At 44.6% G+C, this 144,179-nt stretch overlaps 1 protein-coding gene across 1 annotated transcript; it reads right to left on the bottom strand.

The window, feature by feature from the left end:
• Nucleotides 1–52,821: 52,821 nt before the first annotated feature.
• gnmt (glycine N-methyltransferase) lies at nucleotides 52,822–130,825 on the bottom strand. Its single transcript, XM_078542717.1, has 6 exons — nucleotides 130,514–130,825; nucleotides 81,578–81,705; nucleotides 69,689–69,802; nucleotides 68,935–69,077; nucleotides 67,346–67,467; nucleotides 52,822–54,603 (listed from the first exon to the last, which is right to left on the bottom strand). The coding sequence occupies exons 1-6, from the start codon at nucleotides 130,717–130,719 to the stop codon at nucleotides 54,432–54,434; spliced, it is 885 nt and encodes a 294-aa protein (XP_078398843.1). The 5' UTR covers nucleotides 130,720–130,825; the 3' UTR covers nucleotides 52,822–54,431.
• Between the last annotated feature and the right edge of the window lie 13,354 nt (nucleotides 130,826–144,179).

Here is a 144,179-nt window from a genome sequence, read left to right as displayed (position 1 = left end):
GTAACTCTTAGTATTAATGATGCATCTGCATAAATATCAGGTGATATTTGCAGCCAGATGCCAACAATGTGAGTTATCATTTCACTCGGATCTTTCTGTGATTGTTTGGTGAATTGATTGATGAATGTCGAATGGGGATAAATTATCATGCATGGTTGAGGGGGGAGGTTTGGGGGGAGATGGGGGTGGGATTAAGGTGTCCGGAAAAAGGAGAAGCACTAGGGCTCATGATTTCTCTCCCTGACCCAAAAAATACTCAGAGGGACGTGACTCAGTGTAAAAGGCTGTCAATAACACTCTGTTTTTTATTGAATACCCAAGGGGAGGAGCAAGGCCAATAGCGCAGGACAACGCCAAAGTTGAAAGACTGAACAAGAAAGGAAAATGAACCAGGAAGTGTGAATGCCAAGAATTCCATCAAACCTCCTAACTCTCTTTCAATCCCAGCCCATCCAGGACATGAATGCTGCTACCACACCTGGGAAACTAGGATGTCCTCTCAACACTGACGCTTTTCATTGGTAGTTCAATTGTGTCATATGGTAATACATTCTCGGCTTCTTGTCTTAGAATTATGAAGAAAAATTATTCTGACATCTTCAATGGGTTGAAACAAGGGTTCGTGGAATGGATATGAATAGTGCAATAGAGACCGGCCTGGACAGACTTTTAATTATTTTCTCATGCTGCAGGCACATCAGATGCTCCCTCAAAGTAACAACAGACTAGAAAACAACCCTGCAATATTTGACCTGTCTTGTTTGAAATTTGATGTGCAGAATGACCGACTGACCAAAGAATCCCTCCATTGTCGGTCCCACAGGGTTCCTTGTTCACATGTTACTAGGGGGTAGAAGTATCACTTGGGCTACTTCTTTGATACTTGCAGGCTTTATGCTCCCAGAATTGGAAGGTTTACCACAGATGGTAGGAGTGGGATTCCAACCTTATGTTCTGACTCCAGCAGTGGCTGCTGAATTTTCCTAGTATAATAAAGGCTCCGTATGCCAGGCATGAATCCCACTACTGGAGTCGACATGTACCCTTGTGGAAGCTGATACATTGCATCTCTCTCAGGTTACTGGATGCTGCTGGAATGCTGGGTCTGGACTGAGGCTCAGTGGCAGGAAATTCTGTCTTGTTAAAGATAAATCGTGTTTGACTAGCTTCATTGAGATATTTAATGGTTAAAGGTGGATGAGGGTACAGTTGATATTATGTGTAAACACTTTCAAAAGATGTTTGACAAATTACTATATAATAGACTGTTAGTAAAATTAAAGCCCTTGGGATTAAAGGGTTTGGCAGCAAAGATACAGAATTGGCTAAGTGACAGAACACAGAGAGTAGTGGTGGACAGTTGTTTTTCAGACTGGAAGGAAGTTTACAGTGGTGTTCTCCAGGGGTCAGGGGCTATTACACTTTTCATAAATATCAATGATCTGGAATCGGGTATGCAAGGCATAATGCCAACATTTGCATATGATATTAATGTTGGGAGATGCAGTAAAAAATAAGGAGCATTCTAACAGGACATCCACTATGAATGTAGGAGCATAGGAGCAGGAGTAGGTCATTTAGCACTTTGAGTCTGCTCCACCATTTAATAAGATCATGGCTGATCTGGCTGTGGTCTCAGCTCCACTTTCTTGTCTGCCGCCCCATAACCCTTGACTCCCTTGCTAACTCTGCCTTAAAAAATTCAAAGACCCAGCCTCCACTATTTTCTGGGGAAGAGAATTCCATGCACCAACAATCCTTTGGGAGAAAAGCTTTCTCCTCATCTCTGTTTTCAAAGGCAGACCTCTTATTTTTAAACTATGTTCCCTAGTTTTAGTCACCCCACAACAAGAAACATTCTCTGCATATCCACCCAATCAAGTCCCCTCAGGATCTTTTATGTTTCAATAAGATCACTGTTCATTCTTCTAAACTCTACTGGGTATCGGACTGTAAGAGTTAAACAAGGATTTCTATCTTTTTAGTAAAACCAAAGATCAGCAGATCTCTCTAGAAAGACCTTGGGGTTCACAAGAGATGAACTGGTTAGGGGGCAGAAGGGGGGAAGAGGATAAACAGATAAGGACAAAGACAAACAGTGCCAAGGACTGGATACATCTGATTATCATGTGATAATGTACTGACATGTTTAGAATTTGAATAATGCAATGTGTACGTGACTAGTTGTGTATAAAAAGGTCGTTTTCCTGTAATTAGTCGAGTTCTGTTTTAACTAGCTTAAGGAAGACTCTCCCTGTGTTTGCTTGAATTAGACGATCATTAAACTATATCTGGGTCTCCTGTGGTCAATCCTTAAAAGGCACCACAACATCTGGCATAGTCGGCAGGATACTTGTCTCGAAGCATCGGAGTGGCGCTGCCAATCGGGTCAGTATAGTTTATTTACCACCCATAGTTAGTGCAGTAACCCGACCCGAGGATGGTCCAATCGAGTATCAAAGAATCTAAAGGAGAGCTCAGTGCAGCTCTGAGAGAAGGGAAGTAACGAGCAAAGGGCCAAATCCGCGTAGGTGGTATCTGCGCAGGGGCTGAAATAGAAAACTGTGCCGGTGGCATCCACGCAGAGCACGAATACTTAAATAAAATACAGTCTGGGAAGGAGAAGGAGAAAGAGAGCACTTTCGGCCTTGATTGGGGCTCAGAGGGCTCCATCACTATGTCTATAGTGGAACGATAGTCGAAAATTTTTACGAAAAAGTGGAAGGTCGGGTGGGACCCGAAGCGTTCCCCACTGAATTTTTGGTAAATTACTTTAAATTCAATTGATTAAATCACAAGAGCTGCATGTGCTGGAGAGAGGGAAACAGGGAAAAAGAGAGCGAGGGGTACCCCTTGGAGGGGTTAATGAGCAGTGACAGGCAGAAGCAGAGGAAATGTGAGCTTCAATTGGTTTGATTGTCCCTGCAGGTGAAACATTCAAGATCCCTTTATTCCTCCCACTGCTACTTGATGTTTTGTCTAGAGTATGAAAGTTTTAAGTCATTGGGGAGAATTTTCTGCCCGTTGGGCAGGCCAGTCGGGAGCGGGCTTGGGCATGGGCGCGGGCGGGCTGCATGCCGCCATTTTGCGTGAGTGGGCCTTAATTGTGACACGTGCCCGGAAGCACTCAGCGCTAGCTGTGTGGGCAGGGGACAGGAGGGAGAGTCGTGGCCTGCTCTCTTTTGTGCATGCGTGCGAAAGAGCGCAGAAATCTCCCTGAGGCACGGAGATGAACCAGCCTTTGTAAAAAATACATCTGAAATTCAAAAGGATTCTGGGAAAACCAAAAGGCATCAACACACGGTGGAGGTGGTTTCTATGGATAAAAAGGGGTTTCATTTGAAGTGATGAATTAAACAGGAACGGAAATCTGCGTCCCAACTGCACTGTTATTTGAATTTGGGACATTCTTGAGATGTGAAAAGTGCAGTGTAATTTAGCAGGTTACCTTTGAATAACTAGGATGCTATCCAAGATAAATGTGTTGATAAACATGTGGGGCTTTTAATCTGGATACAAATTTATACATGTGAAAAAGTGGTTGTTTTAATTTTGCTAGTGTAAATTACAGTTCTTACAAAGATTAAGGTATTTGAGGTTTGATTCCCAATAAATTCATCAAAAGGGAATTTTTATTTTAAAGGGGTTGACAACAATTGACAAGAATTCAAATGCTGCAAGCTTTTTGCATGTGTAAGTTTGTTCCTAAAATATAAAGTTAAGCTCAAGACCTTGACAAAGTTTGGCAGAAATCCAATTTTTAGCAGCATCAATGAATCTGGGATAATTCTAAAATGAAAGAAAAGGTCAGACACAATCTAGTGGGTTTATTTTGAGAAAATAAAATGTTGTTTGAGGAGAAGACAAGGAAGCAAAACATGTTAATGCCTAAATCAAATAGAAATATTTGATTTCTGTCTTTAAAAAAGTTATGAGGCCACTTTATTGGGTTGTGAAGTCTCTCCAGACAACCTGAAAGAGATAAGATGGCAACTTGCATGTGTAAAATGATATGAGGGAATGATTAAGGGTGGGAGATAGAGTTAGGAAAGAGGACACAACATATAAGCTTTTTTAAGAGAACTGACTTTGATAATCTGGCCATCACCTGAGACATTGGAACCGCACGGGCGGAGATAAGCAAAGGTCTAGAGACAGAGATCCCTGTTGACATGGAAAGGTTAATATGGCCGAAAGTGTAAGGGAACATTTTAAACGATCAAGGCAATAGAGAACTGACCTCAAAAGAATCTTTGGATGATCATGGTCAGAGGGAGTAAAAGAGAACTTAAAGGTGTAAGCATAAGGAATCTATAGTTGAGGCAATTGAAGGATAAGGAGAAATAATACTTAACAACAATTTACCACAAGATGGATACAGATAAAGGGGAAGCTGGAAAAGGGGAAAAGGCTAAATAGATGTATTAATGACTCTATTAATGTGTCTGCAAACTACAAAAAGTAAGACCACAAGATTAACACCGTGATCACGTGCAGAGTTAAGCGGCTCCCAGAGAGAACCACCACTGGAAGTGAAGATACTGAGCTATTGAAACATAGGATAAGGAGGTGCATTATAGAGTTGTGTAGACAGCTGAAGGCATTGAAGTCCGAAGTGAGACAGCATCAGGAGGTAGCGGACCAGGAAAGAAGTGAGTGTAGGGCCCCAGGACATGCCAGAATTGAGGGATAAGGTAATGGTGAAGGTAACGCCCGAGAAACCAGGTTTTTACCCAAGTGGATAAGACTTGATGAGAAAATAATGAATAGCGACACTTGCCCCTGTGTGGATATGAAAGGGAAGGGGCACCTGTGGTCTGAATGACAATAATAGATGAACGTGGGGAGTGTAGCCCAAGGAAAGGATCATTCCAACCACTTCACCACCTTTCACGACAACAGGACAATCGGTCCTAGCAGATACATTTAAAACCCCACAAACCACGCCAACTGACCCACCTTGTCCAACATTAAGCCCAGCACCGGAAAATGGACTTGTGCTGGTTAATGTTAATAAGATCCTGTATGATAATGTATACCATGAGCTGGTACCTGTGGTCCTAAACATTTCTGACATAACCCTGACCCGATGGTGCTCAACTCATACTCAAGCACTGGATACGGCCTACGTGCAACTTCAGTCCCACAGCAACGTAGTTGACTCTTAAGTGCCCTCTGAAATGGCCTAGCAAGCCACTCAGTTCTCAAGGGCAATTAGGGGTGTGCATTCATTACTATTACTATACCAGTCTATAAATGCTGGCCCAGCCAGTGACACCCACATCCCATGAACAAATTTTTTTTAAAATCCCTTTTTTATTCCTAATTGGCTCCACTCCTCCTTTTACCGCTCTTTTACTATTTATATGCCTATGGAAGGCTTTTGGATTCACTTTTATGTTAGCTGCTTGTCTCATCTCATTCTCTCCCTTTGCTTCTTTCATTTGCTTTTTAAGTTCCCCTCTGAACCTTCTATATTCAGCCTGGTTCACAGCTGCATTACCAACCTGACACCTGTCATGTGCACACTTTTTCTTTTTCAGCTTAATCTCTATCCATTTTGTCATCCAAGGAGCTCGGGATTTGTTAGCTCTAACTTTCCCTTCTGTGGGAATATACCTTGATGGTGACTGAACGCTCTCTTCTCTAAAGGCAGCCTGTTGTCCAATCACCTGCTAACTTGTGACTCCAGGTTTTCTGGGCCAGATCCACCCTTACCTCACTGAAGTTGGCTTCCCCCTGTAATTATTCTGACTTTGGTTTGTTCTTTGTCCTTTTCCATAATCAACCTAAACCCAATGATTAATGCCCCATAAATGTTCCCCTTCTGACCACTGGCCCTACCGCATTCCCAAGAACCAAATCTAGCATTTCCTCCTTTCTCGTTGGACTAGAAACTTACGACTGACGAAAATTCTCCTGAACACAATCTAGGAACTCTTGCCCCTCACTGTCCTTTCCACTCCTAGTGTCTCAGTCTATATTTTGATAAAGTTCCCTATTATAAATACACCGTAATTCTGACACCTCTCTATAATCTCCTTGCAAAATATACATCTTCGCCAGTAGTTGGTGGCCTTTAGACTACATCAGACAATGTAATCACAAGACTTTTTCTTCCTTAGCTTTAGCCAGATAGTTTCTGTCCTTGACCCCTCTGGGACATACTCTCGTACAGCTTTGCAATGTTCTGTTTAACCAATACTGCCACCCTTCATCCTTCCCTATCTTTCCTGAACACCTTGTATCCGGGATCATTTAATACCCACTTCTGTCCTTCTTTGAGCCAGGTCTCCATTATGGCCACAACATCACATTTCCATGAGGCTATCTCCACCTGTAACTCACCAACCTTATTAGCCACACTCCATGTGTTCACATACATGCACAGTAATGCTCATTTAGACATTATTACTCTTCCCCTTACTCTGAACCTACTGAGTAACTGGCTATTTCATACTGTAATGCTATCTGTCTCTCCCAGTGTTTTGTGCACCTTTGTATTACTCTAATATTCTCCCCTGGTTCCCATATCCCTGCCAAGTTAGTTTAAACTCTCCTCAGTAGCACTAGCAAATCCCCTCACAAGGAAATTGGGCCTGGCTCTGTTTAGCTGCAACCTATCTGGTTTGTTCAGACCCCATCTCACCTGGAACAGGTCCCAATGTCCCAGGAATGTAGAGCCCTACCTCCTGCTCCATCTTTCTAGCTACGCACTCATCAGCTCTATCCTCTTATTTCTATGCTCATTTGGGTGTGGCCCTGTGGGTGATCCGAGGATTGCTACTCCTAAGGTCCTGCTTGCTATCTTCCTACCTAGCTCCCTAAAACCTGACTGTAGGATCATATTCCTCTTTCTACCTGTGCCGTTGGTGCTGATATGGACCAGATTGCTGGCTGTTCATTCTTCCCCAGCAGGGTACTCAGCAGCTGATCAGTGGCATCTTTGACCCTGGCACCAAGGAGGATCATACCATCCAAATTCATGTCGGCAGTCACAGAAGCACCAATCTGTCCCCTAACTATTGAATTTCCTATTACTAGTTCTCTTTCAGTATCCTGTTTGCAGCTCGAGGAACTTCGGATCCGAGTTAAGGAGCTGGAGTCTGAGCTGCATTGACTCAGGGGCCCATGAAGTCTCATGATATTAGGTCAAACATGGGCAAGGAAGCCTCTTGCTGATTACCACGTACTGCCCTCTCTCAGCTGATGAATCAGTGCTCCCCCATGTTGAACACCACTTGGAGGATGCACTGAGGGTGGCAAGAGTTCAGAATGCACTCTGAGTGGGAAGCTTTAATATCCATCACCAAGAATGGTTCAGGAGCACCACTACTGACCAAGCTGGCCGTGGTCGAAAGGACATAGCTGCTAGACTGGGTCTGCGCAACGTTATGAGGGAACCAACAAGAGGGAAAAACATACTTGACCTCATCCTCACGACCTGCCTGCTACAGATGCATCTGCCCATGACAATATCAGTAGGAGTGACCACCGCACAGTCAATGTGGAGACCATGTCCCGGCTTCACATTGAGGATACCCTCCATCGTGATGAGTGTCACTACCGTTATGCTGAACGGGATAGATTTTGAACAGATCTAGCAACTCGAGACTGGGCATCCATGAGGTGCTGTGGGCCATCAGCAGCAGCGGAATTGTACCCGAACACGATCTGTAACCTCATGGCCTGGCATATCCCACACTCTACCATTACTATCAAGCCAGGGGGTCAGCGCTGGCTCAATGAAAGAGTGCAGGAGGGTATGCCTGGAGCAGCACCAGGCATACCTAAAAATGCAATGTCAACTTGGTGAAGCTATAACAGAGGATTACTTGCATGCCAAGCAGAATAAGGAGCAAGTGATAGACAGAGCTAAGCGATCCCACAACCAACGGATCAGATCTAAGCTCTGCAGTCCTGCCACATCCAATTGTGAATGGTGGTGGACAATTAAACAATACACTGGAGGAGATGGCTCCACAAACATCCTCATCCACAATGATGGAGGAGCCCAGCTCATCAGTGCAAAAGATAAGGCTATACAAACTTCAGCCAGAAGTGCCCAGCGGATGATCCATCTCAGCCTCCTCCGGTGGTCCTCAGCATCACAGGTGCCAGTCTTCAGCCAATTCAATTCACTCCACGTGATATCAAGAAACGGTTGAAGGCACTGGACATTGCAAAGGCTATAGGGGGCTTCACAATACTCTGGCAATCGCACTGAAGACCTGTGCTCCAGAACTTGCCCCGCCCTAGCCAAGCTGTTCCAGTACAGCTACAACACTGGCATCTACCCGGCTATGTGGAAAATTGCCCAGGTTGGTCCTGTATACTAAAAGCAGGACAAATCCAACATGGCCAATTACCGCCCCATCAGTCTACTCTCGATGATCAATAAAGTAATGGAAGGGGTCATCAACAGTGCTATCAAGCAGTATTCGCTTAGCAATAGCCTGCTCACTGTTGCCCAGATTGTTTTCCGACAGGGCCACTCACCTCCTGATCTCATTACAGCTTTGTTCCAAACATGGACAAAAGAGTGAACTCCCGAGGTGAGGTGAGAGTGACTGCCCTTGATATCAAGGCTGCATTTGACCAAGTGTGGTATCAAGGAGCCCTAGCAAAACTGGAGTCAATGGGAATCAGGGGGAAAACTCTCCATTGGTTGGAGTCATACCTAGCACAAAGGGAGAAGGTTGTGGTTGTTGGAGGTCAGTCATCTCAGCTCCAGGGCATCACTGCAGTAGTTCCTCAGGGTAGTGTCCTCGGCCCAGCCATCTTCAGCTGCTTCATCAATGACCTTCCTTCCATCATAAGGTCAGAAGTGGGGATGTTCACTGATGATTGCTCAGCATCATTCACGACTCCTCAGATACTGAAGCAGTCCATGTCCAAATGAAGCAAGACCTGGAAAATATCCAGGCTTGGGCTGACAAGTGGCAAGTAACATTTGCACCACATAAGTGTCAGGCAATGACAATCTCTAACAAGAGAGAATCCAACCATCGCCCCATGATGTTCAATGGCATTACCATCACTAAATTCCCCCTATCAGCATCCTCGGGGCTAGCAATGACCAGAAACTGAACTGGACTAGCCATGTAAATACTGTGGCTACAAAAGCAGGTCAGAGCCTAGGAATTGTGCAACAAGTTACTCACCTCCTGACTCCCCAAAGCCTGACCACCATTGACAAGGCACAAATCAGGAGTGTGATGGATGAGTGCAGCTCCCACAACACTCAAGATGCTTGACATTGTCCAGGACAAAGCAGCCCGTTTGATTGGTACCACATCCACAAACATTTACTCCCTCCACCACCGATGCATAGTAGCAGCAGTGTGCAACATCAACAAGATGCACTGTAGGAATTCACCAAGGCTCCTTAGACAATACCTTCCAAAACCATGACCACTGCCATCTAGAAGAACAAGGGGAGCAGATAGATGGGAACACTACCTCCGGGAAGTCCCCCTCCAAGTCATTCACCACCCTGACTTGGAAATATATCACCGTTCCTTCACTGTCTCTGGGTTAAAATCCTGGAACTCCCTTCCTAGCAGCACTGTGGGTGTGCCTACACCACATGGATTGCAGCGGTTCAAGAAGGCCGAGTGTTGTGGGCTACACTCACCCTAATAAAAAATGAGTTCCATATCATTACCACTCGCTGTATAAAAAGGTTTTTCCTCAGTTACCCCCTGAATCTCTTGCCCAAAGTTTTCTATCTGTCTCCCGTAGTTCTTGTACCTCCAGCTAATGAGAACAGCTTTTCCTTTTCTACCTTATCAACCCTGTCAGAATCTTGTACAGCTGTATCCAATCACCTCTCAACCTCCTTTGACCCAAGGAGAACAACCTCAGCTTCTCCAACCCAACCCTGTCACTAACATCCCCCACCTGGGGAACCATTCGAGTAAGTCTCCTCTGCACCCCCTCAAGGAGCCCCACATCCCTCCTAAAGTGTGGTGACCATCACTGGATGCAATACTCTAGTTGTGGCCTCTCCAGATCTTTACAAAGGTTCAGCATCACTTCCCTGCTTCTTTGCTCAATACTTTTAAATACCCAAGTTCCCATATATTTTGCTGAACATTTTCTCAATATGTGCACTCACCTTCAAGGATCCGTGCACCCCAAGGTCCCTCTGACGTTGCACATCTTTAGAATTGTGCCATGAAGTCTCTATTGCCTCTCCCTATACCTTGTGCAAAACGCATCACCTCACACTTTTGAAAAATCATCCATGGGGTGTGGGCGTCACTGGCTGAGTGAGCATTTATTGTCTATTCTTTAATGGCCAATAAGAAAGTGATGGTGAGCTGCCTTCCAGAACCACTGCAGTCCACGTGGTGTAGGCACACACACAGTGCTGTTAGAGAGGGAGTACCAGAATTCTGACCCAGCGACAGTGAAGGAATGGTGATACATATCCAAGTCAGGATGATGAGAGGCTTGGAGGGGAACTACGAAGTGGTGGTGTTCCCATACATCTGCTGCCCTTGTCCTTGTAGATGGTAAAAGTCATGGGTTTGGAAGTGCTGTGTAAGGGTCTTGGTGAGTTCCTGCAGTGCATCTTTTAGATGGTACACACTGCTGCCACTGTACGTCGGTGGTGGAGGAAGTGAATGTTCGTGGATGGGGAGCCAATCAAGTGAGTTGGTTTGCCCTGAATGATGTCAAACATTGGAGCTGTACTCATCCAGGCAAGTGGAGAGTGTTCCATCACACTCCTGAAATCTGCCTTGTAGATGGTGGACAGTCTTTGCGGGGTCAGGAGATGATTTGTTCGCCACAGGTTTTCTAATCTCTGACCTGCTCTTGTAGCTACCGTATTTATATGGCTAGTCCTGTTCAGTTTCAGGTCAATGGCAACCATCAGGATGTTGATAGTGGGGGATTCAGTGATGGTAATGCCATTGAATGTCATTTCTCTGTATTAAATCCAATCTGGCAATTGTCTGCCCATTCAGCTAGCTTATCTATTATGTTACTACAGCTGTGGGTGAACTGAATGGGGGAGGGTCCTCAGTGGGCTGAATGACCAACTCCTGTTCCTATTGTCCTGACAATCGACTTGGATTCCAGACAGGATTTGTCAGGAGGAATAAAAATGAAAATTATATATTCTTAATTCTGTTGCAGGACTTTGACAAGAAAGTTGCTGAGCAACAATATGAAAAACTCGTGACTGAATTCCGGCAGGACTTGGAACAAGACAATCAACACTTTGATCCGAAATTTATCATTGCTTTATATAACACACGTGGGCTCATGCAAATAGCTTTCAGAAAGAAAGTAAATCCTCTCGGGGAAGTTTTGTTACATCTCTAGACATCGAATAGTGAGATGTGCTTAACTCGATTCTTAAACTGTTTGAAGCTTCCACTAATTACACTTTGGGTTTATGCTGGAGTACTGTGCAAAGTTCTGGTCTCCTTTCCTAAGGAAGGATATATTTACCGTAGAGGGAACGCAACAACTGTTCATTAGACAGATTACATATATGTGCTGGTATTGGGGTTTTGAACAATTCCACCAATGACACATTCAGCACTGGGACCCTGTTTAGAATATTGCCCTCTACTGACAGATAACTCTGACTCCCACACACACTGCTGCATTTAATCTTTATTCAAAATTATACAAACACGTTAGCATCAACAGTGAGCATTTCTTCCTCATTTACATAAACTGGTCCCTTTAGTTGTTTTGTTCAGTGATTCTAAACGACGGCTCTTTCCGGGTGTCCAGCTCAATGTCTCCCACACTATCCAGTGACAGACAGATCATGGTTCTCACCAGGGGCTGTCCCTCCTTGTCTTTCCCAAAGCTAAATAAAACAGAGGCTCTTCAATCCTGCTCCACCATTCAGTAAGATCATGGCTGATCTTCTACCTCAATTCCACCTTCCCACACTATCCCTCGAGTGTGTAATCTGTCTAATAAACAGGCATTGCAGCCCCTCTAAGGAAAGTTCTTCCAACCTTAGGTAAGGAGGCCAAAACTACAGGTGTGGTGTCACCTATATAATTGAAGTAAAATTTATTTTCTCTTTACTCTCTTTGTAATAAAGGCTAAGATACCATTTGCTTTCCTAATTGCTTGTTGTAACTGCATATTACCTTCCTAGGCTTCATGTGTAAAGACACCCAAGTCTCTCTGAATAACAACATTTTTTGGTCACCAACCCGTGCAAAATATTCCACTTTTATATTTTTCCTATATTTGACTGACTTCACACATCCCCAAATGAGATTCCATCTGTCACATTCTTACCCATTCGCTTAACCAACCAAATATGGAGAAACCACATGGTCTTCTACCCAAACGTTAAACAGACATGAGGATCCAGCCCTGGCAGATCTGACTGTCCCTGACAGAGGAGCCCTGACTGCTGCTATTGATTTTCATATTGTTTATAATTAGGTTCCTCCTTCAATTCCAAATTATTAGCCAATGTTTCAGGTTCATTTCTGACCAACCACCGCTGTGGGCAGCAATGGTGAAATGAGTCTAACATCTCCGCACTGCACATTCACAGGCCTAATCCCAGTTGGACATGGGTAGTGGGCCCTCCATTGGGGAACAGGGATTAATCACTGCAGTAATTTGCCTTTTCTGTAATCTTGCTTGAAATGAATTGTGCACAGACTGAGACTGAGACGGTTCTGGTAGCCAATATATTTCCAGGATGTCCTGTCTTCACACAGTGATGGATTATATTTATGTTTATCTCAGCCATTCTGATCAGAATGTTTAAAGGTGAAGTGAAAAGAGCTCATTGAAAATGGGATGTGTTGCAGAGAACAGAGAATTGAAGTTGTTACAAATGAAATTATGGAGTGGTCAGATGTGGCATTGTAACCGGTCTTAAATACACTCAATGACCTGGCCTCTACAGCCTTCTGTGGCAATGAATTCCATCGATTCATCACTCTCTGGCTAAAGAAGTTTCTCCTCATCTCTGTTCTAAAAGGTCTTCCGTTTACTCTGAGGCTGTGCCCTCGGGTCCTAGTCTCTCCCACTAATGGAAACATCTTCCCCCCGTCCACTCTATCCAGGCCTTTCAGTATTCTGTAAGTTTCAATCAGAGCCCCCCTCATCCTTCTAAACTCCATCAAGTATAGACCCAAAGTCCTCAAACATTCCTCATATGCTAAGCCTTTCATTCCTGGGATCATTCTCGTGAACCTCCTCTGGACCCTCTCCAGGACCAGCACATCCTTCCTGAGATACGGGGCCCAAAATTGCTCACAATATTCTAAATGTGGTCTGACCACAGCCTTATAAGGCCTTACAAAATGAGGGACCTAAAGGACAATGTCAAGACATGTGGGTCCATTTCAAATTGTTGGTTGGCTGAGTCCTTTTCCCTAATTCTTCTGTAACCATCAAGGTGTGTCGACTATGAGCTGTGCCAGGACATTGAGTTTTCTGATTAAATTAGTCTCAACAAATAACGATGGTGCCGACATGAATAAAGAGAAACCAATGTAATGTGAAATAATTGCAAGTGAAGTTTAAATTTGAATAACACGCAGTCCACCTTTCTGCTCTCAATAATTCTCCTGTTAGTAGCAGTAGAGTTGGGCGGGTACGTTGTGGTCATGATGAAGATCCTCCCTGTTTGTCCAGGAGGCTCTTTTATAACCCGCCTGTACCTGCTCCATTGTCAGCTGACAACAGTATTCACCACTGAAAAGCTTCCCCGCAGCATGATCACACACGTCTCCCATGCACACCACCAGCACTTTAATTTTCATTAGAATCGTGAGGAACCTGCAGTGGAAGATTTTACGACTCTGGTTTGAAGCAGCTTAAAACTGAGAAAGAATCCCAATCTAAAATTAGAATCCAGAGACTGAACATGGAATAAAGTTCAGATTCCCATCTCCTCACACCCATACTGGGAGCTCACATTCGGAACATCGACAGACTGAACCTGTGATTGAGAACATGATCTATTCAGATATTTCCCCTGTTAACAGGTGACCCATTCACAGGCTTCTCTCATGGAATAAATTAGCCATTGTCTTCTTGCTTTTGTTTGTCTTTTATTTTTCAAACTGCTGGGAATGTATTCTCACTGTGAAATAAAGAGGGTGATGCATTTCAACTTTTGGTGTCACGTTAGATTCTTACTCAGAAATAAATCTGGGTCACTCTGGCTATTTTTGGGGAGATAGTGGCGTTGTGATAATATCACTGAACTAGTAATACAGAGACCCAGGCTAATGCTCTGGTAGCATGTGTTCAAATCCCACCATTGCAGCTGGTGAACTAGCCATGTGTATGTATATATATATTGTAATCATGTTAATGAATAAAATGTTAATTTAGTTTAATGTAAAACCTCAAGAACTGGTGGTCTGATTCCTGAATTTAGAGTCGCATCTGAAACATAACACTTAAATTATAGGTTATGACAGTTGTTTCAAGTTTCCCTCTGGGATTTTTAAATAACTACACTTTAACAACTGCATCGGTCATAACTGTACATTCATTTCCCTCACCCAAATCATTAACATATATTGTAAATAATTGTGGCCCCAGCACTGATCCCTGTGGCACTCCAGTAGATGCAGGTTACCATCCTGAAAATACCCCCACCAGCCTCATGAACCTACAACACAGGACTACTTGATTGGCAAACAGCATAAGCAGCAAGTGATTTACAGAGCTAAGTGATTCCACAGCCAACAGGTCAGATCTAAGCTCAGCAGTCAGGCCACATCCGGTCGTGAATGGTGGTGGATAATTACACAACTCATTGGAGGAGGAGGCCCCATAAATATCCCCATCCTCAATGATGGGGGTAGGGGGGGTGGGGTGGGGGGGTGGGGGGGGCGGGGAGGGGGGAGGGTGGGTGCAGTAAGTCAGTGCAAAAGACAAGGCTGAAGACTTTGCAACAATCTTCAGCCAGAAGAGCCGAGTGGATGATCCATCTCAGGCTTGTCTGGATACCCCAGCACCAGAGATGTTGGTCTTCAACCAATTCAATTCACGTCACATGATATCACAAAACAGCTGAAAGTACTGGACACTGCAAAGGCAATGGGCGCTGACAATATTCTGGCAATAGTACTGAAGAATTGTGCTCCAGAACTTGCCACTACCCTAGCCAAGCTGTTCCAGTAATGTTACAACACTGGCATCTACTCGGCTATGTGGAAAATTGCCCAGACATGTCCTGCACTCAAAAATCAGAGTCAATCCAGCCCGGGCAATTATAGTTCCATCAGCCCACTTTCGATCATCAGTAAGGTGATGGATTGGGTCATTAACAGTGTTACCAAGTGGGTCATGCTTAACAATAACCTGCTCACTGATGCTCAGTTTGCTTTCCAGCAGTTTCACTCAGCTTCTGACTTCATTAGAGACTTTGTTCAAACATGGATAAAAGAGCTGAACTCCAGCTGTGAGGTGAGAGAGACTGCCCTTGACATCAAGGCAGCATTTGACTGAGTGTGGCATCAAGGAGCCCTAGCAAGACTGGAGGCAATGGGAATCAGGGGGAAAACTCTCCAATGGTTGGAGTCATGCCTAGCAGAAAGGAAAAAAGGTTGTGGTTGTTGGAGGTCTATCACCTGTGTTCCAGGACATCACTGCAGGAGTTCATCAGGGAACTGTCCTCGGCTCAGCCATCTTCATCTGCTTCATCAATTACCTTCCTTCCATCATGAGGTCAGAAGTGGGGATGTTCCCTGATGATTGCACAATGTTACATACGAGCATCTGAACAAAGAGCAGGAGTAGGCCATTCAGCCCATTGAGCCTGCTCTGCCAATCAAAAAGATCACAGCTGAGCTGATAAACCTGAAACCTGCATCCTGTCTACTCCTGGTAACCTATCACCCCCTTGCTTATCAAGAATCTATCCACATGTGCCTTAAAAATATTCAAAAACTGTTTCCACTGCCTTTTCAGGAAGAGAGTTCCAAAAGCTCATGACCATCTGAAAGGAAAAATTTCACCCCATCTCCATTTTAAATGGGTGACACTTTAATTTTAAATAGTGATGCCTATTCTAGATTCTCCCACAAGAGGAAACTTTATCTGCACATCCACCCTGTTAAGACCCTCTAGGATCAAACATATTTCCATCAAGCTGTCTCTTACTCTTCTAAACTCCAGCGGGAAAAAGCCTAGCCTGTCCAACCTTAACTCATAAGACAACCTACCCATTCTAGGTATTAGTCCGGTAAACCTTCTCTGAACTGCTTTCAAAGCATTTACATCCGTCCTTAAATACGGTGACCAAAACTGTACACAGTACTCCAGATGTGGTCTCACTAGTGCACTATTTAATTGAAGCATAACCTCCCTACTTTTGTGCTCAATTACCCTCACAATAAATGATAATATTTCATTAGCTTTCCTTATTACTTGCTGTACCTGCATATTGAACTTTTGCAATTCATATACTAAGATGCCCAGATCCCTCTGCATCTCAGAGCTCTGCAATCTCTCACCATTTAGATAATATGCTTCTCTTTTATTCTTCATACCAAAAATGGACAATTTCACATTTTCCCACATCATACTCCATTTGTCAGATCTTTGCCCACTCACTTAACCTATCTATAACTTATTGTAGCCTCCTGAGTTCCTCCCACTCTTCCACTTCCTGATTGAGAGCTGCTTCTGGGATGTTACTTTTATCCTCCCTAGTGAAAACTGATGCAAAATACCTGTTCAATTCATCTGCCATTTCCTTGTTTTCCATTATCAATTCTCCAGACTCACTTACAATAGGAAAAATGCTCACTTTGTTAACTCGTTTCTCTTTTCAAATATTTATAGAAACTCTTGCCATCTGTTCTATAATTCGAGATAACTTTCTCTCATATTCTAAATTTTCCCTCCTCATTAATCTTTTAGACATCCTTTTCCGTTCCTTATATTCTATCCAATCTTCTGGTCTTCCACCTATCTTTGTGCAATTATATACTTTTTCTTTAATTTTAATACTATTTTAAACCTTTCTGGTTAACCACTGATGGTGTGTCCGTCCCTTGGACTTTTTCTTACTCATTGGGATGCATCTATTCTGTGCATTCTGAAATATCCCCTTAAATATTAGCCACCGTATCTCTATTGACCTAACCCTTACCCTAATCTGCCAATTCGCTTCTGCCAGCTCTGCTTTCATGTCCTCATAATTTCCCTTATTTAAGTTTAAGAACATTGTGTCAGACTCGCTGCACTCTCCCTAAAACTGAATGTAAAATTCAATCATATTATGGTCACTGCTATCTAGGGACACCTTCACCATGAGGTTGAGGTGTCAGCTGTGGCTCAGTTCATAGCACCCTCGCCTTTGAATCAGAGGGTTGTGGGTTCATGTCCCACTCCTGGAAACCAAGAACTATGATCGCTACGTCCAGATCCCTGATGGAAACAGTTAAGGATGCCAAGCTGCACGACGTCTTCAGCAACCCTGCAGACGGAGCGCAGCGTAGATACACCTGGTCGCGGCCAGACGGGTCCATTCGTTCCAGGATAGACTTCTTGTTTGTGTCCCGTGCATTCACAGTCAGATCCACCGAGGTCAAGCCGGTGTTCTTCTCTGACCACTGCCTCCTACTGGCGGACTGCCACTTGGAGAAGGACCTGAGGGTGGGCAGGGGGGCATGGAAGCTAAATGTGCAACTGCTGACCCCAGAGAACATTGAGGAGCTCAAGAGGGATTACAAAGGTTGGAGAACCGTGAAACCCCTCTTTGAGTCCCTGACACACTGGTGGGAAGCGATCAAGGGAAGCATCAAGAGGTTTTTCATCCTCAAAGGCACCCAGAAAGCTAGAAAGGAACAGAGGGAAATGTCCCGACTCCAGAAAAAGATGCAGAATCTGCTCCGGCTGCAGTCGATGGGGGTCGATGTCAAGGAGGAGCTCCAAGAGGTGAAGGGCCAGCAAGCCTCGCACTTTGCCTCGGAGGCCTCCAAGATCATCTTCCGTTCCAGAGTCCGCTCCGTGGAGCAGGATGAGACGTGCTCACGTTTCTTCTTCCAAAAGGTACACAGAGAGCGCTCTGTGATCAGCAGCCTGAAGGAAGAAGACGGCTCAGTAAAGTCATCACGGTCCGACATTCTGAGGATCAGCAAATCCTTTTATGCCGGATTGTATGACGTGAAGCCCACGGACAGCACGGCCTCCCAGTCCTTCCTGTCCTCTATCACGGAGGTCTTAGACCACAGTACGCGGGAGAGCCTGGAAAAACCGCTAACTCCTGATGAACTGACTAAGGCCCTCGAGTCCTTCGAGAAGAGTAAAACTCCCGGAAGCGACGGCTTGCCGGCGGAGTTGTATTCGGCTCTGTGGGACTTGATCGGCCCAGACCTGCTAGGAGTGTACGAGAGTATGCTCCTGGCCGGTAGTATGTCAGAATCCATGAGGAAAGGCATCATCACCCTCATCTACAAGCACAAGGGGGAAAGGGAGGAAATTAGAAATTGGCGACCCATTTCACTGTTGAATGTGGACTATAAGATTCTGTCCAAGGTCATCGCCAACCGGGTCAAATCCGCTCTGGAATTGGTGATTCACCCTGACCAGACCTGCTCTGTGCCAGGCAGGAAGATCTCTGACAGCCTGGCGCTGCTCAGGGATACGATTGCCTATGTACAGGACAGGGGTGTGGATACCTGCCACATCAGCTTGGATCAGGAGAAGGCCTTTGACAGAATATCGTACACCTACATGGGGGATGTGCTCTCCAAAATGGGGTTTGGGGAGGGAATTCGAAATTGGATCCAACTGCTCTACACTAACATCAGTAGCGCAGTCTCAATCAATGGGTGGGAAACAGATAGCTTTCCGATTAAATCTGGAGTCAGGCAGGGCTGTCCTCTCTCGCCTGTCCTTTTCGTGTGTTGCATAGAACCCTTTGCCGAGTCCATCAGGAAGGATCCGGGCATAAGAGGAGTGACGATCCCAGGCAGTGGAGGCACTCAGGTAAAAGCCTCCCTGTACATGGACGACGTCGCCGTCTTCTGCTCGGATCCGCTGTCGGTGCGCAGACTGATGCACATCTGCGACCAGTTCGAACTGGCCTCGGGAGCCAAGGTAAATCGTGGGAAGAGCGAGGCCATGTTCTTTGGGAACTGGGCTGACCGATCCTTTGTCCCCTTCACTGTCAGGGCTGACGGCCTGAAGGTGCTGGGGATATGGTTCGGAGGGACCGGGGCATGTGTTAGAAACTGGAAGGAGCGAGTGGCTATGGTGAAAAGGAAACTGGGCATGTGGGAGCGACGCTCCCTCCCCATTGCGGGTAAGAACCTGGTCATCAGGTGTGAGGTACTCTCGCTGTTGCTGTACGTGGCGCAGGTCTGGCCCATTCCAGACTCCTGCGCGACGGCGATCACTCGAGCCATCTTCCGCTTTATCTGGAGGTCGAAAATGGATCGTGTCCGCAGGGACGCGATGTACAAGCCTCTAGATAAAGGGGGAAAAAACGTGCCCAACATCGCCCTCATACTGATGGCCACCTTTGTGTGCGGCTGCATCAAGCGGTGCGTAGACCCTCAGTACGCAAACACCAAGTGTCACTACGTGCTGAGGTTCTACCTGTCCCCGGTGTTGCGAAGGATGGGTCTGGCCACGCTGCCGCGGAACGCTCCAAGTAGTTGGACCGTGCCGTACCACCTGTCCCTGGTGGAAAAATTTATGCAGAAAAACACCTTTGACCACAAGTCCATCAGGCAGTGGTCAGCACGTAACGTCCTAGAGGCCCTGAGGGAAAAGGAGAGGGTGGACCCTGTGGGATGGTTCCCCGAGCAGACTGTCAAAGTCATTTGGCAGAATGCCTCATCGCCAGAACTTTCCAACAAGCACCAAGACGTAGCTTGGCTGGTGGTGAGAAAGGCCCTCCCCGTCAGATCCTTCCTACACGCCAGGAGGCTCACCCCCTCTGCACGTTGCCCTCGAGGTGGCTGTGGTGGGGAAGAGACCGTTGTTCACCTCCTTGTGGATTGTGCCTTTGCAAAGAAAGTCTGGAGAGAGATGCAGTGGTTGCTGTCGAGGTTCATCCCGAGCAGTTCTGTGACACAGGACTCTGTGCTCTACGGGCTGTTCCCAGGGACACACACCGAGACAAACATCAACTGCAGCTGGAGGATCATCAACTCGGTGAAAGACGCGCTTTGGTCTGCCCGAAACTTGTTGGTCTTCCAGCACAAAGAGTTGTCCCCGACCGATTGTTGCGGACTGGCACAATCCAAAGTCCAGGACTACGTGCTGAGGGACGCACTAAAGCTTGGGGCAGCTGCCGCAAAGGCGCAATGGGGAAGGGTCGCTGTCTAAGACCTTTCTACCACAGCGCACCGAGAGACTGGGAACTGTTTAGAGCCCCTCGGGCTGTACAGATCAAAATGAAAGGCTGTAAATGATTGTAATATTGTTTGTACTGATGCACCTGGTGATACATTTTGTAAAAGTTTAACCTGGATTGTACCCTTGTAATGTTGTTTTTGAAATGGTTTGGAATGTGATTGAAGATATTTTATGAATAAAGTATATTTTTACAAAAAAAAACCAAGAACTATGATTGTACTCGAAAGAGTTGCAATCTGTGACTGTTGATAACTCGAAAGAGTTTCACCATGAGGTTGTTAATTAATCCCATCTCATTGCACAACACCAGGTGGAGTATTGCCTCCTCTCTGGTTGACTCTGGAACATGCTGTTCTAAAAAACTATCCCGGAAACATTCTATGAACTCCTCATCTAGGCTACCTTTGCCCATATGACTTTACCAGTCTACATGTAGATTAGAATCTCCCATGATTTCTGAAAAGCTCCTGTTATTTCTTCCTTTATGCTCCATCCTACCATGTGGTTACTATTAGGGGGCTTGTACATGGCTCCCACACGTGACTTCTTACCTTTACCGTTTCTCATCTCTACCAAAACTATTTCCACATCCTGGCTTCCTGAACTTAGGTCATCTCTCTTTATTGTGCTAATACCATAATTAACTAACAGAGGCACACATCCTCCTTTTCATCACATCCTGTCCTTCCTAAATGTTTTATATCTTTTAATATTCAGGTCCCAATCCATGGCCTCCTGCAGCTATGTCTCTGTAGTGGCTACCAAATCATACATATTTATTTCTATGTGCACTCTCACTTCATCTGTTTTGTCTTGAAAGCTTCATGCATCAGATACAGAAACCTTAGTTTTATAATATTATTCATTTTATAACCTCTAGTCTCATCTGTTGATTTACTGTTAGATTTCTGCTCTCAATCCCTTCCTGTAAATTCTGTTTTATATTTCCTGTAATAATATCTTTCTCTTTTGTCATGTCTCTACTCTTTGATTTACCGCATCTTCCCAAATTTGCACCCTTGCCCCCATTACTTAAGTTAAACCCCTCAGCACCATTAATGACTCTTCAGATACTGTTCAAATGCAGCAACACCTGGTCAACATCCAGGCTTGGGCTGGCAAGTGGAAAGTAACATTTGCACCTCAGGAGTGCCAGGCAATGACCATCTCCAACAAGAGGGAATCTAACCAGCACCCCTTGACATTCAATGGCATTGCCATTGCTGAAACCCCCAAAATAAACTTCCTGGGGGTGACCATTGTCCAGAAACTGAACTGGACAAGCCATATAAATACTGTGGCTATAAGAGCAGATCAGAGGCTTTGAATCCTGCACCCAGTGTCTCACCCCCTGATTCCCCAAAGCCTATCCAACATCTACAAGGCATAAGTCAGGAATGTGATGGAATACTCCCCACTTGTCTGGATGAGTACAGCTCCAACAACACTCTAGGAGCTTGACACCATCCAGGACAAAGCAGCCCGCTTAATTGGCACCACATCCACAGGCACTCACTCCTGAAACCACCGACGCACTGTAGCAGCAGTGTGTACCAACTACAAGATGTACTGCAGGAATTCACCAAGACTCATTGGATAGCACCTTCCAAACCCACGACAACTAACATCTGGAAGGACAAGGGTAGCAGACACATGGGAACATCACCACATGGAATTTTCCCTCGAAGCTACTCACCATCCTGACTTGGAAATATATCGCCGTTCCTCACTGTCGCTGGATCAAAATCCTGGAGCTCCCTTCCTACACCACATGGACTGCAGAGATTCAAGAAGACAGCTCATCAACACCTTCTCAAGGGCCCTTAGGTGTGGGGAATAAATGCTGAAAACTGATACTGAAAAGCGCCAACAGATTCTGCAGAGTTTCTGCTGAGAAAGAATTAGATGGCCTGCAGGGGGCGGCAGAACCTTTGAGGGTTGCAGTGGCTGAGAGAAAGCAAACAGAATGAACCAGGGCCTGGTTAGTGCCTTCTGTTCTGTCAGCCAATGTACGATTTACCTTTTTAATGTGCAATCACTTTTCAACGATGTAACTGTTACTTTATTTTGTTTATATTAATTGATGTGTGGAGTCTGTCTCATGGTGGTAACAAGGAACATCAAGGTATAAGAGGGACCCAGACTGAAGATATGTAAAGGACTGTACTGACCTGCTCTGTGGGCTCAAAACACAAAGCAAGATGGTTAATTTAATCAAGAGAAAGCCTTGCTAGAATCAGCAAGTTCTGCAAAATGATTTAACCTGTAGAAGTGCTCGGACTAGTGAAGATAAACAGACTGAGCTTCATTAAGGGATAATAAATATGCCACCTTCTCCCAGCTCTGGGGTTTGGTAACAGTGTTGGAGATAACAAAGGGAAGTCAAGCTGGTTATGGTGTCTCAAGTATGACCTTCAAAGGGAGCCTAGCCAAGGGACATCTGGAGAAAGCATGGAGATGTACAGTGATGTCATGAATAACCAATTAAATGGATGAAAAGCAGGCTTTACCTTATATGGCACAGGAACATAGCAAAAAAGATATAAAGAGCCCACAGAACCATCTCTACTGCAATGGTTAGAGCAACTTGGTCAGTTGGTCAGAAGACACACCCGGAGGATTCATCATTGGATTGGCCACTGAGACGGACTCCGGCTCACAGGGAAGCTAAACAACCGGTATTATTGTGAGTGTGTGGACTTGCTTAGTGGTTTAATAAAGGGGAAATTTTGGTGCAATTTCATCCAAGTTGTTGTGTGCCGTTGATATCCAAGACAAGAACCTTTAGACCAGGAACAGGGTCTTACAGGATTTGGCGAGTTTGCCCAGGAATGAAGATGAAAAAATGGCGAACATACTATGGATGGATTAATCACAAATTACGTGGCAGGGAAATCACCCCTTGAAAAGTGGCAGCTTCTGGTTAAAAGCAAAATACCGCAGGTGCTGGAAATCTGAAATAAAAACAGATAATGCTGGATAAACATAACGGGTCTGGCAGCATCTGTGGAGAGAGAAACAGAGTTAATGTTTTGAGTCCGTCTGAATCTTCTTCAGAGCCTGGAGGGGGATGAGGCAGACAAGATGCTTATTAAACAGGTTCAGACACTGCTCCCCGAATGTCTAGAGAAGGAGGAGAGGGTTCCTTTTAAAGAAGTAGCAGTTATCCAAGGACAGATGTATGAGAAAAGAGCGAGAGCTGAAAAGAGTGAAGACTTTTCGGTTCAGACACCTCACTGTCCTGAGAAATGTGACAAGTTTTTTCAGGAGTCAGATAATAAATTAAAACAATCCGTTTCTGTAAATCCCACCACATGGCAAGTAAGGTGGAGATGTAAAAGAATGTTTGGGGTTAAAGAAAATGGTTCGGGGAAAGTAAAAATTAAGTTGATAGACCTACAGTATAGTTAAGATGCTGTGTGAAAAGGCAACAAAAAATGGAAAGAGATAACTGGTGTGTGAGGAAGTATTTGCTTGAGTATTTTGTTGAGGTTTAAAGCATTTTACTGCCTGAATGTGATTGACTTGTGTCTGTAAGTGCTGGGTTAGTGTCGCCGAACTAACGGATTAGTAACCCTCTATGTTCTGCTATGCTTAACGTTTATTATTCGTGGTTGTTTAATGTGTTTATACTTTTATATAATGTTTGAGACTTTAAACTGGCTTCGCTTAGTTTTATTTTACTTCGCTTCCCCCTGGAGTTCACGAGGTTGGATGGGCAGGTCCTTTAATTGTTTAATAGCCTCTGTCAATGGCCTTAATTGGCCATTGACAGGTCAGCAGTCGTGCAGCTGATTTTGCTGCGCTCCCGCCATCCTGAAAATTTAAATCGGGCGCGATGACATCGGGAGTTCCACCCGACGTCACTGCGCATCATTTTATGCATTGATGAGCGGGCCCCACCCTCGCTCACCGACTTGTAAAATTCTGCTCTGTGTGATTTAAACTTTAAGTTTAAAAGCTAACAAAAGGGAAGAGTAATTACGAAAGTACAATTTCCAAGTTATGAACCTGGAGTCATGGTTACTGACCAGAATCATGATTCCAGGGTATCCTTATAAAATTTGTGGGGATTTTAATCCGGATACAAATTTACACATTTGAGAACGAGTTAGCTCAATCAGGTAGATGTGACTTTGGGATACTTAAAGTGATGATGACCAATCCTGAGCTGGATTGACCTTGGATTAAAAACTATTTGCAAAGTTTAAAAGTTTGTTCCTGACACAATTGTCACAAAGGGAAAGGAAAATTTTGTGATTGGAGTCTGCAAAGAAACAGTTTTGGAAAGATTCAGGTTTTTCATTTCGAGCCCAAATTTTAAAAGGGGCGGTGACATCATTATGTCCATTTGAGAACTTTTGCTCCACCCCTTTCCAAGCAGAGAATTCACTCATTCCTGCTAGCTGCTTAAACTCATCACACGTTTTACCTTGTTCAATCAAAATGTGTTTATATTTATATGTATTGGGCATTGCAAAATCTTAAGCTTCTGAATTGTCAGATATGTTTGGATGAATGAACCCATTTTGCCATGAGCAGAATGGATCTTTTGTGTTTTGTTTACAGGTAAGTGCAAGTGGAACAGGATTTGCAGTAGCTTCAAGGATTTGAGAATTTATCTGCAGACTTTCAATGTCACAGCATAGTCATGGACTAAAGGCTTTGTTTTATGAAAAAAAACTAAGAGAAATTTGTCCTTAACCCACTCAGTCCATCTGTAATTCCCAGAAACAAAGTGCTTGAGTGTGGGAAATCTGATGTAAACACATTGACCAATGAGTATCAGACTTTTAAAAACCACCAAGCCTGGGCACAAGAAACTGGAATTGATGAATTACTTTTAATTCATATGAGCTGGTATTCCAAATATTTTGAGGAAAAATTACCTGAAATTCAAAGGGATTCTAGGAGAACAAAAAAAGATATAAACACACAGACTAGGTGGTTACTATGGATAAAGATAAGGTTTCTTTTGAAGAAGAGATGAATTAAATGTGAAAGGAAATCTATCAGCCCAATTGTTTGAATTTGGGGCAATTTTGAGATGTGAAAAGTGCTGTCTAATTGAGTAAGTTACTTCTGTAAAACTATGATGTCATCAAAGATACAGAACAAAGAAGCAAAATATATTAATGCCTGGAATCAAACAGAAATGTTTGATTTCTGTTTTAAACACGTTATGAGAATATTTTATTGGACTGCAAAATTTCTCTTGGGCTCATGAATGAGGTAGGGCAGTAACTAGTGGGATGTGTGAAATTGAATGAGAGGAAGTAATTGAAGGCAGAAGATGGAGACAAGAGAACACAGCACCAAATGAGAATTGGAATAATTTATATTGGGTGTAATTCAATGGAATATTTCAATCTGATATTGATGTACTTTCTAATGAAAGGAAAGCACAGATGAGGCTAGTAAGTTGATAGCTTTCAGTTGGTGATATTTTTGTCCTTGTATATATTTTTAAGAGAACTGAATTTGATATTCTGGCCAACACCCTACACATCAGGACCATATGTAGAGGGATAATCAAAGACCTCAAGATCTTTTGATAAGATCACATGAGAGTCAATAATGCGTGGCATAACATTTGGGACACTGCATATGTGTGCAGGAGAAGAAGGACAAAGACAGAAGAACACCTGCGGTCCATGTGTTGTAGGTACACCCACAATGCTGTTAGGAGGGTGTTCTAGGATTTTGACCCAGCGGCAGTGAAGGAACAGTTGTATACTTCTAAGTAAGGATGGTTTGTGGTTTAGAGCGGAACATCCAGGTGCTGATGTTCCCATGTATCTTCTGCCCTTGTCCTTCTAGGTAAAAGAGGTTGCAGGTTTGGAAGGTGCTGTCGAAGAAGCCTTGGTGAGTTTCTGCAGTGCAACTTGTACATGGTACACACTGCTGCCACTGTGTGTTGGTGGTGGAGGGAGTGTATGTTGAAACTGGTGGATGGGGTGTCCATCAAGTGGGCTGCTTTGTCGTGGATGGTGTTGAGCCTCTTGATTGTTGTTGGAGCTGCATTAATCGAGGAAAGTGGAGGGTATTCCATTGTAAGACCCTGTCCCTGGTTTAAAGGTTCTTCTCTTGGATATCAACAGCACACAACAACTTGGATGAAATTGCACCAAAATTTCCCCTTTATTAAACCACTAAGCAAGTCCACACACTCACAATAATACCGGTTGTTTAGCTTCCCTGTGAGCCGGAGTCCGTCTCAGTGGCCAATCCGATGATGAATCCTCCGTGCTTGTCTTCTGACCAAATTGCTCTAACCATTGCAGTAGAGATGGTTCTGTGGGCTCTTTCATTATATCTTTTTTCGCTATGGCCTTTGCCATATTAGGTAAAACCTGCTTTTCTTCCTTTTAATTGGTTATTAATTACATCACTGTTCATCTCCATGTTTTCTCCAGCTAATTCTTGGCTCGGCCCCCTTTGAAGATCACACTGGACGGACCATAACCAGCTTGACTTCTCTTTGTTATCTCCAACACTGTTATCAATCTCCAGAGCTGGGAGAAGGTGGCACATTTATTGTCCCTTAATGAAGCTCAGTCCGTTTATCTTCCCTGGTATGAGCACTCCTACAGGTTAAATCATTTTGCAAAATTTACTGATTCTAGCAAGGCTTTGACTTGACTAAATTAACCATCATGCTTTGCATTTTGAGCACGCAGAGCAGTTCAGTACAGCTCTTTGGATATATCTTTTGTCTGGCTTCTTCTTTTGCCTTGATGTTCTACGTTTCCACCATGAGGCAGACTCCACACACACGGTTAAACCACAACTGGTTTCCATTAATCAATATAAAGGAAATAAACTGCTACATCGTTAAAAAGTGATTGTACATTCAAAAGGGAAATGATATGTTAGCTTTCAGCATCCACCCTTAAGTGTACAATTTCACCTGAGAACATTATTACACTTCTGACAGACTAAGTACAAGATTGTTACTTGCCACTTGTCAGCCCAAGCCTGGATGTTGACCAGGTCTTGCTGCATTTGAACAGGGACTGCTTCAGTATCTGAAGAGTTGTGAATGGTGCTGCGGGTTTTAAACTAAGTAGTGGGGGCAAGAATACAAAATTAGGAAAATGTGGTAAATCAAAGAGTAGAGGCAAGATTAAAAAGAAAGTTAATGGGCAGAATTTGGCCCTCGGATGGCAAGCGTGTCCCACCGGCTCTGCGGAGGGCGGACATCGACCCCCGCCACTGAAACGGGGCCCGCCGCCATTTTGAGTGGGCGGGCCAATTGAGGCCCGCCCAACGGCATCCCCGACAGGAAACGCTATGCACTTCCTGTTCCGGGGGGGAGGGATTCCCCATCTGTCAAAGTGCGCTGCTCCCTGAGGCAAAGTCCTGTCTCAGGGAGACTAGTGACAGGTAAGTAAAGTCTAAAAATAGATAAATATTGAAATTATTAACATGCCCCCCTCATGTGACAATGTCTCACGAGATGGGACATGTTAATAACAACACTTAAAGTTTATTAAATGTTTAAAAAACGGACATGAAACTTCATCCCGCCAGTGGATGAAGTTTCATGAATAATCTGGATCCCGCTGGGGCTCCTGGCCTGCCCTCCAGCCTTAAGGTTGGACGGGCAGATTTTTAATTATCTTAATGAGCTTGTCAATGGCCTCAATTGGCCATTGACGGGTCGGCGGGCGGACAGCTGATTTCGCTGTCTGCCCGCTTTCCTAAAAATTTAAAGGGACCGGGATGACATCAGAGATTCCTCCCAATGTCATCTCGCGTCATTTTCCCCTCGGCAAGCGGGCCCCGCCCCCAAATCGCTGACGGGAAAATCCTGGCCATTATTACAGGAAATGAAAAGCAGATTATGAGAGAAAAGGATTAGGAGTACAAATCTAACAACAAATCAACAGATGAGACTAGAGGTTATAAAAAGAATTAAAGGATGAATCTAAAGGTTCTGTATCTGAATGCAGTAAGCATTTGAAACTAATCAGATGAACTGAGAGCGCACATAGAAATAAATAAGTACGAATTGATAGTCATTACAGAGACATAGCTGCAGGAGGACAAGGATTGGGACCTGAATATTAAAGGGTATAAGATATTTAGGAAGGAGAGAGGTAATGAGGAAAAGGTGGAAGGGTGGGTCTGTTAGTTAATTATGTTATTAGCACAATAAGGAGAGAAGTTCCAGAAAGCAGGATGTGGAAATGGTTTTGGTAGAGATGAGAAATGGTAAAGGCCAGAAGTCTCTTTTGGGAGTCGTGTACAAGTCCTCTAATAGTAACTACAAGGTAGGATGGAGCATAAAGGAAGAAATAATAGGAGCTTGTCAGAAAGGCACAGTGATAATCATAAGAGATTTTAATCTACATATAGATTGGGAAAGTCAGATGGGCAAAGGTGGATTAGACAGGATATAAGGAACAGCAAAAGATGACAAAAAGATTAATAATGAGGGAATATTAGAGTACGAGAGAAGGCTAGCCAGAAATATAAAAACAGAAGGGAAGAGTTTCTATAAATATTTTAAAACTAAAATAGTTAACAACGTGAGCGTTGGTCCTGTAGAAAGTGAGTCTGGAGAACTAATAATGGAAATCAAGGAAAAAGCAGAGGAATTGAACTGGTATTTTGCATCAGTCTTCATGATAGAGGATACAAGTAACATCCCAGTAACAGCGATAAACAAGGAAATGGAAACGAGGGAGGGACTCAGGAAAATTACAATCACCAGAGAAGTGGCACTGAATAAATTGTTGGAGCTGTGGGATGACAAGTTCCCGGGTCCTGAAGGGCTTCATCTTCAGGCCTTAAAACAAGTGTCTAGTTAGATAGTTGATGCATTGGTTTTGATTTTCCGAAACTCCCTATATTCGAGAAAGGTCCCATTAGATTGGAATATTGCAAATGTAACAGCATTATTCAAAAAGGGACGGAGATAGAAAGCTGGAAAATATAGGCCAGGTTGCTTAACATCTGACATAGGGAAAATGTTAGAGGATATTATTAAAGAAGCTATAGCAGTGCACTTGGATAACTTCAAGGTAATCAGGCAGAGTCAACATGGTTTTGTGAAAGGGAAACCATGTTTAACCAACTTATTGGAGTTCTTTGGGGAAGTAACATATGCTGTGGATAAAGGGGAACCGGTGGATGTACGGTACTTAAATTTCCAGAAGACGTTTGACAAAGTGCTACATGAAAGGTTAATGCAGAAAGTAAAAGCTCATGGTACAGGGGTAACATATTGGCATGGATAGAAGAGTCGCTATCTTATAGGAAGCAGAACGTAGGCATAAATGGGTCTATTTCAGGTTGGCAGAATGGTGTGCCATAGGGATCAGTGCTGGAACCTCTACTGTTACAATTTATATAAATGACTTGGATGAAGGGATGAATGGGATGGTTGCTAAATTTGCTGATGACACAAAGATAGGTAGGGAAGTAAGTTGTTAAGAGGACATAAGGAGGCTCCAAAATGTATAGATAGGTTAAGTGAGTGGGCAAAGATCTGGCTATTGGAGTATAATGTGTGAAAATGTGAAATTGTCCATTTTGACAGGAAGAATAAAAGAGAAGCATATTATCTAAATGGTGAGAGATTGCAGAACTCTGAGATGCATAGTGTCTTATTGCATGGATTGCAAAAGATTAGGATACAGCTACACCAAGTAATTAGGAAAGCTAATGAAATGTTATCATTTATTGTGAGGGGAATTAAATACAAAAGTAGAGAGGTTATGCTTCAGTTCTACAGAGCACTAGTGAGACCACATCTGGAGTACGGTTTACAATTTTCGTCACCACATTTAAGGAAGTATGTAAATGCATTGGAAGCAGCTCAGAGACGGTTTACCAGACAACACCTGGAATGGGTGGGTTGTCGTATGAAGAAAGGTTGTACAGACTCAGCTTGTATCCGCTGGAGTTTAGAAGAGTAAGAGATGACTTCATTGAATCATGTTAGACCCTGATAATCAGATCAGCCGTGATATTATTGAATGGGGGTGCAGGCTTGAGGGGCCGAATAGCTCCTAATTCATATGTTCAGCTGCTGCTTTTCCTGCCAACCTTTAACTCAATTAATTCAGCCCAGATTTTATTTTACCCCATTGAAGTTGGATGTCTCCCAGTTAATTATTCTTATTCAGGATTGTTTTTTGTCCTTTTCCACAATCAGCCTAAACCTTGTGATACAATGATCACTGTCCCCTAAATATTCTCCAATTGGCTCTTGATCCACTTGGTCCACCTTATTCCCTAGAACTGGATCCAGCAGTTCCCCCTTTCTCACTGGACTGGAAACATAGTGTTGTAGAAAATGTTCCCGAACACACTCCAGGAACTCTTGCACCTCTCCACTACTACACTACCACTATCACAGTCTACTCTATAATTTTTGCACCTCTCTGTAATTTTCTTTCAAATTTGTTCCTCCACGTCCTTCCCAATAGTTAGTGGCCTATGGACTACACTGAGCAAAGCAAATGCACCTTATTTTTCCTTACCTCCTGCCAAATTGATTCTGTCCTTTGCTCCTCTGGGATATCTTCCAGCCCTGCAATGCTCTCCTCAATCAATATTTTCACCCCTCCCCCTATTCTTCCTTTCCTATCTCATGTGTTGATGAAAAAAGAGACCTGCTGTCGAAGCTTTTTGTCCTACACGCATAGGACAGATGCAAGAATTCCAAATTTCAACCGGAACAACAATTTATACTGCATGAGAAGAGGGTGCTGATTGCAGTCTGACTAGTGGAGGAATTTCCATAGAGAATACACCATAGAGAGAAGGCAACAGTTAACTGCCAAACTTCTGTTTAAATTCAAACCAGGCAAATCAACTCTGCTCAGGTGTTGCCATGGGAATGAACCAGGGAATGTCTGTCCCTCAAGCTTTTGCTTAGTTGAAAAAGGTGCAATGCATGGACATGTTTATTTTTGTTTGAAAAGGAAAGGGCCCTGTCTGTGAATATATGTAGCTTCTAACTTATGCAAGTGAACCACACTGTAAGCCCAAATGATAATCTTAACTTGGATGTTATTGTAACTCTTAACACAATCGTGATTGTTTATTAAGTGTTGTCCAATCGCAGAATCACATGGGAATCACGTTTTCATTTTCACAGAACAGGAGGAGAGACACACACCATTTTATTTTTTACCCAGTGAGTTATATTCTGGAATACATTGTCTGAAAGGATGGTGGAAGCAGCTTTTATATTCTAATGAGATTCAGATATACACTGAAAAGGTAAAGATTGCAAGACTACAGAGAAAGCCAAGGTGAGTGGAAATAATTGGATTGTGCTTTCCAAGAGCTGGCATAGACACAATGGGTCAAGTGGCCTCCATCAATGCAGTATGATTCTCTGAAATAGGAAACTGTTTCCCAACAATTTTCAATTTTCCCAACACCATTTCCCTACTAATACTGATTTCTTTCAGTTGCTCCCTCTCACTAAACCCTGTGTTCCCCAACATTTCTGGTATGTTATTTGTGTCCTCCTTTGTGAAGACAGAACCAAAGTATGTATTTAGTTGGTCAGCCATTTCTTTGTTCCCCATTATAAATTCCCCTGTTCCTGACTGTAAGGGGCCTACATTTGTCTTCAACAATCTTTTTCTCTTCTCATACCTATAGAAACTTTTACAGTCAGTTTTTATGTTCCCTGCAAGCTTACTCTCGTATTCTATTTTCCCCTTCTTAATCAATCCCTTGGTCCTTCTTTGCTGAATTCTAAACTGCTCCCAATCCTCAGGTCTTTTGTTTTTTCTGGCCAATTTGTATGCCTACTCCTTGCATCTAATACGATCTCTAATTTCCCTTGTAAGTCATGGTTTCCTGTTTTACTTTTGCGCCAGACAGGAATAAACAATTGTTGCAGTTCACCCATGCGCTCTTTGAATGTTTGCCATTGCCTATCCACCATCATCCCTTTAAGTAACATTTCCTAATCCATCATAGCCAACTCATGCCTCATGCCATTGTAGTTTCCTTTATTAAGATTCAGGACCCTAGTCTCAGAATCAACTCTGTCACTCTCCATCTTGATGAAGAATTCTATCATATTATCCTCATCCCCAAGAGGCCTCGCACAACTAGATTGCCAATTATTCCTTTCACCTGGAATTGTATATACATTTGTTGGATTGTTCAAATGTTTTCCTGTAAATAGAAATTGTAAAAAACTAAAGGGGGGGAAATGTGGTAACCGGCGGTATATTCCCTCCCTTCTAGCAATCGGGGGTCATGTGATATACGGCGGGGGCTCCCACTAATGAGCTTTTAGCCTGGGCAATCCAGGGGGCGGGACTTCCTGATGAGAGTCCTGGTCGAGTGTGAAAGCACCTGTAGATCTCTCTAAAGAATTAAGAAATCAATTTTAACCGTTTCTTGATTAAACCTGTCTGCTCCATCGAGTCATCACACATTCAAAAGCATGAGGGGCCTGAACAGAGTAGATGGGGGGACAATATTCCCACTTGTGAAAGGATCGAGAATGAGAGGGCACAGATTTAAAGTAATTGGCAAAAGAAGCAAAAGCAATATGGAGAAAAACTTTTTCACACTGCCAGTGGTTAGGGTCTGGATTGCACTGCCTGACAGTGTGGTGGAGGCAGGTTCAATCGAGCCATTCAAGAGGGAATTAGACTGTTATCTGAAAAGGAAGAGTGTGCAGGGATACAGGGAGAAGGCGGGAGAATGGTTCTAAGGGTATTGGTCATTCAGAGAGCTGGTGCAGGCATGGCGGGCCTGATGGCCTCCTTCTGAGCTGTAACTATTCAGTGATCCTGTCATTCTGTGAAAATATTTGCCAGGGATACTAACAAGGTGGACAAGACACTCGAAGAAGAGAATATTACTATTATATATGTTGATAAATATTAATAAGAAAAGGTAAGAGGACTAGCAGACACTGAATGTAGGAGGTCCAGGAACTTGTGACCAGTTAGTTTAACGTCAATGGGAGGAAGGGTCATGGAATCTCTACTCATAGGAGAGAAGCCTCCCTGAAGTGGCTGGTGGGGTTTTGGCACGGTGGATCCTGTGGTAAAAGGCCAGTGACAGGCAAAGCTTATCGATACTGGGTGAGCCATTACGACTATATACAGTTCATGCCCTCAGCACCACCCTCTGACCTCAGGGAAGTTTTTTTTTTAACCGCCTTTCAAGGATTGATTAAAAGGCACAGGGTATAAGGGAAGCAGATTAAATTTGGGCTCTTGAAGGTTACTCTAGAGAGGCTGGTTGTGAAGCACTTAATAAACAGAAACAGTTTTGGGCTCAGACTTCCTCAATAAATGATGTATAATTATGCACCATGTGAGTGATCTGTTGTAGTTTGGCATTGATAGCTCTCAAAATGAGCCAAGCTCTGAATACTGACCCCTGGTGGACATGGCTTGAAACCACCTGTTCACACACAGCTCCACTTTCTGATCCCTACCCAATTTTATTACCACACTGCTACTGCCCCTTTAACTCCATTCAATACTTCCAAACACAGATTCATCAATCTAGAATTTTTGTGCCCAGTACACATTCATCTACTCTCTAGGTATGTGGGGTGTTCACAAGTACAAAGCTTGGAAAGTGGCAGAGAAACTTGATAAAGCTGTTAAAAATTCATACAGGATTCTTGGTTTTATAAGTCATGGAATAACGTTGAAAAACAAGGATATCATGCTAAACCTTGTTAAACCATTATTTAGTCCTCTGCTAGATTATTGTGCACAAATCTGAGCATCACACTTTTGGAAAATATATTAAGCTCTTGGAGCAGGTACAGCGGATGCTTAACTAGAATGGTTCCAGGGATGAGGGGTTTTAGTTATCTAAACTGGACTGGAGAAACTGAGACTAGAGAAGATAAGTTTCTGGGGAGATTTAGCAGAGGCGTTCAAAAGTATGAGGGGTTTTGATAGGGTAGATGGTAAGAAACTGTTTGCACCGACACAGATTTCAAATAAAATTAGCAACAAATCCAGGAGAGAGATGAGGAAAATTGATTTTAACCCTGAGAGTTGTTATAATCTGTAATGCGCCACCTGAAAGGGTGGTCGACGCAGATTCAATGATTACATTCAAATTGGAAATTGGTTCTCAGTTTCAAGAGGGAACATTTGCAGGGCTTACAGCCAATGTCTTAGACATTTTTCACACAATCCCTAATTATGTCCTAGCCCAGAGGAAGCACAGTGGTAGTCAGTCGGAGGGAGTGGCCCTCCTGGTCCTCAAGGTTTTCTGGATTCGATGAAGTCTCAGGGCACCAGGCCAAAAACGGGCAAGGAAACCTCCTGCTGATTACCACCTCCCTCATTCCCTCAGCTGATGAATCAATGCTCCTCCATGTTGAACCCCACTTGGAAAAAGACTTACGGTAGCAAAAGCACAGAATGTCCTCTGGATGGGGAACTTCAATGTCCATCACTAAGTTTGGCTCAGTAGTACCAGTGCTGACTGAATCCAAAAGACATAGCTACCAGGCTGGGCCTGCAGAACCCACACAACTATATTGACTACATGAAGTATGGGCTCTTATGACACATTGTCAGTTGACAGGGAAGGCCCAAGAGGTCCATTTGATGCTGATTCCTGAAATGTCTGCCAGTTATAGAACAGACCAAGGCTGCCATCCTAATGCCCACGAGTTAGACCCAGAGGCATATCACTAGCAATTCCAGAATTCCAGTCAGAAACCCACACAGAACTATTTAGAGCTCAGAAGACTAGAGCAACTAGCTTTAACTGGTGGATCCCTGCTTTAGAAATAGAGCATACATACAACCGGTTAAGGGAACTGGGCTTGCAAGAGAAGTTTAAAAACTGCCTCCCCTACAATCTAAAAATGCACCTAGAGGAACAAAGAGTTACCTCAACAAAAACAGAATTACCTGGAAAAACTCAGCAGGTCTGGTAGCATCGGTGGAGAAGAAATCAGTTAACATTTCGAGCCTTCACGACCCTTCGGCAGAACTGAAGCATAGTTAGGAGAAAGGAGAAATATAAGCTGGTTTAAGGTGGGGGGGGCGGGGGGAGAGAGAAGTTGAGGGTGTGGTGATTGTGGAGATAAGCAAGCAGTGATAGGAGCAGATAATCAAAAGATGTCACAGACAAAAGGATCAAAGAGGTGTTGAAGGTGGTGATATTTGTCTAAGAAAAGTGCTAACTAAGAATGGAAGACAGGACACTCAAGGTACAGCTCTAGTGACTGTCCACCAATATCCATTACAAGCCTACCGACTCCCACAGCTACCTCGACTACAGCTCCTCACATCCCGCTTCCTGTAAAGACTCCATCCCATTCTCTCAGTTCCTTCGCCTCCGTCGCATCTGTTTTGTTGATGCTACCTTCAAAAACAGCTCCTCTGACATATCCTCCTTCTTCCTTAACCGAGGTTTTCCATCCACGGTCGTTGACAGGGCCCTCAACCGTGTCCGGCCCATATCCCGCGCATCCTCCCTCACGCCTTCTCCTCCTTCCCAGAAACATGATAGGGTCCCCCTTGTCCTCACTTATCACCCCACCAGCCTCCGCATTCAAAGGATCATCCTCCGCCATTTCCGCCAACTCCAGCATGATGCCACCACCAAACGCATCTTCCCTTCACCCCCCCTGACGGTATTCCGTAGGGATCGTTCCCTCCGGGACACCCTGGTCCACTCCTCCATCACCCCCTACTCCTCAACCCCCACCTATGGCACCTTCCCATGCCCACGCAGAAGATACAACACCTGCCCCTTCACTTCCTCTCTCCTCACCGTCCAAGGGCCCAAACACTCCTTTCAAGTGAAGCAGCATTTCACTTGCATTTCCCCTAACTTAGTCTACTGCATTCGTTGCTCCCAATGCGGTCTCCTCTACATTGGAGAGACCAAACGCAAACTGGGCGACCGTTTTGCAGAACACCTGCGGTCTGTCCGCAAGAAAAACCCAAACCTCCCTGTCGCTTGCCATTTTAACACTCCGCCCTGTTCTCTTGCCCACATGTCTGTCCTTGGCTTGCTGCATTGTTCCAGTGAAGCCCAATGCAAACTGGAGGAACAGCACCTCATCTTCCGACTAGGCACTTTACAGCCTTCCGGGTTGAATATTGAATTGAACAACTTTAGATCTTAAACTCCCCCTCCCCCCATCCCCACCCCGTTTCTCCCCCTCCCCTTTTTTTTCAATAATTTATATAGATTCTTCTTTCCCCACCTATTTCCATTATTTTTAAATCTAAAACTAAAACCTTGTTAGTCTTTCCACCCCACCCCCACTAGAGCTGTACCTTGAGTGTCCTGTCTTCCATTCTTAATTAGCACTTTTCTTAGACAAATATCACCACCTTCAACACCTCTTTGATCCTTTTGTCTGTGACATCTTTTGATTACCTGCTCCTATCACTGCTTGCTTATCTCCACAATCACCACACCCTCAACTTCTCTCTCCCCCCGCCCCCCCACCTTAAACCAGCTTATAATTCTCCTTTCTCCTAACTATGCTTCAGTTCTGCCGAAGGGTCGTGAAGGCTCGAAACGTTAACTGATTTCTTCTCCACCGATGCTGCCAGACCTGCTGAGTTTTTCCAGGTAATTCTGTTTTTGTTTTGGATTTCCAGCATCCGTAGTAGCTTTTAGCTTTTTGTTTTTATCAAAGAGTTACCTCAATCTGGGCAGCAACAGTTTTGGCTGATGACTATGAATACTGACCCCTGGTGGACATGGCTTGAAACCACTCGCAAGCCTCTGAACCACAGCAGACCTGGGTCAGGTAGTTCATTTCTGCAAGGGAGAGATAAAAGAGAGATAGAAGGAACAGAAGTAAATCCCAAGGAAAAGGTGAGTAGAGGAGACAGGGCAAACTTTTAAATTCTCCAACTTTTAATGAAAGGGAGTCTAGAAAACAAAGCAGCTGGGCCACGCCCTGTCTGCTTTCCTTGAGACAAGCCAGGGTATATCAATGTGGTTGACACTTAAATGCCTTCTGAAATGGCCTAGCAAGTCATTCAGTAGTATCAAACTGCTAAAAATCAAAAATAAGGAATGAAACTGGACAGACCACATGGCATCGGCCTAGGCACCAGAAACGGCGACTGCAAACTCAAACCTGTTGGCCCTGCAAAGTCCTCCTTACTAACATCTGGGTGCTTGTGCCAAAGAGCTGTCTCACAGGCTAGTCAAGTGTCAGGAAGATATAATAATGTTATTGGAATTTATTGTAAAATAGCGGTATCTGTGCTTATATTTGTCAGTGTGTGAGACTTAATTGGATTAGAGGCAGCTGTTCTGAAGGCTCTGATGCAAACATGGTAAACATGGGGGAAGTTTAGAATGTTAGGTGTAAAAGGACATTTGCATTTTCAAATAAGCCAGACTAGATTGTTTTCAAAGGATGGGTGAAATGTGTCACCTAGCCAGGTGAAGTTTAGAAACAATGTGTTTATTTTTCCTAAAGATTTCTAGTAAAACTTAGTGCTATGAGATATTTTTATTATCAGAAAGATAAAGTCCAAAGACATAGTGAAACAATGGGAATTTGCGTTCAAAGGGGAAAATATGTATAGAGAAGGGAAGGCTGTGTGTAAGGGTAGGCATTTTAAGATCTAACAAGTGTGAAAAGCCTTCAGCATCTATGCCTCAAGCTGCTGTTTTCAAAGAGCTGAAGTTAAGAAAATTCACTCTGAATTCAATAGGTTTAATAGGGTATTGTGTGTCACTTTGCCTGGGTCTTTCAAAATCTATGTGTCAAACTTACCTTAACAAAAGTGTAACTGGGAGTTAATTTAAGTAGGGGATTTAGGAGTTATCATTGTAGTAATTTGTAGACCTATGTATGTATTTAAAATCATTTCCCTTATTAATAAATGTTTAATCTAGTTTTGCAAAAACCTATAAGACTTGGTGGTCTTATTACTACTGAATCCAAGGCATGCATCTCGAGATTTATACAAATTGCAAAACAACTGTGGCAGTTGTTTCAAGTTTCCCTTTGGGGTTTGAACATCTCAGCATTTACCATCGGCTGTGCCATAACATAGCTGGGGGCTCTTTGCGGGATATATTTGAAATTCTTTGATTGGGTTGGAGTTGGTGACTCTTAAGGTTACGAGTACGAGAAGCACTTTGAATTCAGGAGTTGGTGTGAGTTTTTTTTTAAAGTGGTGAGACTGCAATATGGCTTTGTCATTGCTCAGACTTGTCTGGGAGTTGAAGTTATAACTTTGGCTGGTTTACAAAAGTTAAATTAATGGAACTGACAGATAACTTACAGTTGGGGTTACCTGCAGGGGCAAAGAAAGCAGATATAATTGAAGGTATAGCACAGCATTTAAAGTTGGAAGTGATACCTGAGACTAGTGAGTCACAGCTGGAGGTAGTGGGACTTCAGTTGCAAATGAAAAAACTTGAATTTGAACAAGCAAAGGAAATGCAAAAGCTTGAGTTAGAGGCAGCAGAAAAGAAAAGAGCAGAAAAAGAAAAAGAAAGGACATTTCAAAGGGAGCAAGCGGAAAGGCAGGAGAAACAAAAGGAAGCTCGAACTGCAATTCCAGGCACGAGAGAAGGATAAAGAAAGAGAGGAAAGGGAAAGATAGAAGGGAAGAGAAAGGGCATACCAGCTTAAAAGGCTGGAAGTTAAAAAAGAGACACCAGTAAATAAGGAAGGGTTTATTTCCAGATCAGAACCTAATGGGGAGATGTTTAAATCTGTACAAGCTCTTCCAAAGTTTGACAAAAGAGATGTGGAAGCATTCTTTATTTCATTTGAGAAGATAGCAAAACAAATGAAATGGCCACAGCAAAACTGCACGTTGTTGTTACAAACCAGGTTGGTTGGTAGAGCGCAAGAGGTTTATGCTTCAGAAGAAATGTCGGTGGTAAAAGAGACTATTTTGAGTGCATATGAATTTGTTCCTGGGGCATATCAGCAGAAATTTATGAATATAAGAAAACAGCCTGGGCAAACTTATAATGAGTTTCAACGAGTAAAACAAAGTAATTTTGACTGATGGATATGGGCATTAAAGATCGAGATATGCAGCTTTTCGAAGAATTTAAAAATTCAATTGCTTTATTAGTGAGAACTCATGTAGAGGAACAGAGGGTTCAAACAGTAAGCAACAGAGATAGCTAATGATTATGGGCAGAAATTTGCCCTTGTTGGGCAGGCTCAGCGGGGTGGTCGGGAAGCTGCTCAGCGCTGCCTGTGCGGGCGGGGTGGGGGAGGAGGGCAAGTGGGGTGAGCGCAAACGTCACACATGCGTGCGAGTGCGCACTTGAGAACCTCCCTGGGGTACAGAACTGTCCCAGGGAGATGAAGAATTTTCCAAAAACAAAACAAAGAAATGAAAAATGTAATAAAACATATTCCCTCATGTGACCCTGCCACATGAGCAGGGACATGTTATCAATTAAATTTTAATTTTTTTATTTTATTTTTATTTGCTTTAGGTAACCTCATCCCGCTCGTGGATGAGTTTTCTTAAAAAGTGCAAAGGCCTTTTCACCTGCCCGCCAACCATAAGGTTGGACGGGCAGCGATAAATTTAAGTTAATAACCTTGTTAATGGCCTTAACAGGCTTTTTAATTGTCGGCGGGCATGCTGCCGACTCCGGCGCGTGTCCGCCAACTGAAGAACTGCGCGTTGACATCGGTGATGCTCGCCCGATGTCAACGCGTGCAGTTTATGTTCGAGCAGATCGGATGTGTGCCTGCTCACCGAGCTAAATCTTTGCCTGATAAGTTAGGTCATACAGCTAAGCCTTGTTTTCATCATCCTTTTAAATCAGAAAAGGATAGAAAGTGGGAAGGTGAAAGGAAGGTGGGTAGCCCGGAAAGAGAAGGAGTAAGTGAAAATTCGCAGGAAACTTTTTCTCAGAATAAAAAGGAAGGTGCTGAGGGTAGATGTGACATTCGAAAATTGAGGTAATTTCATTGTAATAAAGTTGGACATGCAAAATCTGTGTGCTGGAAATTGCAGGAAAAATCTGTTGGAATTATAGGGGTGCAGAAAAGTTCAGGAAATAAAAGTACTGTGGGTTCTGAGGTTCAAGCACAGGAAAAACCAATGTACAGATAAAACAGGAAGAATCAGTGATGGGTAAAGAAGTGGGAATGTATTCAAAATTTACCCAAGAGAATTCAGAGGAGCAGGTTGCAGAAATGTTTAAAGATGTTTTTATGTGAAGGAAACGTATTTCCACATGTACAGGGTGGAGTAAGTAAAGATGTTAAAATTTTAAGAGACACAGGGACTAGTCAATCCTTACTGTTGTGGGATAGTGACATTTATTGTTCGGAGGCAGTATTGCAGGAACAGGTGGTAATAAGTGGACGTGCTAAACTTATTCCATTGTGGAAAGTAAATTTAAAGAGTAAGTAGAAAACAGGTTAGATGATTGTTGGAGTAATGGAAAAATTGCCCATTGCTTGGGCTCAGTTTATTCTGGGTAATGATATAGCCGGGTCACAAATGTGGGTGATGCCTATGGTAGCTGAGCAGCCTGTTGGAGTGTTTTCAACAGAAGTGTTGCAGAGAGAGCATCCCGAATTGTTTCCAGATTGTGTCATTACGATGTCACAGGCTTATAGATTGAAACAAGAAGTACAGAGAGCTCAAAGACAGGGAGAAGGTGTAGAAATCCAATTAGCTTACACTGCGTTTAATAAGGTTGTTCAGTTAGAAAGACCTGGAAGGCAATTCAGTTGAAGTGTTTAACTCAAGGAGGTTAGTGGAGATACAGAATAAATATTCGCAAATAAAACATTTATATTAGGCAACTTACTCAGAAACAGGGGCAAAATGTATTCCAGGATGTTACTACCTTAAGGATAATATTTTACTGAAAAAATGGAGGCCTAACATGCTTCAGCAAATGAAAGATGGAGGGAGGTGCATCAAATTGTAATACCATTTGGATATAGAAATGAGATTCTGAGGATGGCTCATGAAATTCCAATGGGGGGACATTTAAGGATTAGAAAGACGCAGGCGACGATATAAAAACATTTTTTTGGGCCTGGATTGAATAGGGATATAGTCAAATTCTGCAGAACATGTCACATATGTCATGTGATAGAGAAACCACAAGCAGTGATTAAGCTGGCACCTTCACTCCCATTCCAGTATTTGCAGAACTTTTTACTAGGGTCATGATTGATTGTGTAGGACCCCTCCCTAAGGCTAAAAGTGGAAATCGGTACTTACTCACAATCATGGATGTGCCTACCAGGTTTCCTGAAGCAATACCTTTGAGAAATATTACAACAGAGAATTGTGGAGGAGTTAACAAATTTTTTTACAAGATATGGTTTACCTAAGGGAATACAATCAGATCAGTGTTCAAGTTTCATGTCACAGCTGTTTAAGGAAGCAATGAACAGTTTGGGGATAAAACAGTTGAAGTCAACAGTTTATCATCCTGAGTCACAAGGAGCTTTGGAAAGATGACATCAAACTCTAAAAAAATCAGAGATGAATTGACAGCCCAAGATGGCATCTTTTATAAAGGAAATAGAGTCATCATCCCGAAGGAGATGAAAGGAGAGATGCTGAAGCGCATCTATGCAAACCATCAAGGAGTTGAGTCGAGCCTTAGGAAGACAGGAGGAGTGCTCTACTGGTCAAACATGAGCAACGAAATTAAGGACCACATCAGTCAGTGCAGTGTTTGTAACAATTACCAAACTAAGCAAGCTGGAGAATTATTGATGACGCATGACATCCCAGACACTCCATGGATGAAGCTGGGAGTAGATCTCTTCACGCTAGCAGGAATTGATTATCTTAGACGACTGGGAGTTAGACCAGCTGACTTCAATGACTACCGGTGAGATTGCAGAATGCCTGAACACACATTTCAACCAGGACGGCATTCCAGACATTGTGATGAGCAACAATGGCCCTCAGCTCATGGGTGAAGAATTCAGTCACTTCACAAAGGATTGGGAAATTCAACACTACACATCATCTTCACACTATCCCCAGTCGAATGACTGCTCCATTTCAAAAAAAGATGTTGTAATGATTATGAGGTTGCAATTCACTGGCAGGCCTCTGGTAGAGTTGATATCGCGAACTGCTTATTCCAAAAGAGAAAGAAGGAGAGAGCCCTTAGATTGTTTCCTCTGCTGAAGGCTTTCTTGACACTGCCTGTGTCACCTGCAATCTCTCTCTAGTGGCTGGGCAGCCTTGCCTTGAAATACTTCACCCATTTTGTATTTCCAAGAGATTTTGCGTGGGTCTGTTTATGACAGCCATTGTTTCAATATCCAGTATTTTGCATTTTTAATGACTCTTTCTTAGTGATGAGTTTTGATGGGTGTCTGGATTATAGGAAATGTCTCTCTCTTCACACACTTTGATTTGTTTGTTTCTCACTTCCACCTTGGAATGTGACCTTACATTTTTAAGCAGTTTACTCTGTCAGTGCAAATTGCAAAAGTTCCAGTCAGGTGAAAGTTGAAAATTATACTTTCAGAAATAAAGGAGCATAGCCTCACAACACTGCAGAGCTCGAGAAGAACAGGATGGAACCTATAAAATTGAAAAGGCTAAGGGAAAACTCAAGAGTTAAAAGAGGCCAGGTTAGTGGCTCCTGACCCGAAGGTGGCTAAGACAGAGCTTAAAATGGGAAAGGTAAAGGTTAAAGAAAATCGGCCTAAAGTGGGCCTTGAAGAACATTGCTTTATTTTTGCTCAGCAATTGTTTCTATTCTTAATGCCTCAACTATTTTCTGAAACATGGTTTAAAGTTGTGCCAAGCCTTATCTTTCTGAAATTTGCTTATCGGCATTTGAGTGAGAAAAAAATGGAAATATGCGCCCCCCCGCCCCCCGCCAACCCCCTGGCCTCCCCACCAAATCAAAAAATTGGACAAGCCTGCGCAAAATGAATGCACAAGGATGAATAATTCATTATTTTTGTATTATTAATGTATTGCTGGATAAGGTTGTTGTGTGAAGGTTATTGCGGTTGCCCTTTATCGAGTGATGTTGGTTAAATGGACTTTATGTTGTGGATCTTAAAATTATGTCCTGTTAGGGGATGTCGGGTCCATGCTAGAGATGGGGGAGTTCCTTTTAACTGAAGCGAGGTCTCACTAGGCAGTTTCTCTTGCTCCATCCAGTTGCATGTGATCTCCTTCCACCTACTGAGTGGCTTCCAGATTCCAGGGTATAGTGACTGGGCCTATATAATTGCGAGGTTGTGGAGGCTGCAGCACGCCAACACAGACATGAGACCCTCTCTGGTGTGTGCTGCAGCTTCCCATGCCCTGAGCAATCGAAGCAGCGCAATTCTGCTTTAGCAGACCAATGGCCTGCTCCACAGTGTTACTGGTGGTCCCATGGCTCTCATTGAAGGCACTCTGGCACTGGATGATTAAAGGGGATCATAATCATGTGTGGTGGGCTTATCCCTTATTTCCACCATCATCCTGTTGTCTGCCTTGGAGGCCCAAAGGTGGCGGGCACTTCCAGAATAGCAGACATTTACCGAGGTGAATTTCCTAGTGTGTGACATGCAAACTCTATGTTAAGTGAATGGTAGCCCTTGTGGTTACAGCATCACCTCAATCAACACAGGAGGCCTGCAGAGCTGTGTGTGTGCACTCTTAATGTCACTAGCTCCTGCTGAAAGAAGGAAAGAGATCCTTCTCCTCCCTCCTCATTGAGCTTCCCTTCTCTTGGCCTGTCCTGCTCATCTGGAAGAGCAAATGGCACTACAACTACTGCCACCGTATTATGGAACGCAATGTTATTTTCTGCCTTTCTGTGGTCAGCGGAAACCTTCAAACTCCTCCAGCAACTCAGCACTGTGCTTCCACCAACTTTACTAAGCCAAAAGCACCTCAAGATGTAATATGTTGAGTGGCCTATTAGATAGCCCCAGAATGGAGTCCATTTTGTTTACTACTGTTTGTTCTTTCAGGAGTGAATAAGGAAGGAATTCCCTGTAGACTTCCCTGCATATTCTTTTCAGTAACCATTAAAAAAAATAAACTAGTTAACAAATGAGCTAATAAACAAGTCAACAGCCCCTTAAAGGGACACTGTAACAAAAAGACAAAGCTTTAAAGAAAACTTTTTAAATTAAATTGACATGTAATTCTCAGGCCTGATGATGCATTCGAGCCGCTGCAGTACCCACTGGTCGTGGAATTGGCCAATTTTATATTTGTGCATGGCATCAGCCCATCATGCTCTCAACCTCTTCGGAAGCACATAAGGTCACAAATGCACACACCATTCCAGTCATCTTACACCATGCAGGCCATGAGGGAGGCAGCCAGTAGTGCACCTTGGAGGCATGTCTGCGTAGTACTACTAGAAGTGGTGGTACATTATTGAATTTCGTGCTTACATTTTATTTTTAAAATACTGATAGAAACACAAGTTGTATGAGTTCCCCCTCCAGCACCATTGCAGTGCCAAAGGCCATTGCCAGCCTCCATTTGGTGCCCAACCTCCTTCCCGATTGCTCCCCCCACCACCGCTCTTTTGCGCTCAGTCACCTCCCTGATGATTGTTTTCCCCTCTCACTCGCCCCTCTTCCACCCGAGCATATCCAACCCCTCTCTCAGCCAGCCCCTTCCTCACAATCAAAACAGACGGCCATGAGTTGAATTCCTCCTCCAATAGTGTATGGTCACAATGTGGAATTCTCTATCACTGCAATTTTAATGCAAATTCCATTATTCTATTAAAACAGTATTAGTTGCTAGGGAAATAGCAGGAGTGTAGGATAAAACTAGGGATGTGATTTTCACCCAAAGCATCAGTACAGAGGAACAGGAGTAGGCCACTTAGCCTCACAAGCCTATTCGGTCATTCAAGATCATGGCTGATCTGCGACCTAACTCTATATACCTACATTTGCCTTTTATTCTGATGTTCTGATGAAGAGTCATGCCGACTCGAAACATTAACTGTATTCCTCTCCGCAGTTGCTGTCAGACCTGCTGAGTTTTTCCAGCTATTTTTGTTTTTGTTTCAGATTTCCAGCATCCGCAGTATTTTGCTTTTGCCTTTTATTCCTTTGGTTAACAAAACTCTATCGACCTCAGATTTAAAATTAACAGTCGATCAAGCATCAATTGTTATTTGCAAAGAATGTTCCAAAATTCCATCACCCTTTCCTTCCTCAAATATCTGTCTCTAACATTGATTCTAAATCCCTTGTCTTAAGCCCCCCAAGTAACAGAAAGTTTCTCATTCGCTGTTCTCCTCAATACTTTCAAAGCTTCAATCAATTCACCACTTACCCTTATAAATTCCAGGGAATGCAGCCCTAGTTTGGGTAATCTCTCCTCATAATTTAATCTTTAGAGTCCAGGTATCATTCTATGGTAAATTTATGCTGCACTCCCTTCAAGGCCAATATATCCTTCCTAAGGTGTAATGCCCAGAACATCTCACAGTACTCCAGCTGTGGTCCATCCAGGGATTTCTATAGATGAAGTATGATCTCTACCCCATTATATTCTAGTCCTCTAGGCATAAAGGCCAGGGTTCCATTAGCCTCTTTGATTATTTCTGCACCTGTATATGACTTTTTAATGACCTGTATCTTGTGGCACAATGGTACCACCCCTACCGCTGGGTTCAAAGCCCAATTCAGGATTGGATGGCCATAGAAGGTGTCCATAGCATGCCCAAGCAAATCCTTCCAACGTGCCTGATGGTAGGCAGTGAGAGCATGAGATGCCTGATTAGTCATACTGCAGAAGGCCAAGGCAGTACTTTTCCCAACCTCATCAAGGACCAAACAAATGGATGGGCATGGTCACCAATTCTCTCTTAGGGCTTGGTACCCTGAAGGAGGAGGAATGACCTATGTGCCTGGACCCCCAAGTCTTTTTGGACCTACACTGTTTCTAGCTTTTCATCATTTAGGAAGTACTCATTTCTATCTTTTTCAGGCACAAAGTGGATGACCTCATATTTGCTTATATTGAAATCCATTTGCAACAGTTTTGCCCAATCATTTAACCTATCAGTAGCTCATTGTAAGCTTACACTTTCATCTACATTGCTTGCAATGCTGCCTATTTGTGTCATTGACTAATTGCATATGTGGCTTCTATCCCATCATCTAAGTCGTGAATAAATATAGGGAATTGTTGATGTCCCAATACAGATTCTTGCAAGACACTACTAATCACATCCTGTCAATGAGAGTGCTAGTTCATTATCCGTGCTCTGCTTCCTGCTCCTCAGCCTATTTCCCAACAAGGTCAATAATTTGCCCCCAATTCCATGGACATTAGCTATAAGTCCCATATTGTGGACTTTATCAAATAAGGGGGAGGCAGTGGTGTAGTGATATTGTCGCTGGACTGGTAATCCACAGACCCAGGGTAATTCTCTGGGGAACCAAGCTCGAATCCCACCACGGCAGATGGTTGTAATTTGAATTTAATAAAAATCTGGAATTAAAAGTCTAATGATGACTATGAAACCATTGTCAATTGTTGTAAAAACCCATCTGGTTCATGAATGAAGTCATTGCATCAGGCCAAACATGGGCAAGGAAGCTTCCTGCTGATTACCATGTACTGCCCTTCATCAGCTGATGAATCAGTGCTCCTTCATGTTGAACACCACTTGGTGAGGGTGGTAGGGGTGCAGAATATATAGCATAAGACATAGGAGTAGAAATTAGGCCATTTGGCCCATTGAGTCTGCTCCACCATTCAATCATGGCTGATAAGTTTCTCAATCCCATTCTCCTGCCTTCTCCCTGTAACCTTTGATCCCCTTACCAATCAAGAACCTATCTATCTCGGTCTTAAATACACTCAATGACCTGGCCTCCACAGCCTTCTGTGGCAATGAATTCCATAGATTCACCACTCTCTGGCTAAAGAAGTTTCTCCTCATCTCTGTTCTAAAAGGTCTTCCCTTTACTCTGAGGCTGTGCCCTCAGGTCCTAGTCTCTCCTACTAATGGAAACATCTTCCCCACGTCCACTCTATCCAGGCCTTTCAGTATTCTGTAAGTTTCAATCAGATCCCCCCTCATCCTTCTAAACTCCATCGAGTATAGACCCAGAGTCCTCAAACATTCCTCATATGTTAAGCCTTTCATTCCTGGGATCATTCTCGTGAACCTCCTCTAGACCCTCTCCAGGGCCAGAACATCCTTCCTGAGATACGGGGCCCAAAATTGCTCACAATATTCTAAATGTGGTCTGACCAGAGCCTTGTAAAGCCTCAGCAGCACATCCCTTTTATATTCTAGTCCTCTCGAAATAAATGCCAACATTGTATTTGCCTTCCTAACTACCGACTCAACCTGCAAGTTAACCTTAAGAGAATCCTGGACTAGAACTCCCAAGTCCCTTTGCACTCCAGATTTCTGAATTGTCTCCCCATTTAGAAAATAGTCTATGCCTCTATTCTCCCTACCAAAGTGCATGACCTCACACTTCCCCACATTGTATTCCATCTGCCACTTCTTTGCCCATTCTCCTAACCTGTCTAAATCCTTCTGCAGCCTCTGTAATGTACTCTGGTTGGGAGATGTCCATCACCAGAGTGGCTCAGCGGGACCAGTACTGACTGAGTTAGGCAACATACTTCACCTCATCCTCACCAACCTGCCTACTATTGATCATCAGTAATGGTCAGGGTCATCAACAGTGCTATCAAGCGGCACTTGTTTAGCAATAACCTGCTCACTGACATGGGTTCTGCCAGAGCCATTCAGCTCCGGACCTCATTATAGGGGGAGGCGGTGGCAGTGGTATTGTCACTGGACTAGTATTCCAGAGACCTAGGGTAATTCTCTGGAGACCTGGGTTCGAATCCCACCATGGCAGGTGGTGAAATTTGAATCCAATAAAAGTCTGATGATGACCACGAAACCATTGCCAATGGTTGTAAGAAGCCAACTGGTTCACTAATGTCTTTTAGGAAGGAAATCTGTCGTCCTTACCTAGTCTGGCCTACATGTGACTCCAGACCACAGCAGTGCGGTTGACTCTTAAAAAGAATGCCCTCTGAACAAGGGATGGGCAATAAAATGCAGACCAAGCAAGGGGCGCCCACATCCCATGAACGAATAAAAAAAATAACAACCTTGGTTCAGACATGGAATAAAGAGCTTAACTCCTGAGGTGAGGTGAGAGTGACTATCCTTGACATCAAGGCTGCATTTGACCAAGTATGGCGCCAAGGAGACCTAGCAAACCTGAGGCCAATAGGAATCAGGGGGAAACCTCTCCACTGGTTGGAATCATACCTAGCACAAAGGAAGATAGTTGTGGTTGTTGGAGGTCAGTCATCTCAGCTCCAGGACATCACTGATGGAGTTCCTCTGGTTAGTGTCCTTGGCCCAACCATCTGCAGCTGCTTCATCAATGACCTTCCTTCCATCATAAGTTCACAGTGACTACTGTCTCGAAGGACAAGGACAGCAGATATATGGGAATACCACCAACTGGAAGTTCCCCTCCAAGTCATTCACCATCCTGACTTGGAAATATATCGCTGTTCCTTCATTGTCACTGGATCAAAATCCTGGAACTCCCTTCCTAACAGCATAGTGGGTATAATTACTCCACAATTACTGTAGCGGTTCAAGAAGGCAGCCCACCAAACCTTCTCAATGGCAACTAGGGGAGGGAAATAAATGCTGACCCCGCCAGCAAAGCCCAGATCCCATGAATGAATTTTTAAAAAATTTCCAGCTGTTTCATCAATGACCTTCCCTCCACCATAAGCTCAGAAGTGGGGATGTTTGCTGATGATTGCACAATGTTCAACACCATTTGCGACTCCTCAGATACTGGAGCAGTCCATGCTCAAATGTAGCAAGGCCTGGAATTGGGCTGAGTAACATTCTTGCCACACAAATGCAAGGTAATGACCATCTCCAACAAGAGAAAATCTAACAGTCGCCCATTGACATTCAATGTCATTATGATCGCTGAATCCAAGTGGCTTGGAGGGGAACTCCAGGTGGTCATGTTCCAATATGTTTGCTGCCCTTGTCCTTCTAGATGATAATGGTCATGGGTTGTGCTGTCTAGGGAGCCTTGGTGAATTCCTGCAGTGCATCTTGTAGATGGTACACACTACTGCTACTGTGCATTGGTGGTGGAGGGAGTGAATGTTTGTGGATGAGGTGTCAATCAAGTGGGCTGCTTTATCCTGAATGGTGTCAAGCTTCTTGAGTGTTGTTGGAGCTGCACTCATCCAAGCAAGTGGGGAGTATTCCATCACACTCCTGACTTGTGCCTTGTAGATGGTGGACAGGCTTTGGGAGTCAGGAGGTGAGTTACTCACTACAGGATTCCCAGCCTCTGACCTGCTCATATAGCCACAGTATTTATATGGCTAGTCCAGTTCAGTTTCTGGTCAATGATAACCCCAGGATGCCAATAGTGGGGAATTCAGCAATGGTAATGCCATTGAATGTCAAGTGGCGATGGTTAGATTCTCTCTTGTTGGAGGTGGACATTGCCTGAAACCTGAGTGGCGCGAACGTTACTTGCCACAGGTCTTGTTTGGATATTGTCCAGGTCTTTCCGCATTTGGACATGGACTGCGAATGGTGCTGAATATTGTGCAATCAACAGCAAACATCCCCACTTTATGATGGAAGGAAAGTCATTGATGAAGCAGCTGAAGATGGTTGGGCCTAGGACACTACCCTGAGGAACTCCTGCAGTGATGTCCTAGAACTAAGATGCTTGACCTCCAACAACCACAAACATCTTTCTTTGTGCTAGGTATGACTCCAACAAGGGAGAGTTTTCCCCAATTCCCGTTGACTGAAGCTTTGCTAGGGCTCCTTGAAGCCACATTCAGTCAAATGCTACCTTGATGTCAGAGGCAGAAGGGCCTTTTTCCTGTGCTGTGGACCTCTGTGACTCTATGGCACTCATTCTCACCTCACCTCTGGAGTTCAGCACTCTTGTCCATGTTTGAACCAAGGTGGTATTGAGGCCTGGAGCTGAGTGATGCTGCCGGAACCTAAGCTAAGCATCAGTGAGCAGGTTATTGTTAAGCAAGTGCTTCTTGTTAGCATTGTTGATGGCCTCGTTGATCACTTTATTGAAGATCGAGAGTAGACTAATTGGCTGGTTTGGATTTGTCCTGATTTTTGTGTACAGGTCTGTCACGAAAGGATGATAATTCTCATAATATTATTGTGCTTTATTGTAAAAGGTTAATAGTGGGGTTTGGATAGTTTCTGCTTGTGTGTGTGTTTGTGTGTGGGATTTAATTGAATTGGAGACAGCTGGTTTGGAGGCTTTGATTCATCAAAAGAAGCTCGGTTTGAAATGCAAAATATGTAAACATGGCTGAAATCTTAGAATGTTAAAGGGGTGGGGGGGGAATTTCCATTTTTAGATAAATCAGGGCAGTTTGAATCTCAAAGAGATGGTAGGATGTTTACAACTAGCGAGAGAAGCTAGGCCAAGCAGCGTGTTTATTTTTTTTCCAAAGGTTACTGACAATATTAGCACCATGAAAAGATTTATATTATGAGAAGGTTAAAATTGCAAAGACATATGGGAACAATGGAATTTACATTAAAAGGGAGAAACATGTATAAAGGAGAATGAGGCTAATGTGTCAGGGAAGGCATTGTAAGATCTAACTGAAGTGTGAGAGGCCTCCAGTATTTGTGCATTAAGCTTACTGTCTACGGAAACCGAAGCTGGGAAAAGCCACTTTGGATTCTATGGCCCAGGGTATTGTGTTGGCTTGCTTGGATCTGTTTAAAATCTTTTTTTTTACTGTTGCATTAACGGGGGTGTAACTGGAAACCAGATTAATTAGAGGTTTTAGGAGTTATTATAGGACTAATTTGTAGACCTATGTTTGTGCTTGAAATCTTGATCAAAATGTTTAATTTAGTTTTCTAAAACATCTCTGCAGTGTTGGTGGGCGTATTACTTCTGAATTCAGGGCACGCATCTCAAAATAAATACAAATTGCAAAACTGTTGTGATAGCATGATCAAGTTTCCCTCATGGATTTGACCCACATAGCACACATCATCAAACGTGTCATAACAAGGACATACCTGGATAATTTTCCACATAGCCAGGTAGATGCCTATGTTGTAACTGTACTGGAACAATTTGGTTAGGGGCATAAAAGTTCTGGAGCACAGGTCTTCGTTACTATTGCCGGAATGCTGTCAGGGCCCATAGCCTTTGCAATACCAAGTGCCTTCAGCCATTTCTCGATATCATAAGGAGCGAATTGAATTGGCTGTAGATGGGCACCTGTGATGCTGGGGAACTCTGGAGGAGGCAGAGGTGGATCACCCACTCGGCACTTCTGGCTGAAGATTGTTGCAAATGATCTTTTGCACTGATGTGCTGAGCTCCTCCATCGTTGAGGATGGGGATATTTTTGGAGCCTCCTCCTTCAGAGAGTTGTTTAATTGTCCACCACCATATACAATTGGATGTGGCTGGACTGCAGAGTTGGTAGTGGAATCGCTTAGCTCTGCCTATCACTTGCTGCTTATGCTGTTTGGCATGCAAGTAGCCCTGTGTTGTAGCTTCACCGGGTTGATACCTCATTTTTAAGTATGCCTGATGTTGCTCCTGCACTCCTCATTGAACCAGGGTTGATCCCCTGGCTTGATGGTAATGGTAGAGTGGGGGATATGCTGGGCCATGTGGTTATAGATTATGTTCGAGTACAATTCTGCTGCTGCTGATGGCCCACAGCACCTCATGGTTTCCCATTCTTGAGTTGCTAGATCTGTTTGAAGTCTACTTCAATTAGCATGGCGGTAGTGCCACACAACAATGGAGGGTATCCTCAATGTGAAGACAAGGTTTTGTCTCCACAAGGACTGTGGTGGTCACTCCTACCAATACTGTCATGGACAGGGCATCTGCGGCAGGCGGGTTGGTGAGAATGAGGTCATGTATGTTTTTCCCTCTACATCAGGCTGTTGCCTGACTAGTCTATGAGACAGCTCTCCCAATTTTGGCACAAGCGTCACAGATGTTAGTAAGGAGAACTTTGCAGGGTCGACAGAGCTGAGTTTGCTGTTGTCATTTCCGATGCCTAGGTCCATGCCGGATGGTCCGGTTTCATTCCTTGACTTGTTGCTTCCTTGACGTTCATTCATTGACTTGTTCACACAGCGGTATGCTGTTAGCTAAATATGGCTGCACACTCTTTACTAAATCTAATATGACATGCCACCTTCTTGGCTCAAAATGAGAACGAAGTTAGCAGTGCATCCCCTCAATAGACTGTGCAGTTTTGGGTTCGAGTCTCATTACAATACAGTCAGCAAGCTTTGTGCTCATAGACCTGGAAGGACCAAAACCCAGAGGCTCCAACCAAGCAAGAGGTCAGTGATGAAATGAAAGGGTGAGGGAGAAAATAGCCCAGGCCCTGGGTTTTATATTTCAGGCTCTGCTGAGTATGGATGAGTGCCAGGGGACTCGAGATTGGACAATAAAGGCTCTACCTTTAAATAACCAACATGAACCACAGTTAGTATCAACCATAGTCAGAAACAGGAATCTCTGATGTACAGCAAGTATATTCATTTCTTCACAATGAATCAGGTTAGAGTTCATGCCTGAGAAGTTTCATGGTGCGTTTCAATAGCAACACTAATAATAATAACTGTTATAGGCTTAAAAAAGTGCGTGTTGTCATTTGGGCCTGAAAGCCTCAGTGATTTTACATTCTCAAACATTCCCACATGACAGGTTTGATGCTAAACATTGCTGTCAACTGGACAGCTCATTCATATAGAATGGTGAACTATTTAGCCAAAATACAATAAATTGGAGGATGTCACACTGTACCCTTTCTGTACTGTAACCATGCCATACCTTAACACTATTTTTGTTACAAACGCAACAAGGGAGCTTTTTAATCCCAGGATACACTATGTAAGGCTGGTCCCTGGGGACATGAGCTGAATTATGAGACAGGATGGCTTCCTTGCCGGAAAAGGAAGCATTTAGAAATATTGAAGGTAGTGACTAGTAAAGAAAACATATGTCCAGAAAACTAAGGTAGGGCACGACAAGTTGGGGGCATGGGATCACTGGGTTAAAATGGCAAAGGGGAAATTAGCATTGAAGTCACGAAATTAGTCACACAAAGAGTGATCAACATTTGGGAAAGGACTTACAAGTGGGGTAGTTGGGGGAAAAAATAGTAGTAATTATTTAATAAGCAGTTGGATGCTGTGATGGATGGTCTGTAGGATTGGTTTCTGGATGGATGCACTAAGATGGGTCATTGGTCTTTTCTCATTGTAGCTCTCTTGCGATACAAGTTGGTAGTTTCTGGCACTGTGCTTTCCTTGTTCATACAATGGCCAATCAAACAGTCTTACAGCGCCTTCAAAATCAGTTGGCACACTCGTGCCCTTGAGGAACAAACACAGTCTAGTGAAAGAGCTCACTTCATCTTTGCTGAGGTGGATTGTGGGACAAGCTGAGGCTTTCTGGTGGATATGGTGCAACTGCTGTGGCTCAAATCATCTTCCTTGACTCACAAGACAATTGAAGCAGCACCACAGAACCACAGAAGTGTTCCCGTCACGCGCTAAACATTTAAATAATGGAAAATCTTGGGTTAAATTAGCAGTTCTCACTGGGCAACAATAGATAAATGTGTGTACATTTACTTTCTTGCCTCACAGATTAAGACTCCTGGGCACAGCGCCAGGGGCTTGTGGTTCACACTGATCTGTTGCCTGCCTGGCATCACCACTTTCAGGAGATGGAAGTTGGCTGGTGGTGGGAGGGGAGGGGGGTGAGTGGAGTGCAGTCCTTCTTTCTGATTATGAATATCACTCCAACATTTGGCCGATATTGGCAGCTTTGGGTCTGGGTCTGGTACAGGGACAACAGCCAACACAGTCAATTATGCTTTTACTAATTACAATATAATTACAGTGGTTATCCTTTCCATGATTTACACCAATTGCTAATCAAAAGACATGAACCTACATCCTGCTACAATAATGTTTTATTCCCCCCTCAAGTTCTGTTTTTGGTCTTACTCTTTCCCTCCATGCATTGTTTCTTTTCGTTGCTGTTGTTCTGTAACTGCACATTTTCTACCCCTGGGGTCTCCAGGGTCAAAGTCTCAATCCTTCTGGAGAGACGGTGCTCAACCAGTCTTCTTCATGACGTGGATAAAATAGCACGGAACGCAATCCTGGCCGAGCTTGTGGGGTTTAAAGTCCCCGTACAGGTTGTGCTGACATTTTCCTTGGAAAGCGTTCTTCAGCAGCTCAGTGAAGGCCTCCACGCGGTGAGGATAGTAGGACAGGCGGAAGGTGCTGAGGGAGAGACAAAGGGATAAAAGGTTTCATTGGGTTGCATTGCGATGAATCAATCATTAAAAAAGAATGCCAGCCTTTGTTGCTTATTAATGTAAATGGTAAAAGACCGCGTTACGGGGTCCAAACCCGAAACACATAGCCTTGGGGAATAACACAAGTGAATTAGATGTGCAAACACAACCAAAAGGATACTGGGGTGCAGTGTCGCAGTGACATCACTGAGGCTTGGCTACAAGCTGAACATGGCCAGCAGATAAATATTCCAGATTATAAAGGTCTTTCAAAGGGACATGTAGATAAGAGAACGAAGAGCACCAATATGGATAAAGGGCACTTTTTCAGCATTATAAAGGGAGGATATCGATATATGTGAGCAGGCAGTATGAATTGTGAAAGTTAGGATTGATGAATTAATGCAAATCTTTGTGGATTTTGTTTACAGCAGTGATAAAGTTGCAGCTGCAGGATATATTAGCACAGAAATCAGAGAACCTTACTGCAAATGCAGAGTAGTAAGAAAGACTTGCATTTATCTAGTGGCTCTCATGACCACAGGCTGTCCCAGAGCACTTTACAGCCAATGATGTACTTTTGAAGTAGTCACTGTTGTAATGCAGGAAATACAGCAACCAATTTGCACACAACAAGCTCTCCCAACAGTACTGTGAAAATGACCAGGTAATCTGGATTTTTTTATGATGTTGAATTGAGAGAGAAATATTGGCCAGGACATCGAGGTACCTCCTCTGTTCTTCTGCAAAATAATGCCTTAATACCCAAAAAGGCAACCAGGGCCTTGGTTTAACACCTGATCTGGAAGATGGCACCCCTGACAATGCAGCACTCCCTCAGTACTGCATTAGAGAGTCAGTCTTGATTTTTGTGCTCAAAACTTGGAGTGGGGTTTCAACACACAGAGCAGGATTTTCACCAAGTTGGGGTGACTCAGGGGCCCTTTGAGAATGTCAGCTGGGACGCGATTCCAGAATGCCCAGCCCATTCCCTGGGTTTCCAATTTTCGGGTGTGCCTTTTAAAGGTGCAGGCTGGTTCATGTCAAGAGCTGACACTCCCGGCCTGGCCAGCTCCATAGTGAGGATAGACATGTCCCAGTCCTCTGCAATTTTCATGGAGGTGGGCCAGGTTTTCAATGAGTGGAGGTGCACAGCACTTCTGGTGTGTTGTGAACCATAGTCTGCACGAGAGGATCTTTAAAAAGGTAAGTTCAAAAGGTCCACATCATGCCCCCCATGCCCCCATGCCAAGGTAAGATCCCATACAATCCCTACAGCCCCTCATGCCTCCATGCCAAAGTATGCCCCCCCACCCATCTCCTATGGCCCCTCATGCCCCCATACGAAGCTGTGCCCTTCCACCCACCCGCTATGGCCCCTGATGCCCAATTGCCAAGGCATGTACCCCATCCACCCCACACGGCTCATGTCCCCTATGCCAAACTGCAGGACATCCATGTCCATTGACCCAGTATACACTGTATAGAAACAGTGAACCCTGTAGTGACAATAGAATGTGTAAACAAAAACTTTAAAGTAAAAGTCATCCATTCATAACTTTACACTATGTTAAAAAAAGTCATTTTACTACAGTGCAATAAAAGTGCCAGTCATCCAGGCCCTTTAAAGTTTCAATAGCTGAAACTGCAAGCACTTGAAACCTCTTAACCTTGTGTGAATAAACATTGTGAAACTAACAGCAGAGATCAGAGAGCCAGAGCTGTCGATCAAGCAATGTTTTCTCTGGGGCTCAGGCGTCTTAGTATTCTAATGGATGTCTGAGCTCACAACCAAGAATTTATAATGAGGCTTGGCTGAGAGCCCAGGAATTAATTAGTCTGTTGAAATTGAAGTTTGACATTTTTATTGCCCTGTTGTGAAAGGACTTTATTTTAACAGAGTGGAAAGCTAGGAATAAAAGACTTTTTAAAAGCTTTTTGTTATACATCCTATTGTCACTATAGGATGCATTGGCTCTATAAAGTGTATAGTGGGTCACTAGACAAGGAAGTGCCAGTTTGACATAGGGGGCATGGGGAGGCCATGTGTGATGGGTGGAGGAGCATAGCTTGGCATGGGGGAATGAGCGGCCATAGTGGGTGGGGGGGCTTGAGGTAGCATGAATGGGGCATGGGGTGCAAGTGGAAGTGAGGGGATTTGAGGGGTGAGGGCTGGAGGGTCTTTCAGTGTTTACTTTAACTGGGAAGAAGTCCCACAGAACCAAAGTGGGCCTTTTTTACACCCTAACCTGCTACCAACTAACTTAAATTTCAGGGGAAGCTCAATTCCCAAAGGCACCAAATTTCATGAGCGTATGGGACACATTCCTGGAACAATAATTTCATAAAGTAAGAAGCCAACGAGTCATATTAGATTTTGCGATATCCAATGAGCTTCAACTGGACAGTGGTCTAATGGTAAGTTAACAATTAAATAACAGTGACCATAACATGTTAGAATTTCATTTTAGATTTGAGAGGGATAAGGGCGAGTCATGAACAAACGATTTAAACTTAGGCAAGGCTGGCTTTGGAGGGATGGTGAGAAACTGGCCACAGTAGCCTGGGCAGAACTACTAACTGACAGAATTGTGGCTAAATATTTCCAAGAAATATTTGGTGGGTTACAAGACCTGTGCATACCCATAAAGGGCAAGAGCTATATTTGTGTAATTAAGCAACCTTGGTCAACAAACAAAGTGGAACATTGTATGAAAGTATAAAGGCCTATGCAAAAACACTGGGAGAGATACGGCATACAGCAAAGCGAGATGAAAGTAATTAGAATCACAAGAAGGGAGCATAAGATCATGAGAAATGGGAGTGGGAGTAGGTCTTTGGGCCTGCTTTGCAATTCAGTATAATCAGCCAAAAGCATCCAAAAGTCTAATGATCTCTATCTTGAATATATTCAACAACTGAGCAGCCACAGTTCAAAATTCCAAAGATTCACAACTATTTGAATGAAGAAATTTCTCCTCATTTCAGTCCTAAATGGCTGACCTCTCTTATTCTGAGATTGTAACCTCTAGTTCCACAATGAGGGGAAACACCTACACAACATTTATCCTATCAAACCCCTTATGAATTTTATATGTTTCAATGACTCTCCTCTTATTCTTCTAGATCCTAGGGAATATAGACGCAGTATAATCCATCTCTTCTCACAGAATAATCATCTCACCCCAGGTATCATTTTTTTGCTTACCAATCCCCTGTGTGGGACCTTATTGAAAGTTTTATGAAAATCCAAATGCCGGGAGGGGTAACGGAGTGGCTGCTGGTGGGGGGGGGTTGGGGATGGAGTGGCTGCCGGGGAGGGGAGGGGAGGGGACAGAGTGGCTGTCGGGGGGAGAGGGGACGGAGTGGCTGCCGACAGGGGTGGGGGGGGGGGGGGGGAGAGAGAGGGGACGGAGTGGCTGCCGGGGAGGGGGGGGCCGGAGTGGCTGCCGGGGAGGGAGGGGACGGAGTGGCTGCCGGTGGGGGAGGGGACGGAGTGGCTGCCGGTGGGGGAGGGGACGGAGTGGCTGCCGGGGGGGGAGGGGACGGAGTGGCTGCCGGGGGGGGAGGGGACGGAGTGGCTGCCGGTGGGGGAGGGGACGGAGTGGCTGCCGGTGGGGGAGGGGACGGAGTGGCTGCCGGGGGGGGAGGGGACAGAGTGGCTGCCGGGGGGGGGGGGGGGGGGCGAGGGGACGGAGTGGCTGCTGGGGGGGGCGAGGGGACGGAGTGACTGCTGGGGGGGGAGAGGGGACGGAGTGGATACCGGAGGGGGTGGGGGGGGGAACGGAGTGGATGCCGGGGGGAGAGGGGACGGAGTGGATGCCGGGGTGGGGGGGGGGGGGGGGTAGATGCCGGGGGGAGAGGGGACGGAGTGGATGCCGGGGGGGGAAAGGGGACGGAGTGGATGCCGGGGGGAGAGGGGACGGAGTGGATGCCGGGGGGAGAGGGGACGGAGTGGATGCCGGGGGGAGAGGGGACGGAGTGGATGCCGGGGGGAGAGGGGACGGAGTGGATGCCGGGGGGGAGAGGGGACGGAGTGGATGCCAGGGGGGGAAAGGGGACGGAGTGGATGCCGGGGGGAGAGGGGACGGAGTGGATGCCGGGGGGAGAGGGGACGGAGTGGATGCCGGGGGGAGAGGGGACGGAGTGGATGCCGGGGGGAGAGGGGACGGAGTGGATGCCGGGGGGGAGAGGGGACGGAGTGGATGCCGGGGGGAGAGGGGACGGAGTGGATGCTGGGGGGAGAGGAGACAGAGTGGATGCTGGGAGTGGGGAGACATACATATGAACATACGACCTGCTCCGCCATTCAATACGAATCATGGCTGATCTCATTTTAACCTCATATTCCTACCTACCCCGATAACATTTCACTCCCTTGCTTATGAGGAATCTGTCTCCCTCTGTCTTAATGATATTCAAGGGCTCTGCCTCAACCACCTTTTGAGGAAGAGAATTCCAAAGTCTCACAACCCTCGGAGAAAAAAAAATGTCCTCATCCATATCCTAAACGGACGACCCATTATTTGGAAGCTGACCCCATTCTAGATCCTCCCACAAGAGGAACTATTAGAGTCATAGAGGTCTACAGCACAGAAAAATCCCCTTCAGCCCATCGAATCTGTGCCGGTCAAACAAGTACCTAACTATTCTAATCCCATTCTCCAGCACTAGGCCCATAGCCTTGTATGTCATGGCATCGCATGTGCACATCCAAATGCTCCTTAAATGTTATGAGGGTTTCTGCCTCTACCACCCTTTCAGGCAGTGAGTTCCAGATTCCCACCACCCTCTGGGTGAAAAAATTCTCCCTCACATCCCCTCTAAACCTCCTGCCCCTTACCTTAAACCTATACCCCCTGGTTATTGATCCCTCCACCAAGGGGATAAGTTCCTTCCTGTCAATCCTATCTATGCCCCTCCTAATTTTATACACCTCAATCATGTCCCCACTCAATCTCCTCTGTTCCAGGGAAAATAACCCCAGCCTATCCAATCTCTGCTCATAACTAAAACTCTCCAGCCCAGGCAACATCCTGCTAACTCTCCTCTGCACTCTCTCTAGTGCAAACACATCCTTCCTATAATGCGGATTCCAGAACTGCACGCAATACTCTAGCTGTGGCCTAACCAGCGTTTTATACAGTTCCAGCATAACCTCCTTGCTCTTATATTCTATGCCTCGGCTAATAAAGGCAAGTATCCCACGTATCCTATCTACCTGTCCCGCTATCTTAAGTGGCCAGTGGACATGCGCACCAAGGTCCCTCTGATCCTCGGTACTTCCCAGGGTTCTAACATTCATTGTGTATTCCCGTGCCTTGTTTGTCCTGCCCAAGTGCATTACCTCACACTTATCCGGGTTAAATTCCATTTGCCACTGATCAGCCCATCTGACCAGCCCATCTATATCCTCCTGTAATCTAAGGCAATCCTCCTCACTATTTACCACCCCACCAATTTTCATGTCATCTGCAAACTTACTGATCAACCCTCCTACATTCAAGTCTAAATCATTTATACATACCACAAACAGCAAGGGACCCAACACTGATCCCTGTGGAACCCCACTGGACACAGGCATCCAGTCACAAAAACACCCCTAGACCATCATCCTCTGCTTCCTGCCACTCAGTGAATTCTGGATCCAATTTGCAAATTGCCTTGGATCCCATGGGCTCTTGCCTTCATTATCAGTCTCCCATGCGGGACCTTATCAAAAGCCTTGCTGAAGTCCAAGTAGACTACGTCAAATGCATTGCCCTCATCTAGACGCCTGGTCACCTCTTCGAAAAATTGAATCAAATTGGCCAGACATGACCTCCCCTTAAAAAAAACCTCGCTGATTGTCCTTGATTAATCCCTGCCTCTCCAAATGTAGATTAATTCTGTCCCTCAGAATTGCTTCCAATAGTCTCCCCACCACTGAGGTTAGACTGACTGGCCTGTAGTTCCCTGGTTTATCCCTTCCTCCCTTCTTGAATAACGGTACCACATTGGCTGTCCTCCTGTCCTCTGGCACCTCTCCTGTTGCCAGAGAGGTATCGAAAATTATTGCCAGCACCTCTGCTACCTCCTCCCTTGCCTCTCTCAACAGACCGGGATACATTTCATCCGGGTCTGGAGGTTTATATACTTTTAAACCTGCCAAACCACTTAGAACCTCCTCCCTTTCTATGCTAATTTCTTATATTATATCACAGTCCTTCTGCCTGATTTCCATACCCATGTTGTCCCTCTCACTTGTGAACACTGACACAAAGTATTCATTTAGAACCCTACCTACATCTTCCAGCTCCACACACAAATCACCACTATGGTCCTTAATGGACCCTACTCTTTCCTTAGTTATCCTCTTACTCTTAATGTACTTGTAAAATAACTTTGGATTGTCCTTTATTTTACCTGCCAATGTTTTTTCATGCCCCCTTTTTGCTCTCCTAATTTCCTTTTTAAGTTCCCCCCTACACCTTCTATACTCCTCTAGGGCTTCCGCTGTTTTGAGCCCTCGCTTTCTGCCATAAGCCTCCCTTTTTCTCTTTATCCAATCCTGTATATCCCTCGGCATCCAGGGTTCCCTGGGTTTGTTGGTCCCACCCTTTGTCTTTAATGGAATATATTGGCCCTCTACTCTCCCTATTTCCTTCTTGAATGAGTCCCATTGCTCTGGCGCAGATTTACCTAAAAGTTGCTGCTCCCAGTCCAGTCTAGCTAAATAATATCTGATCTTATTAAAATTGGCCTTCCCCCAATTTAGAACTCTGATTTCTGGCCCATCCTTGTCCTTTTCCATAACAACCTTGAATCTAACGGAGTTATGATCACTATCTGCAAAATGCTCCCCCACTGATAACTCCACCACTTGCCCGGCTTCATTCCCTAAAATTAAGTCTAGGACTGCCCCCTCTCTTGTAGGACCTTCTACATCCTGGTTTAAAAAGCTCTCCTGGATGCATTTTAAGAATTCTGCTCCCTCTAAACATATCACACTATGACTAACCCAGTTAATGTTGGGGAAGTTGAAATCCCCCACTGTTACTACCCTATTATTTTTACACTTCTCTGAAATTTGCCTGCATATCTGCTCTTCTATTTCTCTCTGACTGTTTGGGGGCCTATAGTACACTCCCAGCAATGTGTTTGCTCCTTTTTTGTTTTTCAGTTCTACCCATATGGCTTTATTTGAGGAGCCTTCCAAGATGTCATCCCTCCTGACTGCTGTAATTGATTCCTTGATGAATATTGCGATATCCCCCACCTCTTTTACCTCCTTCCCTGTCTCGTCTGAAGGCCCTATATCCTGGAATATTGAGCTGCCAATCCTGCCCCTCTCTCAACCATGTCTCTGTGACAGCAATGACATCATACTTCCCTGTGTTAATTTGTACCCTCAACTCTTCTGCCTTATTTGTCAGACTCTTTGCATTAAAATAAATACCATCCAACCTTGCCAAACTCCCTTGTGCCTTAACTGGCCTATAATTTCTATGCCTTCCAGACTCACTTGCTCTCTCTTCTAATTTTGGCTGTGCATCTCCCCCTGCTGAACCTCCTCTCAGGATCCCATCCCCCTGCCAAGTTAGTTTAAACCCTCCCCAACAGCACTAGCAAACCACCCTGCAAGGATGTTGGTCCCATTCCGGTTCAGGTGCAACCAATCCGTCTTGTACAGACAGGTCCCACCAACCCCAGAAACTGTCCCAATGTCCCAGAAATCTAAAGTCATCCCTCCTGCACCATCCCTCCAGCTATGCATTCATCTGGACTAATCTCCTATTTCTATACTCACTACCACGAGGCACCGGAAGTAATCCAGAGATTGCTACCTTTGAGGTCCTATTTTTTAATCTGCTTTCTAGCTCCCTAAATTCTGCTTGCAGGACCTCATCCCTCTTTCTACCTATTTCGTTGGTACCAATATGTACCACAATCTCTGTCTGTTTGCCCTCCCTTTAGAATGCCTTGCAGCCGTTCAGTGACATCCTTGACCCTGGCACCAGAGAGGCAACATTTCATCCTGGAGTCACGTCTACAACCGCAGAAACGCCTGTCTGTTCCCCTTACTATCGAGTCTTCTACCACTATTGCTCTTCCCCTCTTTTTCCTCTCCTCCTGTACAGCTGAGCCACTCACAGCGCCATGAGTGTGGCTGCACTCCTCGGAGGAACTGTCACACTCACCGTTTTCCAACACAGAAAAACAGTTCTCGAACAAGATGCACCCTGGGGATTTCCTGATTAACTGCCGGACACCTTTCTTCTGACCGATGGGCACCCATTCCATCTCTGAATGCACTTGCGTAAGCTGTGGGGTGATCACGTCTAAAAATGTGCTGTCCATGAAACTCTCAGCCTCTCGGATGTACCTCAGTGCCTCCAGCTGCCGCTCAAGCTCAGAAACTCGGAGCTCAAGTAGCTGCAGCTGGTGGCACTTCCTGCACACGTGGTCGGCCAGAGCGCAAGGAGCGTCAAGGAGCAGGCGGTGCATAACACGGGACTGAGCTGCCCTGCCATGCCTCTAGTTGAAAAAAAGAAACCATTACTTTAAGTTAAATACAGTAAAAAAAATCTTTTCACATTCACCCTGTCAAGTCTCCTCAGGATCTTATGGGTAAAGTTTTTAGCTCGGCAGGTGGGCACACACCCGACCCGACCAAGTGTAAAATGCCGCGCAATGACGTTGGGCATGTGTCTCGATGTCATTGCGCATTTGCGCAATATTTCAGTCGCTGAATTCAGCAGCGCGCCCGCTGACAATTAAAAGGCCTATTAAGGCCATTAAAAAGTTAATTAATAGAAACTTTTCGCTGCCCATCCAACCTTATGGTTGGCGGGCAGGCGAAAAGGCCAAGCAGCCTTTGCACCTTTTTGGAAGCCTAATCCACGGGCCAGGTGAGGTTTCCAATAGCAAATAAAAATCAAATAAAAGCTTTATTTTTTCATTAATAACATGTCCCTGCTCCTGTGACAGAGTCACATGAGGGGACATGTTTCATTATATTTTTATGTTTTTAGCTATATTTTTTCATATATCTTCATCTCTCTGAGGCAGCCCTCTCAGTGAAACTGCTTTCCGGGCCCGATCGTGGGCGGCGGTCGGCTTCCCGAGCCCGCACGCCCAGGGCAAAGTTTTGCCCTACATGTTTGTGGCTGCTGGTGGAGGGAGCAGAAACTGGCTGCTGGTGGGGGTGAATGAGTGAGTGCGTGCATGAGCGCGTATGCGCGCATGCGTGTGTGAGAAAGAGGCAGTGCACGTGTGTGTGAGCAGGTCCGGCTCAGTCCCAATCTCAGGGTTCGCACTCACCTCATCTCCACACACCAACACACTCACGCCAACGAACACAGTGGGTATGGGTGTGAGTGAGGGCGAGTGAATGAGTATCCTGAGACTGAGTGTGGGCCGGAAAAACACAATTTGACCCTCTCACACTCTAATGATCGTCTTTATTCATTACTCATTATTTTAAATGGTCATTTTATTGCTTTGACATTGCTTTCTTTTTGCTCAGCAAGTTGTTTCTTTTCTTCACACCTCAACATTTTACTGAAATTCAGGTTTAACATTGCGCCAAAACTTATCTTTTCCAATTTTGCTCATCAGAGCCCCATGAGTGAGAAAAAAATCGAATTGTGGCCCCTTGCATGAAAAGGTTGGACAATACTGCCCCCGACCATTCAGTTCCCAGCTTTGGTCACCCTGCAGCCACATCTCTATAGTGGCAATGACATCGTACCTGTTTACTTCCATTTGTGCCGTCAATTCAGCTAACTTGTTGCGAATGCTGCATGCATTCAGATAGAGTGCCTTTAATTCTGCCTTTGTATTATTATTTTTGCAACCTCTAGACTTATCTGCTGGTGCATTCTTTAGTTTGTATGCTCTGTCCCTTCCTGCCACACTCAGTTTATCAATTATCTTATTGCTACCTTGCTCTCTTGCCTTGTTCTCTCTCTCTTTAATTTATTCCTTCTTCCCTCACTTGATACCTCTCCCCAACTATTCAGTTTGAAGTCCTCTCTACTGTGCTGGTTATAAACTCACCACAGCACCATGCCCAGCACGGTTCAGGTGAAGACTGTCCTAATGGTACAGCTTCCATTTCCCCCAATGGTGCCAGTGCCCCATGAATCAAAACCCATTTCTCCCACACCAGTCTTTGAAGCACACATTCAACTCTCTAATCTTATTTACATGACTCCAATTTGTTCATGGCTCAGGTAATAATCCAGAAATTATTACCTTATACTTGAGTGGTCACTGTATTTTTTAATGATTTGGATGAGGAATAGAGAGTTGTGCATATATAAGTTTTCACACTACACTGTTATGAATTAGTGCAGATGGGAGCAGTGAGTTGCAAAAGGATCAGGATAGATTAAGTGAGTGGACGAAATCCAGGCAAAATCCATGCTCGGGCTCAGCAGTGCCAAGCAAGGACCATTTCCAAGAACACAGAATCCAACCACCTCCATTTGACATTCAATAGCTTAATCATTGTCAAACACCACTGCCCACTCCCCGCCTCTCCCCACAATATTAACATCCTGTATGGAGTGGTCACCTACGACCAGAAACTTAACTGGACTGGTCAATTTATTAATATGGCTGTAAGAGCAGGTCAACAGCTGTGATTCTTCAGCAAGTAACCCAAGTCCTGACTCCCCAAAGCCTAAAAACAAAAAGCTAAAAGCTACTGCGGATGCTGGAAATCCAAAACAAAAACAGAATTACCTGGAAAAACTCAGCAGGTCTGGCAGCATCGGTGGAGAAGCAAACAGTTGACGTTTCGAGTCCTCACGACCCTTCGGCAGAACTGAAGTAAACTCCCCAAAGCCTGTCCACCATCTACAAGGCACAAGTCAGGAGTGTGATAGAATACTCCCCATTTGCCTGGATGAGCGCAGCTCCCACAACACTCAAGTAAGCAAAACCATTCACAACAAACAGACCACTTTATTGGCACTTCATCCACCACCTTAACCTCCCTTCATCACCAGCACAGTGTGGCAACCATCTGCAAGATGTGTTGCAGAAACTCACTAAGGCTCCATCGCCAGCACCTTCCAATCTTGCAACCTCTACCACCTAGAAGAACAAGGGCAGCAGGCACATGAGGACAAGGCCGCCAGCAAGTTCCCTTCCAAGTCACAAACCATCCTGATTTGGAACTATCTTGCTATTCTTTCACTGTCGTTGGGTCAAAATCCTGGAACTCCCTCCCATAGGGACTGCAGCGGTTCAAGAAGGCAACTCTCCACCATCTTTTCGAGGAAAATTGGGGACGGATAATAAATCCTGGCTTTGTTAGTTACTCCCACATCTCATGTATGGATTAAAAAGCTTTAGCAGATGGAGTTCAGATGGGAGCAGATGGGAAAGGATGAAGTCATCCAGCTTGGACCTAAGAAAGACAGATCAGAGAATTTTCTAAATATTGAGAAGCTTGGACAAAGTGAGGGATTTATAGGTCTGAGAGCAGAAATCACTTGTAGGCAGCGACAAAAAATAATTTAAAGGCTCTCAGAATGTTGGGCTTTATCTCAAGGGGGTTGGAATTTAAAGAGGTCAAAGGGAAGAAATGTTGCCTTGCTTAGTGACATCTACATCTCATGAATGAATAAAACAAAAAAAGTTATGCTACAACTGTGCACAGCTATGGTTAGACCACATCTGGTTCAGCTCTGCACACATACTGGGCTTGAAATGGTCAAATTATGACAAGTGGTTGCATAGACTTGGTCTGTAACCATTTGAATTCAGACGAGTAAGGGTTAATCTAATTGAAGTGTTTAAGATGATTAAATGTTTTGCAAGTGTAGAGAGAGGACAAGAACTGTTGGCAGAGTTCAAAACAAGGACAAATAACATTAAAATCAGAGTGTTCAGTAGTTATGTCAGAAAGTACTTATTTCCACAGAGGGTAATGGAAATTTCAAACACTCTCCCTCAAAGAGCTGTTGAGGGTTTGGGCAAAACTGGGATTGCTAGACTTCTGTTGGGCAAAGGTATTAAAGGTTAGGGAACCAAGATATGTAGATGGAGTTAAGATCTAGATCAGCCATGATCGAATTGAATGACAGAACAGGCTCCAATGTGAGACAGGGAATCCAAACTGCGCAAACATTGTTCAAAAATGGTCACAAGCGTGCTACTCTTCCTCATTCAAACCCCGAGCTATGAACATCAATCCCGAACAAAGAACAATAAAGTTGCCTATGGGTGGGGAGGTGAAGGTGTTTGGAGGGAACTTCACAACCTGAAGAGCCCAGCTCTAGAAACGGAGGAAGGAGCAGGCTATTAAGCAGGGGCAATAGTCACACGAATGGAAGTACATACAAATCAGAAATGAACAGGTGGGTGGGTGTCTGGGTGAGTGGCATTTACCCATGGGTGGGCCTGATAAAATGGCAGGGAACGGCAATAAATACAATGGGAAATGGAAAATAGGCAATGACTCCAAAGCTGTCGCTCAGTTTGTTATGTACTTGGTAATTATATATGAATATGTTTTTGAGACGTGTGTTTGACTCTGTTGTTTGTCCTTTAGTGAACACCTGCCAGTGCAGAACTTTTAATGATAGAAACATTTCACAGAAAAGAACTACTGTAAAACTGCTGATGCTGTTCCATTAAGCTTATTTAAAATTATTCCTTTTTTTCAAAATTAAATTTTGATTTTTCCTCCTCATGTTTCTATTGTCTACTCCTGTCCTAGGGCACAAGCCTACCTCACATCTGGATGTCCATCGTTGTCCTGGTTTGGGAGCTGAACAGTGTAATCCAATGTCACCATGTGAGGTTTGTTGTTTACATACAGCACAGAGGTGTTTATGTCTTTGGTAAGATCACTCTGGAAGACACAAGCCGCTGAACGTTTATTCTTCTCAACTGATTTAGCTACTTGTGACTGTTCTTTGAATATGTAATAAAAACAGGACTAATTCTCCACCAAACATCTTGAAGTACATCTTCTCACCTGTAACTCTTAACAGAATACAAAAGGGAATAGCAAACATATTGAAACCTTTCCCCACTGGCAGCTTGGTTTGAACTAAGCCCAGGTCAATGAGGTGAGAATCTTCTAAATTGTCATTCTCTGTCATAGAATTCACAAGGTTCATGCTGGTGAAGTGGGCACTATTGTTGTAGAACAGAGGGAGCTTTACTTTGTGACTGACTTTTCTATATCTGACCTGGAAATGTGTGGCTTTAACAATGGACACTTCCAATGACAGTGACAATTAAACTAAAGTATGACAATGTGCTGTGACCTGATGAGATATCATAAAATCATATGGTACAGGAGTCCAGTTGGCCCATTGTGTTTGTGCCATCTCTTTGAAATTAGTCCTAATCCCTGCTCTCACCTCATAGCCCTGCAGATATTCCTTGTCGAGTATATCCTCAATTGCTGTCTGAGCGTTACCTTTGAATCTGCTTCCATCACCCTTTTAGGAAAGGCATTACAGATCAAAGCAACTCGAAGTGTAAAAAAATGTCTCCTTATCATTCCTTTGGTTCTCTGGCCAACTATATTTCAGGGTTCTATTGAGCGAGATTGTGTATTGGAGGACTGGTGAAGTCCCAGTGCTTTACTCATTGTCAAAAAGGGTGAACTCAGGCCTGTTTATCTAACGCCTGTGTGAAGGCATCATTAACTAAAGATAAAATTACTATCTAGGTGAAGAAAAAATAATTAATCACAGTCTAATGCAACACAGATTTCAGAAAGAAAAATGGCACATGGTGATGGTTCTTTGAGGAGATGACAGATATGGTGAATGGGGAAAATGTTGTGTACACCGATGTTCAGAAAGCTTTTGATAAGGTAGCTTACAGGAAAAGCACTGCAGGAGATTAGTGGGTATGGTTTTCGGGGGAAGAGTAGTAAATTGGATCAAAAGTTGGTTAGAAGGGGGTCATAAAGAATTAGGAGTTAGGGGATATTTCTTCAAACTTGAGATGAAATGGCTATCCTACAGGAAGGATGCTGATGCAATAGAAAGGATACAGCTCAGGTTCACGAGGTTGCTGCCTGGGAAGTGGAGATAAAAACATAAAGAAAGGCTTGAAAATTGGGGATGCTTTTACTAATACTGAGGAGATTGAGGGGTGATCTGAGTGGGGTGTTTAAAATTAGGAAGGGATGGCTCAGTTAAATAGAAACAAGGTTTCCAGGGTTTGGAGAGGATACAGAACAGGGGGGGTGTAGGTATATTAAATATATGTAGCATTATTTGGACATCCTTATATACAAAACACTTAAAACAAATGCAGAGCACCCTCGGACGGCTCCAGTTCTATTGAGGTGAATTACCTTGTAGTAAATATTTTTGCCTCTCGGTGCTTGGCCAGTTTCCAGGATAGCATCATAGTTCCGGTGGTCAATGATTAAAATCCCGCCTGGTTTCACCATGCTGGCAATGTTCCTCAGTGCCAGCTTCTGGTCACTCTGGTCACCTGAAGTGGGGCAAAACTCAAGACAATTCCAACTGGCCATTCATGGGTTACAAAGGGGATCATTTTAACCCCAGATGGGAAGTTAATCCATTAAAAATCTAAAACGAGAACCCAACCCACTCTGAAACCCATTCATTTCCGGTTTTAACGCAGGTGAGAACCAACCTGATCCCAAGAGGCGGGATGAAACCTTTCAAAGCAGCAGCAGCCTCCATTTTAACAGTGTTTCTATTTTCACTCACAGTCGCCAGAAATTCCCAGGCCTTGAAAAGTAAAAGGAGTGGAGAAGGAGCAGGTCATAAGTGCTTTTGCAGCACAGCTTGTGTGGCAGAAGGAGCATGTTTCCCCAGGTTGAACAAGCTGATCTCGAAACTGTAACTGTCTCTCTTGACATCCCCGTGACCACTGACACGTCCTCCCTGATTCTACCTGACTCTCCATCGATCTCTCTGATCTCTCCCCAAAAATCCCCCTGCAACCAGCCCCCAGCCTTCCAACCAAGTGGTGTCTTCAATTCTACAAGCTTTAAATTTCCTTGCTGGCCTCACATGAGGATCTTTGTCACCGTTTTCTTTGGTCACAAAAGAATAAGAGGTTGGATAAAACTTTACCTCTGAAATCTGGTAAATGTGCAAACGAGTTTCCTAAACAAAGGACAGCATCAAATCCATCACCCGGCTTCTGAATGTCATGAGGCAATGTCAACCAGTTAGCTTCTTCGATCACTACAAAGCAAAGTGAGGTCGTTTATGGCTACAATTACAGAATCAACGAATGAAAATTGTTTGAGATAAATCACACCAGCGCACACTTGAAAAGGGAGCTTTGTGTTAGGCTCGCCAACTCATTCAAGCATTGAAAGAGTCACGGAGTCATAAAGCCACAGAAAGAGACTATTCGGTCCATTAAGTCTGAGCCAGCTCTCTGTAAAGGAATCCAATCATTCCCATTCCCATGCTCTAACCCCTGAAAGTTTATTTCCCTTGAGTATCCATCCAATTTCCTTTTGAAATCATTCATTGTCTGCACTTCTACTGCCCTTGTGGACAGCGAGTTTCCGGACATTATCACACACAGCATAAATAAGTTCTTCCTCACATTCCCCTCACCACCACATATCTCTTGCCCAAAACCTTAAATCTAGGTCGCCTAGCCATTGCACCATCAGCTAAAGGGAACAGCTTGTCTTTGTCTATCTTACTTAAGCCTGTCATATTCTTGGACACCTCTTTCAAATCTCCCCTCAATCTCTTAAGATAAAAGCAAAATACTGCGGATTCTGGAAATCTGAAACAAAAACAAAAAAAACGCTGGAAAAACTCAGCAGGTCTGACAGCATGTGTGGAGAGAAAGACAGAGTTAACGCTTCGAGTCCATATGACTCTTCTTCAGAGACCCATTCAGCCTGTGCCAGCTCGCTGTGAAGGAATCCAGTCATTCCCATTCCCATCCTCTAGCCCCACAGACCTGAGAGTTCATTTCCCTCAAGTATCCATGCAATTTCCTTTTGAAATCATTCATTGTCTGCACTTTTACCACCCTCGTGGACAGCGAGTCTGAAGAAGAGTCATGCGGACTCGAAACGTTAACTCTGTCTGTCCCTCCACAGGTGCTGTCAGACCTGCTGAGTTTTTCCAGCATTTTGTTTTTTTGTTTTTGCCCCCCTCTATCTCCTTTGCTCCATCTTTTCCAACCTAATCAGTGAATGGGACCTGCTGAGAGTAAGAGCATGGGGAGCGGTGTTTACGGCGGTGTTTTACATGATCTCAAGTTTATGGAGGGTAGAATGTAGAAGGCCAGCCAGGAGTGCGCTGGAATACTCTACTCCGGAGCAAACGAGGACAGGGCTTCAGCAACAGATGAGCTGAGGCCAGGGCAAAGTCAGCTGATGTTACGAAGGTGGAAAATGGTGGTCGTAGTGATGAAGTGGATACGTGGTCAGGCTCTATTATTCGGACTCAAATATGACACCAAGGTTACGACACGTCTGGTTCAGCCTCAGGCCTTTTCCACAGAGAGGGTGGAGTCGGTAGCGAGGGGAAAGAGTTTGTAATGGGGACCGAAGACAATGGTTTCAGTCGTCCTGGTGTTTAATTGGAGGGAGGTTCTGCTCATCCTGTACTGGATATCAGATAAGCTGTCTGATAGTTTAGAAACAGTGGAAGAGTTGAGCAAGGTGGCGGTGAGGTGGAAGCTGTGTGTCGTCAGCGTACATGTGAAAGCTAACATTTTGTTTTTGGATGTTGTCAGCAAGGGCAGCATGTAGGTGAGAAATAGAGGGGTGGGGGGGGCAAGGATAGGTCCTTGGGGAGCACCAGAGGTAATGGTTGGGGAGCAGCAAGAGAAGCTATTTCAGTGATACTCTGACTATGATTAGATAGATAAAATGGAACCAGGCAAGTGTAGACCCACCCAACCAGATGATAGTGAAGGGGTGTTGGAGGAAAACTGTGTCGTCAACTGTATCCAAGGCTGCAGATAGGTCGAGCAGGATGAGGAGGGATAACATCTTTGTCACAGTCACAGAGGATATAATTTTGTACCATGACAGGGGCGAAAACTTGATTGGAGGGATTCAATCATTGAGTTCCAGGAAAGATGGGCACGGATTTGGGAGGCGTGAGGGGACTAAGGCCTCACCCTGTATATTTTTATAAACATTGCTATTGCTATTTCATTGCTATTTCGTAAATTTTAAAACTGAATAAGATTCTTAAAATGGCTGAACTTATGTCTATCCATGACCTCTGAATAAAATTCACACCTCATTATCTCTGAGGGGCCACTAAAGACCACCTGTGGACTGCACAACCCAACTTCAAAGCGAGCTATACAAAGGCCATCTGCATTTAATAACCCAGACTGACAGAAAGGCACTGATGGTCTGCTAAGTCAAAAGATCCCACAACATTTCTTTCAATTTGTAATGGCTGAGGCATTTAGCCATCTTCGAAACCCAGCCGCATTCCAAACGATGAACACACATCATTTTTGGAGGCCAGGTGGAGAGGTGGAGGCCATGTGGCATGGGCCTCTGGCTTGTTGAACAAGTTAATATTGCTTTGCTGAATTGAATAGTTCAGTCTGCTCTTTATCATCTGACTAGCAATCTCACAGACAAGGAGCTCTGCGCAGGTGGAACACCTGGCCCCATCTACACTGCTTCTGCTGAAAGTTCTGTCCCATCACCTACAAGACTGATTCATCTCTGCATGTTTGTCTCATTTTGTGAAGTCAGCACCACCAGAAAAGTGAATTACACAGCACTGGTTTTCAACCCACTGACCTCTGTGAAGGAACACCTCATTGGACTATAGACCCCACATGAAACAATATTTATTTTCTCTGTGGTTTTTGTGCTGTAAACCATTCTTCTCCCTATCCTTCTTTTAATGTATGAGTGCAAGGGGGTGACGTTGCAAACCTCCTTTCTGCATTTGGAGTGTGTGCAAATAAACTAACCCTTTGAGTTCATCCTACCTCAAGTATGCTGCGGGGTTATTAATAGAAAATTGGATCACATCAAAACTCAGGGGTCGGGAAATACACCATCACTTATAAAGAGGGAAACAAATTAGAAACACCTTTCTGTTTATGGGCAGGTGGTGAGAGGAGAATTTAGTGCCGCTTAAATTAATCCCCCGCCCATGTCCGTAACAGAGGCAACAACACATTCAAGGTCTATGCAAAGGAAATGCAGGTTGGAAATGAGGTGGTCTATTGCAAGGTCAGTGGAGTCAACAGGTTTTTTTTTGAGGGGTGATGATGGTAGATTTAAAGGAGATAGCGACAGTACCTTCGGTGAGAACCGTTAACAATATAAACTCATATGGGGACCAGGAAGAGAAGTTGGGTGGCCAGCAGTGGCTAAACCATGTGCAACGTACAAGGAGAAACTGTTCCCAGTGCCTGGGGTGTCAATAACCATTGGGCACAGATTTAAGCTGATTGGCAAAAGAACCCAAGGTGACAATGAGAAAAACCTTTTTTTAACCAACAACTGCTTGATGGAATAGTAGGAACAGATTCAACAGTTGTTTTCAAAAGGGAATGGATAAATACTTGAAATAGAAAAAAGTTCAGGAACATGGGGAAAGACTATGAGAGGGGGACTAACTGAATTGCCATTCGAAAAGCTGGAGCAGACTGGGTGGGCTGAATGGCCTCCTTCTCTGCAGAATGACCCCAGCCACAAGGTTGAGTCTGTGCTGAGATCACTAATTTCAGTGAGGACACCAGGGTTAAATGCTGAAATCAGCATTGTTAGTATCTGAAAGAATTCACATTCCTGACTGCTAGTCAGTGACTTCTGATATACATCTGCATGAATGTGCGTGGCCATCAGAGTCTGAAAAATCAGGCTGGATTGCGATAACTCCTTCTGGGGGAATAATAGATCAGAGAAAATTACAAACCAAGAGAGGCCATTTAGGACAAATACTTGTTGGCTGCCAGCATCAATGGCTAAAGTCAGGACATTTCCTCGATTCCTGTCTGTAATCACTCCCATGTATCCATCACTCTACATATAAACCATCTGAACCCCACGAAGGTAAAACAGAGAGATTTCAGAGTGAGACCGGTTAAAACAGCGAGAGTTCAGGGTGGGTCTAGTTAAAACAGAGAGAGTTCAGATCGGGTCCGGTTAAAACAGAGAGAGTTCAGATCGGGTCCGGTTAAAACAGAGAGAGTTCAGATCGGGACCGGTTAAAACAGAGAGAGTTCAGATCGGGACCAGTTAAAACAGAGAGAGTTCAGGGTGGGTCCAGTTAAAACAGAGAGAGTTCTGAATGGGACCGGTTAAAACAGAGAGAGTTCAGATCGGGTCCGGTTGAAACAGAGAGAGTTCAGATCGGGACCGGTTAAAACAGAGAGAGTTCAGATCGGGACCGGTTAAAACAGAGAGAGTTCAGATCGGGGCCGGTTAAAACAGAGAGAGTTCAGATCGGGACCGGTTAAAACAGAGAGAGTTCAGATCAGGACCGGTTAAAACAGCGAGAGTTCAGATCAGGACCGGTTAAAACAGAGAGAGTTCAGATCGGGACCGGTTAAAACAGAGAGAGTTCAGATCAGGACCGGTTAAAACAGCGAGAGTTTAGATTGGGACCGGTTAAAACAGCGAGAGTTCAGATCGGGACCGGTTAAAACAGAGAGAGTTCAGATCGGGACCGGTTAAAACAGAGAGAGTTCAGGTCGGGACCGGTTAAAACAGAGAGAGTTCAGATCGGAACCGGTTAAAACAGAGAGAGTTCAGATCGGGACCGGTTAAAACAGAGAGAGTTTAGATCGGTCCGGTTAAAACAGAAAGAGTTTAGATCGGGACCGGTTAAAACAGACAGAGTTCAGATCGGGACCGGTTAAAACAGAGAGAGTTCAGATCGGGACCGGTTAAAACAGAAAGAGTTTAGATCGGGACCGGTTAAAACAGAGAGAGTTCAGATCGGGACCGCTTAAAACAGACAGAGTTTAGATCGGGACCGGTTAAAACAGAGAGAGTTCAGATCGGGACCGGTTAAAACAGAGAGAGTTCAGATCGGGACCGATTAAAACAGCGAGAGTTTAGATCGGTCCGGTTAAAACAGAAAGAGTTTAGATCGGGACCGGTTAAAACAGAGAGAGTTCAGATCGGGACTGGTTAAAACAGAGAGAGTTTAGATCGGGACCGGTTAAAACAGAGAGAGTTCAGATTGGGACCGGTTAAAACAGTGAGAGTTCAGATCGACACCTGATAAAAGTCTCAGCGTGACTTTGAACAGAGTGCTGAGAGTTGGGTGAGGGAGTTATGTGAAGAGGGGAAGGAGTTGCTCCATTGCTTTTTCTAACTTTTTCACTTACTCTATTACAGGAGAAGAAGCTAGCTGCTTGGTGAGTATGTGTTAAGTGGTTAAGGTCTATTCTATTCCTAAGGCTTAAAATAGTACAGGAGCTGGTGGTACGATTATTAAAATACATAGAAAGGGAAAATAAATTATTGAATTAAATAAGTAGTTAATTAAAACACATTAAGGATGGCAGGACAGGTGATGTATCATGCCTGCAGCATGTGGGAGCTCCTGCATACCAGTGTTATCCAGGGCAAGCACATCTGCAGTAAGTATTTGCGGCTCGAGACGCTTTGGCTCAGAGACATTGAGCTGGAGGCCGAGCTACAACACATTAGGGAGGGGGAAAGTTACCTGGACACTTTAAACTACGAAGTGGTCACATATCTTAGAATAGAGGCTTCTGGTTGTATTAGTGGTCAGGGCTGGGGGGTGTGACTGTGAGTGAGGCAGGAAAGGGGACCCAATCGGCCTGAGGTTCCCTCAGCTTGTTTGGATGAGACCGGGGGCTGCAGGATAAATGAGTTGACTGGTCATGGTACCATACTAAAGGTAGCCATCCAAGTAGGGGGATAAAAAAGGAATGTAGTGCAGTAGGGGGACAGTATAGTCAGGGGAATTGACACTTTTTTTTATTCGTTCACAGAATGTGGACTTCGCTGGCTACGCCAACATTTATTGCCCATCCCTAGTTCCCCTTGAGAAGGTGGTGGTGAGCTGCCTTCTTGACCTGCTGCAGTCCATGTGGTGTAGGTACACCCACAGTGCTGTTAGGGAGGGAGTTCCAGGATTTTGATCCAGCAACTGTGAAGGAACGGCGATACATTTCCAAGTCAGGATGGTGAGTGACTTAGGGGGGAACTTCTAGGTGGTGGTGTTCCCATCTATCTGCTGCCCTTGTCCATCTAGATGGTAGCGGTCGTAGGTTTGGAAGGTGCTGTTGAAGAATCCTTGGTGTGTTTCTGCAGTGCACCTTGTAGATGGTACACACTGCTGCTACTGTGCGTCGGTGGTGGAGGGAGTGAATGTTTGTGGATGTGGTATCAACAAGCGGCTGCTTTGTCCTGGATGGTGTCAAGCTTCTTGAGTGTTGTTGGAGCTGTACTCATCCAGGCAAGTGGGGAGTATTCCATCTCACTCCTGGCATGTATCGTGTAGATGGTGGACAGGCTTTGGGGAGTCAGGAGGTGAGTTACTCATTGCATAATTCCTAGCCTCTGACCTGCTCTTGTAGCTACAGTATTTATATGACTTGTCCAGTTCAGTTTCTAGTCAATGATAACCACCAGGATGTTGCTAGTGGGGAATTCAGTGATGGTAATGCCATTGAATGTCAAGGGCGATGGTAAGAATCTCTCTTGTTGGAGATGGCCATTGCCTGGCACTTGCATAGTGTGAATGTTGCTTGCCACTTGTCAGCCCAAGCCTGGATATTGTCCAGGTCTTGCTGCATTTGAACATGAACTGCTTCAGTATCTGAGGAGTCACGAATGGTGCTGAACATTGTACAATCATCAGGGAACATCCCTTCCTTTGACCTTATAATGGAAGGAAGGTCATTAATAAAGCAGCTGATGATAGTTGGGCCAAGGTCATTACCCTGAGGAATTCCTGCAGTGTTATTCTGGCGCTGAGATGACTGACCTCCAACAGTCACAACCATCTTCCTTTGTGTTAGGTATGGCTCCAATCAGTAGGGAATTTACCCCCATGATTCCCATTGACTCCAATTTTGCTAGGGCTCCTTGATGCCACACTCTGTCAAATGAGGCCTTGATGTCAAGGGCAGTCACTCTCACCCCGGGAGTTCAGCTTTTTTGTGCATGTTTGAACCAAGGCTGTAATGAGGCCAGGAGCTGAGTGGCCCTGGTGGAACCCAAACTGAGCATCAGTGAGCAGGTTATTGCTAAGCAAGTGTTGCTTGATAGCACTATTGATGACCCCTTCCATTACTTTACTGATGATCGAGAGTAGACTGATGGGGTGATAATTGGCCGGGTTTTCCACAATTTTCCACATAGTCAGGTAGATGCCAGTTTTGTAGCTGTACTGGAACAGCTTGCTAGGGACGTGGCAAGTTCTGGAGCACAAGTCTTCAGTGCTATTGCTGGAATATTGTCAGGCCCCACAGCCTTTGCAGTATCCAGTGCCTTCAGCAGTTTCTTGATATGATGTGGAGTGAATTGAATTGGCTGAAGACTGGCATCTGTGATGCTCGGGGCCTCTGGAGGAGGCAGAGATGTATCATTCACTTGGCACTTCTGGCTGAAGATTGTAGCAAATACTTCAGCCGTATCTTTTGCATTGATGTGCTAGGCTCCCGCATCATTGAGGATGGGGATATTTGTAGAACCTCCTCCCACAGTGAGTTGTTTAATTGTCCATCACCATTCACGATTGGATGTGGCAGGACTGCAGAGCTTAGTTGGCTGTGGGATCACTTAGCTCTGTCTATCACTTGCTGCTTATGCCGTTTATCACGGATGTAGTCCTGTGTTATAGCTTCACCAGGGTGACTCCTCATTTTTAGGTATGCCTGGTGCTGCTCCTGACATGCCCTCCTGCACTCTTCATTGAACCAGGGTTGATCCTTGGCTTGGTGGTAATGGTAGAGTGGGGGATATGCCGGGCCATGAGGTTACAGATTGTGTTCGATTACAATTCTGCTGCTGCTGATGGCCCACAATGCCTCATGGATGCCCAGTCTTGAGCTGCTAGATCTGTTCGAAATCTAACCCATTTAGCATGGTAGTAGTGCCACACAACACTATGAAGGCGGGACTTCGTCTCCACAACGACTGTGCGGTGGTCACTCCTACCGATACTGCCATGGACAGGTGCATCTGCAGCAGGCAGGTTGGCGAGGATGAGGTCAAGTATTTTTTTCCATCTTGTTGGTTCCCTCATCACCTGCTGCAGACCCAGTCTAGCAGCTGTGTCCTTTCGGGCTCGGCCAGCTTGGTCAGAAGTGGTGCAACCGAGCCACTCTTGGTGATGGACATTGAAGTCCCCCACCCAGAGTTCATTCTACGCCCTTGCCATCCTCAGTGCTTCAGAGACTCTCCATCATGTTGTGTGGCACTACCGCTGTGCTAAAATGGGAAAGATTTTGAACAGATATAGCAATTCAACGCTGGACATCCATGAGGCGTTATGGACGCGGCAGCAGAATTGTACTCGAACACGGGCCTCGTGGCCTGGCATACAACCCTGGTTCAATGGAGGGTGCAGGAGGGCATGCCAGCAGCAGACCCAGGCATACGTAAAAATGAGGTGTCAACTTGGTGAAGCTATAACACAGACTAGTTGCATGCCAAACAGCATAAGCAGCAAGCGATAGACAGAGCTAAGCGATCTCACAACCAACGGATCAGATCTAAGCTCTGCAGTTCTGCCACATCCAGTCGTGAATGGTGGCGGACAATTCAACAACTCACTGGAGGAGGAGGCTCCACAAATATCCTCATTGAGGGAGGAGCCCAGCACATCAGTGCAAAAGGTTGAAGCATTTGTTACAATCTTCAGCCAGAAGTGCCAAGTGGGTGATCCATCTCTGCCTCCTCCGGAGGTCCCCAGCATCACAGATGCCAGTCTTCAGCCAATTTGATTCACCCCACGTGATATCAAGAAACGGCTGAAGGCATTGGATACTGCAAAGGCTATGGGCCCTGACAATATTTCGGCATTAGTACTAAAGACCTGTGCTTCAGAACTTATCGCGCGCCCTAGCCAAGCTGTTCCAGTATAGCTACAACACTGGCATCTACCCAGCTATGTGGAAAATTGCCCAGGTATGTCCTGTACACAAAAAGCAGGACAAATCCAACCTGGCCAATTACCGCCCCATCAGTCTACTCTCGATCATCAGTAAAGTAATGGATGGGGTCATCAACAGTGCTATCAAGTGGCACTTGCTTAGCAATAGCCTGCTCACTGATGCCAGTTTGGTTTCCGCCAGGGTCACTCAGCTCCTGACCTCATTACAGCCTTGGTTCAAACATGCACAAATGAGCTGAACTCCAGAAATGAGGTGAAAGTGACTGCCCCTGACATCAAGGCAGCATTTGACAGAGTGTGGCATCAAGGAGCCCTAGCAAAATGGAGTCAATGGGAATCGGAGGAAAACTCTCCGCTGGTTGAAGTCATACCCAGCACAAAGCAAGATGGTTGTGATTATTGGACGTCAGTCATCTCAGATCAGGACATCACTGCAGGAGTTCCTAAGGGTAGTGTCCTAGCCCAACCATCTTCAGCTGCTTCGTCAATGACCTTCCTTCCATCATAAGGTCAGAAGTGGGGATATTCGCTGATGATTGCACAATGTTCAGCAGCATTCGCGAACCTTCAGATACTGATGCAGTCCATGTCCAAATGCAGCAAGACCTGGAAAATATCCAGGCTTGGGCTGACAAGTAGCAAGTAACATTCGCGCCACACAAGTGTCAGGCAATGACCATCTCCAACAAGAGAGAATCCAACCATTGCCCCTTGGTGTTCAATGGCATTGCCATCACTGAATCCCTTACTATCAACATCCTGTAGGTTACCATTGACCAGAAACTGAATTGGACTAGCCATTTAAATACTGTGGTACAAGAGCAGGTCAGAGGCTAGGAATCGTGTGATCAATAACTCACCTCCCGACTCCCCAAAGCCTGTCCACCATCTACAAGGCACGAGTCAGGAGTGTGATGGAATATGCCCCAAATGCCTGGATGAGTGCAGCTCCGACAACAGTCAAGAAGTTTGACACCATCCAGGACAAAGCAGCCCGCTTGATTGGCACCACATCCACAAACATTCACTCCCTCCACCACTGATGCACAGTAGCAGCAGTGTGTACCATCTACAAGATGCAATGCAAGAGTTCATCAAGGCTCCTTATACAGCATCTTCGAAACCCACAACCACTACCATCTAGATGAACAAGGGCAGCAGATAGATGGGAACGCAACCAACTGGAAGTTCCCCTCCAAGTTGCTCACCACCCTGACTTGGAAATATATTGCTGTTCCCTTACTGTCGCTGGGTCAAAATCCTGGAACTCCCTCCTTAAGAGCACTGCGGGTGTACCTACACCACATGGACTGTAGTGGTTCAAGAAGGCAGCTCATCACTACCTTTCAAGGGCAACTAGGGATGGGCAATAAATGCTGGCCCAGCCAGTGAAGCCCTTAATGAATTAAAAAAAAACATCAGTCTGAAATCACTCCCAGGTATCCATTATTCTATATATAAACCATCTGAACCCCTCCATTAGATTCCAGTCTGTAATCACTCCCAGGTATCCATTATTCCATATATAAACCATCTGAACCCCTCGATTAGATTCCAGTCTGTAATCACTCCCAGGTATCCATTATTCTATATATCAACTATCTGAACCCCTCGATTAGATTCCAGTCTGTAATCACTCTCAGGTATCCATTATTCTATACATAAACCACCTGAACCCCTCGATTAGATTCCAGTCTGTAATCACTCCCAGGTATCCATTATTCTATATATAAACCATCTGAACCCCTCGATTAGATTCCCATTTCCTATTAACTGTACATATTCTCTGCCCATTAATAAACTGAACATGACAGACAACCAATCCTCTCCTCTTCCACTGAAGCTGTTGACTCTTGCAAAGTTGGTCCCACACCTGCGACCTACCATATCATTGTACAGCAGACATTCTTTTTGACAGAATCAAAACAGTGACCCTCTGTTGGCCTTTGATCAGAGGACAAGCTGCTCTGGCCCTTAGCTGTTATCTACTTTTCAGCATGGGCCAAGGGACTTTGACCATCTATATATTCAACAGTTCTAAAAGACATAGCACCGTGTAATATAAATCAGGGTCTATGTGATCTGCTCAACCAGTTTGAATACACAAAAGGGATCGGAGAGAAAGCGTTCAGATTTTGTTTCCCCTAATTAGCTGAGGTTTTAATCTGTTTTTTCACCTCACCTAGGAGATTGCATCGTTCCGACCGAGTATGAAGTTTCTGTATTGTCAAGCCTTGGACACCGCCACCATGTGGGACAGGCTAGATGAATCGATTCTTGTTCATTATTTTTGTATGTTGATATGTATTTGCTGCTTACCACACCATCCTTTTACACATCGGAGTAGGCCATTTAGTCCCTTGAGCCTGGTCTACTATTCAATTAGATCATGGTCATTCTGTACCTCAGCTCTCTATCCCTTGATATCTTGACCACATAAATTTTATTGACCTGTGTTGAACGCTACAATTTCTTCCCTAGCACTCGCAGCCATTAAAATAAGAACATCCAGTTTGAAGTAGCCGAAAATCCTGGGCAGCCCCTTTCTCTTTAGAAAACGGGTATAGAATTAGGCCATCCAGGAGCGATGTCAGGAAAGGCTTTTTCACTCAAAATGCAGCAGAAATCTGAAACTCTCTCCTTCAAAAAACTGCTAAGATTGGCCGGGAAGGTCGGGGGGGCGAGAGGGAGAGGGAGGAGGTATCAACTGAATATTTCACAACGGAGTCTGACAGGCTTTTGGTAAATAAAAGTACCAAAGGCTACAGAATCACGTAGGGTAGGTGGAGTTCAGATACAGATGATGTATGATTTCATCAAATGGCAGAAAAAGCTCGAGTGGCTGAATGACCTACTCCTGTATGTCCCCTGTTATGTTTTCTCTTGTGACCTGATATTTACCCCAGTTATCGAATGCTTCTTCTTTCCGTCGGTTCCATCTTTCCTTCAACGCATATTTCAGCATTTTGTCACTGGCATCTGCACTCACCATGGTGAAGCCTTCTTCCACCAACATTATGGAATCCACTCTGTTGAGGAAAGCAGACAGTGCTGTTAGAGCAGGGCTGGCCAGCTGCAACAAAAGAGCTTCGACCGGCACGGTGTTTACAGAGTGGCTATGGATGAGAAAGGCCCTTTTGCACTCAAGCTCCTTTATCCACAGAGAAGAAGCCTGCAGTCACCTCATCACAGCAAGTAGAAAGAATGTGCATTTATATAGCAGCGTAAACAACCTCAGGATGCCCTGGAGTAGCTTACAAGCGTAGTCATGTGTTGTAACTTAGGGAAAGGCGGCATAAAGCAAGATTCTAAAAACAACAATGAAATAATGATTACATTTCTCTTCATGAAATTAGCTGGACATCATCAGCTAATTGCAATTTCGGGGCTAGTAAATTGTATGTAAGAATGCAATGGCTTATATGAGGAGGTTAGATGTGAGGGCAGATAAGTGACAGGTGCATTACAATACAAAAATATATAAGAACATAAGAAATGGGAGCTGGAATAGGCCATTCGGCCCCTCAAGCCTGCCCACCATTCAATAAGATCATGGTTGATCTGCCCCAGGCCTCAACTCCTCTTTCGTGCCAGCTCCTCATAGCTCTCAGCTCCCCGATATTTCAAAAATCTATCTACCTCCTCTTTAAATACTTTCAGTGATCTAGCCTTCACAACTCTCTGGGGTAGAGAATTCCAGACATTCACTACCCTCTGAGAGAAGAAATTCTTTTGCATCTCAGTTTTAAATGAATGTCCCCTTATTCTGTAACTATGTCCCCTAGTTCGAGATTCCCCCGCTAGTGGAAACATCTTCTCAACATCTACCCTGTCAAGCTCCCTCAGAATCTTGTACGTTTCAAGAAGATCATCCCTCATTCTTCTAAACTCTAATGAATAAAGGCCTAACCTGTTTAGTCGTTCTTGATAAGTTAGCCCCTTCATCCCAGGAATCAGCCTAGTGAATCTATTTTGAACTGCCTCCAATGCCAGTATATCCTTTCTTAAATACGGGGATCTGCTCACAGTACTCCAGGTGCGGCCTCACCAACAGCCTGTACAGTTGTAACAAGACTTCCTTATTTTTAAACTCCAATCCCCTAGCAACACAGGTCAAAATTCCATTTGCCTTCTTAATCACTTGCTGCACCTGCATGCTAACATTTTGTGTTTCATGCACAAGAACACCCAGGTCCCTCTGTGCTGCACTTTTTTGGAGTCTCTCTCCATTTAAATAATAGTCTGCCTTTTGGTTTTTCCTACCAAAGTGCATGACCTCACACTTTCCTATATTAAACTCTATCTGCCAAGTTTTCACCCACTCACTCAACCGACGGGATTTTCCGCACCTGCCCACCGCCACAATCTTTCGGTCCCGCCGCAAGTCAATGGACTTCTGGCTGGGGCGCCTCCTCACCCACAGCGGATCCTGCCCACGATGGGGCCGGAAAATCCTGGCCAACCTGTCTATATCCCCTTGCAGATTCCTTATGTCCTCATCACAACATGCCCTCTCATCTATTTTTGTATCATCAGCAAATTTGGGTACATTACACTCTGCCCCCTCCTCCAAGTCATTAATATAGATAGTAAATAATTGAGGCCCTAGGACTGATCCTTGTGGCACTCCACTAGTTACGTTTTTCCAACCTGAAAAAAACCCATTAATCCTGACTCTCTTGTCTTCTGTGTGTTAACCAATTTTCAATCCATGGTAATACATTACTCCCAATACCATGAGCTCCTATCTTGTGCAATAACCTTTTATGTGGCACCTTATCGAATGCCTTCTAGAAATCCAAATACATTACATCTGGTTCCTCTTTATCAACTCTGCTTGTTATATCCTCAAAGAACTCGAGCAAATTTGTCAAACATGATTGGCCTTTCACAAAACCATGTTGACTCTGATTGGGTTAAGCTTTTCTAAATGTCCTGCTATTCTTCCTTAATAATGGACTCTAGCATTTTCCCAACAACAGATATTAGGCTGACTGACCTATAGTTTCCTGCTTTTCATCTCCCTCCCTTCTTGAACAGGGGCCTCAGATTAGCAGTTTTCCAATCTGCTGGGAACCTCCCAGAATTCAGTGAGTTCTGGGATATTTCGACCAATGCCTCCACTATCTCTGCAGCCACTCCCTTTAAAACCCTTGGATGCAGGCCATCAGGTCCTGGCAACTTGTCTGCCTTTAGTTCCATTAGTTTGTCAAATACTTTGTCACTCATGGTAGAGACTGTTATAAGATCTTTCCTCCCATAAGCTCCTTGCTTATCTGATATCTTTGGAATGTTTATAGTGTCCTCCATCGTGAAGACCGATGCAAAATATTGGTTTAAATTATGTGCCATTTCCCTGTTCCTTGTTATCAATTCTCCAGTTGCATCATCCAAGGGTCCCATGCTCACTTTAGCTACTCACTTTTTTATATACCTATAGCTCTTGCTGATAGTTTTTATATTTCTTACCAATTTACTTTCATAATCAATATTTTCCCTCTTTATTAGCTTCTTAGTCACCCATTGCTGGTTTCTAAAAAATTCCCAATCTTCTGGCCTATCACTAGTTTTTGCCACTTTGTATGCCTTAGTTTTTGATTGGATACTCTCCTTGACCACCTTTGTTAGCCACGGATGGTTCATCCTTCTCATTGAGTCCTTCTTTTTGACTGGGATAATTTTTTGCTGAACGTTATGAAATTTCTGCTTATATGTCTGCCACTACTCATCCACTGACCTTCCCCTTAGTCTATTTTCCCAGTCCGCTTTCGACAACTCTTTCTTCATACCTCTGTATTTGCCCTTATTTAATTTGAGGACACTGGTTTGAGACCCGAGTTGCTTGCCCTCAAAGTGAATTGGAAGTTCTACAATGTTGTGATGGCTACCCCCTACATGATCCTTAACTACAAGATCTCTTATTAATCCTACCTCATTACACACATGACTAGATCTAAAATAGCCTGTTCCTGGGTAGGTTCTGCAACGTATTGCTCAAAGAAACAATCCCTGGTGCATCTCCAAATTCATCTTCCATGTTATCCCTGCCAATCTGATATGTCCAGTCAATAGGCAGATTAAAATCACCCATGACAATTATAGCACCCTTCTTATACGCCTCTGTTATTTCCTGGTTTATACTTTGTCCTACAGCGAGGCAACTCTTCAGGAGCCTATAGATGACTCCCACCCCTGACTTCTTTCCCTTGCTATTCCTTATTTCTACCCAAACTGATTCCACATCACGATCTATGGCACCTTTATCACTACTCAGCACCGGACCTTCCTTTATTAACAAAACTACCCCACCCTCTATTCCTTTATGCCTATTTTTCTAGAACATCAAATACCTTTGAATATTGAGTTCCCAGTCTTATTCACCCTGCAACCACATCTCTGCAATAGCTATCAAGTCATATCCATTTATTTCTATTTGTGTCGTCAACTCATCTATCTTGTTACAAATGCAATGTGCATTCAGATAAAGAGCCTTAAGGTTTGACTTTTTATCATTATTATTCTTTCTGGTTCTAATTTCTGCTGCACTCTTCTGCTTATATTTTCTGTCACACTTTGATTATTGGTCGCCTTTTCACTACCCAGGGCCTCTGCTCTCTCATTTATTTTTGATTTTTTAAACTTCCCTTCAATTGAACCCTCCTCCCCTCCACTAATTAGTTTAAAGTCCTATCTACAACCCTGGTTATAAGATTCGCCAGGACACTGGTCCCAGCATGGTTCAAATGAAGCCTGCCCAATGGAACTGCTCTCCCCTTCCCCAGTACTGGTGCTAGTGTCCCATGAATCAGAACCCATTTTTCCCACACCAATCTTTGGGCCACGCATTTACCTCTCTAATCTTAATTACCCTACGACAATTTGCACGTATCTTAGGTAGTAATCCGGAGATTATTACCTTTGTGGTTCTGCTTTTTAATTTAGCCCCTAGCTGCTCGTAGTCCCTCAGCAGAACCTCCTTCCTAGTGCTACCTATGTCGTTGGTACCTACATGGACCACGACAACTGGATCCTTCCCTTCCCATTCCAAGGTCTTCTCCAGCCCAGTAGAGATGTCCTTAACCTTGGCAGGTAGGCAACACAGCCTTCGGGACTCTGTCTTTGCTGCAGAGAACAGTATCTATTCCTCTAACTATGCTATCCCCTATTACTACTTCATTTTTCTTTTCTCCCCCAACTTGAATAGCACTCTGTACCATGGTGCTGTGGTCAGTTCGCTCATCCTTCTTGCAGTCTGTGCCCTTGTCCACACTGGGAGCAAGAACCTCGTACCTATTGGACAAGGGCACCAGCTGAGGCTCCTCCAAAGCTAAAATCTGGACCCCCATACCTGCCTCACTCACAGTCACATCCTCCTGTTCCTAACCATGAAGCAAATTTGATGTAATTAATCTAAGGGGTGTGACTGTCTCCTGAAACACAGTGTCCAGGTAACTCTCCCCCTCCCTGATGTGTTGCAGTGCCCGCAGCTCGGACTCCAGCTCATCAATTCTCGAGCAGCCAATGCTTGCTGCAGATGTGGTCACCATGGATCACACCGGCGTCCACCAGCTCCCACATATTACAGCTGCAACACATCGCCTGCCCAGCCATCTCTATTCTATTTACAAAGAACAAAGAGAACAAAGAAAAGTACAGCAGAGGAACAGGCCCTTCGGCCCTCCAAGCCTGCGCCGATCATATTGCCCGTCAAACTAAAACATTTTGCACTTCCGGGGTCCGTATCCCTCTATTCCCATCCTATTCATGTATTTGTCAAGCTGCCTCTTAAACACCACTATCGTACCTGCTTCCACCACCTCCTCTGGCAGCGAATTCCAGACACTCACTACCCTCTGCGTAAAAAACTTGCCCCGCACATCTCCTCTACAATTTTCTCCTCTCATCTTAAATCTATGTCCCTTAGTAATTGACTCTTCCACCCTGGGAAAAAGCTCCTGACTATCTACTCTGTCCATGCCACTCATTTTGTAATCTTCTATCAAGTCGCCCCTCAATCTCCGTCGCTCTAGTGAGAACAATCCGAGTTTCTCCAACCTCTCCTCATAGCTAATAACCTCCAGACCAGGCAGCATCCTGGTAAACCTCCTCTGCACCCTCTCTAACGCCTCCCTATCCTTCTGGTAATGTGGTGACCAGAATTGCATGCAATATTCCAAGTGTGGCCTAACCAAGGTTCTATACAGCTGCAGCATGACTTCCCAGCTTTTATACTCAATACCCCTGCCAATGAAGGCAAGCATGCCATATGCCTTCCTGACTACCTTATCCACCTGCGTTGCCACTTTCAGTGACCTGTGGACCTGTACACCCAGATCCCTCTGCCCGTCAATGCACTTAAGGGTTCTGCCATTTACTGTATAATTCCTGCCTGTATTAGACCTTCCAAAATGCATTACCTCGCATTTGTCCGGATTAAACTCCATCTGCCAATTCTTCGCCCAAGTCTCCAACCGATCTATATCCCATTGTATCCTTTGACAATCCTCTTCACTATCTGCAACTCCTCCAACCTGAGTGTCATCTGCAAACTTACTAATTAGCCCAGTTACATTTTCCTCCAAATCATTTATGTATACTACAAACAGCAAAGGTCCCAGCACTGATCCCTGCGGAACTCCACTAGTCACAGCTCTCCATTCAGAAAAGCACCCTTCCACTGCTACCCTCTGTCTTCTATGACCAAGCCAATTCTGTATCCATCTTGCCAGCTCACCTCTGATCCCATGCGACTTTACCTTCTGTACCAGTCTGCCATGAGGGACCTTGTCAAAGGCCTTATTGAAATCCATGTAGATAACATCCATTGCCCTTCCATCGTTGATCATCTTTGTCACTTCCTCGAAAAACTCGATCAAGTTAGTGAGACACGGCCTCCCCTTCACAAAACCATGCTGCCTCTCACTAATATGCCCATTTGCTTCCAAATGGTAGTAAATCCTGTCACGAAGAATCTTCTCCAATAATTTCCCTACCACTGACGTAAGGCTCACCGGCCTGTAATTTCCTGGATTATCCCTGCTACCCTCCTTAAATAATGGAACAACATAGGCCATTCTCCAGTCTTCTGGGACCTCACCCATAGCCAGTGAGGATACAAAGATTTCTGTCAAGGCCCCAGCAATCTCCTCCCTTGCCTCCCTCAGTACTCTGGGGTAGATCCCATTTGGCCCTGGGGACTTATCCACCTTAATATTCTTCAAGACGCCTAACACCTCCTCTTTTTTGATCTCAACATGATCCAGGCTATCTACACACTCTTCCCTAGACAAATTGACCGTTAAATTCTTCTCTTCGGTGAATACAGATGAGAAGTACTTAATCAATTAATTTGGATGTTGAATAATTTAAAATTTACAGTACATTTAGTATGAAAAACCATTGAAAGCTCTCCACAAATGGTTCCATCTGCAACAGTTCCTCATAGCTGATCAATGTCCCTCTCACTTTTCCCCTACAGCTGATCAATGTCCCTCTCACTCTTCCCCTACAGCTGATCAATGTCCCTCTCACTCTTCCCCTACAGCTGATCAATGTCCCTCTCACTCTTCCCCTACAGCTGATCAATGTCCCTCTCACTCTTCCCCTACAGCTGATCAATGTCCCTCTCACTCTTCCCCTACATCTGATCAATGTCCCTCTCACTCTTCCCCTACAGCTGATCAATGTCCCTCTCACTCTTCCCCTACAGCTGATCAATGTCCCTCTCACTCTTCCCCTACAGCTGATCAATGTCCCTCTCACTCTTCCCCTACAGCTGATCAATGTCCTTCTCACTCTTCCCCTACAGCTGATCAATGTCCTTCTCACTCTTCCCCTACAGCTGATCAATGTCCTTCTCACTCTTCCCCTACAGCTGATCAATGTCCCTCTCACTCTTCCCCTACAGCTGATCAATGTCCTTCTCACTCTTCCCCTACAGCTGATCAATGTCCCTCTCACTCTTCCCCTACAGCTGATCAATGTCCTTCTCACTCTTCCCCTACAGCTGATCAATGTCCCTCTCACTCTTCCCCTACAGCTGATCAATGTCCCTCTCACTCTTCCCCTACAGCTGATCAATGTCCCTCTCACTCTTCCCCTACAGCTGACCAATGTCCCTCTCACTCTTCCCCTACAGCTGATCAATGTCCCTCTCACTCTTCCCCTACATCTGATCAATGTCCCTCTCATTCTTCCCCTACAGCTGATCAATGTCCCTCTCACTCTTCCCCTACAGCTGATCAATGTCCCTCTCACTTTTCCCCTACAGCTGATCAATGTCCCTCTCACTCTTCCCCTACAGCTGATCAATGCTTCACACTCTCTGTTCACCTGGTTGCATCTCTGCATTAATTGGGCAGCTTTTGCTGATTCTATTAGCACTCCTAGATTGCTTTTCAACCTCATTCTTAGCTCATTCAAAGCCTTCATGGAATTTACATGTCATGATTGTTTTCTTGCAGCACTTTAAATCCTTCTCTGCATTACAGTTCACTGTCTATTGTTCAGGCCACTTGCAAATCTTGGCCAACTCATTTTGCAATTTCTGAGCTGCCTGCTCTAATGCCAGTATTAATTTCATATTATTTACAAATTTGGCCACTTCGCATTGAGCATCCAGGTTACTAATGAAAATTAGAAACATGCTGAGCCCTGAGATAGCCAACCCATTACCTAGTCGCCCACGCTGACATAACTCCTCCAACGAGTATACCTTGTTTTGTATCTTCAGTTTCTTATCCACACTCAGGGTTTAAAATCACAGAGCCATATCATCATAAAGCACAGGAAGCCACCTTTGCGCCTCCATTCGCTTTCTGAAAGAGCTATTTAATTAATCCCATTCCTCTATTCCTTCTCTAAGCCTTGTATGTTTTTTTTTTCCCTTTTCAAGTACATATCCAATTTCCTTTTAAAAGTTACTGTGGAATCTGCTTCCACCACCCTTTCTGGCAGCACACTCCAGACCATATGGAGAGATGATGGTGGTGTCATAGTAATGTCACGAGACTAGTAATCCAGCAGGATAGGTTAATGCTCTGGGGGCAAGGGTTCAAATCCCAGCTGGTGAAATTTAAATTCAATGAATAAAGCTGGACTCAATTACAACATATTGTTGTAAAGACCCATCTGGTTAGTAATGTGCTTTAGGGAAGGAAATCCTTAGCTGCTCTGGCCTATGTGACTCCAGACCCACAGCAGTCATGTGGTTGACTCTTAACTTCCCCCTAAAATGGCCTAGCAGATGGTCCAAGGGCAATTAGGGATGGGTAACAAATGATAGCCTTGCCAGCAATAACCACATCCTAGAAAGGGAAAAAGAAAAGTTGCTGCTGAAAAATATTTCTTCTCATCTCGCCTCTTTTGACAAATACCTTAAATCTGAGTCCACTGATTAATTTTCAAATCCTCCCTTAACTTTCTCTGTGGTCAGGAAAAAAGATTCCCAGCTTCTCTTAGGCATCTGGATTCTAGGTAACCTCCTCTGTAGCCTCTCCAGGATCTTGACAACCTTTCTAAAGTGTGGTACCCAGGATAGAACACAGCTCACCAGCACAGGCCTCACTCCCGATTCCTAATGGATCACTATAACTTGCTTAAGATAAAAGCAAAAGCAAAAGCAAAACTATAACTTGCTTGCTTGGCTGTTGAAACTTATTGGTATTGAAGGGTTTTAAGGAGGGGCGAGAGGGATTGATCCTTTTAGAGGATTCCTGGAGGCACTGAACACAGCCAAATTCTTTTGGGGAAAGTTCCAATAAGTGGGGGTAGGTGGAGGGGAGGGGACAGTGGGTGTGCTGCTTGAGAGATGGCCTGCCAAAGAAGTGGAGTAAGAGAGAAAGTGCCACAGTGATCTGAGATCAAGCAGATGGGGTGGGAGAGGCAGCTAGAGAAGATCCCTGGATTAAGTTACAGTGAGACCTGTGACATGTAACATTAGCACCCTAAGACATGGACAGAACAGGAACCAGAAAATGTAGGAGGAGGAATCTTCTCTCCACTTGCATTTACCTGAAGCTAAACCTGTGAATAACTTCAAAAGGCTGCTCGCCAAGTCAGCAGCAAAATTATACCAGTTTCAGTTATGTGAAGTTGGTGATAAGTGATGGAATGCGATGCATCTAGTGCTGGCAATATATATTACTCCCAAGCACAGATATCCTGCTGTATCAAGTTACTTTAGGGACATAAATAATAAGTTGTTTATCTCCCTGGCTGAAATCAATCTTGAATTCAGTTGCGTTTGATGGGTGGGGAGGAATGGCAAGTATCTGCTTAATTTAAAGTGCAAGATCATTAGCAAGGCTTTTCTGCACTTCCAGCAATTCTGCAGTCATGCAGTGTGACTCCACAGCACCAGGATCTAACTTCAGGCGAGGTGATTCCTGAATATCTGAAGAGCGGATGGAACAATCGATAGCGACACCTGGAAGTTCTCCTCCAAGTCACTCACCATCCTGACTTGGAAATATATCGCCGTTCCTTCACTGTCACTGGGTCAAAATCCTGGAACTCCCTTCCTAGCAGCACTGTGGGTGTATCTACACCACATGGAATGCAGCGGTTCAAGAAAGCAGCTCACCACCACCTTCTCAAGGGCAATTAGGGATGGGCAATAAATGCTGGCCCGGCCATCCCGTGAATGAATGAAAAAAAACTGCTGATCGTGCACATTTATAAAATCTTGTTCACCTGCATTCTTGTCCATTTATTCTCTAGGTGGTTGAGTTGCTGATAAGACTGACATTGCTTGCCCATCCAGAGCACAACTGAGTGGCTGTCTAGGCTGCTTTAGAGAGCAGTTTCAAGTCGGCCCCGTTGCTGTGGGACTGGAGTCACATGTCGGCCAGACTGGGTAAGGACGGGACGAGTTTCAATTGGGTTTTTATGACAATTCAACAGCTTTATGGTCACTTTTATTGATGCCAGATTTTTGTTCAGTTTTTCTTTAAACTGATTTCAAGTTCTCACATTGCCATTGCACGATTTGAACTCTCCAGAACTCTCTCGTTCTCCAGATTCTCATTCTTGCTTTCAAATATCTCTGTGATCTGCTCCAGCCCCACAACCCACTGAGATGCCTGCACTCTAATTCTGGCCTCAAGAATGTCTCTGATTTTAATCACTCCTAAGGTGACTCAGTGTCATATTTTGATTAAACACCTCTGTGAAGCACCTTGGGATGATTCATGACATCAAGTCATTGTTGTCATTAATCCAGGCTACTAGGTTATTAGTCACAGTTACATAACTTATATACAAACAGATGTACGTACGAACATATGAATTAAGAGTAGGCCACTCGAGCCCGCTCAGCCATTCAACAAGATCTGAATGTATCCTCGATCCCACATTCCTGCCTACCCTGACAACCTTTCAGCCCCTTGGGCAGAATTTGCCCTCGTCGGGTGGGCTCGGCGAGGGCAAATGGGGGCAGTCGTGAATGCGACCACTGCCTGTAATCGGGGCCCGAGCAAGATTTCACACTGGTGGGCCAATTAAGGTTGGGAAGGGCCGAGCAGGGGCCTGGGGCCTGTCAGCCGCCAGGTCCAGTGGCCTGTTTAAAAATGGCCCCAGCAGCCCCAGAAAGGCTGCCAGAGAAGGACATCTGTCTGCAAGGGTGGAGTCGAGTACGTCAACAAACGCCAGGCGGGAGGGCTGGTTGGGTGGGCACTCAGACCCCTGTTTTTCCGACGAGTGCCTCGCTGCCTTCTTGGAGGAGGTGACTGCCAGATGGGGCGCCCTTGTCCCCAGGGATGGGAGGAGGAGGCCACCGCACCTCACAAAGAAGGCATGGGAGGAGGTTGCTTGGCATGCACAGTTACAATGCAATGACTTTAACTAATGACATGTCCTTCTTCTCCCATTTAGGTTCGCCAGCTGGCATTTGCAGTCAGCGAACTACTGGGGACCAGGATAATGCTCAGTCGATGGCTGATGATGGGCATCTGGAGTCCTTCATTAGGCAGCAGATGCTGGACGTCCAGCGGGGTATGTGGGAGGATCTGCGAAGATCCAAGAGGGTGTGTGCGCCATGTTCTCCATTGTGGAGGAGTCCCAACAGAGTGTGAGCACTGTGTTGACCCTCATGTCCGAGCACACTGCCTCCTCCATTGAGACAGTGGCAACTCTCATCGAGACGCTGCTCCAGGGACAGAATGAGGGTTTCTTGGGGTTGCGCTCGGACATGCAAGACCTCACACAGGCACTGACCTCAGGTGGTCAGTGCCCGTGTGTGAGATGGATTGGGCACCCATTGGGCTAGGTGTCCGTCCATCAATGGTGAGCAGGGAGGTCCACAGCGACTTCACGTTGCACGAGCTGCTTGTCATTTTTATGGGCTCCTCTCAGGGCGCTCTGGATGACGGCAGCAACTCCTCCGCCCCTCTGCCAATGACTGTCGCATCAAATGAGGCTGCAATGTCTGTGGAGATGCCAGCTGTGGGACTGGTCGCTCCCTCCCAGGCAGGGCCAGCACGAGCTCCACTGGCCAGAGGATGACTGCCAACATCATGAAGGCCAACAGGACAGCAGGGTCAGCAGGCTGTCTCCAATGCCGCTGCCAGCGAGGGGGGAACAGTTAGATGTAGCACTTGTAAACGTAAGTTTAAAGCACCTTAAGCACAAGAGGGACTGGTCACGGGTGATCTTTAGTTCCCTCATTTTGTTTTTCTTTTTTTAATGGTGTGACTATCAACAGCGTTCTTTTTTCTGTTCAAGACTATGTGAGTTGGAACATAAAATTACATTTGCTTTTGTGTTATTGGCCTGAGTAAGCTTCATTTATTTTGTAGGTACAGCGTAGGCCAGTATATAATGCTGGACGTGGGTCCCTTGAAACGTTATTGCAAAGGCACTGAGTGTGTCTTGGGGGCCAAGGAAAGGGTCATTTGTGTGATCCAGGATGGAGGCAGCAGCCCTGGCATGAGGTGGTAGTTCTTATTTGGCAGTCTAGCTGAAGGAGCGTTGGATCAAGGTGTCCTTGGTGTCCCTGCCTCCCTGGAGGTTACCAAGGTCTGGCTCCACATCCTCAGCATTCTCCTCACAGTGCTCCTCTTCTGTCTCACTACTGGGTTCATCCTCTGTGGCCTGTGGTGCTGCCTCAAGCTACTCTTCCTCTAGTGGGTCCCCCCTTGCCAGTGCCAGATTGTGGAGAGTGCAGCATGCAACCACTATCTGTGACACCCACTCTGGGGGTATTGCAGTTTGCCCCTGAACAGTCCAGCCATCGGAAGCGCATCTTGAGAAGACCTATGGTCCTCTCTATCACCGCCCTTGTGGAGGCATGACTCTTGTTGTACCACTGCTCTGCCTCTGTTCTTGGGTGGTGGAGAGGCATCAGGAGCCACCTCTTCCACGGATAGCCCTTGTCACTCAGCAGCCATCCATCCAGAGGTGCCTTTATGGCCACATGTGTGCAGTCAATGGGGCCCTGGACATGGGGGAATCCAGCAATCGCTGTAAAGCCTCTGGCTTGCTCAGCCTGGCTGACCTCGTCCATACAGAAATGAAGGAAAGTCAATACCCGCCTGAATAGAGCTTCTGTCACCAGCTTGACGCAACTATGGATAGCTGACTGGGGCACTCCACACAGATCCCCCACTGAGCCCTGGAAAGAGCCGGAGGCATAGAAGTTGAGGGGCACTGTGACTTTCAGAGCCCCTGGCATTGGGTGTCCAACCACACAGTCAGAGCTGATCTCAGGGCCAATCATCTGGCAAATGGAGGTCACTGTTCCCTTGAGAAGCGGAGCCTCCTTCAGCATTGCACCTCACTCATATTGAGGTGGCTGCATCGCCACCTGTAAACCCTGGCATCAGGATAGTGGTGTCTTCTGCAATCCCTTCCACCTTAGACTTCCTGCCTGCCCTGCGTCCCTAGTGCCTGCGCCTCTCCTCCCACAGGTCCCTCCCCTGGAAGCTGCATTGGGATACGTGGCCACATCTCCCTTCTGCCCCTCTCTTCCTCCTCAGAGGAGTTGCCTCCAGCGGAGGCTACAATCTCCATTACCAGGATAAGGGAAGGCTGCCTGATACCTGGAGGGGTCCACACAGACCAAATCCTGAGGGGGCCTGGAAGACACCAATGAGTCCAGAAATGCAGCCTGGAAATGCTGAGAATGAAGCCCCGATCACAGATTAAGCTGACAAGTACCAATAAGACACCAGCAGCAAGTTATTTCCAAAACTCCTCACTACTCACATTGACAATGCTGCTGACCCTTCTTATCCTGCCCGTGGATGAGGTTTTGCCAAATTGTGGGCTGCCCCTCTGCCCGTTTTGAACGTGCGGTGAGCAAAAAATTACATGGGCAACGTAGAATCGTCAATTAGGTTGTCAAGGGCCTTAACTGGAATCTTAATTAATGGCGGGCGCGGATCTGGCTCCCATGCACGCCTGGCAAGCGAAATATCGCGCAAGCGCGCGATGACGTCGGGACGCTCACTTGTGTCATTTTACGCTTAAGCGGGTCGCTCAGGTAAAAACTCTGCACCTTGCTAATCAAGAATCTATCTAGCTCCGCCTTAAAAATATTCAAAGGCTCTGTTTCCACCAACTTCTGAGGAAGAGTTCCAAAGAATCACAAACCTCAGAGAAAAAAATTCTCCTCATCTCTGTCTTAAATGAGCAACCCCTTATTTTTAAACAGTGACCCCTGGTTTTAGATTCTCCAAGAGGAAACATACTCTACACATCCACCCTGTCCCGTCAGGATCTTAAAGGTTTCAATTAAGTTGCCTCTTAATCTTATAATTTTTTTTTATTCATTCATGGGATGTGGGCTTCGTTGGCTGGGCCAGCATTTATTGCCCATCCCTAGTTGCCGTTTAGAAGGTGGTGGTGAGCTGCCTTCTTGATCCGCTGCAGTCCATGTGGTGTAGGTACACACAGTGCACAGTGCTGTTAGGGAGGGAGTTCCAGGATTTTGACCCAGCGACAGTGAAGGAATGGTGATATATTTCCAAGTCAAGATGGTGAGTGACTTGGAGGGGAACTCTCAGGTGATAGTGTTCCCATCTATCTGCTGCCCTTGTCCTTCTAGATGGCAGTAGTCATGGATTTGGAAGGTGCTGTCTAAGGAGCATTGGTGAATTCCTGCAGTGCATCTTGTAGATGGTACACACTGCTGCTACCCTGCGTCAGTGCTGGAGGGAGTGAATGGTTGTGGATGTGGTGCCAATTAACCTGGCTGCTTTCCCCTGGATACAAGTCTGACCGGTCCAGCCTTTCCTCGTAAGACGACCCACACATTCCTGGTGTTAGTCCAGTAGTCTACTTCAGCACAGTAGCCATAGCCTGCACTGTATTTGCACCATGCCAGGCAAACTGTTTCGTGCTTTCACCAGTGTGTGCCCCCACCACTCACCGGGCATTGGGTCCCTTGACATGATGTCTGACACAAAGGCAGTTGCCTCTGGGCCGTGACCTTTTATAGTGCCTTTGGAGCTGACCTCCAATCTCACTCTGCTTTCGGCAAGTGTTCATTTTAACACTTGACAAACATGTTTACACACAGCTCAGCAGCTGGGCTGGGTTCCAGCAATTCCCTGAATAGCACTGTTTGCCCGGACAAATTTGTAACAACAAAACTAGACAAGCCTCAAAACTTACCCAGGTATAAAGAATCTCATCCTATTTGAGGCCATTGTTAATCCCACAAACCAAGCAACATAATTAAAACTGATATCCCTTTAAATTCCCAAACTGGGCAAAATTACTCACAATTGTGCGTTACCATGTTCATAAGAAAAAAAAGTCTTGCATTTTATGTAACACGTTTCATGACCTCACATGCTCCAAAGTGCTTTCCAGCCCTTGAAGTGCAGTCACTGAGGTAATGTAGGAAAGAAATCAGTGTATTCAACTGGACATCAGGATTGAGAGATTAGAACTGAAGCAAACGCGAGGAAACGCCTTGTGTGCAGTAACACAATGTTACAGAGAGACGGCCGTGGTACGCAGGGGCACGTGGGCTGCATGAATGTGAAATAAGTGGTGTTGGAAGGTCTGATGCTCTAGCATAGAAAAGGCCACATCGGGAAGGTGAAAACTGAGATCTTAAAAGAAAGACCGGGGCTCAGTTTAGCAGCTCATCCTGAAAGATGCAGCAACTCGGGAGGTGCAGCTCTGGACTGTCAGCCCAGATTGTGTGCTCAAGTCTCTGTCATGGCACTTCAGCCCGCAAGCTTGTTATGCAATTTAAGCCCGCTTCCATTGACGGTGCTGACAGAGAAATTTCATGGGCTGAATTTTGCCGTCGGCAAGCAGGGGGCAGGGCCCTGCTCGCCGACACGTAAAATGACACGGGGTGATGTCGGGCGGAACCCCCAACGTCATCCCGGCGCATTTAAATTTTCAGGAAGGCGGGGCCCACAGCAAAATCAGCAGTGGACCCGCCAACCTGTCAGTGGCCAATTGAGGCCCATTGACAGGATCAATTATACAATTAAAGGACCTGCCCATCCAACCTTAAGGTTGGCAGGCAGGCCAGGAGCCCCGGTGGGCAATAGAAAAAACATGAAACCTCATCCACCGGGGGGATGAGGTTTCATGTAGGGTTTTAAAAAGTTTAATAAACTTATTATGTAAATTATGAACATGTCCCATCTCATTGTCACATGAGGGGGCCATGTTAGGGAATTTTATTTTTTCTATTTTTAATATTTTTCAAAGTGTATGCGATCTCCCTGAGGCAGCACTTTGCCACAGGGAGATGTGCGCATGCGCGAAAGAGCGCACTCTCGCTTTTGGGGAATCCCCCCCCTGCCCACAGAGGGAGGCCCGCCGGACGTCACGCTGGGCGGGCCTTAATTGGCCCGCCCACATAAAATGGCGGTGGGGCCCGCTTCTCCAGCGGGGATCGGCTACCCACCTGCCGGAGATTGGGTCGGGCCCATCCGCCCGACAGGCAGAAAATTCTGCCCCATGAGTTCACTAAAAACACCACAAAGCAAATTCTTCCCTGCTTATTTACAATGTCCCAAAATGCAAACAGGGAGATTGGAAGAGAAGTGTTATCAGAGTTATGGCTATATAGGGAAGGGTGGAAAGGTTAGCATAGAAGGAAGGGCGTGGTTAAAGATTCACTGTGGGGAGCTTCACTGTAAACCATACTGTAATACTTGTACATACTTGTACCTGGCCATGGCAGTAACTAATGCTGAAAATTTTGAAGATTTAGCACTGACATCCCTCACCATGATGAGTACTGAAGTAAATATTTATTAAAAAACCAAACATTTTGAACCTCAATAATAAATGTGGCCAATGCCCAAGCAGTACTGCCCTTTGAAGTACCATTCATCAAGTGGGGGGGAGGGGGAAGAACGGCAGGAGTACATTTATCCTCAATGTATCTTCCATTTCATTAGACCTTGCTACAAGATGATTATAAGACACCAGAGCATCAAATGCTTGGCTTGGTTCACAGCTCTAGAAGGTTGCATGGACACCAACTCAGTCTATGGTTATCCCCAGCCGAACCTGCCTGACAACTCACAAACCGCACACACAGCTCCATTCTCCTCCCTGAAATATGCCATTACTGAGTGCAACCGAGTCTTAGAACATTAAACTAATTACAGGCAAATCAAGGGAGGGAGGTCTAATCATTTAATTGTCAGTTGACACCTGCTCCATTAGCAAATTCTACAATGTGGATTAGGTGACCCAAGGGCCAGGTAACTTAGAGTGAATTGGGCAATTTATGTAATTAGGCAGAAGAGTGCAGATAAATTGAATGTGGGCAGGCTAAGGGTTCATTTGGGAGGTTAAGAGTTCACTGTTGGGTGCTTCACTGTAAGCCATACTACAGCCTTGGTTCAAACATGGACAAAAGAGCTGAACTCCAGAGATGAGGTGCGAGTGACTGCCCTTAACATCAAGACAGCATTTGACTGAATGTGTCTTCCAGAGCCCTAGGGAATCATGGAGAAAACTCTCTGCTGGTTGGAGTCATAACTAGCCCAATGGAAGATGGATGGGGTTGTTGGAGGTCAATCATCTTTGTTCCTCAGGGTAGTGTCCTGGGCCCAACCATCTTAAGCTGCTTCATCAGTGATCTTCCTTCCATCATAAGGTCAGAAGTGGGGGATGTTCGCTGATGATTTCACAATGTTCAGCACCATTCATGACTGCTCAGATAGTGAAACAGTCCATGTCCAAATGCAGCCATACCTGGACAAGATCCAGGTTTAGTGGCATATGAACAAGGAGCAGTAGTAGGCCATTCAGCCCCTCAAGCCTGCTCTGCCATTTAATAAGATCATGGCTGATCTGACAGTAACCTGAAATCTGCATCCCACCTACAGCCAATAACCTATCACCCTCTTGATTACCAAGAATCTATTCACCTCTGCCTTAAAAATATTTAAAGAATCTGTTTCCACCACCTTTTCATGAAGAGAATTCCAGGGACTCACGACCTTCTGAGTGAAAAAACATTTCATTTCATCTCTGTTTTAAATTACTTTTAAACAGTGACCCTTAGTTCCAGATTCTCCCACAAGGGGGAACATCCTCTCCACATCCACCCTCTCAAGACCCATCAGGTCTTATGTTTCAATCAAGTCGCCTCTTACTCTTCTAAACTCCAGCAGATACAAGCCTAGTCTGTCCAACCTTTCCTCATAAGACAACCCGCCCATCCCAGGTATTATTCTAGTACCATTCTAGTAATAAGTGGCAAGTAACATTCGCACCACACCAGTGCCAGGCAATGACCATCTCCAACAAGAGAGATTCTAACCATCATTGAATCCCCCACTATCAACGTCCTGGGAGTTACCATTGACCAGAAACTAAAATGGACTAGCCACATAAATACTGTGGCTGCGAGAGTAGGTCAGAGGCTAGGAATCCTGCAGTGAGTAACTCACCTCCTGACTCCCCAAAGTCTGTCCACCATCTACAAGGCATAGGGCAGGAGTGTGATGGAAGACTCTCCACTTGCCTGGATGACTGCAGCTCCAACAACACTCAAGAAGCTCAACACCATCCAGGACAAAGCTGCCTGCTTGATTGGCACACCATCCACAAACATTCACTCCCTCCACCACTGACGCACAGCAGCAGCAGTGTGTACCATCTACAAGATGCACTGCAGGAATTCACCAAGGCTCCTTAGGCAGCACCTTTCAAACCCACAACCACTACCATCTAGAAGGACAAGGACAGCAGACACATGAAAACACCACCACCTGGAAGTTCCCTTCCAAGCCACTCACCACCCTGACTTGGAAATATATCGCCGTTTCTTCACTGTAGCTGGGTCAAAATCCTGGAACCCCCTCCCTAACAGCACTGTGGACTGCAGCAGTTCAAGAAGACAGCTCACCACCACCTACTCAAGGACAATTAGGGATGGGCAATAAATGCTGCCCTGGCCAACGATGCCCACATCCCACAGATGAACTAAAAAAGTGTCAGTCCTGCACACAGGAAAGAAAATGGGGCTGCATTTAGTATTCTATGAGTAGTATAGAAAAGGCAGAGGATGAAGTTGGATAAGACTAATTCAGAGCAGCAATTATATTGTATGTGTTATATTATATAACAGTGGCACTGGCCATAAAGCACTTTGGGGTATCCACAGGTCACGAAAGATGCTACAAAAATAGCGTTAAAGAAACACAGTTAATGTTTCAAGTTGAATATGAACTTCTTCAGAGCTGAAAGAGGGTGAACTGCAAATGGGTTTTATACTGTAGTAAGGGGGGGGGGAGGAAGAAGAAAAAGGAAGGTCTGAAGGGCAAATTGACAGAGCGGGGAGTATTTGCCCCGACTTTCTCGTTATGGGGTTGGGTGGGGATGGTCGTCAGTGAGCGTGCAGGGACCCCAGCACCCGTTTAAATCCAGCCACTAATACTAGATGCCTGAGTTAGGAAGAAAAACCAGAAAAAATTTACGACATGATGTTCATTTTCACACAAGACATGCTCAATAGATGAAATGGACATCCAGAGAGTGTCATGGAAGTGAAAAGCCTGGAATCACTTAACGGCCAACCAGACACTGCGATGTGGGGAGTGTAGGATGGTGTAACTAAAATGGGCCAAACACCTTACTTCGTTCAAAGTTGCATGGTGATTTTGGTATTTTGATTTTATTGGAAGCAAATATCGAGTTGTGGCTACCATACAAACCAATTTCCTCCATAACATCTTCCACAGTGCAACATTCCTCAACTGCACTGGGATGTCAGCCTGGATAACAGCCTCAAATCAGACAGTGGAGCTTAAACTATTGCTCATTTGGCTTTGAAGCGGAAGTATTACCAATGCCCCAAAGCTGAAAATTAACTTGATAGATAAAAAGGAGAAGCATTAACCCACCTCTCTGTCGCTCGAAATTCTTATGCTGTCATCCACTGACTTATAGCAGAGTGACACTGAATCCCTTTCTGAAAGGATTTTCTGGAGAAGGTGGCATACAAAGGGTTAGTTACTTTCTTTGCATCACCTTTCATGCTTCCACATCAGGCTGTGGAGATGACAATATGCAATCGCATTGTAGTAGCTGCCATTACACACTGTACCTGCTCCACCTCTAACAATGCCCCCGAATCATATTCAGTCCTTACCAGCAATAAAAGTTAACTTTGTCCAGCATTTGCCTATGTCATCATCCCAGTATCAGATGTGAAAGATTGCACATGACTTGAGTTTGGGACTGCTCCTGATGGGTGTTGGCCCAGAACGCAAGCTACCCAGTGGCACCCTGCACACTGCTGCACACAAAAGGAGGTCTGGAAACAAATGAAAGTATTTGCACACACACACACACAGAGGTTTTCAGTACGGGGAATCACAATCACGATTAACATTAACCTACTCCTGAGGGCACATTCCAAATAGGTACAGCTTCTGTAGGGCTTGCTTACAAAGATAATGCTATTTACCAAAAGGAAATGGTGCTATCACTGCGGAGAAAATTCTTATTAAATCCAGTAACTAAAGGAGCATAGAACATTTAATGATAAAGCATAGAAGGAGGCCATTTGGCCCATCATACCTATGCCATTTGTTATGATCCCCACAGAGATCGATAACATTTAAAAAGGAAATTCAAACTTTCAGCTTAAAGAATCACGCAAGATTTCATGTTTTAAGATGTTTACAGTAACAAAAGAATAAAAGCACTAGTTGATTAAAACTATCTTTTTAGGGAACTTATACTTTAAACCACAGAAAAGGAAAACCCTTTTTATTCATAGCACAGCCAAGAAAACACACCACACACACATATACTTTCTCTTTTAAATAGAAATTCAATTCTCCCAAAATCAGTCCAAATGATTCTTAGCTCCCGAGGATTTCCTTCTGTTCCCTTCCTTTCTCAGCCTTGTAACTTCTAACCCCAGAACTGACTTTCATGGTGAAAGTTTTACTAGCGCCTTCTCCCCTTTGCTAAAGCTAGGCAAATCTTCCAGCTTCACTTTAACTCCTCACAAAGTTGGTCTTTTCAACCCAAGCGCAAGTGTCCAGGTGTATTATAGCACAGCAAACCATAGTGTCTTGCTGCCTATAATTGTCCTCCCTCTCCAAGACACTGGCAGACTGACTAACTCATTATTTTTTTTATTCATTCACGGGGTGTGGACTTTGCTGGCTGGGCCAGCATTGATTGCCCAGTGATGGAGGGAGTGAATATTTGTGGATGTGGTGCCAATCAAGTGGGCTGCTTTGTCCTGGAGTTTTCAACGGCATTTTAGAAATCTTTTCCCCCTGAAAGTCCATTTCCATGGCAACATGAATCACATGAACCTTGTATCCAGGTAGAAATGCTGATTGAATAAAAACATTTTCTGTTTTTATCCCAGATTTGTAGCATCCGCAGAATTTTGCTTTTATTTTCAAGATGCATATTACCTATCCTAGAGAGCCCAACTTTCTTTCATGTTGGAACTCAAAGGACAGTTTAAAGCGCAACTATTTACAACCTGACATTCTGAACACTCTTCCAGGATTTTGCAGAATCACAGTCTATCCACTGCTAGCACAGAGGCTGCTGCCATTGTCTCTAAGTGTAAACCTTCTTCCCAGTAAAACAATGTAGGCCTTTTAATTTTAACAACCCATCACCACCAGCAGCAACCCCTCCTCCTGGCATCCCACCCCCACCCCCCACCATCCTGTTGTCAGGCAGGCTTCAGCACAGGTCACATGACCCCCTTCATTTTACCCTAAATTTAAAGACACAGTTCCAACACATAATAATCTTATAAACCTTGTAATTGTAACACCTCCACCCTAAGAAATGAAAAGTGATCACCTTATAACACTCTACACAATTTAACTACTAACATACCGCATACAGTAAAAGTAACTCTCTCCTCATGCTGTCACAATTCCCCTTAAATCGGCCATCTTGGTAGCATTACAATATTAAACCTATATTAACCCAAATTCATGTAGCAGTTAGGGTTTAAAGTCCTCTTTATGGCAATTCTTAAATTTCTTTCTCGCATGTGATTGAGAACTGGTTTCAAGCTTCATCTTCAAAGATGCACTGTAGCAAATCTCCTTTCTCGTGACAATTAAAGTTCACATTGTTTCCATGTTCTCGGTTGAAGGATAGCACAATTAATTCAGTCTGGGAAACTTTGTCAAGACTGTTACTTGCAGACATTCCTCGTGATTCTCGAATTCTATTAGGTGTAAGTGGTACACAGAGACAAAAATCCTCTATCACAACTCCTCGTATTATGTAGTTTTAATATGTCCTTTTGTTTTTCATTAGATTCTTTAGAACCAGTCAATGAACCACAAGTTCCAACATTTGATCTCTATCTTCTTTCATTGCTACAGGTCTTTTAATGTCCAAATCAGCAAAAAAAATGTCCCAGCTAGCCAACCATCCAAGTGGTCTTTTTCCTGTTTAAACACAGGGTTATTGGTCTGCTTCACTGCTTTAGGGTTTCATTGAGGTTATGCTGATGTTCCAATAAAGATTCCTCATTTGCATTCTTTTACACATGTTCTATTTTTCATTGTCCCACTTAACATGAGCTTTGTCCAATTCCGTAAAGCAAGAACCATAGCTTCTTCATTTTGAGGCTGTATTTTATGCTCCAACACTTTAACCAAGCTTCATAATTCCACAATAGCAGCATCTGTTCGAGCTGAGTCATTTTTGGTTTAAAGCACTGTCTCTCTTTATTTATCTAAAGGCCTGGCATTCTGCTGCTGTATTCTGCTTTGACACCTGTGGCTTAGGATCTTCAGGCAAGTGTAACTGAGACGGGTCCAATTGGTTTGCAGGTCTTTTTTTTGTCTGTCCATGGTCTCGAGGGTTTTTCACTCCTAGAAGTCTGAGCTTTTGATTCTTTGGACATATCTTCAGTCACAGCAGCACTTTATACAGCAGCATTGCAAATAGCCCCTGATTTCTTTGGTACATTGTCAGTTTCAATGGACTTACTTGCCAGACCTGGAGATTAGAGCACTTTATCTCCCGCCAGGTCATTTTCTAGTATAAAATCAACCAAATTAATCAGCAATTTTGTCATGACTCCAACAATAACAGACCCATTGATGAAAGCACTGTTCAAATTCACTCTACACAAGGAAAGAGGTGAACAATTTAGATCGATGCCCTGTATCAATATGCTTTTATTTAGCAAGCTCTTTGGAGAAAAATTAGTGTCTTTGCAAACATCAAACTTTGAGCCAACTCTGTATCACCAAGAACAATAATCTTTTTGGTCCCTTTATCAGACAAAAATGAAGTTACTTCACACTCAAATATAAAACTCCCATAATCTTTAATATTATAATTTGTACCCACTGCAAATACATTAGATGGAATCGGTTTGTCACAAGCTTCACTCTCTGGTACAGTATTTTCTGGAGAAACACTAGACACCCACAAAAGCTGCTGCCTTGGTTTTCAACTTCCAGCGATTAGCTTTCACGTGCCTCATTTTATGGCCAACGTAACATGTTGGTCTCCTTGAATCATATTTATATCCCACACTGTCTCTTTCACTACTCTGAGAAGCATCTGTATTTTCATTTGTGCAACCCCCGTCACGGTAATTAGTGTTATTTTCATTATCAACTCGTTTATCGCTCCAACTTTTCTGTGGATTTGCAATCAAAGGTTTGCTGCCCCCATGCGTTTGTGGGATAGTTCATAACTACCAGTCAAAATGACAGCTTCTCTTATTTTAGAAACTTTATGGTCTTCTAGGTGGAGCTTGAATTCTAAAGCAACACAGTTTTTAAAATTCTCAAATTTTCAAATTCTCAAAACCCCCTTGCAAACTGGTGGTTTCCGCACTCATTAGGCTAGGCCTCTGGATTATTAATCTAGCAACATACCCACTACTCTCGCGCATACCTTAAACTACAGGTTTTAGAAAAGGCTAATTTCAACATGATTCCTTTACTGCTGGATAAATCCTAAACCAGAACATCATGATCAGCGGCTGCAGGATGTTGAAGGATTTAAGTGCTATTGGGTTGCTGTTGGGAATCTGTGCTTCCAGTATTGCACTTCACCCACCAGGAACACATAGCAGAAATTCTAGAGGTCAACATCCAGCAGGATCTGCTGACTATCTTTCCTGAATCCCAATGTGCACCCCTGGCAGGCAAAGCTGCCTACAGGGAGTACGGTTGTGTAAATTCAACACTTATATGTTGTCCCAGCCCCTCCAAAGGCTCCAGGCCTACATACCTAGAAAGGACAAAATGCCCAGATGCCTGTTTGTGCATTGACTCAGAGCAGGGTGTCTCTATGAGATGTACTGGCTAAGGCATTTTGTGGTGTGGTTTATGTTTTAATTTGTTTATGGAATTTGAGCATCACTGGCAAGGTCAGTGACACATCCATAAGACATGCAAGCGATCATAAACTGTTTAAATCAAACTTTACTTCCTGCTTATTTAAAAACAGACGTTGCTGGGCCAAACAGCATGGCTTCTACAGGTCACATGATTTGCAAGTTGGCTGCAGTTCTGGAAACTTCCAACAATAATTACAGGACAAAGCTCAACCCTCATCCTTGTGGAATCTCACACTTACCATTCTGTGGACCCATTACAATCAATAAAACAGGGGAGCAGCAGATGATCTGTCTCCCCAGCCTGAACTTGTAAGAAAGAGAGAGAGCCATTGAAACGCATTATACCTGCAAGGCGTGAATAGTCACCATATATCCCCTAAGGTGAACAATGGATTTTGGCCAGAGGCATAGAAACTGAGGTGTTAACATGAAATAGGCCTAAGCTCCTTTGGCTTCTGGAAAATTTTAATGTTACATTCCTGGACCCCCAGGGCAGTCTGCTGTTAACATCCAGCCTGTCAACACCAAAACAGGACTTCAGATTGACAACAAAGCTTGCCCCAAGTTTAAAACTCCTCAAAGCCTGGTTCTCTGGAAGATTCCTGTCATCGCCTGTAGAGCAGACCAAGTCTCTGTACTCAAATCTCATCTTGATGCATCATCACCAACTTTGAAGCCTGGACTCTGACATTCATGTGAATTAACATTCCTATCTTTGTCTTTTACTTTGTTTTAAGTTATCTCTAGTTGCAAAACTATTTTCTATCCGCAATCTTGTGTGCTTGTGTGTAAGAATGTAGTTGCACGACCATCCCCCAGGTTTGAATGTATGAATAAACAATTCTTCTGATTTAAACTGAGAATTTGCTGCAAGTCAGTTTAAAATAGAATTCACAGACAGAGGGTTTGGGGAAACGTGCCACAGTCTATTTCAAAAAGTAAAACACCTCTGCCTTAAAAATATTCAAAGACTCTGCTTCCACTGCCTTTTGAGGAAGAGAGTTCCAAAGACTCATGACCCTCTGAGAGAAAACATCTCTTCTCATATCTGTCATAAATGGGCAAACCTTTATTTTTAAACACTGACCCCTAGTTCTAGATTCTCCCTCAAGAGGAAACATCCTCTCTACATCAACCCTGTCAAGACCCCTCAGGATCTTATATGTTTCAATCAAGTTGCCTTTTACTCTTCTCTACTCCAGCGGCTACAAGCCTAGCTTGTACAATCTTTCCTCATAAGACAACCCTCCCATTCCAGGTATTAGTCTAGTAAACCTTCTCTGAACTGCTTCCAATGCATTTACATCCTTCCTTAAATAAGGAGACCAATGCTGTACACAGTATTCCAGATGTGATCTCACCAATGCCAGTGGAAGGGACATGCTGTTTGATATGATCTGCCTGTGTTTGGGGTGTATGACCTACATACCTCGCTTCACACTGGCACTGAAATCCATACACCATGTTACCCATTCGTGTGATAGGCAGAATGTCTTTTAGGCATAATGGCAGTATCCTGTTAGTAGCTAATACCATTCATGTTGCTACTGCATAGTAGCAGTGTGAAACAATTAGCTTCATCTGTTGCTCAAATTTTTGAGATACCTTGCCCTTCCAGGGTAATCTGAGGCAGAAAGGGCACTTTTAAGGGGCCAAATGTAATAGCCTTGGGCCCTTTGCTGAGTCTGTGTGATATACAGTATGAAATGATCTGATCAGGGTAGCCATTATCCCGAAGGAGTCTTTGATGCGCCCTATTTCAGCATCATGCCTGCATGGTAAGCAAATAGCTTAGACCCTATTTACAAGGTTGCCTATAAGGCCAGTCTTATAATGCATGGAACTGCAAGAGAGTCTTGAATACACTTAACGACCCAACCTCCACAGTCCTCTGCGGTAGAGAATTCCACAGATTCACTACCCTCTGAGAAAATAAATTCCTCCTCATCTCTGTCTTAAATGGTCGACCCCTTACTCTGAGATTATGCCCTCTAGTCCTAGAGTCTCCCACAAGGGGAAACAACCTCTCAGCATCTACCCTGTTAAGCCCCTTAAGAAGCTTATATGTTTCAATAAGGTCACCTCTCATTCTTCTAAATTCCAATAAGTACAGGCCCAACCTACTCGATCTCTCCTCATAAGAAAATCTCTCCATACCCGGAATCAACCTAGTGATCCTTCTCTGGACTGTCTCCAATGCCAGTATATCTTTCCTTAGATACAGGACCAAAACTGTTCACAGTATTCCAGGTGTGGTCAAAGTAGGGCCTTGTATAGTTTTATCAAGACTTCCTTATTTTTATACTCGATTCCCTTTGAAATAAAGGCCAACATTCCATTTGCCTTCCCTATTACCTGCTGAATCTGTATGTTAGCTTTTTGTGATTCATGCACTGTGACGTCCAAATTCCTCTGTGCTGAAGCTTTCTGCAGTCTTTCTTCATTTAAATAATATTCAGCTCCTCTTTTTCCTGCCAAAGTGCATAACATCACATTTTCCCACATTATATTCCATCTGCTACTTTTTTGCCCACTCACTTAACCTGTCTATGTCCCTCTGTAGACTCTTTGTGTCATCTTCACCACTTGCCCTCCCACCTATTTTTTGTCATCTGCAAACTTGGTGGTAGTACATTCGCTTCCCTCTTCCAAGTAATGTTTATTGTAAATAATTGTGGCCCCAGCACTGATCCCTGCGGCGCTCCACTAGTTACAGGTTGCCATCCTGAAAATGCCCCACTTATCCCAACTCTCTGTTTTCTATTAGTTAGCCAATCCTCTATCCATGCTAATATGCTACCCCCAACACCATGGGCTCTTATCTTATTAAGTAGCCTTAAGTGCGGTACCTTATTGAACATTTTTTGGAAATCCAAATCATTCTCTAAGGGGTCTATGTTCACTTTGGCCTCTCTCTTCCTTAGTTAACTTTTCATTTTAAAACATCTATAGAAAGTCTTACTGTCTTTATATTTCTAGCTAGTTTACTCCTGTACTTTAATTTTTCCTTCCTTATCAATCTTTTAGTCATTCTTTGCTATTTTTTATATTCTGTCCAATCTTCTAATCTGTACCCCATCTTTGCGCAATTACATGCTTTTTCATTAAGTTTGATACTACCTTTAATTTTTTTAGTTGACCACGGATGGTGCATCCTCCCATTGGAATTTTTATTTCTCATTGGAGAAAGCTATTACATTCTTCATGTTTACTGGTACATTACGACCCATCAAAAGAATTGGTATTAACAGGTGTCACCAACAAGATCCCTAATTTTTTTGATCCACTTTGCTCAAGGGATACTGGGGCAAATTGTAGTGCCCTCGCCTCTGTCCCAACTGATATCACCTATTTATTATTTACCAGTAAGGCAACTTGGGACCTTCCTTCATTGGATTCTAAAATTTCCCCTTAAATGTCTGCTACTGCATCACTATTGACCTATCCCTTAACCTAATTTACCAATTCACTTTAGCTAGCTTTGCTTTCATGCTCTCATAATTGCCCTTATTTCATTTTAAAATATTAGTCTTAGATCCACTCTTCTCTCCCTCAAACTGAATGTAAAATTCAACCATATTATGATCACTGCTACCTAGGCGCACCTTCACCATAAGGTCATGAATTAATCCTATCTGGTTGCACAATACCAGGTTTTTTTTTATTTGTTCATGGGATGTACGCATCGCTGGCTAGGCCAGCATTACTACTCATCCCTAACTGCCCTTGTTTAAGAGTCAACCACATTGCTGTGGGTCTGGAGTGACGTGTAGGCCAGACCAGGTAAGGACGGCAGATTTCCTTTCCTAAAGGGCATTAGGTTTTTGTGACAATCGACAATGGTTTCATTCTTATCATTACACTTTTTTTATAAATTCCAGATTTTTGAATTCAAATTCAACCATCTGCCATGGTGGGATTCAAACCCGGGTACCCAGAGCTTTACACCACCACCTCCTCTTATGTATAGTTAAGTATAGCCTGCTCTCTGGTTGGCACTAGAGCGTGCTGTTCTAAGAAGCTATCCTGAAAACATTCTATGAATCCCTCATCTAGGCTATCTTTGCCCATCAGATTTTTCCAGACTGAATGTAGATTAAAATCCCCCATGATTATCACCGTACCTTTCTGACATTCTCCCATTATTTCTTCCTTAATACCCCGTCTTACTGTATGGTTACTGTTAGGGGGCCTGTACATCATTCCCACAAGTAATTTAGTGCCTTTACCACTTCTCTTTTCTATCCAAACTGCTTTGACATCCTGGTTTCCTGAATTTAGATCATCCCTCTTTGTTGTGCTAATCCCATCATTAGTTAACAGAGCCCACCCCTCCACCTTTTCTTAGCTTCCTGCCCTTCCTAAATGTCATGTACCCTTCAATATCCAGGTCCCAATCTACATCCCCCTGCAGCAATGTCTCTGTAATGCTTATCAGATTGTACTTATTTATTTCTATCTGCAGGCTATCAGTTCATCTGTTTTGTTTCGAATGCTATGTGCATTCAGATACAGAGCCTTTAGTTTTGTCCTTTTATTATTTTTGTAACCTCTAGCCTTATCTGCTTTACTCTTTGTATTCTGTGCTCCTTCCTGTCATGGTCTGTTTATCCATTCCCCATATTAATACCTTTCTCTCTTGCCTTGTCTCTATGCTTTAATCTATAACATCTTACTAAATTTGTTCACTTGCCCCCACTATTTAGTTTCAAATCCTCTCTACTTCCCTTGTTATGTGGCTCGCTAGAACACCAGTCCCAGCATGGTCCAGGTGTAAGCAGTCCCAACAGTGCAACCCTGAATTTCCCTAGTACTGGTGCCAGTGCCCTTCAAACCTGAACCTACTTCTCCCACACCAATCTTTGAGTCATGCATTCACCTCTCATTTTATTTGCGCTATGCCAATTTGCACATGTTAGGGAATAGAGATAGTTTAAATAAGTTACATTGGTATTTGTGGGTGCTAGGAATAAGTTTTAGCTTTAAAGTTTAAGTTTAATCTGTACTTCTCTATTTGTGTGTTAAGAAAAAGGTCAAGTTGAATTTTAGTTTCACTTTAAAAGGTGCCTGCATTTCAAATGAGTTTTACGACTGTTGGGGAGGTTAAGTAAACACAGAGTAGGGAAATCCTACTCGCAACAGAGGTCCAGAGAGACAGATCCCTCCCACAGGCACACACACGGAAGAAACTAGAAACAGTAGTTTGATTTGGAAGCTGTTTCAGTTCAGTGGGTTTTGAAGACAGCTGCCAAGTAGAAGCAGCTTTGAAGGGGAAGAGAGTCAGTTCCAAGCTAAATTTGGTTGAAAGTAGCTGCCAGGAGAGACTGGAGCAAAGGGGACAGGTAGCAAGTCCCAGGCTAAAGGAAAAGACCCAGAATCCAGGGGAGTAGAAGAGGAGAAAATACCCAGCAGATCTTCTAGTCAAAGGAAGGACAGTAATATGGAAAAGGTCCTGTTAAGTGAAGTTAAAAGTGAGGGGCAAAGAAAGGCTCCAAGCTTCAAGTTTAAAGCTTCAAACTGCAGGAAGCAGAGTAAAAACAATATAAAGGCTTGTGAGGAGCCAGAAGGTCCAAAGAGATGGCTGAAGGTCTGTAACTCTTTGCTATGGGCATGTGAAGCAGTAGTGTACTGTTGACAGCTTAGTCAGTAAGAGCTTGAATGCATGTGATGACCCAGGGAAGGGGAACATCGGAAGAAGAGTTCAAAACCCTGGAGGTAGAACCTTGCAGAAAGCATCCGAGAGAAAGCATCGGTTTGGGGCAAGATTCCAAGGTGAGTTCTTGGAAAGTGGAGATTGGAAACCCTCATGTGAGAGACGGAGTTCGGTGAGACTGGTTGGCTCATGGTGTGACAAGCATCTGGAGGGAATTGAGGAGAGATCCATAGCATCTGCCTGGGGTGGCATCTAACACTTGGTTTCAGAGTGCGGTGTGTCTGACCACAGGTTGCCAATTGGCTTACATGGACCGCACTTACTGTGAACATTAGAATATCAGATAGCTTTTGTAATTTGTGTTATCCTTACAAATCTGTATATATCTGTAAAGGTATAGTTGTGGGTGAAGGAGTGTAGTAATATAGTTTATCTTCTCTTTTGTAATAAATGTATTATGCTTTTGTTAAAAGTTCATTAGTTGACTCCGGTGACTGCTTAGTAGCCCCTCTCCACGTTTCTAAACAAACAAGGACAGTTTGGGGGGGGACGTGAGGAAAATATTTTTTACCCAGAGGGTGGTGACGGTCTGGAATGCACTGCCTGGGAGGGTGGTGGAGGCGGGTTGCCTCACGTCCTTTAAAAAGTACCTGGATGAGCACTTGGCACATCATAACATTCAAGGCTATGGGCCAAGTGCTGGTAAATGGCATTAGGTAGGTAGGTCAGGTGTTTCTCACATGTCGGTGCAGACTCGATGCGCCGAAGGGCCTCTTCTGCACTGTGTGATTCTGTGAAAAGTTAGGATATCAAGCTGGGTTCCATCCTGGGATCAGGTTTGTCCAGTGGTAACCTCAACTGGGGATCATAACACATGGCTCAGGTAATAATCCAGAGATTATAACCTTTGAGGTTCTGCTTTTCAATTTAGTGCCTAGCTCCTCATACTCTCTACGCAGAATCTCTTTCCTATTTCTACCTATCACGTTGATGCCTACATGGACTACGGCAACTGGATCTTCTCCCTTCCACAGCAAGCTCCTCTCCAGCCCTGAGCAGAGGTCCTGAGGCACTGGGCAGACAACACAGCCGTTCAGACTCTCGCTCTTTGCTGCAGAGAGCAGAGTCAATCCCCCTCATTATACTGTCCCCCATTACCACTACATTCCTTATTTGCTCTCCCCACTTGAATGGCTTCTTGTATCATGGCGTCATAGTCAATTAGCTCATCCACACTGTAGCTCCCACACTCATCCAAACAAGCTGAGAGAACCTCAAACCTAATGGAAAATTGGAAAGGCTTAGTTCTCATGCATTCCTTCCTTCTGGCTCTCCTTCCCAGCCTCACTCACAGTTATACACTCCTGTCCCTGAACAGTGACCAAATAAGAAGACTCAATCCTAAGTGGTGTGACCACCTAATAGTACAAAGCATCCAGGTAACTTCATCTCTCCCTAATGTCATGCAATGTCTGCAGCTCGGCCTCCAGCTCAATGACGCTAAGCCTAAGTTCCTCAAGCCGTGCTTGAGCACGTCTGCAGTAAGATGCCCTGAATCACACTGGCATCCACAAGCTCTCACATGCTGCAGCCATGACACGCCACCTCTCCTGCTATCCTTAATGTGCTTTAATTAATTATTTAATTATATTATTCAATTACTTATTTACCTTTTTAATATATTTCATTAAACTTACCACCAGCTCCTATACTATTTTAAACCTTAGGAATAGAATAGACCTTAACCACTCACCAGATACTCACCAAAACAGCTACCTACTTCCTCTGTAGTAGAGCAAGAACCAATTCCTACAAGGTGAAAAAGCAAACGGAAAGGAACACCTCGTTTCCCTCCTCACCTAACACTCCCAATCACCAAACTCCCAGGTATACACTCAATTCCAAACTACACTAATTTGCCACCACCATCATTCCACCACCGATGCACAGTGGCAGCAGTGTGTGCCATCTACAGGGTACACTGCAGCAACTCACCAAGGATCAGTTGATAGATCATTCCAAACCCACAATCTTTAATAACTAGAAGGACAAGGACAGCAGTCGCATGGGAACACCACCACTTGCAATTTCCCTTCAAAGCCACATACCATCATGACTTGGAACTGTGGGTTGGATATACTGGGGTGAGGGAGAGGGGGGCGGGGGGAGGGGTCATATTGCTACCTGGCGATGGTAGAAAAGTCGGTCACGAACACTTGGGAAAGAAAGTCCTGCCCTCGAGAGTTGCCAGCCAATCTGAGTAATTCTAGCAGTGCTAGAAGCAAGCAGGACCACAAGGGAGTCCCCGAGGAGAAGTGTCATAGATGCTGGACTAAAGTAAGTCGGGGCTTTTTGGGTGGGGAGGGATTGAGGACCTTGGCAGGGGGCATTTCTGGAGGCCAGGTGAAGTACAAAGCGGGGGTAACATCTTTGGGTGTGCCCTTGATGTGCACCGGGCATTCCCCTCAAGTGAGGTACCCCCGCTTTCTTCCTGCCTTTTCTGCTCATGTGGTATTATGGCGGATGGAGGCAAATTAGACCTTTAATTGGGCAGCTAAGGGCCTAGGACTAGTTAAGGACCTCAATAAGTCTAAGGGCAGGCTGGCTGGCTGATGCCTTACCCACACACCATATTGTGGGGGAACAGCTAGGGGCTGGGTGGGGAAGGTGATGGGCTAGCCACCCATCCTATTTTATACACTCCCTCCCCACTCAAAAAGAGGCGCTGCGGGTGTCTGTAAAATCATACATATCTCCCCCACATATTGTTTGTTCCTTCATTGTCGCTGGGTCAAAATCCTGGGACTCCCTTCCTTAACTTGTTATTGACTCTTAAATGCCCTCTGAACAAGGGCAATTAGGGATGGGCAATAAATGCTGGCTTAGCCAGCGATGCCCACATCCCATGAACCAATAAAAAAATAACAGCACTGTGGGTGTTCCTACAACACTTGGAATGCTGAGGTCCAAGGCAGTGGCTCACCATCACCTTCTCAAGGGTAATTAGGGATGGGCAACAAATGCTGGTCCAGCCAGCGACGCCCACATCCCGTGTAAGAATTTTTTTTTTAAATGCACCCACTGTCTCAAATTGGTCTGGCAACCCAGGGGTGGGATGATAATGCTGTGGCTCTGGGTAAGACCCTCAGTCAAATCAGCTAATGAATCAAACCAGTTGCAACCGACAACAATCCCACCGTTTCGGCAGAGACTGAGTTGGTAAAGGTCCATCCCATAAATCAAATTCCGCTCTTTTGAAATCAGCTTCTCGGGTTTTTTTTTTACCGTCCTTCTGGAGGTTGCATCTTATGATTCTGTACATCCTTCCGTCAAAATTGAAAAGCCCAGGACTTGCCTGTGGCATACAAAGGGGCAGCTGCTAGTCACCGTAATCACACAGATCATGGCCACTGAATGAAACAAATTCCATGTAGACCAGGGGATTTGGGGGATTGCATTCCACAATGCTACTCTTTTTGCCTTTTGAACGGACTTCGAGCCGTCAATTCACGTCCGAACCCGATATTCATCTGGGTCTCTGTCGGAGATGTTAACTGATGGCAGGGGCTGAATTAGTTGGCTGCACATGGGAATCATAAGATGAGCTTTAGTGAACCCAAGTTTGTTTCGTGAACAAACCAAAAGCTTCAAACTCGACAGACACCAAAAAACAAAGTCACATGACCTTTTTTACAGCAACACTGAACTTATGCCTCTGTGTATACAGAGAGTCAATGAGGTACTAAGTCATATTATAGTTGTGCAGACACTGGAAGGGATGGAATGCACTTGTTGCTGACCTGCGGAATGGAGGGAAAAAGAGAGACAGAAAGGGAGAGAGTGAAAGGAGGGGAAAGGGCCAGAGATTACAGCTTTTATTCCATGGCAGAAAGCCCCACTGACTCCCGGAAGATGATTATTTGTATGTCAAATGCAATGGAGAATTAGGATAACAAACTACTGTGGGACTTCACAGAGAAAAGAGAGGAAAAAAAAACATGTGTCAGAAATCTGCAATTAAAACATCAAGTTTGTTTGCACAACTGTCTGCCAACATCTGAAAAGAGAAAAGACAACAAGAGCAGCAACACAAGTCTATATCTATTTAACGCATTTTATGCAATAAAACATCCCAAGGCACTTCACAGGAGCATTGTATGCAAAATTTGACACCAAGCCACACGGCTTATATTAGGGCATATGGCTGAAAATTTCATCAAAGGTAGGTTTTAAGGAGCATCTTTGAAAGGAAGAAACGAGGTAGAGAGGCAGAGGGGTTTACATAATCACAGTATCACAGTGTCTTTATAGTGCAGGAGGCCGTTCAGCCCATCGAGTCTGCACTGCTCTCTGAAACAGCATTCCACCTAGTCCCACTACCCTGCCTTATCCCCGTAACCTTGCACATTATTTCTTTTCAGGCAGCAAACCAATTCCCTTTTTAATACCTCGATCGAGCCTGCCTCCACCAGCCTTTTAGGAAGTTTGGTCCAGACTCCAACCACCCTCTGGGTGAAAAAAAAAATTTCCTCACATCACATTTACTCCTTTTGCCAATCATTTTGAATCTGTGCCCTCTAGGTCTTGACGCTCTCTTGAGTGGGAACAGTTTCTCACTGTTTACCCTGTTCATACCCCTCAGGATCTTGACTACATCTAGCAAGTCTCCTCTCAGACTTCTTTTCTCCAAGGAAGAGTCGCAACCTCTGCAACCTACCCTAATAGCTACAGTTCTTTATCCTTGGAATCATTCTTGTGAATCTCCTCTGTACTCTCTGCAATGCCTTCACATCCTCCCTCAAGTATGGCACCCAGACCTGGACGCAGTACTCCAGATGAGGCCTAATTAGTGTCTTATACAAGTTCAACATGACCTCCTTACTCTTGTACTCAATGCCCCTATTAATAAAGCCTAAAATACTAATGCTTTATTAACTGCTCTCTCCACATGCCCTGCCATCTTCAATGACCCATGTACAGATACACTGAGGTCCTTATGTTCCTGCACCTCCTTTACAGCCTCCCCCTTTATTTTATACTGGCTCACCATATTCTTCCTGCCAAAATGGATCACCTCATACTTCTCTGCATTGAGCTTCATCAGCCACTTATCTGCCCAATCACACCAACATGCCTATGTCCTTTTGAAGTTCAAAACTATCCTCATCAAGGGAATATACCTTGACAGCATTTCCAATCTTTGTAGCACCTGCAAATTTTGAAATCATGCCCTACACACCACAGATTAGGTCATTAATACACATCAGAAAGAGCAAGGGTCCAACACTGACCCCTGAGGAACTCCACTACAAACCTCCTTCCAATCTGAAAAACAACCATTTATCACTATTCCCTGTTTCCTTTCACTCAGCCAATTTCTTATCCAAGTGCCCATTTTCCATTCTATTCCATCACCTAGAATTTTGCTCATAAGTCTGTTGTGTTTCACTGTATCAAATGCCTTTTGAAAATCCATATACACCACATCAACAAGGTTTCCCTTATCAACCTTCTCTGTTATCTGCTCAAGTTAATTAAACATGATTTTCCCTTAATGAATACATGCTGGCTTTCCTTAATTATCCTGCACTTGTCTAAGTGATTATTAATTTTATCCTGAACTATAGTTTCCAGAGGTTTCCCTGCCATTGAGGTCAAACTGATGGGTCTGTAGTTACCAGCCTTATCCTTGCGCCCCTCTTTAAACAAGGGTGTAACATTTGCAACTCTCCAGTCCTCTGGCACCACCTCCCACCATGTCTAAGGAAGACTGGAAGATTATCACTAGTGCCTCTGCAATTTCCACTCTCACTTCCCTCAGGGAAATTGGAGTTGAGGCCAAAATGAGATCAGCCATGATCGTATTGAATGGCGGGGCAGGCTCGAAGGGCTAAATTGCCTACTCCTGCTCCTAGTTCTTATGTACCCTTGGATGCACCTCATCCGGTCCACCTTACCTATTTTAATTAAAGATAGCCTTTCTAAAACTCCTCCTTCTCAATTTTAAACCCTTCTAGTGTACCAGATACCTCCTCTCTTGTCTCAGCCTGCGTAGCATCTTCCTTTGTAAAGACAGATATAAAGTACTCATTCAATACCTGCACCATTTCTCCATCCACCACATGCAAGTCCCCATTTTTGTCCCTAATCGACCCTGATCTTTTTTTAACCACCGTTTTATTATTTACATGCTTGTTGAAGACCTTAGGATTCCATTTTATGTTAGCCGCAAGCTTCTTTTCATGCTCTCTCCCTGCTTTTCTTATTTGTTTCTTCACTTCCCCTCTGGTCCTTCTATATTCAGCCTGATTCCCCACTGTATTTTCCATCTGACATCTGTCGTACGCGCACCTCTTCATTTTCATCTTCACCTCAATCTCTCTCATCATCCAGGGCACTCTGGATTTATATGTCCTACCTTTCCCCTTCAACGGAATATGCTTTGACATTGCCTGCAATACTTTTTCTTTGAAGATGGCCCATTGTTAAGTCACCGTCCTTTCTGACAACATTTAATTCCAACTCACTTGGCTCAGATGCATTCTCATTCCATCGAAGTTGGCTTTCCCCCAATTAATTATCCCTGCTCTGGATCGTGCCCTGTCCTTTCTCATGACCAACCTAAACTTTATGATACAATGATCACTGTCTCCTTGAGGCTCTCTCACTGATATTTGATCCACTTGAGCCAGCTCATTCCCCACAACCAGGTCCAAAATGCATATCCTCTCGTTGGGCTAGAAACATAGTGCTGCAGAAAATTATCTTGAACACATTCAAGGAACTCTCACCCCTCTTGTCCCTTTGTACTATTCTTATCCCAGTCCATTTCTGGATAATTGAAGTCCTCCATTATAATTACTCTATAACTTTTGCACGTCTCTGTATTTTCTTTGCAAATTTGTTTCTCACATCCCTTCCACTATATGGTCGATATACATCAACCAATATTATTGCACCTTTTTCATTCCTTACCTCTAGCTAGAGAGATTCCGTCCTTGATCCCTCTGTAACATCCTCTTTCTCCAGCGCTGTAATGCCATCTTTAATCAATATTGCCACTCCCCACCCCACCCCACCCCCGTTTTCTTCCTTTCCTGTCTCTCTTGAACATCTTGTAGCCAGGGATATTTAAATCCCAGTCCTGCCCTTCTTTGAGGTCTGTTATAGCAATAATATCATAATTCCATTTGTCAACCTGTGCTTGCAGTTCACTAATCTTATTAACCACACTCCGTGCATTCACAAATATGCACACTAATCCTGATTTAGGCTTTTTTACTTTCCCCCTTACTCTGACCCCATCTAATGACTTACTGTTGCCTACTCTAATTCTATCAAACTCTCCAAGTACTTCATCTACCATGATACAACTCTCTGATATATCCTCATTATTAGTTAATTTAATACTTCACTGCTTCCCACTGCCAGTATTTCTCCTCTCCACTCTGAATTCCCCCTCAGGTTCCCATCCCCCTGCCAATCTAGTTTAAACCCTCCCCAACAATACTAGCAAACCTCCCCACGAGGACATTAGTCACAGTCCTGTTAAGGTGTAACCTGTCCTTCTCGTACAGGTCCCAACTGCCCCAGAACCAATCCCAATGTCTCAGAAATCTAAAGCCCTTCCTCCTACTCCATTTCTCCAGCCACGTGTTGAACTGTTCAATCTTCTTATTCTTAAACTCACTAGCACATGGTACTGGGAGCAATCCTGAGATTACTGCTCTTGACTTCCTGCTTTTTAATTCCCTTCCTAACTCCGTAAAATCTGCCTTCAGGAACTCAACGCTTTTCCTACCTAGGAAGCTCAGGGAGAAAATTCCACAGCTTAGGGTCTTAATTCTCAGTTGAAGGCATGGTCACGATTCACAGTGTGATTAAATTCGGGGATACTCAAGAGGCAGAGGTGCACAGATATCTCAGGGGTTGTGGGCCTGGAGGAGATGACGGAGATAGGGAGGTGTGAGGCGACGGACGGATTTGAAAACAAGGATGAGGGTTTTAAAATCAAGGCACTGCTTGACCAGAAGCCAATGTAATTCAAAGCCTCAGTTCCAATGAAGGATCTTGATCCAAACCATTATCCTGTCCTTGATACACAGATGCTGATGGAGGGTCTGTCATGAATTTACAGTGTGTCATGTTTTTTAGGCTTATTATCAGTGGCCATAATCCTCAGATAGGCAATCTGCAGGAACAGGGGAATCCTGAATTTTTTGAAATAGGCATGTAAAAGAAGGTTTCCAGCTGAAGAAAATGAAAACGGCAGCTAAAATACCATAGAAGCAGAGAATCAGACAGCACAGAAGGTGGTCATTCAACTCACTGGGTCTGTATCAGCTCTTTGAAAAAGCTTTCCAATTGGTTCCACTCCTCAGTTATTTTTCCATTATGTCTGCAGTTCCCTTGATTCTGGCCCAATTCAACATCTATCCCTCTTGTTCCCATCAATGAGCCAGTCTGGCCAACATATAGCAAGAAATCAGAGGGAAAACTAGAATGGAGATCAGTGTACTCAAAGTTGGCCTTCCTAATTTTCTGGTGTTAATATCAGAAGTAGGCCCTGTGCTGCGCTCAAGGCCTCGTAAAATTGGCCTTAAGAGGACAATGTGCTGCATTACTTTAGGGGCAAAAATAATTACATTGTTAATGTAGATTATTTTATTGATTCTTAACTCTGCATTTAGAAGAAGAATACATTTTTTTTTATAGCATCGTTCACTACCTCAGGACATCCCAGGGCACCTTACAGCCAATAAAGTCCTTTCAAAGTGTTGTCACTTTTCTAATGCAGCAAACACAGCAGCAATTTGTGCACATTAAGATCCAACAACCAGCAATGAGGTAAGTGACCCAACAATATCAGTTTAAGTCTCTGGAGTGGAACCTAAACATATAACCCTCTGATTCAGAAGTGAGAGGGCTACCAAGTGAATATGAACATAAATTCCTTCCCCCGAGGACCTGGCATATGTCATGACCATGAATCACAGCCCCGAATTATTTACGGACATATTGAACTTATAAGCAAGACGTGTGTTTTTTAAAAAAAAAAGGACCTACAAGCAAAAGCTGGCTGAGACTGTAAAGTAACTGTTTGCTGAAAAATTCCTATGTGGATTACACGTGACCAACTAGTTCAGAGAGAACGGAATGCTGCACCTATAAAGGTGTCCATGCCTCCTTCAGACAGAGACACTTCAAAGGAAGAGATGCAATGCAAAAAATCTGATTATAATCGCAGCAGAAACCATCTCCTGTTGAGTTATATCCCAGACTGTGGACATGATTTGAGTTGAAAGAAAGCAGTTTCTGTGTGAACGGCATATTTATTTTTCCCTTCCAGGAATACACAAGACAAGGGGTTAAAAGCCAACTGCAAAATTGATCTGTGTGTGCTAGTTTTAGTGTTCCAAGCTTGGTGCTATTGTATGTTGTGAAGGTCACAGCTGAAGAATATCAACGAGGCATCCCTGCAGTTGCAGGTAAAAAAAGTTTCTCTCACTGATTGCTGGAAGCAAGTCACAAGTCAGGAAACTCACAGTCGAAAAGGAAACAGGATAACTCTTTTTGGCTAACCTGCAGAACCAAGAATCTCCAAAACAACTGCTCAACTGCCCAAAGTCAGCTCTACCAGAATTATTCAATTTAACGGCCGCAACGTTTCATCATCTACTCCTCACAAACCAGCCAAAGACTGATTTGTATATCTTTTTAATTGCTATTTCTGGGCTCACTTCTCATTTCTAATCTGTGTGTATGTGTGTTGCGTTTTTATTATTCTTTTCCTCGCGTTTTAGTAACTAATAAACTCATTCTTTCTTTGACTTAAGAAAGCCTGGTTAAATTGGCTCCTTTTAAAATATAAATACATTTGGACTGGGAAAAGGGAAGGGATCCTTTTTAAATTAATCTTGTTGCGACAAACCGAGGGAGTTGAATACAGAAGGGGAGCCAGTTCATCCCTCCTCACCTTTGAGCATAACAATTTGGGGTACCTTGTCCAGGATCATAACAAATTGGGGACCTCACGCGAGGCCCAGTCATAACAGCTCTCCATGATTGCACATCTGAGACTGTAAAGTCTACCATCCGTTTTGTCTCAGGTTCGGGGTCTAGATGGTGTTTCTTTAAGGTTTGCCTGGTACCTTCCGAATGCTGCCATAGACAGGTATTTGTAAAAACCATTCTTGTTTATTTACAGATTTTTATATACATCTCAGTACTCTACACGAGGTTGTTCTTCTGCTTCCCGCCAGATCCCAATCTCTTAGTCATGTGACATTGCATCACAGTCACATCAATAGTTACATCAGTATTAGGTGCTCTTGATGTTAACCCTTTCCTTTACATCTGCCCCCAAAGTCTTTATCCCAACTAAAGTCATCCTTCTACATCTCTCCAAAAGTCTTTATCATAACTATAATCATCCTTCTACATCTTCCCCAAAGTACTTATCCCAACTATATACATCCTTCTACATATCCCCCAAAGTACTTATACCAACTATAATCATCCTTCTACATCTCCTGCAAAGCTTTTATCCCAACTATATACATTCTTCTATGTCTCTCCCAAAGTATTTATCCCAACTATAATCATCCTTCTACATCTCCCCCAAAGGCTTTATTGTAACTATATACATCCTTCTACTTCTCCCACAAAGTCTCAGGGTTAGTCTCTGTGATGCCTTGACCAGTCTCCCTGATCTGGTCCTGATTTCATTTTGAGGATGAGGATGAACTGCACTCTCTCTTTATTCGATAGGAGTGTCTCACACCTGGGTGGATGTAGAGTTTCTACCTGTTTCTGGTTCCTTTTCTCCATCCAGACCTAAATGGTATGTCCATGGTTCCATTGGTTTCCTTCCCAATGATATCAAGGCTCTTTGGTTCCTTCTGATATTTCCCTGGTCTGTCTCAAATCTAAAAGATCTCAGTTGTGGGGCCCTTTCTATTACAACGCCATCTTTCTGTTGATCTCATATCCACACTCTATCTCCGGGCTGTAGCACTTACAAGTCTCATGCCCTGTGCCTGGAGTTGAAATTGGGAAGCTTTTTTGTTTCTCCTCACGCTTCCTAACTTTTTCATGATCATCCGAGGTAATGTTAGTTTGCAGTGTTAGTTATGTTATGTTAGTTAGTTATAGTTGTGCTCACAGCCATCTTCCCAGCAATAGTTCTGATGGTGAGAACCTGTATTTTAGCAGGGGGTTCTGTAGTTAGGAAGGACTAAGTTATTATCATTGTCCTCTTTCATCAATTCCTTGGTTATTCAAGCTCCTCTTTTTGCATCTCCACTTGGCTGAGGATATCTGAGTGAACTGGTCGCATACATGAAAACATATTCTTGTGCAGAGTTGTAGCAAACTAAGGTCCGTTGTCTGACAGCACAATGCCCAGGATGCAATGTGTCACGAAAATTCTTCTTAATGATGTAATGGCTGTCTCCACTGTGATGCTGTGCAGTCTACTCACTTCAGAGCATCTGGAGTAGTAATCAATGACAACGACCAAAACTTTGTCTTTGAACTCAAATGAATCCATTCCCAGGCGCTGCCATGGCCTTGAAGAAAAAGCAGTGGGTGCCAGTGGTTCGCTCTGCTGTTGCTGCACACATTCGGCAATTCATGATTAGCCCTTCAATGGAGTGAATGATGCCTGGCCACCAGACTGATTGGTGGGCTCTTGCCCTGCATTTCGCTACTCCCAAGTGACCTTGATGGATTTTCTGAAGAATGCTGAGTCCAGGTGTTTTTTCTGTTCAGAGTATTGGCGAAGTACTGGGTTGTTAGGAGTATACTTGGGCCATCTGTCCTGCCATAGTCTTTCATTTTGATGTACTCATCATCCTGCTGTTGTGCTTGCTTAATCTCTTGTAATCTCTTCTCGGTGGCTGGTAAGTGTTTGGTAATGATTGAAGTATATGTTTCCACTTCCTCAATAAAATTTTAGTCTTCCATTTTGATTCCTTACCGTTCTTTGCCCATTTTGGGGGCTTAAAACAACACTGCAGCCAAGCCTGTAGTTGATGTGCCCTCTGCTACAATTGTGAACAACTTTGGACTGTAGTGAGCTAGAATTTCTGGTGAAATTTTGATCTTGTCAGAAGCATTTTGCTGATCCACATTCCAGCATCACTGTTAATGTTGTCTCAACAGCTGTCAGAAAGGCTCACTGATTTCCAGCAAGTTCAGTAGGAAATTGCTAACAGATTAGCCATCCCAAGGAATCCTTGTAATTCTGTGAAGTTTTTAGGCCCTCCGAAACGACCTAGCAAGCCACTCAGTTGTATAAAACCACTAAAAAGTCTCAAAGGAATGAAGCCGGATGGAACACCCGGCATCGACCTAGGCACCGGAAACAACTACGGCAATCACAGCCCTGTCAACTCTGCAAAGTCCTCCTTACGAACATCTGGGCTAGTGCCAAAATTGGGAGCGTTGTCTCATTGACTAGTCAAGCAACAGCTTGACAAAGTTAGGAATAGAATCATATCTTAGAGATAATGTTCCAGACACCACCGTCACCATCCCTGGGTATGTCCTGTCCCACCGACAGGACAGACCCAGCAGAGGTAGCAGCACAGTGGTATACAGTCGGAAGGGAGATGCCCTGGGAGTCCTCAACATCGACTCCGGACCCCATGACGTCTCATGGCATCAAGTCAAACATGGGGAAGGAAACCTCCTGCTGATTATCACATGCCACCCACCCACAGCTGATGAATCAGTGCTCCTCCATGTTGAACACCACTTGGAGGAAGCACTGAGGGTGGCAAGAGCACAGAATGTACCCTGGGTGGGAGGGCTTCAATGTCCATCAACGAGAGTAGCTTGGCACCACCACGACTGACCGAGCTGGTCGAGTCCTAAAGGACATAGCTGCTAGACTGGGTCCGTAGTAGGTGGTGAGGGAACCAACACTTAACCTCATCCTCAACATGCTGCCTGCTGCAAATGTATCTGTCCATGACAGTATCAGTAGGACTGACCACTCCTCAGTACTTGTGATGATGATGAAGTCCCGTCTTCACATTGAGAATACCCTCTATTGTGTTGTGTGGCACTACCACCATGATAAACAGGATAGATTTTGAATAGATCTAGCAACTCAAGACTGGGCAGCCATGAGGCGTTGTGGGCCATCAGCAGCAGCAGAATTGTACTCCAACACAATCTGTAATCTCATGACCCGGCATATCACCCACTCTACCATTACAAACAAGCAAGGGGATCAACCCTGCTTCAATGAAGAGTGCAGGTGGACATGTGAGGAGCAGCACCAGACAGACCTAAAAATGAGGTGTCAACTTGGTGAAGCTATAACACAGGACTACTTGTGCCAAACAGCATAAGCAGCAAGGGATAGACAGAGCTAAGCAATTCCACAACCAATGGATTAGATCTAAGCTCTGCAATCCTGCCACATCCAGTCGTGATTGGTGGTGGACAGCTAAACAACTCGCTGGAGGAGGAGGATCCACAAATATCCCCATCCTCAATGATGGAGGAGCTCAGCACATCAGTGCAAAAGATAGGGCTGAAGCATTTCCTACAATCTTCAGCCAGAAATGCCAAGTGGATGAGCCATCTCAGCCTCCTCAAGGGGTCCCCAGTATCACAGATGCCAGTCTTCAGTCAATTCCATTAAATCCACATGATATCAAGAAATGGCTGAAGGCACTGGATACTGCAAAGACTATGGCCCTAAAATATCTGGCAATAGTACTGGAGACTTGTGTTCCAGAACTTGCCGTGCCCCTAGCCAAGCTGTTCCAGTACAGCTACAACACTGGCATCTACCCAGCTATGTGGAAAATTGCCCAGGTATGTCCTGTACACAAAAAGCAGGACAAATCCAACCCGGCCAATTACCGCCCCATCAGTCTACTCTCAGTCATCAGTAAAGTGATGTAAGGTATCCTCAATAATGCTATTAAGCGGCTCTTTCTGATGCTACCACGTTTTGGATGGTGTGCATAAAGAGTAGACAGAAACCACCAGCTGCCACCATGTTTCGTCTCGTGTTCAGGGTCTAGATGGGGTTTCCTGTTATCCTAAGAATGCTACCACAGACTGTTATTCATAAAAAAAATATTTATTTACAGATCTATATATCCATCTCAGTACTCCTCACGAGGTTGTACTTCTGCTAACCACCAGATCTCAGTCTCTTAGTCATGTGACATTGCATGACAGTTACATTCATAGTTTTACCAGTATCAAGTGCTCCTGATGTTACCCCATTAATCTACACCACCCACCAACTGCAGTGTATCCAAATTCTAACTTTCCAAAGATATCAGTGGGGCTAACACAGTCATATGGAGTTAGGCATAGATCAGTCATGGCATCATTGAATGGTGAAGCAGGCTCAACGGGCTAAATGCCCTACTCCTGTTCCAATATTCCTACAATCAAACTACAGTACTAACAGATATAACAGCAATAACTTATATTTATATAGCACCTTTAACACAATAACCTCCCAAGGCACTTCACAGGAGCATTACAAAACAAAATATGACACCAAAACAGAGTTATTTGGTCAAAAAGGTAGGTTGAAAGGAATGCCTTAAAGGAGGAAAATGAGATAATGAGATGGAGAGATGTTGGTTAAGCCTTCCAAAACATAGAGCCTAGGTAACTGAAGGCATGGCCAGCAATGGGGGAGAGATTAAAACCAGGGAAGCTCAAGAGGCCAGAATTAGAGGAGAGCAGATATCTCGGAGGGTCAAACTACCAGGGATCAGGGTCCATATTAATTCTTAGGGCTGGAGGTTGGATAATCCTGTTTTTTTTAAGGGGTGGAGGTAAGTTATACCCTAATAATCTGTTTGACACAACAACAAAGTCCACAAGGTGATACGACTCAAGCCAAGAAAAGGTAAGGTTTAGATTTAACTACATGGAGTGTGGGGAATTATGTGGAATGTCAAAGGAGACAATGGAGCTTGGTAGTGTCAGCAAATTCAAGATGGAGTTTGATCGAGGGATAGACTGGGAGGGTGGCATCAGGAAGAGAAAAAGCAACTTGTATGCATTTTTCAAACTTTGGCTCCAACAGACAGACCCCAATGGTCGCATATGGTCAGCTAGGCAACTGGAGGAACAAGCTCAAGTGAGGGGAGTAGTCTTGGTTTGCCCCAATATAGACTCTTGTATGAGGCCCAATGTCAGCCTGCAGTTTTCAATGTTGTTAATCATCTTTCTCAAGCAGCTTGGCTACAAAAAAGAACTAACTGCATGGAGAGATCACAGAGTTGAAATCATATCCTACCTCTCTACTGTGTTGAAGTCATTATACAACCTCGCCTCTCCCCATCAATCCAACCTCCTCCAGTCCTACTACACCCCTCTCCAAACTTTCGGTTCCTTGGATTCTGGCCTCCCATGCATTCCTCCTTTTGGCCTTCCATTGGTCGCCATGCCTTCATTTGTCTGGTCTGAAGGTCAGGAATTCTCTCTCTAAACTCTCCCCCTTTTTATCGCCTCCTTTAAGACCCTTCTTGAAACTCACCTTTTTGACCAAGCTTCTGGTCACCCTTTCAGGTGTCCCCTTCTTTGGCTCAATGTCCATTTGTGTCTTATTACTTGCCTCTGAAAGACCTTGGAACATTTCCCTATGATAAAGCTGCTATTTAACTGCAAGTTATTATTCTTCAGTGGAATCATGCACCACGAGATCTGTGATTATAAATGTTTTAACATTTCCACTAGCCTGTAACATGGCATGATTTGTTATTAAGGCAGAATGATGTTTTAGGGCAGTGTTTGGCACAATCAGAAACTCTACTATGGGGCAGCTACTTTACAGATAGGATTCTGTGGAAGAAATTGCCAAGAGAGGCAGTAGAAGCTGATAGTGATGTCAATTTCAAGAGGAGCTTAATAAATAGATAGCAGGGAAACAGACTGAGAAGCAGATGTGGGAAGAAGAGTGTTATTTTTTAGCTAGCTTATTACTTGCAACTGGGAAATCAGGGAAAGAGATTGAGTAGAACTGAAGTGCCAATGCCAGAGGGAGATAGTCTCTTACATGCGTATTCACCCCAAAGTTCATCGAATTGCCTAACTCTCTCTCATATAGAACAAAAATCTAGGAGTTAGTAGATGAAAAATGACCGTCTAGTTGGCCTTCTACCATTATGGTAATTGCATCCAATGTAATATTGTATCCAATTCTGGCTACCATACTTTAGAGAGTATGTGAAAGCCTTGGTGAGGGTGCAGTGGAACTTTAACAGAAATATACCAGGGATAAGGGACTTCAGTCATCCAGACAGACTAGGGAAGCCTAAGTTGTTTTCCTTCAAGCAGAGAAGGTTAAGGAGATAGTCAGGAGAGGTATTCAAAATTTTGAGGGGTTTCCATAGAGTAGATGGGGCGAAACTTTTTCTGCAGATTGATGATATTTGGCAAAATAAGCAAGGCTGAAATGAGAATTATTTTCTTTTTTACAGTGAGATTGTTAAAACGTGGAACTCACTGCCTGAAAGAATGTTGGAAGAAGATTCAATAGCAGCTTTAAAAAGGGAATTGGGTAAATATCTGAAGGAAATATTGCAGGACCATGGGGAAAAAAGAGGTACAATGGGACTGGATTGGATAGCTTTTTCAAAGAGCTGGCACAGATCTGAAGGGCTGAATGACTTCCTTCTGGGCTGAATGATTTAAGCCAGGATTTGCAGTAGCAGGCCATCTAATAGCACTTGACTTTAGACTGGCACCAGTACCCTTCAGCTCAAGGACATTTTTCCCATAAAATCGCTGTAAGTGAGACCTGATATGTCACAATGAGGGAAACGAGACATCTGGACCAAAGTGAACAGAGCAACAAACAGAGTACCTGTTTAACCACTTAAGGTTGTGAATTAAAATCAGAAAGGATTGTGAAGGAGGGTGGATTAGAGGGTGAATTCAATGTCAGATCAAGAAAAGAGAAATAAGGAGAGAGAAATATTTGATTAAGGGAGGGAAAAAAAAGAGAGGGAATATATGAAATAAAATGACATTTTAAAATGTTGGCATCTTTTAAATCTCCATGAAAAATTCGAAACCTGAAAGAAGGGGCCTCCACACTGGTAACAGGTAATTTTGGGTGCCAGTGAGGTTATCTGGTAATGAGGAACATTTTTCAGGTTCTAGGCTCTTTTTTGAGCAATATTTTTCAGGTTGCTAAAAGGCTATTTATTCATGTAATTGCACAATTTAACTTGATGCGGTGGGGTTAGTGGGCAATTAAAGGGCAAAAATAGCAAGTGCCAAAAAAAAAGGCTAAGGGTGAGGTGCCATTTTTGCAAAGGTAACAGGGCGGCAGCACAACACAGGGAGCAACCTTTGGATATTCACGTTCAAGCACCTCACCTGCAGCCAGTGTATCATTTACCCAGAAATAATGGTGAGCTCCATTAGCCCTGTCATTATTTTGACAGCAAATTCTTGCCCAATAATCTACAAGAACAATACCCTTTAACAATTCCCACCTCTTTAAATGCACTTCAATACAATGTTCCGCTCCTGCTGCCTGAGTGCACTCTGCATTCACCCAGGTCTGCACCCGGAGCTGTGACCAGTTAAGCTCTTGGACAGGTCCCTAAGACCTGAGTGCTACACAACACACTTCTGGTGAGAATAAGCACAGTTTTTAACTTTAAATGAGGACACAACATGATGTGTCATCCTAAATCTCTGAAATTGATCTTGCTTTCATCTGTCAACTTCCTTGTTTCACCAGCACTTCAAAGCTTGAATAACTTGCCTCTTTTGGAAGAGGCATACTGGACACGGAAAGATAACTCTGTTCCCTTCTCTACAGATGCTGCCAGCCTGCTGAGTTTTTCCAGCACTTTGTTTTTATTTCACATTTCCAGCATCTGCAGTATTTTGCGTTTATTAACTTGCTGCTAGTGTCAGTTGGGGGTGACCAGCTACCACAAATAGTAGTGCAGAATTACTACTCTCTCATTCATTCAGTGATAACACTGTTCTGAGGGTCACTTGGCGATTGTATGGGTACACTTTGGCCCATCATGCCTGCGCCAGTCCTTTAAAAGAGCTAATTAGATCCCCAAACCCCCACTCCTAACTATCCTGTCTCCGTGCCCAAATGAACTGCTGTTTGAATTCTGAGAAAATCTTGCAATGTACCGGGTCAAACTTTTAATGACAACTTTATCGCAGATCAATCGAGTGCAGCTCCCAACAATCAAAAACCAACCACGGCAGCTGCCCCACAAGTAAGGCTGCCAGCGTTTGTTTAAGGAAGGGGACACGTTGCACATCTGTCTATAATTGTGTGTGAACACAGAACGGCTCCTTTAAGGTACATTTTAATTTTCAATAATCAATTATCTATAAGTAGACATTTGTTTCTTCTATGAAGGCTGGTTTGCATCCCACACGAGCGACTGGGTAGCCACCACACAGTCAGGTTGCTAAACGGATGACCTTAGATAAAAGCAAAGAACTGCGGATACTGGAAATCCAAAACAAAAACAAAAACAAAAATACCTGGAAAAACTCAGCAGGTCTGGCAGCATTGGTGGAGAGGAGCACAGTTGACGTTTCGAGTCCGCATGACTCTTCAACAGAACTAATTAAAAATAGAGAAGGGGTGAAATATAAGCTGGTTTAATGGGGGGGGGGGGGGGGATTGGGACAAGAAGAGCTAGGTAGAGGGCCAGTGATAGGTGGAGATACCCAAAAGTTGTCACAGACAAAAGGACAAAGAGGTGTTGTAGATGGTGATATTATCTAAAGTAATGTGCTAATTAAGGGTAGAAAGCAGGACAGGCAAGGTACAGATAGCCCTAGTGGGGGTGGGGTGGGGTGAAGGAATCGAAAAAGGCTAAAAGGTAGAGATAAAACAATGGATGGAAATACATTTAAAAATAATGGAAATAGGTGGGAAAAGAAAAATCTATATAAATTATCGGAAAAAACAAAAAGGAGGGGGAAAATCGGAAAGGGGGTGGGGATGGAGGAGAGAGTTCATGATCTAAAGTTGTTGAACTCAATATTCAGTCGGTAAGGCTGTAGATCGCTGATTCCAGATGGCATTCAGGGTATTTATGTCTGGTTTAAGCACACTCTATTAAAAGCATTAGCCTCACCTCAAGGGGAGGTGCAAATCAGTGCAAAGGTGTGAAACTTTCCCAGGCAAGTAGTCTTATGATTTGGATATAGTGGGGTTCGTGTCAAAAGTTCAGAATTTGCTCTAACGGTATCTGTGAAGTGACATTTGGTGCAATGTTTGCATCATACACACTGTTCTTTAACAGGAAGGAGAGCAAAGGTAAGGCGCAGTATTTATATATATATATATATATATCGATTCAATGGAAAGAAAGTTGGCAGATGGTGGGTTTTATCCAATTCCCCCTACCCGGTGCCACACGCCACATCCAGGATCCGCTGACACTTGTGCTGGCGCAGCAGCTGCACCACGGAGCTCCTGTACTCCTCGGTCCTGCTCCTAGTGTCACCGATGTAGAGCTGCCAGACCTTCGCTGCTTTGCCGTCCGCGTACTGGTCGGGCAAGCCGACAGCCGCGACCCCGAGCGAACGGGTCCGGTACACGTTGTCCACCATCCCTGAGGTCGGGGGGTGAGGGAGAGGCTGAGAACTGGGTCGCAGAGCGAGTCGTTACCGACCGGCCGCTTCCCGCAAAACTTTCAGCCGTGACCAAAACTTTTGTGGAACGCCGATAAAAACGCTCTCGGCCAATCAGCGGCCCCGCTTCCAGACACACCCCCCTCAGCCACGCCCCCTCCCCTCCTCTCCCCCTGGTGACCCCGCCCCTTTATACGTCACAATGGGTAACTCCTCCCATTCAGGGACAAAGGGAAGATCCCGCCTGCTCTTTGAGCTGATTGGTTCCTCACCCCACCCCCACTAGAGCTATATCTGTACCTTGTTTGTCCTGCGAATTAGCACATTCCTTTAGATAATATCACCACCTTCAACACCTCTTTGGCCTTTTGTCTGTGACATCTTTTGGTTATCTCCACCTATTACTGGCTGCTTGTCCCAACAACCCCCCCCTCCTCCTTAAACCAGCTTATATTTCACCCCTTTCCTATTTTTACTTAGTTCTGTTGAAGGGTCTTGAGGACTCGAAACGTCAACTGTGCCCCCCCTCCCCCCACCCCACACAGGTGCATTTGCCCCCTTCTCCTTTGGCGGAAAGGGCAAGGTTAAGGGACAAGTGGAAAATAAGGTAGCTTAGGTAAGGTTAAGGAAAAAAAAGAAACCTTACATTTATATAGCACAATTCACAAACACAGGACACAGGAACACAGCATCCAATTTGCACACAGCAAGCTCCCATAAACAGCAATGTGATAATGACCAGGTATGTGTTTTTTATACATTCGTGGGATGTGGGCTTTGCTGACTGGGCCAGCAATTATTGCCCATCCCTAGTTGCCGTTCAGAAGGTGATGGCGAGCTGCCTTCCTGATCCGCTGCTGTCCATGTGGTGTAGATACACCCACAGTGCTGTTAGGAAGGGAGTTCCAGGATTTTGACCCAGCAACAGTGAAGGAATGGTGATATATTTCCAAGTCAGGATGGTGAGTGACTTGGAGGGGAAATTCCAGGTGGTGGTGTTCCCATCTATCTGCTGCCCTTGTCCTTCTGTACGGTAGTGGTCATGGGTTTGGAAGGTGCTGTCTAAGGAACTTTGGTGAATTCCTGCAGTGCATCTTGTAGATGGTACACACTGCTGCCAATGTGCGTCGGTGGTGGAGAGAGTGAATGTTTGTGGATGTGGTGCCAATCAAGCGGGCTGCTTTGTCTTGGATGGTGTCAAACTTCTTGAGTGCTGTGGGAGCTTCACTCATCCAGGAAAGTGGGGTGTACTCCATCACACTCCTTACTTATGCCTTATAGATGGTGGACAGGCTTTGGGGAGTCAGGAGGTGAGTTACTTGCTGCAGAATTCCCAACCTCTGACCTGCTCTTGTGGCCACAGTATTTATATGGTGAGTCCAGTTCAGTTTCTGATTAATGGTAACCCCAGGATGTTGATAGTGGGGGATTCAGCGATGGTAATGCCATTGAATGTAAAGGGGCAATGGTTAGATTCTCTCTTGTTGGAGCTGGTCATTGTCTGGCGCTTGTGTGGCATGAATGTTATTTGCTACTTGTCAACCCAAGCCTGAATATTGTCCAGGTCTTGCTGCATTTGGACAGGGACTGCTTCAGTATGATGAATTGCGAATGGTGCTGAACATTGTACAACCATCAGTGAACATCCCACCTTCTGACCTTATGATGGAAGGAAGGCCATTAATGAAGCAGCTAAAGATGGTTGGGCTTAGGACACTACCCTGAGGAACTCCTGCAGTGATGTCCTGGAACTGAGGTGATTGACCTCCAACAACCACAACCATGTTCCTTTGTGCTAGGTATGACTTCAACAAGCAGAGAGTTTTCTCTGTGATTCTCATTGACTCTAGTTTCACTAAGGCCCCTTGATGCCACGCTCAGTCAAATGCTGCCTTGATGTCAAGGGCAGTCACTCTCACCTCTGGAGTTCAACTATTTTGTCCATGTTTGAACCAAGGTTTCAATGAGGTCAAGAGCTGAGTGACCCTGGCAGAACCTAAACTGGGCATCAGTGAGCAGGTTATTGCAAAACAAGTGCCACTTGATAGCACTGTTGATGACCCCTTCCATCACTTGACTAATGATGGAGAGATAATTGGCCAGGTTGGATTTGTCCTGCTTTTTGTGTACAGGACATACCTGAGCAATTTTCCACATTGCTGGGTAGATATCAGTGTTGTAGCTCCACTGGAACAGCTTGGCTAGGGGCGCAGCAAGTTCTGGAGCACAAATCTTCAGTACTATTGCCAGGGCCCATCGCCTTTACAGTATCCAGCGCCTTCAGCCGTTTCTTGACATTACGTGGAATGAACCAAACTGGTATCTTGATGCTAGGGACCTCTGGAGTAGGCCGAGATAGATCATCTACTTGGCACTTCCACCTGAAGACTGCAGCAAATGCTTCCATTTTTTTTTTTCGCACTGCTTTGTAGCTCTCCCCCATCATTCTTTGTGAGGTTGGCTGGTGGGTAAATATTTCCCAGAACACAAAAGTTAATTTCATTGCTTTTCTTTGAAATACCACCTTTTGCACACAATTGCCTGCAGCATCTCACCTGAGAGACAGAATCTTTGACAATGTGCAAACTCTTCTATTCTGCCTTAAAGTGCTAGCCTTCATTTTTGTGTTCAACTTTGAACTCTGTTTTGCTGCTGGTGGGATTTGAACCTGGAGTGAGTTTTGAACCTGCAACTGTTTGACTAGAAGCAAGTGTACTATCAACTTGAGCCATGGCTGACACAACAGGAAAGGAACTGATATAAAGTCAAATTTAATAGCATAATTGACAGGCTGATTAGGAAAAGACTATTTTCCTTGGTTGGGGATCAAGTGGAGAGTTGTGAATTAAAAATTGCTGCTGAGGATTAGTGATTAAAGTTTCCGTATACAGAACGTTCCTGGGATGTGGAACACTTTGCCATGAGAAGTGAGTGAAGCAGAAGCCATAGGAAGGTACAATTTTACAGTACAGGAAGGCTACTCTTTCTAATAGCAATCCAGAACTAATTCCATCACATCATTCATTATTCAAAAGACAAAGTGGAGGAGGATCCTCTGACTGTGTTCACTTTGCAACATGCAATGTATGGATGCACATTGATTGTTCACCAACAATGTAAGCACAACGGCTAAATGGATGTGTGGCTGGTTACTAAAAATGAACCCTATAGTCTCTTTGAAAAATATAAAGATACCAATGACCTTGAGACAGCAGCTTCAGCTTCATTTGAGTCAAGCAAATAGCCGGTTAAGGGGTAGTGCAGCTGTTGAAGGGCCAACAGATAAAAATTTGTGTACAGCAGGCTGCATGCCTGAGATGCAGAACTTGGCAGGCCTCCTTTTCAAGGGCAAAGTTACAACATTATAGGCAGGATTTTACTGACGGTGAGCAGGGGCGGGGCATAGCTCCTCCCTGCGGACATCATGCTGGGCAGGCCTTAATTGGCCTGCCCACGTAAAATGGCACCGTGCCTCCGATCGGGGGTGCCAATCGGAAGCGCGCCTCTACGCGCCCACCCATCAACGTCCCCCCCAGCGGGGGGAAAATTCTGCCTTATGTGTGCTGAATAGTCACCTAGCTCTATACTGAAGACCGTACAAGAGATGGGCGAATGAGTACTGCAGCCTGCCAATTAGCAGTGAGCAGAATTTGTTGCAGCTGAAACAGTAGTCAAAGCAACACAAGCTATAGAGAAAGCAGTTGGAGCCTCTCTCACAGTTTGTCACTCAGACATATCATTGGGCCTCATGAGGAAATTGTCTCCAGCATTTCTGTTCATAGACAAGTTTTTTTTTCTCTCCAAGGGTCATTAGTTTGTGGAATTCTCTTCCTCAGAAAGCAGTTGAGGCTGGGTTAGTGATTTATTCAAGGCAGAGTTAGACAAATCTTTGATAGACAAGGGAGTCAAAGGTTATGTGGGGAAGACAGGAAAGTGCAGTTGAGACCACAGCCTTGATGTTATTGAATGTTGGAGCAGGATCAAAGGGCTGAGTGGCCTACTCCTGCTTCTAAGTCCAATGTTCCCAGTTGAATGGCAGCAACATCGGTGCCAGTTCCAGTTCATCATTTTGGCTTCCACAGGTGGCTAGAATTATGTCTCATACAGTAGTGAGCCCCTCCCATACATGCCTAGAGGATGATCAGAAGAGGATGATATACTTTGCTGAAAGGTAATATGAGGAGAAAGAAGAGAAGAGAATAGCATCACAAAACTGCAGCTGGCTCCTGCCCTCCTGTTTCCCCAATTCCAATTCTCTCCCCAGAAACCCCAAAGCTTCCTCCTGACTGTCCCACCATCTGCTGCCAGCTTCTCCAAGTTGTTAATGTCTTGCTGTGTCCTTTTGTTAATTTATTCTTTCATGGGATGTGGGCATTGCTGCCAACGTCAGCATTTGCTGCCCAAGCCTAATTCGGCCCTTTGATCCAGCTCCATCATTCAATAAGATGGTGGCTGATCTGGTTGTGGTCTCAACTGCACTTTCCTGTCTTCCCCACATAACCTTTGACTCCCTTGTCTATCAAAGATTTGTCTAACTCTGCCTTGAATAAATCACCAACCCAGCCTCAACTGCTTTCTGAGGAAGAGAGTTCCACAAACTAATGATCCTTTGAGAGAAAAAAAACTTGTCTATGAAGAGAAATTGGAGACAATTTCCCCATGAGGCCCAATGATATGTCTGAGTGACAGACTGTGAGGGAGGCTCCAACTGCTTTCTCTGTAGCTTGTGATGCTTTGACTACTGTGTCTTGCTAGGCTATTTCAGAGGGCAGTTAATAGTCAACCACATTGCTGTTGGTCTGTAGTCATACGCAGGCCAGACCAGGTAAGGATAGATGGCAGATATCCTTTCCTGAAGGACATTAGTGAACCAGATGGGTTTTTACAACCATCGACAATGATTTCATAGTCACAATTTTTGTGATGAGCTTTCAATTCCAGATTTTATTAATTGAATTTAAATTCCACCAGCTGCCATGGTGGGATTTGAACCTACGTCCCTGCCGCATTATCCTGAGCATCTGGATTACTAGCCCAGTGACATTCCCACTACGCCACCATCTGCTGGAAAGAAGGTAAAAGACCTTCACCCCCAGGTGCAGCTGATAGTGCTAAGCGGTCAATACAAGCAATCACTGGATTTCGCAGCAAGAAGAAACGATCACATGGAGGGCACTGCCGCCTCTCCTTAAACCTCTCTGCCTCTCCACTTATTTCCTCCTTTCAGACACTCCTTAGAGCCTAACTTTTTGATCAAGGTTTTAATCATCTGCCCTGTTGAAGCCCTCTGCCTATCACTTTCAAACAGTGCCTCACTCCTTTAGGAGCACGTCATCAACTCTTGTGAATTGGACAGAGTTCTGTGCTTCACCGGTGACTGATCAACAGAATCAAACTGCCTGGTTTACAGTAATAAAGTCATTTGGCAATGCACTGGCGCCATAAGCTCTTGCTGGAGTTTAAAGTGATTTAGTTTGAAGGAGCGCTTCAAATCTTACCTTTTCCTTCATCAACCAGGATGAGGAGTTTTTTTTTATGCAGCAAGTTATTGTGATCCAGAATGCAGCGCCTGATGGGGCGGTGGAAGCAGATTCAGTTGCAACATTCAGAGGCATGTGTACGTGAAAAGAAAAAAAATGCAAGACTTTGGGGAAAGAGCAGGGGACTGAGACTAATTGAAAATGAAAGGAGTTGGAGGCAACTAATTCACATGGATATGGAATTGGTTGCAAAGTGGGAGACAGAAGGACTAATAGCGTTCCTTAGGGATTTGTACAGCAGCCTCAGCTTTTCACTATACTTATCAATGACCTGGATGAAGGAGTAGAGAGAACTGTATGTCAAAGTTTGCTGTTAACAGGAAGTGAGGTTGGACAGGAAGTAACACAGAGGGAGTACAAAGTTGCAAAGGTTACTCATAGGTGAAATGACTGAAAAGCTGGAGCTAGTAGAGCTTGAGGTTATTAGGGAGGTGGTGGCATAATCGTAATGTCACTTGACTAGCACTCGAGGGACCCAGGGTAATGCTCTGGGGGCAGGGGTTCAAAGCCCACTGAGACAGCTGGTGAAATTTAAGTTCAATTAATAAAAATTCTGGAATTAAAAGCTGGTCTTGGTAAGAGTGACCATGAAACCATTGCTGATTGATATAAAAATCCATCTGGTTCACTAATGCCCTTTAGGGAAGGAAATTTGCCGTCCTTACCTGACCCACATGTGACCGCAGACCCACAGCAATGTGGTTGACTCTTAAGTCATTCAGTTGTATCAAACTTCTACGAAGTCTAAATGGAATGAAACCGGACAGACCACCCAGCATCAACCTTGGGACCGGAAACGACAACACTTGCTGAATAAGCCTCAATTGTGCTAAGAATTACACTGACAACCAATTTAAGATTGTCTGACAGGCTCACAGTATGGTGCATTTGCATGTACTGGAAGCTACACATATTAATACACAGGGCACTGTTCTTTGCAGACAGAAAGAACATGTACACACATTGCTTTTGATAAGGTCCCTGATGGCAGACCAGTTAAGAAAGAAAGAGCCCATTGGACCCAAGGCAAAGTGGCACGTTGGATCCAAAATTGGCTGAGGGGGAGGAAGCAGAGACCATAAGACGTAAGACATAGGAGCAGAAATTAGGCCATTCGGCCCAGCTAGTCTGCTCCGCCATTCAATCATGGCTGATAAGTTTCTCAACCCCATTCTCCCACCTTCTCCCTGTAACCTTTGATCCCCTTACCAATCAAGAACCTATCTATCTCGGTCTTAAATACACTCAATGACCTGGCCTCCACAGCCTTCTGTGGCAATGAATTCCATAGATTCACCACTCTCTGCCTAAAGAAGTTTCTCTTCATCTCTGTTCTAAAGGTCTTCCCTTTACTCTGAGGCTGTGCCCTTGGGTCCTGGTCTCTCCTACTAATGGAAACATCTTCCCCACGTCCACTCTATCCAGGCCTTTCAGTATCCTGTAAGTTTCAATCAGATCCCCCCTCATCCTTCTAAACTCCATTGAGTATAGACTCAGAATCCTCAAACGTTCCTCATATGTTAAGCCTTTCATTCCTGGGATCATTCTTGTGAACCTCCTCTGGACCCTCTCCAGGGCCAGAACATCCTTCCTGAGATACGGGGCCCAAAATTGCTCACAATATTCTAAATGTGGTCTGACCAGAGCCTTATAAAGCCTCAGCAGCACATCCCTGCTTTTATATTCTAGTCCTCTCGAAATAAATGTCAACATTGCATTTGCCTTCCTAACTACTGACTCAACCTGCAAGTTAACCTTAAGAGAATCCTGGACTAGGACTCCCAAGTCCCTTTGCACTCCAGATTTCTGAATTCTCTCCCCATTTAGAAAATAGTCTATGCCTCTATTCTTCCTACTAAAGTGCATGACCTCACACTTCCCCACATTGTATTCCATCTGCCACTTCTTTGCCCATTCTCCTAACCTGTCTAAATCCTTCTGCAGCCTCCCCGCCTCCTCAATACTACATGGTCCCTCCACCTATCTTTGTATCATCTGCAAACTTAGCCAGAATGCCCTCAGTTCCTTCATCTAGATCATTAATGTATAAAGTGAAAAGTTGTGGCCCCAACACTGACCCCTGCGGAGCTCCACTAGTCACTGGTCGCAATCCTGAGAAGGACCCCCTTATCCCCACTCTCTGCCTCCTGCCAGACAGCCAATCTTCTATCCATACTAGTGCCTTGCCTCTAACACCATGGGCTCTTATCTTACGGAGCAGCCTCCTGTGCGGCACCTTGTCAAAGGCCTTCTGGAAGTCCAAGTAGATAACATCCATTGGCTCTCCTTTGTCTAACCTGCTCATTACCTCCTCAAAGAATTCTAACAGATTTGTCAGGCATGACCTCCTCTTGATGAAACCATGCTGACTTTGCCTTATTTTACCATGCACTTCAAAGTATTCTGAAATCTCATCCCTAATAATGGACTCTAAAATCTTACCAACGACCGAGGTCAGGCTAATCGGCCTGTAATTTCCCATCTTTTGCCTCACTCCCTTCTTAAACAGGGGGGTTACATTAGCGATTTTCCAGTCCTCTGGGACCCTCCCTGACTCCAGTGATTCCTGAAAGATCACCACTAACGCTTCCACTATCTCTTCAGCTATCTCCTTCAGGTAACTCTCCCCCTCCCGGATGTGCCGCAGCGTCCGGAGCTCGGACTCCAGCTCATCAATTCTGAGCCAGAGTTCCTCCAGCAACCAACACTTGCTGCAGATGTGGTCACTGTGGCTCGCAATGGGATCTACCAGCTCCCACATCATACAGCTACAGCGCATCACCTGCCCAGCCATCTCAACTTAGTTAATTAATTTATTAATTAGCTTTGCAGTGGTTTTTTTTTCAAATTTGGTGCAGATTTCCTACCAACCAATCAGGTCACAGCTTTCCTGTGATGTCACTTTTCCAGTTTTGGCTTCAGTTACTCTGTGCCCCGAGGTCACTGCTCCGGTGCTCCTCCCTCCGAGTCTGCTCCCTAGAGACAAGGCCGTGAATCCCCAAGGTAAGCTAGATTTATACTCACCGCTCCAGTGCACCTCCTTCCGAGTCTGCTCCCTGGAGACAAGGCCGTGAATCCCCGAGGTAAGCTAGGTTTATACTGACCGTTCCAGTGCTCCTCCCTCCGAGTCTGCTCCCTAGAGACAAGGCCGTGAATCCCCAAGGTAAGCTAGATTTATACTCACCGCTCCAGTGCACCTCCTTCCGAGTCTGCTCCCTGGAGACAAGGCCGTGAATCCCCGAGGTAAGCTAGGTTTATACTCACCTCTCCGGTACTCCTCCCTCCAAGTCTGCTCCCAGGATTTACTCACCAATCAGCTGCTTTTTCTTTAAAATCCACTTTCAGAAGAGTGTCCCTCACAGGTCTGGTGCACTCCTGAAGACACTGCCTCTTCCTCTCTCTTTTTTTAGGTTTGAGGAGGAGGGAGGGATGGAAACACTACAGCAATATAATGTTTGGGGCTATTCCGTTCTTTGACAGTGGGTCCTCCTCGATTCCCTCCTGAGTTGCTGTGTCTGCGGTGACTTCTCCCAGAATGCTTCAGTCACTTCTCACCAGCGCCCTCTGTTGGGTGTTCTTCCTCCTGTTGAGTGCAAGAGTCCTTCTTCCTCGATTCCCTCCTGAATCGCGGTGACTTTTCCCAGAATGCTTCAGTCGCTTCTCACCAGCACTGTTGGATGAGGGTGAAGGTAGAAGGATGTTTCTGTGCCTGGAAGTCTGTTTCTGGTGGAGCTCCACAGGGTTCGGTGCTGGGGCCCTGGCAGTAATTTTCAAATCCTCTCTCACCACAGGACTGCTAACGTTGTCCCATTATTAAAAAAGGGAGGAAGAGATAGACCAAGAAATTACAGGCCAGTCAGTCTAACCTCGGTGGTGGGGAAATTACTAGAAAGAATCCTGAGGGACAGAATATATCTGCACTTGGAGAGACACGGATTAATCAGGGATAGTCAGCATGGATTTGTTAAGGAAAGGTCATGTATGACAAATTTGATCAATTTTTTTGAGGAAGTAACCAGGAGTGTTGTTAAGGGTAATGCATTTGATGTAGTCTACAAAAGCAAGGCTTTTGATAAGGTCCCTCATGGCAGGCTGGCCAAGAAAGTAAGAGCCCATGGGATCCAAGGCAAAGTGGCATGTTGGATCCAAAATTGGCTGAGAGACAGGAAGTAGAGGGTGATGGTAGAGGGATGTTTCTGTGTCTGGAAGTCTGTTTCCAGTGGGGTTCCGAAGGGCTCTGTGCTGGGGCCCTTGCTGTTTGTGGTGTATATGAATGATCTGGACTTAAAGTAGAGGGTATGATCAAGAAGTTTGCAGATGACATGAAAATTTGTAGGGCGGTAAATGGTGAGGAGGATAGCCATAAACTGCAGGAGGATATCAATGGACTAGTCAGATGGGCAGAGCAATGGCAAATGGAATTCACCCTGGTAAAGGGTGAGGTAATGCACTTGGGGAGGGGTAACACGGCAAGGGATTACACTAAGAATGGTAGGACCCTGGAAAGTACTGAAGATCAGAGACCCCTGAAGGTGGCAAGGCAGGTAGATTAAGAAGGCATATGGGATACTTGCCTTTATTAGCTGAGGCATAGAATACAAGAGCAGGGAGGTTATGCTGGAACTGTATAAAACACAGATCAGGCCACAACTGGAGTACTGCATGCAGTTCTGGTCACCACATTATAGGAAGGATGTGATTGCGCTGGAGAGGCTGCAGAGGAGATTTACCAGGATGCTGCCTGGGCTGGAGGGTCTGAGCTATGAGGAAAGATTGGATAGGCTGGGGTTGTTTTCCTTGGAGCAGCGAAGATTGAGAGGGGACCTGATAGAGGTGTATAAGATTATGAGGGACATAGATAGGAAGGTACTTTTTCCATTAGTAGAGACGTCAATAAACAAGGGGCATAGATTAATGGTAAGAGGTAGAAGAATAGGAGCGGAGTTGAGGAGGAATGTTTTCATCCAGAGGGTGGTGGGAGTCTGGAGCTCACTGCCTGAAAGGGTGGTTGAGGCAGGAACTCTCATAACATTTCAGAAGTATTTAGATATTCACTTGCATTGCCATAGCCTCCAGGGCTATGGGCCAAGTGCTGGAAAATGGGATTAGTGTCGTCCGATCTTTGTTGACCGGTGTGGACATGATGGGCCGGATGGTCTCCTTCTGTGCTGTAAACACCTGAGTCTATGAGTATATTGCACCTGTTTCAGATAAACAAAATAAGTTATAGTCATTTGTTGGTTCATTCCCCAGGGCAACAACCTGACCAATCAGAGTTAAACTGCCTGGTTAACATTTCAAACAATGGCTTGTAAGTTAACTGTCAGCCACAATCAACTGTGCATTCTCCATTGCAATGCCTTTACCTATCAGTGTCCACTTGTCAACCAATCAGCACGCTCTTCTAATACAGTATATGTTATTTCCCCTGACCTTGTGAAACGCCTTGTGTATTTTCTTGTGAATTGTCCTAATGCGTGTAAGATGAAAAACTTTGACAAAAAATGTCTTTTTTTCCAGCAATAGTGGAATGTGTTAATAGCAGAATGACATTCAATACGATCATGGCTGATCTCATTTTGGCCTCAACTCCAATTTCCCTGAGGGAAGTGAGAGTGGAAATTGAAGACACTAGTGTTAATCTTCCAGTCTTCCTTAGACACGGGGGAGTGGGGAGGGGGGGGTGCCAGAGGACTAGAGAGTTGCAAATGTTACACCCTTGTTCAAAAAGGGGCGCAAGGATAAGGCTGGTAACTACAGACCCGTCAGTTTGACCTCAGTGGCAGGGAAACCTCTGGAAACTATAATTCGGGATAAAATTAATAATCACTTAAATAAGTGCAGGATAATTAAGGAAAGCCAGCATGGATTCATTAATGGAAAATCATGTTTAATTAACTTGAGCAGATAACAGAGAAGGTTGATAAGGGAAACCTTGTTGATGTGGTGTATATGGATTTTCAAAAGGCATTTGATACAGTGAAACACAACAGACTTATGAGCAAAATTCTAGGTGATGGAATAGAATGGAAAATGGGCACTTGGATAAGAAATTGGCTGAGTGAAAGGAAACAGGGAATAGTGATAAATGGTTGTTTTTCAGATTGGAAGAAGGTTTGTAGTGGAGTTCCTCAGGGGTCAGTGTTGGACCCTTGCTCTTTCTGATGTGTATTAATGACCTAATCTGTGGTGTGTAGGGCATGATTTCAAAATTTGCAGGTGCTACAAAGATTGGAAATGCTGTCAAGGTATATTCCCTTGATGAGGATAGTTTTGAACTTCAAAAGGACATAGGCATGTTAGTGTGATTGGGCAGATAAGTGGCTGATGAAGCTCAATGCAGAGAAGTATGAGGTCCATTTTGGCAGGAAGGATACGGTGAGCCAGTATAAAATAAAGGGGGAGGCTGAAAAGGAGGTGCAGGAACATAAGGACCTGACTGTATCTGTACATGGGTAATTAAAGATGGCAGGGCATGTGGAGAGAGCAGTTAATAAAGCATTAGTATTTTAGGCTTTATTAAAAGGGTCATTGAGTACAAGAGTAAGGAGGGCATGTTGAACTTGTATAAGACACTAGTTAGGCCTCATCTGCAGTACTGCGTCCAGTTCTGGGTGCCATACTTGAGGGAGGATTTGAAGGCATTGGAGAGAGTACAAAGGAGATTCACAAGAATGATTCCAGGGATAAAGAACTGTAGCTATTAGGGTAGATTGCAGAGGTTGCGACTCTTCATTGGAGAAAAGAAGACTGAGAGGAGACTTGATAGATGTAGTCAAGATCCTGAGGGGTATGAACAGGGTAAACAGTGAGAAACTGTTTGCACTCAAGAGAGCATCAAGACCTAGAGGGCACAGATTCAAAATGATTGGCAAAAGGAGTAAATGTGATGTGAGGAAATTTTCTTTTCACCCAGAGGGTGGTTGGAGTCTGGACCAAACTTCCTAAAAGGCTGGTGGAGGCAGGTTCGATCGAGGTATTAAAAAGGGAATTGGCTTGCTGCCTGAAAAGAAATAATGTGCAAGGTTACGGGGATAAGGCAGGGTAGTGGGACTAGGTGGAATGCTGTTTCAAAGAGCAGTGCAGACTCGATAGGCTGAACGGCCTCCTTCTGCACTGTAAAGACACTGTGAAGAAGGGTCAGCGCTCTGTGAAAGCAAAACATAAGAAATTACAGATGGCCTTTTGGAGGTTGGGGGTTGGGATAAAAAATTAAAATATCAAAATGGAGGACAAAGTTCATGATCTGAAATTGTTGAACTCAATGTCAAGTCCGGAAGGCTGTAAAGTGCCTAATCGGAAGATGAGGTGCTGTTCCTCCAGTTTGCACTGGAAATATTGCAGCAGGCCAAGGACGGACATGTGGGCCTGAGAGCAAGACGGTGAATTGAAAATGGCAAGCGACAGGAAGGTCAGGGTCATTCTTCTAGACTGAGGGAAAGTGTTCCTCAAAGCGGTCACTCAGTCTGCGTTTAGTCTCTCCAATGTAGAAGAGACCACATTGGGAGCAGTGACTGCAGTAGTCTAAATTGAATGAGGTGCAAATGAATCACTGCTTCACCTGAAAGGAGTGTTTGGGACCTTGGACAGTGAGGAGGGAGGAGGTAAAGGAGGCAGGTTTTACACCTTCTGCGATTGCATGGGAAGGTGCCATGGGAAGGGGATGAGGTGTTGGGGATGATGGAGGAGTGGATCTGGGCAATCACTGAGGGAACAGTCCCTACAGAATCCTGACGGGGTTAGGGGAAGATGTGTTTGGTGGTGGCATCATGCTGGAGTTGGCAGAAATGGCAGAGGATGATTCTTTGAATGCAGAAGCTGATGGGGTAAAGAGTGAGAGCAAGGGGAACCCTATCATGGTTCTGGGAGGGACAGGAAGGGATGAGGGCAGAGATACAG

The sequence above is a fragment of the Cetorhinus maximus genome, chromosome 5, assembly GCF_964194155.1.
Source record: "Cetorhinus maximus chromosome 5, sCetMax3.hap1.1, whole genome shotgun sequence".
Classification (NCBI taxonomy): Eukaryota; Metazoa; Chordata; class Chondrichthyes; order Lamniformes; family Cetorhinidae; genus Cetorhinus; species Cetorhinus maximus.
The sequence above is the reverse complement of the archived record's forward strand: the minus strand, read 5'-3'. Positions and strand labels throughout refer to the sequence as shown.

Bases quoted from the DNA above. Each gene is read 5' to 3' on its own strand.
- gnmt (XM_078542717.1), bottom strand. From the start codon at position 130,719: ATGGTGGACAACGTGTACCGGACCCGTTCGCTCGGGGTCGCGGCTGTC. The intron at 69,803-81,577 runs GTAAATATCAGG...TTTGCTTTGTAG, and splicing joins AGAAGCATTCGATAACTGGG to TGATCGAAGAAGCTAACTGG. The intron at 67,468-68,934 runs GTAATTCACCTC...TGTGTCTTCCAG, and splicing joins GCAAAAATATTTACTACAAG to AGTGATCTTACCAAAGACAT.